Genomic DNA, 137,678 nt, shown 5'->3' with positions numbered 1-137,678 from the left:
CCATGAATGGGCAGCTCATGGCAGAAATCCCCAAACCCCAGGGATATTCCTTGTGCTGAGCAGGATTTCATAGCAGTACTGAAAAAGGCAGATGTGTAGATATGCATTTATATAAAATGCATATTTAATACGTCAATATGCAGGTTTAAGAGGCAATTTCCTGGCTTAGTCTAATTCTCCTATTAGATGTTTCCCTTCGCACTCTACCTCCATGGCAGATGTCCCCAAAGCCCAGTGACATACCTGTGTCAATCCTACACCACTGCCCACATGGAAGGAATGTTGTTTTCCGCCAGCAAACACCCAGGGCTGGATGAATGAGAGGAGAGGCAGGGCAGATGCAGCCTTCTTCTTCCCTGATGTGGGATCCAGGTCTCCAGCAAGAGTCAGACTCAAAGCCTGATCCCTCCTCAGCCTCCCCAGAAGCTTCTGCTCAGTGCAAAGCCTTGATGGTGCCTCCTCATTTGGGGTATGCATCACTTAAAACACCATTGTGGCCACACCTGGCCAAGACCCCTCTCTGTGGAGCTCAAAATGGGTTGGGTGGGCACCTCTGGGCAAGAGATGATGGCTCTGTTGGCTTCAGGTGTCCTTGGAGGCTGGGAATATTTGAAACTGGGAGAGACCTGGAAAAATGCTCCAGCCCATGTGGCTGAAAAGGCTGTGTTGGCTTGGGTTTATGAGTTTAAAAGAATTTGTCAGCCACTTTGCTAAGAGCAGGGTTTTATGGTGGTACTGAGAAAGGCAGATGTGTAGATATGTATTTATATAAAATGCTGACTGTGCCAGCACAGGAGAGCTCAGGTTTAAGAGGCAATTTCCTGGCTTAGTCTAATTCTCCTATTAGATGTTTTCCTTCACACTAAGTGAAATTCTGACTGAATTAAAGACCCGCTTTTCCTCTTATCTGCTGCTGCTCTTATCTAACTCTGAGGAAAGGCTGGGAGCAGAGACAGCCAGGGCTTGCCATTTTACAGCTCTCCTTCCCACTTTTCCCTTGGGCTCACATCAAATGCTCGGAAGATTTGTTAAAAACCAGTCTGTTATGCTCAACACAACCATACAAAGGGAATAGTAATGGAAAAACCACAAAGTAGGTCCATTTCCTGAATATATATATATATATATATGTTTTTTTTTCCCCCTAGGGGAATCTCCCAAAATCTCCTACAAACCCCAGTGAAATTGTCTCCCTGGAGCAGGGACCATCCTTTCCATTAAAAGATTCAGGTATATTCACTTCTCTGAGTCTTCAAGGGTGTCATGAAAAGGGAAAGAGTAAAAAACAGCAATCCTGCTCTTTATTTATTGTCACTGCTCCTTTCTGGGTCCTGAGCCAGGTCAGTACAACCAGCAGGAGCCAAGACACCTCAGCCCCCTCCCCGACTCCAGCAGTGACTCATCGCTTAGACCTGGGCAAGTCCCTTCACTTATTTCCATAAAATCACAAAATAATGTGGGTTGGAAAGTTCTTTTTAAGGTTTTACCTCTTTCTCAGCAAAGTCTCTGCCTTGATTATAGAGTTTGTCAGTTTTAAGGGAGCAGGATTTGTTGGTCCAGCACCAAACTACTTCCAGCTGATCCTCTTCATGCCCTGCTGAAGCAATGCTTGATCCTAATTAGGGTAGCCCTTAACTAAGAACCATCTTTTATCCTTGAATTTTTATCTAGAGTCTTGTCCCAGTGTTATTGAGTTTAATCCAGTTTTTCTCTAAGCCCTCCCTTGTCCCAAGCCTCTGCCACCCTCTTTGCTTGAGTGTCTCAGACTTTGCAATGGAGTTGGCTCTGCCAAGAGCTGCACTTCTCACTCAGTCCAGCTTTATCAGGGCCACATTTCCACCCTGTGACATCTCTGTTCCCTAAATTCCCAACACACTTCCAGGCACAGAGGCGTTTAGAGCCCTTGAAACCAAATTAGCCACTCTCCATTTTGCTCACATGCAGGTTTTTTTATATTAATCCCTAATTCAGGGCTCTGGCAGCCCACCTCCCTGCAGCACCCTGCTGTCTCTGGCAACATCAAACAAAAAACCCCCCCAAAATGGGTCCCTTCTCACTGGATGTGGGCATCCTTCCAGGAAGGGCCCTGCTGTGTGGTAGCTGGGATTTGCAGCAATCTTTAGAAACAAAGGCCCTGGGGAGAGCTTAGAGTCCCTTCCAGGGTCTAAAGGGGCTCCAGGAGAGCTGGAGAGGGACTGGGGACAAGGGATGGAGGGACAGGACACAGGGAATGGCTTCCCAGTGCCAGAAGACAGGGATATTCTGCTTGCCCTTCCAGCCTCTTCCCTCAACTCCTGGCAAATTTTAGGAAATTATCCTGCTTTGATTCCCCCCCCCACAATAAAACCCAAGAGAAATCTGCCTCCCCTGAGACTGTAGTGAAAAGGGATGTACAGCATGATGAAATGATGGCTCCTGGATGGACATGCCTCTTCCCACTTGGAACAGATATAGATCTGGCCCCAAAATTCCACACAAAAAAAGGTCTGAATATCTTGAATACACTGGTCTGATTTAAAAAGAAACAGAAACCTGGAGTCAAAAAGCAGGTGGGTTTTATCACCTCTTTCATGATATAATTTGGCTGGAATGTCCTTCTCTTTTAAGATGAATGAACCTTCTTGCTGACAGCAACTCCCTTACTTTCTGCTTGCAAACCAAAATGGATGGGATTTTAGGGGATTTTCTGCTAAGAAAAAATAAAACACCTTCCTCATTGGAAAGTGTGTTCACCTGTGGTTATGAAAAGCTCTGGAAAACCAGAATACCCTTCTGGAGAGGTTACAACATTTAGAGTAGAATCATGGAATGGCTTGGGCTGGAGAAGAGCTTAGAGATCATCTTGTTCCAATCTTCTGCCACAGGCAGGGACACCTTCCACACTTCCACCTTCCAGGTAGCTCAGAGCTCCACCTAAAATGGCCTTGAACACATCCAGGGATGGGGCATCCACAGCCCAGGACATTTCTGGTGTCTCCTACTCCAGGTTGGGATAGCCAGTCCCTATAAATAGGGCCATGAAAAGGACAGTTTTAGGGGTCCTGGGGTCAGGTGGGCATCCCTGCAGCTACATCAGGGCTTGGACCTCTTCAGAGTTCAGATGGATCAGATTTTGGGCACTTTGGTCAGTGCCATCCAAGTGTGCATGAGCCCCATGGTGGATCATCACAAGCATCACCTCAGTGACAGGTGAGCAGGGATAAACCTCTGTATTCCTGGAATTTGCTTAGTAAAGTTCTTCTTTTAGCAGGAAATTTGTGTCTTAACCTCTACACAAATGTCCTTCCAAGAACAGGGATGAGGGCTCAAAGGCCTCCATCCAGCACAGCATAAGCTGGAGAGCTTTAGAACTTTCCTGAACAACCTTAGATTCTTTTATTAGAGAATAAAATTTTCATTTCTTCTACTTCATACATGGGCCTGAATAAGAAATACAGAAGCCAGCTACATATTTTCTTTAGACAAGGCTTATCCCAGACAACTGGAGCCTGGACTTTGCTTCTTCCCATCCTGTGGATTATGAAGTTTTTTTCTTGCTCCAGCAATAGACTGTGCTTGCTAGAAGCCACCTCTGCATTTCAAGGGCTTTGCCAAGTGGACAGGAAATTAATGAAGTTTAAATGAAGAGCTGCTCCCTCTTCCAGTCGTTTGATCCTTTCTTTTGATTCAGTAAAACCCTGGCAGAAGACTCCTGATCTAATCAGGAGCTTGCACTTGGTGATCCAATTACTGCCAAGTTTCTGGACATTTGTTTCTCCTCTGATGAGAACATTTAAAGGTGTGAACTTTCCAGGGGCTGTCTGGGCTCTGGGATCTCATTTGGGAAAGGCAGGAATAAAATGCTGTGATTTTCTACAGATTTGAGCTGTCTTCAGCCAGTCTGTGAATCCTGATAGCCAGTGCTTATTTCTGCTCCTGCCTACAGGTCTCCACCCCTCTGCCAAGCTCGGCTTGAATGAATCAGTCGATGCAAATCTCATCTGGAGGGACGTGCAGCCAGCACATTCACCCAACCTCATTTTTAAAGGGGAGGTTACAGACAGATAACACAGAGACTCTTTTCCAACAGCCTTCTCCAGCCCAGATGTGCACAAGTTTACAAGAAGCAGTGGCCATAAAATAAAATACAAGAAGCTCCACCTCAACATGAGGAAGAAATTCTTCATTGTGAGGGTGGGAGAGCTGCCCAAAGAGGGTGTGGACTCTCCCTCTCTGGACACGTTCCTGTGTCGCCTGCTCCAGGTGACCCTGCCCTGGCTGGGTGTTGGACTAAAAATCTCCAAAGGTCCCTTCCAACCCTAAAAATTCCATGATTCTGCAGAAGGTGGGCTGAGAACTGATGATTTCACTTCATGAGAGAGTGCAGGACTTCTGCTCTGCCCACTGATTTTCCAGCATTGTTGGCCAAACACCCTCACGTTGTACCCTCAGTCTTTCATGTCCGAAGGTTGCCGCAGTCACCGATCCCACCATGCAGGGGAAAGAGGCTCCCAGGGTCTGCCCTGTGAGATAACATCCCCCCAGTGACTCCCAGAGCCTTTCTTGAGGTGCCACTGCCCAGTGTTTGCTCATGTCCTCACATTGTCCCCAGCCCTGATAACTCCTCTGGTCAAGATTATCAACTCATCAGCGGCATCAGCCCCCCACGTTTGGCAGGGAGGACACCAAACCCTCTCTGCTGATAGACTTATCCCTAATCCCATTCAGGACCGTTTTGATCAATGGATAAATCTCTGTTTGTGTGGCCAAATCCCTCTTGCCTTGTCTGTGGGCTGGGTGTGGGGATAAATGTCCTCAATGTCCCCCTGGGCTCGTGCCATCCCAGATCCTGACGGTGTGGAGAGCACGTCCAGTCAAGGCTTTGCCCCACGGGGCTTTTTTACCTTTATTTGAGCAGATGGACAGCTGAGGTCCCAGAAAGGGTGATGTGGCCTCTGCAGAATCCCAGGACAATTTAAATTGGAATTCCCAAAGTTTGGAATTCCCAAAGTTTAAGGACATCCTTCTCTTCCAGCAGCACTGCACCAGCTCAGCGTGTTTTTGTGCTGGCAGCTGAACACAGAAGCCTTGGTCAGAGACACTTTTCCATCTAAATTCCCAATATCTTTTTAAAGACGTGACTGCTTGCTAAGCTTTATTTACCCAGCAACCCTCTTCCAGTCAGTGGGGAGGAGATAAGGACATATGAGGAGACCTTGATCAGATCAGGACCCACCTGACAGGGCAACAATGGGGTGGAAAAGAAGAAAGAACAAAAAGTAAAAGCTCTTGATGATCCAGGCTCAAAGAGAAGCCAAATCTTAAGGGAAGAGTTCTCCCCTAAATAATTCTCTTTTATTTCTTTCACAAATGTCAGTATAAGGCGTTTGGGCTCCAGCATCAAATCAGCAGCAGAGTGAAAAAAATTAGAGGGGGGGGGGGGGGGGGAAAGAGAAAGCAGGAAAAAAAAAAGAAGAGAAAAATAGGAAAAAAGCTATACATATTTTCCTTCCTTTTTTTTTTCCCAACATGAAAAATATGAAAGTGCCCCAGAATTAAAAAAAAAAAATCCTTTCACCAACAGAAGATGTGTTCACCACATAGACACTATTGGTGGCCAGCTACAGGGGAAGGAAACAAAGAGCATTTCACAAAAGGTCCTGCCCTGGAGGCTCAGCTGGACCATCTTCAGATGCTTCCCAGTGGTGCCCAAATTATTGTCAGTAACTGGTGGAGAGGGACAATCCTTGGAAGTGTCCAAGGAATGACTGGATGTGGCACTCAGTGCTCTGGGCTGGTGACAAGGTGGGGATCAGTCACAGGTTGGCCTCAATGGTCTTGGAGGTCTTTTCCAACTTCAGTGATTCTGTGATTCCATGATCCTCTGATGGCATCTTAACTCCCATCACCTCTGATCAGGTGGTGAAATCCCAAGGACAGACAAAAGGCAGGAAATGAGGCAGGTGCAGATGAGACCCAAAGATGTTCTTCACACAACCAGCCACTGGGAAATGGAAGATTCTGGGGTGTGATCAAAAAACCCCTGTGATTTAATCCAAATGGGATATGAAATGTGGAAATCAAAGAACCACAGAACCATGAAATCACAGAATGTTTTGGGTTGGAAGGGACATTAAAGCTCATCCAGTCCCACCCCAGCCATGGGCAGGGACACCTTCCACTATCCCAGGCTGCTCCTGTCCAACCTGGCCTTGGACACTTCCAGGGAGCAAATCCTCTGTTCTTCCTAAGAGATTCTTGTCTACAACCTCAAGGACAGGAACAATGTGACCCCTCTGTGATGATGGGATTTGCTCAAAGAAGCGGTGAGTACAAAAAACATCTTCAAGGGGTGATGGTAAAACTAGGAATCTGATGCCAAAATAGAAATAAACCACTGTGGACTTCTTATATATCCTGGTATTTGTCTTGGAGATCTGTCGTTCTCATATTTTTAATTTTCCATGCAAGAGGAAAAGCAAGGAAGAAAGAGTAAAACACAAACAGCCCCGTTGTTTTTTGGCTTTTTTTCCCCTTTTGTGTATTTTGGTTTTGCTTGAAATTGTATAAAATGTAACAACTTTTGCCCCTGCTGTGGTTTTCCCATTGCACACTGTGAACAGTCAAGGCTTTTTTAATGCAAAAAGAAGGCTGAATTCTGAAAATGTTCTTTATTCTCTATACAAACCACCCTCCCCCAAAACAAGAAGGAAAATAACTCACATTTCTTCATCTATAATTAGTAAAATAATTAGAAACATTTTAACTTCTTGCTTAGAGTAGATCAAGCCCAGCTTTTCTTTTTATTGAGTTGAAACAGCAATTCATCCAGAAAGGTCTTAGAATTTTCTTAAAACAAGCAAACCAACCAAAGCCAACCAAAAAAGCCCAAAGTGAAAGTAAAATTCAATTAAATTAAAAAGAAAATTAAAAAAAACACCAATCATTACACTTTGGAACTTTGTCCAGCCAGAAACAACCAATATTGAAAGTTCCAGTTTGCTGTTTTTGTACTTCCACCTCTTCCAGATGGAACACAAATAACATTTTCTTTGATTTTGGGAGGATTTTCCACTGGGGGAAAGAAAAAAAAAAAGTGTTCCTTAATGGGTTCTCTTCTTTCATGGATGTTTTCCTGGAGTAAACATTACGTGTGCAGTTTTACCACAAACTGGATGGAAAGGTGCTGAAAATGAACCTTTTTTCATTGTCAGAAAAAGTCAGTTCATCAGGAGCAGATATTTTGGGAAGGAGCCCTCTGTGGGATGCCTACAACCATTTATCCATGCTGGTTTAGGTATCTTTGGATGTTAACAACTGGAATATGCTCCAATGCCTCCAGTGTCTTGCTGGAATTACAGTGAGATTTCACAGCTGTTCTGCCAAAAATCCATAATCCTGTGAAAAGGCACGGGACTAAGTGCTCTGGGAGGGATGGGTCCTGTCCTGGATCTGCTGTCCCCCACAAGGCCTTTTATCCCCCTTCCCCTTGTCTTCCCAGATAATAAGATCCACCCACCCTGCAGTGCTGTTGGGAGGCTAAATGTGGTAATCTTTATAAAGTGCCATGGGATCTTTTGGAAAAGAGAAAAGAAAAAGAAAATAAGGAAAATGTAGGATCCAGCCTGATATTGGTGTCACACAGGCAAGGAGTGACTCCCAGGGACATACAGATGATCTCTAAGTTCCCTTCCAACCCAAGCCATTCTGTGATTCCATGATTTTGTGGCAAAGACAAACTCAGGATCAGGATCAGTTATCACTGCAGAGCCCAGCAGCCACCCTTCACTTGTGCTTCTGGCTGCCAGCAAGGGTGACACTTCAGGGACATTTTTCCAGCCCATGGAAAGTGCTGTCCCTTTGAGATGTCTTTGTCTTTCTGTACTGAACCAAATCTGCTTTGTCCACCTTGTCCCTGGTGGGGAGGACAGGATGGAGCCGAGCCTGAGCTGCTCTGTCATGCAAACCAAAAGCTGATTTCTGGACAAGGGAATTCTCTGGGGAGATCTTAGAACACCTTCCAGAGCCTAAAGGGGCTCCAGGAGAGCTGGAGAGGGGCTGGGGACAAGGGATGGAGGGACAGGACACAGGGAATGGCTTCCCACTGCCAGAGGGCAGGGATAGATGGGATATTGGGAAGGAATTACTGGCTGTGAGTGTGGGGAGGCCCTGGCAAAGGGTACCCAGAGAAGCTGTGGCTGCCCCTGGATCCCTGGAAGTGTCCAAGGTCAGGTTAGATGGGGCCTGGAGCAGCCTGGGATAGTGGAAGATGTCCCTGCCCATGGCCAGGGTGTGGAACTGGATGATCTTTAAGGTCCCTTCCAACCCAAACCTTTCCATGATTCCCTGATTCTGTACAACAGCCAGAACTACACATTCAAGTCCAGAATTCTCCTGTCTCTGACTGGTTTGGTGGGATTTTTGTTCATTTCAACTAAAACCCTCCAAATCTTAAACCATTGTCTGGGATTCCATCTCTCTCCTGCTGCACTGTGAGTCTTGGGAATCACATAATTCCTGACTTGTTCAGTGCATGAAAACTCAGAGGTGCATCAGCTGCCCAACAGACACCTCAGTTTATTAATAATATCAACACTGCAATAACGATCTAAGAACGAGGGCTAATTACACATAAATTTGGCAACATACCTGAGTATTCTTTCCCCATATACTGCACTGGAGTTTTGCCTGATGACATTATCATTTTCTGATAAAATGAACTTTTGTGTCACTGTGCCTTTTACAATTACAGCCTGTGGTGTATTTTCTTGCTTTTCCCCGTGGATGACAAAATGCCACCCTCACCCAGGGTTTCCCATCCTGGACAGCATTCCTGGGTGGGTGTGAAGCTGCAGGATGGGTCCAAAAGCCAAAGGCAGACTGGATTTCAGCAGATTTAAGAGAGCATCAACTCTGCTTCTCTCTGGTAGCACTGGTGCATCAAAAATATTACACCAGGGATGTTTTTCTTTACAAACCCAAAAGAGGAGAAGAAGAAGGAGCAGGATATTCCTGATGGTAGAAGGAAACTGGGATCTTTATTTGTGCAGCCATAAGAATCCCAGTGGCATAGTCTAAATTCCTGCTGCCCTGAGAGACACCAGGGAAGGCTGCAATGTTTGGTTGGCTGGAGAACAGCAGTGCAAGGGGGCTTTGGTGGGATATTTCTGGAAAATTGGGTGGATGTTAATTAGGAAACGAAAAAAATCCCATGTTGCTGCCTCAGCTCCAGAAATTGTTGTGTAGATGACATGGAAATTAAATATAATCTGAAGGAACTCTGGCAGCACTTAACAGAACCATGGAATTGCTTAGGTTGGAAAAGCTCTCTAAAATCACTGAGTCCAACCATTCCCTCAAAACTGCCAAGGCCACCAATGAACCCTGTCCCAGCATTCCACACTCACACACCTTTTAAATCCCTCCAGGGATGGAGATGCCACCACTGTCCTGGGCAGCTGTGCCAAGGCTGGACAGTCCTTTGAGTCCTCCTTTCCTTTGCAGAGTTGAGGCCAGGGGATCTGGGAGAGGCTGAGTTCCAGCCCAGTGTCCAAAGTTCAGGGAATTCAGGGAATCATTTCAGGGAATTCAAACATTTGCAAATCTAGGTGAAGAGAGGAAAATTCCCAGAAAGTCCCACCTGCCCCCAGTGTCCCTTGCTGGAGGACATTGCCAACCGCAGATCACAAATTTACCCTGCACCAGGGAGTTTTTTCCTTTTTGGAAAAGACCAGACATTTTTTCACCTTTTTTTTTCAAGCTTTCCTTTTTAAAATTGTCGATGTTTTGGTTTTTTTTTTGACTGGCATCTTGTCCAAGGTCAAACCATCCTCCAGCACTACCACTCAGTCCCGCCAGCACTGCCTGCACATGAAATCCTGCTTGTCCTTGGCTCATGTGAGTGCAATTCACATGGATCTGGGCTTGGAAATTCGGTGCTTGGATTTTTTGGCATGAAAAACTATTTTGGCTTTGTAACTTTACTTTTATGTGAAATCTACCTCTTTTTTGCTTTTCTCTCCAGAATAAGTGAATTAGTTCAACCACTGTGCAATTCAACCATCGGTGCAGACAGAGAAACAATTTTTTCAGCCCAGAAGGAACTCAGCCACAAAACCTCTGTCCTCACCCTGAGGGCGTAAGATTTGGGTCAGGACTGGGTTTTTTTTGGTTTTTTTTTTTTTTTTTTTTTTTGTTTTTTTTTTTTTTTTTTTGTTTTTTCCATCACCACATCCAACCTCGGCGCTGCATCTCCCGGCACGCGGTGCGCGATGTTCGGAGGGAGCGCAGGGGCATCGCCTGGGGCTCCGGCCCTGCAGCCCTTCCCTTCCCGGCGGCGGCGGCGCTGCCCGGGGCACTGACCCCAGCGCCGGGGAGTCTGGAGCGGAGCCGGCGGCCGCCGCTCGCCGCCGTCAGCCCACACCTCATCAATAGGGGCTGACAGCCCCGGCCCCGCCGCCCCGACGGCACCGCTGCCGGCACGGCACGGCTTGGCACGGCCCGGAGCGCGGGCTGAGAGCAGGGAGAGCCCCGAAGGTGGGCTTGGAGGCAGCGCCATGCAGCCGGGATGTATTTAGGGAGAGAAATCGGGGCGCAGAGCCCCACGGGGGTCAGGCTGCAGGTAACCTCTCAGGATTACCAGGATTATCCAGGGATCCCGGCATTCCCCCATGGGTCTGGGATAGACGCAGCATCATTGTGAGGGGCTACGAACATCCCGGTGGGGCAGAGTGAGGGGGTCAAGGGGGCTGGAAGGGGGTACAGGGGTGTAGGGGACTCCACAGTGACAGGTAAGGGCACTCAGTGAGAGGTACAGGCGAGCAGGAAGGTAAAACACGTTGGTGAGAGAGATATAAACACGTGAATAAATAGATGGATAAATAAATCGATATTCTGGCAAAGTCGATGGGCACAAAAAAGGAAATAAGACGCAGGAATGAGTTACAGAGATGTATGGATATACGGATATATGGCTAGATGATGGATATAGGGATATATAGATAAATGATGGATAAATGGATATATAGATAAATGATGGATATAGGGATATATGGATAGATGATGGATATAGGGATATATGGATAGATAGATGATGGGTGGTGATACTGGCTGGGGTTCCACATTCCCAGGGCTCCATCCCAGACATTTCCAGGCACAGCAGCCTTCCCCGCCTGACGCACGAGGCTTTTCCAGCCTTCCCAAGAATGGGAAGGGGTTTTCCATCACCGCTGCCGTTCCTACCGGACACGCAGGGCTCTGCCGGGGCCGGTCAGTCCCCGGCAGCCGGGATGTCACAGCAGGTGCGTTCCGCACGGGTGGTTTCACTGTCACTGCCTCAAAGGGCGGTGACAATGATGACAGCACAACCACACGTGCGCAGGGCGCTGCGAGTGGGCGACAGGAGCTCGGCTGGTGACGCTCCCCCTTCGTCCCCAGCGGGTTCCCCTCCACCGCGGGCGATGTTCCCCCACTCGCCCCCGTGCTGGTGGCCCCGGGGGATCCCCCATCTACGGCGGACGTGTGTCCGCAGATGCCACGCAGACTTTCGTCACACCGCAGTGGCACAGCCCCTGTCCCCGGGGGAAGGTCCCTCTGAGCTGAGCTTTCACATCTCCCCACCAGTCCAGAGAATCCCAGACAGGGAAGTTCGGAGCCCTGACGTTTTAGGCTCAATTGACTGGATTTTGGCAGTAAAGCTGACAGGAATGCAGCGCACTGATCCGTGGTGAATTTTCAGTGTTCTCTGGGACACATCTGTCCCCCCGCACGCACACACAGTGGCACAGACACGCAGGGCACCACATGTCCTGTGTTTCCCGTTTCCTAGAGATCCTCACTTCCTAAAACCCCCGTTCCAGATGGATTTTGGATTTTGCCTGTCCCCCAATTTCCACGGCACTAACCCTCACTTCTCAGCCTCTCCCCTCCTGCTGCATCAGAGCACAAATCGCTGCTCCACGCCCCTCTGCATCCCACGGATTTGTCCCTGAGGAAGTCACTTGTACTTATTTCCACTGGGGGTAAAAAAAAAGGGGGGGGGGAAACCCCAAGAAAAAGCAATAATATGGTATTTGGGGGTAGAGGGGGTGGTCAGAAAGGATTTAGACTTTCGCCTGAAGCTCCGCTGAGCCGTGATGATGCTTGGCCACCCTCCTGCGAAGGGCACTACCTGGCCTTTGGGATGGGGGAGGAGGCGGGGGGTTGGTGGCATTTTAGGACCACTGCCGTCCCGTAAACAGACGTGACGTTTGTTTGGGAAAGTGTCTCTGAAAGGCGCGACAAGAGCTTTGGTTAAGCCGGGCCGGGGGTGGCAGCCACAGCGGGGTCCCCCGAGAGCTGCTGACGGTCCCTCTCTGCGGGGCTGTCCCTCTGTCCCTGCCAGCTGCACTCTCCACAGCGTCCTGTGGGTTTTCCTTGCGCTGGGGTGTCCTGAGAGGTGTCTGCGGGCAGGGGGGTGCAGAGGGGTCCCAGAGCGGGGACTCCAAGGCTCCCCAGAGGGGAAGGTCCAGGATTTGTCCCCCAGGAGGGCGGGGGGTTCATCCGTCCCCCCGCACAGCTCCAGGAGGGGTTGGCTCTCGGGATTTCCCCCCTGTTGCTGGATCTGGAGAGGGCTGGAGGGGCAGGGCCGGGGGCAGCACCCCCCTGTCCATCCCCAGCCCCCCCCAGACGGGTGGGAAGGGGGCGGGAGGAGGCGATGCCGTCCCGAGACGTCTCCTGGCTCGCAGGGAGCCTCGTCCCCCACTCCCGGGGACCTCCTCGTTCCCCCCTCCCAAACCACCCCGGTCCTGCCGCACAGCCCCAAAAAATCGGGGGTGCAGCCGTGCCGTGCCCCCGGCTTGGGACCCCCCTTTCCCTTCCCAGTTGCTCCGGCTGCTCTAACACAAGCCAGGGACAGCCTAGAGATACCCACAGATAGATACCTGCGGATAGATACCCATGGATACCTATAGATAGATACCTATAGCTGATCCATACCTCCCGCAGATGCCACCCAGCCGTAGGCACCGGATTTTTGGAGCCGATTTGTCCCCTCTCCGCTGTCCCGGGGTGGCCGATCCCCTCCCAGAGTCTGTAACTCTCAGATTCTCCCCAGCCCCCTCCTCCAGACCCTTCCCGGCTGTAGCCAAAGCAAGGAATAAATAAAAGAATTAAGGTAATACTAATAAAATCTCCAAATACTCCCAAATGCCCAATATGCAGCAGCCGCCGGCCCCATTTATCCCTTTTGCTCTGCTAAAACCACATTTCCCCCGCTGGGTTTTTCCCCCTATTTTTAACCACTTTTCTTCATGATTGTTTTAAAAATTCGATTTTTAGCACAGATAAAAATTTAAATCAACTTTCTCCCCTCCGCCCCCTGCCCCTCTCCAGTTTCTAAAGTGGTTTTGAATGAATTATTTTTGGTTTTTTGGAGGGGAAGTTTGTTTTTTTTAATCCATGCATCAGCATCGGGAGCTTTAACTCTAAAACCACCGCGGAACTAAGTTCGATACGGGGAAATAAATAAAACAAAACAAAAAAACCCCCTTGAAAATAGGCATCTCATAGATTTTTTTCCTGGCTGGGGCAGAACTGGAGGTTTGAACGGAGAGAAGCAAGGCCAAAGTTTGCTCCTCTGGGTTATTTTCACACAGATTTCGTTAATCGCAAGGAGGAAAAAAAACTCTACCGCATGCAGATTTTGGGTTTGGTTTAGGCTTTTTGGTGTTTTTTTTGTTTTTTTTTTTTTTTTTTTTTTTTTTTTTTTTTTTTTTTTTTTTTTTTTTTTTTTTTTTTTTTTTTTTTTTGTCGCTGCACTTTGCTGTGTCCCATCTCCTTTTTCCGGGAGAAATTGTGTCCTAAATCCATCCTCTCCGTGCCGGCTGTTGGGTGACGCCAGGCTGGGCTCGGTGCGGTTCCTCACCTCTCCGAATTTCGGGATGAGCCTCCCCGCGATTCCCGGCTCTGCCGACCGATAATTCGCCGCGGAAAGAGGCTGGATCCGGCCACACGCACGCGAAACAATCCACGGGAATTGCTTTTGTACCTTTTTTCCTGCAAGTAGCAAAGGCAAAACAGATCCTTGAAATCTTCTTTGCTCCTGGTATTGCTGCTTTGCTGCTTGGGCGGGTTTAAGCAGTTTAAATTGCATTTTCGCTTTTTGTGACTTTTTTGTAAAAAAAATATTTCTTTTTAGTAAGGAAAGAGCTGCTTTTCTGTAGGAATTCAAGGAATCTTTAGGAAATCGCTGCTGTGGGAGAGAAAACCGTCAGGGATTTTGCAAAGGAAGGAAAGATGAGTGTCCCGAACCTGGCACATCTGGATAGGCATTGCTTCGGAGAACGGATATCAAAAGAGACATCAATATATTTAATTCTCCTTTCTTTCCCTATGTGCTGCTAAGCATATTTTTATGTATACATGTATTCGTACATACTTTTAAATATACGCATTTACATGTTTATGTATTATATGTGAATTATTAAACATTCTAGTTTACATGTTGTATGACTATTTTTATATAGTTCATAATTTACATATATACAAAAACAATACCACAGGGCGTTAAAAATTATAAACAATAAATTATTTAGGTATGACAGTACCTCTATGTTTGCATGTAACACACGTTCCTGTGAATTATAACATACATTAAGCCCCGTTTATACTTAATTTTCTATCGATCTGTATAAAATTACACACCTTTTATTAGTAATATATTTTCCCCCGTGTGCTGAAAGAACAAATACCCACAGAGACATCGTTGCGGATGTTTCTTTCTTATGTATTTCTGTGCCTGCAATTTTATTTCTATACGGGGCTATAAATATTTTCATCCAGATATTTGGGGTTATCTCCATCTGCGTTTTCCCACTTCTAGGGGTTTGGGGAGTCCCTGTGCCCCCTGTGTATTGCAGAATAACGTGAGGGTGGAGGATGAGGGGATCCCACATCCCCGGGAATTCATTCCCAACCCTGAAGAAGCCCCTAAATGCTCTCCTCACCCTCCATCCCCCTTCAATAAATCGCTTTTCCCATTCCCTCTCCCCCCCCACCCCGTGTCTTACAAACGGAGATTTGAAATTTTAATTTAACATTTTTATTTCCAAGCACCAAAATCCTCTGACATCTCCCCCACACACACAGACTTAGGGTAGGAACCCCAGATTTCCACGGGAAGCTCCAGAGTGTGGGAAATATTAATGGTGTGAGAGTTATTCCCGGGAAACGGGGCAGTGGGACCCCCGGATGTCTGGAGAGACTCCAGAGCGAAATGAGCCCCTGGGGAGGGGGGGCTGTGGATGGGGGGCTGAACCCCGCGTGGGACTGGGACCCCAAATTGTAGAGGGTGCAGCACCCCCGATGCACTTCATCATTAACCTTTAAACCCATCAGAGCATGGAGGGACAGGAAAGGGTGCCCAGTTTGGGGCGAGCACCCCCAAAGCCCGCAGGGACAGAGGGACCAGCTGGCCCCTCCTCACTCTACAATTTGGGACCACGGTTTGGGGCAGAAGCACGGGAAAATCCCCGTTGTGCAATATCGCCAGAGAAAGGGGGTCACTCCGGCGGGATTGGGGGGCTGGGGGGTGTCTGTACTCCTCAGAAAACCCCCCTGATTTTTTCTGGGATCCGGACACGGGCATCCCTGGGGTGCGCAGGCACGCGAGGCTGCCCAGCTGGTGGGACCATGCCCATGGGGCTGGTTTGATCTTATTATTTTATTTTATTTTATTCCTTTTTTTATTGTTTGTTTTTCCTCCCCTCTTCTCTACAGCCATGGAACCTGGCGCCCGGCTGATGGTGCAACAGATACCGGCCACCCCCTTCACCCCCCCTTCCCTCCCATCGCCGCCCACTTCCACGTGACGTGGGCAAACCAGTCAGCGAGTGGGACTGGGCAGCCTGGCCATACTGGGGAGCCAGGAGGGGGGCAGCGCTGCCCCTAACCCCCCCCCAAGGAAGCAGGAGCCGGGCATCTCTGAGCCCTCTGCCTTCCCCACAGCCGGGGGGGGTTCCTGCCCCACGGCCTCGCCCTCCTCCACCCCTGTGCCCCCCCAACACTGAAGGTGGGTAGCGCTTCTCTGTCCCCTCGCTCCTCATCCTCGCTGTCACTCCGGGACCCCAGCGACCTCCCCGAAAGCTTCCTCCTATTATCTCCTCGGGCTTGAAAAGTGACTCGATTTTGCTTTTTTCTTTTGGTTAATTTTTTTATTATCACCAGTACTATTTGTAAGGCAAGAGGGGAACTCGCTCCTTGTTCCCCTCCTGTGAATCCTGCCCCTCCTTAGGGAATCTTGTGCAAATGCTCCGTCCTAGGCCGGTTACACGCCAACCATTCCCTGGGGTCAGGGGGACACAGACCTCCCTTAAAGCCCCTTCTTCCCGGCTCGCTTCCATCCTTACCCCTTCCCAGCGCTGTTCCCAGCTCCGGCTTCTCTTCCTTTCCTCGGCCGCCTACCCGTCTCCCGCTGTCCTCCCAGGGTATCAGCCCTTATCTGCTGGTTATCTCTTCTGCTGCTAAATTCAGCCCCGCGGAGGGGTTCAGCCGGGGGAATCTGTTGGTTAAACCTAAAGCAGTCCCAAGAGCCAACTCTCCGGCCATAATTCCCCCCTCCCGCAGCCCATCCAGCTCTTCTCCCGGTGTGAGGTGGTTTTCATGGAATCCTACAATTCCAGAATGGTTTGGTTAGAAAATACTTAAGGGCTCATCCAGTTCCGACCCCCCTGCCCTGGGCAGGGACACTTTCCACCAGACCGGGTTGTTCCAAGCCCCGTCCAAGAGGCTCCCTCCATGATTTGTAGAGAATCTCACATCTCAACTCATCTCACCCTCCTCCCGGACCCTCCTTGGAAAGGGCTTTCACCCTGACCCCTTTCCGCAAGAGGGTTTTGGGGTCCTGCCATTGCAAGCCATGCACAAGGCCCCGATGGCATCCCAAGGCCCGAACCCACCCCAAATTCCCCCAAATTCGAAACCAATCCAACATGAGGGAAAGCACCCCTTTGCCCCACCCTGTCCCAGGATTCTGGGACTTTCCTCCCCATCCAGACCTACAGCATTCCCAGTCCCCAGTGGGTCACCCCACTGTGCTTCCAGCTTCTCCCACTTCCCCACACGGGAAAAACGGCGGAGAGGGATAGAAAACACCTGGGAGCGGGAGTTTTGTGGGCGCTGCCTGGCGTCTGCTCCCCACTTTGGGCAGCACTAATGGGGCTGCAGTGGGTAATGCCCTCCCCTCTCCTTTAAGCCCCTTCGGTCACTTCTGGCTGGGCTTTAGGGGGTGCGGACACGCGTGGGGCAGGCGCGGGGTGGGAGGGTCGAGCCATCATTCCTCCTTTCCCTCTTTCCCCCCTAGTTTTCCCTAATTTAACTCCCCCCCACCCCAGCCCTCCTCAGTCGCCTCCCGCCGCCCACATCAAACGCCGGCCCCGGGGGCCATTAACAACTTAAAGCACCGATCGTACCTGCGGGACAAAGGTTTTTGCTCCGGGCCAGAGGAGAGAGCATCGCTGTCTCTCACCTTCCCGGCTGTGTCCCCCTTCCTTTCACCTCCCCCCCTTCTCTAACCTCCTTATCTCCCCGCCCGGGGGGGTCCCGGCCCGGCCGCCGCCGCATCCCGCATCCCGGCAGCATCTCCCCCTGCTCCCCCGGGGGTGTTGGAAGGGGCGGGCGGGGGGGGGAGGGAGGAGGAGACTGACCGAGGGTTTTAAACAGCCCAGCCTCATGGTGGAGGGCGGGGGGGTGGGGGGGCGGGAGGTGATGGATGGAGCCCGGTGGGAGCAGCTAAATCCAGGCGGGAGCTAAATTTCCCCTCCGGAGGGACCCGGACTTCTTGCTCGGGGTCTGCAAGAGGCGGCGGGACCTGCTGAAGGTGGGGAAGGTGGGCGGTGGGGAAGGGGGGGGGGTCGGAGGAAAATCGCATCGCTGGTGGTGTTTTGGTTTTGGCTGGAAGGCTGCGCCCACGCGAGACCGCTCCGGGGAAAAGTGGAGCCGAGGGTTTTCCAGGCGCTCCCCATCGCTCGGGATCGCGGCTGGGGAGCCGGCCGGGCTTTGGGGAGGCCCCGCACGAGATGTACCAGAGCTTAGCCATGGCAGCCAACCCCGGCCCTCCGGCGTACGAGGGGGCAGGTGGCTTCATGCACAGCGCTGCCGCAGCGTCCCCGGTCTATGTGCCCACCACGAGGGTCACCTCCATGCTCCCCAGCCTGCCCTACCTGCAGAGCAGCGGCTCTTCCCAGCAAGGCAGCCCCGTCTCCAGCCACTCCATCTGGACTCAGCCCGGAGCCGAAAGCGCCGCTTACAACCCTGGATCTTCTCACCCTCCCGTGTCACCTCGGTTCTCCTTCTCCACCAGCACCCCCATCCCGGCCACATCTTCCCGGGAAGCGGCGGCGGCTTACAGCAGCTCCTTGAACCTTTCTGCTAACGGGAGGGAGCAGTACAGCAGGGGCTTCGGCAGCTCCTATTCCAGCCCCTACCCGGCCTACATGAGCCCCGAAATGGCCACGACCTGGACTTCCTCGCCCTTTGACAGCCCCATGCTGCACAACCTGCAGAGCCGAGGGACGCCCGCGGCCGCCCGTCACGCCAACATCGGTGAGCACGGGGCTGGGAGACGGGAGGGGAGGTTTCACCCCGTTATCCCCCAGATTTTGGGGCACGCACCCCTCTGTGCATAGGTTTTGGTTTTTGGAGGGAGGAATTCGGAGTATTGGGGTTGGCGCTGGCTGGAAAACATCGGGGTCCTTATTCTTAATTATTCTGCAAAATCACCGTTCCAAAACATCCTCAAAGGCCACAGTTTCCAAAAAGTAAATGAAATTTAGGGCAGGCCCGGAGCAGCAAGGAGTGATGAGCCGAGCTCTGGAGCGAGGGCCTGCTGGCTTCTAGAATAGCTCAGAGAGGGTTTAGGGGCTCTGATGGGGATAATTTTGGGGTGCAGGACCACGATGTTCCATGGACACGCAGGCGGCCCCTTCCTGAGCTGGCTTTAGGTGTTAAACTGGGAGCATTGAGAAAGCAAAGTTGGGTCCATGAATTCCAAATCTTCCCTTCGGGCTGTTTTACGTTCTGGTCTTTTAAAAAATTCTTTTAGAAAGGTCAGTTGGGCTACAAAAAGGGAGAGCAAAGAGAAATTTAGAGCTGCGGTGGGAGAGATGATGGAGAAGGATTAAAAGAAATGCATCCATATTTATAATGGTGCTTTTTGGGGAATTAGGCACATCTGAACAACACAACCCTGGTATTTCAGAGTCTCCTTACCCCAAAAATCCTCACCCTGATCTCTTGTGCCGAGTCAAGACTCAGAGCCTTTACTTTCATTAAATTCCTCTGGTTCCTACAACGAAGAATTGGTCCAAATGGCTTAAAACACTACTTTTATATTTAGTGAGATGGAAGAGGGATAAAAGGAGAGAGAAATGCAGGCACATCTTTGCATGGTTTCATAAACACTTTTTTCCTTCCCGCCTCCTCTCCATTAAGGTATTTCTGTCGGCTTTGGGGTCGGGGTTAACAAAGAAAATACTTCAAATTTGTCTGCAGATCTATTTTACAATTGTGTTCTCTGATCCGAATTTTGGAGGGTGGTTTTTCCATTGTGTCCAACGGGATTTGCGTTGTCTTTAGCATTATTTTAAGACGTTAAAAGAAGGAAAGTTGGGCGTTGATGAAGGCTTGGCCTTGCCAATATCTTGTGCTTTTCTCTAAGTGCTAGAAAATTTCTCCGGACGAGGAACAGATTAAGGATAAAATTTTAGCCAATCAGGCAATGTTTTTTTGGAAGCCATGAGAAGGCAGATCGCAGAGGAAAAAATCAGGATGAATTTAAAAATCAAATATTAATTGAATATCAGGAAGCACATATGAATATTTGTACTTTACTATGGTGCCATCTCTTCCTCGGGAAAAAAAAATTCACCTTTTTACAGTGATTTCAGAAGGGCTCTTAATAATAAAAATACTCTAAACCCAGAATAATGCAAATGAAGAATTGCAGTTGCAGAAACACCCATCAGCTTTTAAAGTGCTCGGGGATTTGGGGTTTTTGAGCGTGGTGGTTTGTGCTGCATTTTGATGGCAAAAAAAAAAAAAAAAAAAAAAAGGGTTTTAAATAGCACTGGAAAGAAGGGATGAGTTGAGCTAGTGCAGAAAATGGTTTTTAATGAAGGAGGAAGGAGCCGGGACTCCACGGCCAGGTCCTGACTCGGGTGCCGGATTCTCGTCAGCGCGGCCGAATCCGCGGGATTCATTAGCGCGGGGCTAATCACGCCTTTCCCTTGGATATGGAAAAGCGTTCGAATTTTAAAACAAAAATGCTTGTGTTTTGGTTAAGAGAAAAAAAAAAAAAAATTAACTGTCTGAGAGCAGATGAGTTTTAAATGGAGTTTTGGAAAGCAGCTCCTCCGGGAAGTAGCATTAGGTCCAGACCTGTCCCGTTCCCACTTCTCCGTGAGTCGGGACGCGATCGCTGCCGGGTCCCTCCTTGAAGCCGAGCGATGCTTTGGGCATCGAGGGGGTTGAGCAAAGCATGTAGAGGCTGGCTGGGGGGTTCTGAGCTGGGAAAGGGTTTTATTTTAATGATTTTAAGGGTAAAAAAACCTGAAAAACTGAAGGCTCTGAAAGATGTAGTGGGGGGGACACCGTTGTGGATTATTCCCACCACAGACCGACTTTAATTCCACAACCGAGCCTGGTCAGCACCTGAGAAATCCTTGGAACGGTGGAGTTGACTCCTTCTTTGCCTTTTCTTAGGGCTAAAAGTAATTTTATTCTCTGCACAGCGAGGAATCTCAAGGTGGAAATGCAATCCTTTTGAATGTGTGAAATATAAATATTTTCAGCGCTCTCATTTTCTTTTCCAGAGAAATACCCACCACCTTCGAGTAGCACTAAATGCAGAGCGCTCCTGGGGTCATTAAATTTTTAATTACTATGATTATTGGAAAATAAAGATCAAGTATAGGCAGCTATAGCTGAATATACAGAAATGAATTCACAGTCCATACAATTGGGCATGACATTTTCCTTCCTGTTTAATATGAATATATCCCTATAACAACAAAGCAACACACAGGGAAAAGAAGATTAGTGAAAATGTATTCGAAGAAAATAACACTAAAAGAAATACAAATCTTCTTGTTTTTCCCTAAATTGAGGAATTTTTGCTTGGGTTAAACCGTGGTATAAAGCATTGGGAAGGATGGGTAAAACGCACGGGCCCGTTTGGAAAACTTTCCCTGGTGTGAGTTCAAAATGCCAAATTTGGGCTTTTCAGGGTAAGTTTGGTGACTGATTTCATTACCCTGAAGAGCAGGATCAGACCCTGTGGTCGAGGCAGTGAACTTGCCCCAGGCATGGCCTGGGATGGAGTTACTGTGAATTCCCGACTTAATGAGCCATGAAAAGGACCAGCTGCAGAATCCCCTCTCAAAAGACTTCCCCGCCAGCACCAAAAATCTCTTGCAATCGCTCCCAAAATTACCCTAGATGGGCAGTTTGGCTCTTGCCCCTTCCCCAGGCAGAGGGGAGCGGAATGGAGGGCGGCACGGGGGTCCGAGCGCATCCATCCCGCAGCTCCTCGCTGCCTCCTGGATCTTTCCGGGCTGGGGAAGAACGCCCCGATCCCAGATTGCCATCCTCTTTTATTTTGCTCACAGCGGGGATTTGACTTTCGCTGTGGCATCGCGGAGGTATTGTTGTGGTTGGGGATAAATCGGGGCTGTGAGCATTCCTGGTGGGTGCTTTTTGAGTTATTTTCTGGGTTTTTATTTTTGGCTAAATCGAAGTCAGGGCTCCTCAGACAGGCGCTGCTGGAACACAGCAGCAGCATCTGGGAAGATCAAAGCCTGGAGCAGACACTGGGTTGGAAAATGTCCTTTCTGCTGCTGCTGGGGGAGAGATTGGGAACCAGATTTTAAGCTTTCCCACAGGGATGCTAAGAGATCTGCCCTGTCGCATCTCGGGGCTGACATTTCCAGTGATTCATTGGCATTTGTTACAACCCTCTGCCCTACAAGCAGCCCCTGACCTTCCCCACGCACCAAGGGACAAGGTGGCTGGTTCCTGTGGGGTGGCAGGCGATGAGGGCGGCCCAGCATCGTCCTGATCCTGGTGGGATGGGACCTTAGGACGCAGGGATGGGGCCATAGGACAGAGAGATGTGAGTGTAGGATGGTAGAAAAGGCTGCGGGACAGTGGGAAGGGGCTGTTAGACACCGGGAAGGGGCTGTAGGACACTGGGAAGGGGCTGTGAGACAGCGGGAAGGGGCTGTAGGACACCGGGAAGGGGCTGTAGGACATCGGGATGGGGCTATTGAAAGTGTCTGCCTTTTCCTCCATCCCCCGTTTCGCAAGCGGCCGCATTTCTCACCCCAGCCCCGCCGGCGGGGAAGGTTCGCCCAGGGCTTTGTTCCCCCCTCCGGGTCTGAATCCACCTTCTGCTCTCCCTCCTAATTTAATTGTCACCCGACAGTCTGGGATTTGGGATGAAACCCACAGAATGGGGGTTTCTAATCTCTGAGCAAGATCAAGCTCGAACACACAAGTGTTTATTCCCCCTCCAAGCCCCCCAAGCAGTAGAATTTAAATTGCAAATAAATCAGTGATAATAATAAAAATAATACCATCACCGGCACTCTGTCACTGCTGTTAATAATTCAATTATTTACTTAAAAATTGCACTGTATTACCAAGCACAACTTACGTTGCAAGGAAGAGCCATGGGGTAGTATATAATATAAATGTTCACAAATTTTTGTAGAGCAGTAAAACTTTAAGCAGTGGATGGTGGTGCTTAATCTAAGACTTTATTAAACTCGGATTAATTATTTTTCACCCATCCATGTGCATTTTTTTATCCCTGTAACAATAACAGCAATTTTTTTTTAAGAGACAACTTTTATTTTCTCTCTACATATTTTTTTGCCAGAAATTTTAAGGGAAAGAGGTGAAATTCTTGGAAACAGATGAGGGTTTATCAGGCAGAGTATTCCAAAGGAAACCAGGAAACCAGGCCCAATCCTGACACCTCTGTGCTCTTCTGATGATGGGAAATGCTTGGCTTGGCCGGCAGAAAGGGGCTCCCCAAAACTGGTTCTGCCAAATACAGAGGGGTATTTTGAAAGGGCAAACCATTTCTCTCTGAAAATGTAAGGATGTATGGAAAAAACCACCAATAAAGCACCAAATATCAAATAAAATTCCAAACTGGGTGAAAAAGTGGCTTTTTAGGTGCCTGAAGGTTGGCAGCCTGTTGTTTCTGAGGAAGGATGCTAAAATAAAGATGCAATTTTAAAGAAAATTCAAATTAAAAAAATTGATTATGTTGTCCCAAAACTACAGAAATTTTGTTTCTCATTGGCACGGGGCTCTGGGCTGAAACTTTTGCTCCTTGAGCCCTGCGGAGCTTTGCAACCATACGGAAAAAAAAGGAATGCAAATATATCAACTTTGAGAGGTTTTATTCCCAAATCTGCCCACCAGCCCAGTGTTTCCTTCCCTCCCTGCAATTTCCTTATTGAAAACGAGGTGCAGAAATGGGATTTTCGGGGATCTCCCCCTGCTCGGTAACGCTCCTGGGGATTCACGGGGCTGAGGAAGACGAAATCTTGGGTTCTTCAAGGCTTTTGCAACTGAACTATAAAAAAACTTAACAAAGAGTCTGCTTCCCCTTTGGGGCTCAAAATCAGGTGGGAATTTACCTCAAGAGCTCAGTCCACAGGCTTAGGAAAAAAAGTTTCGTAGATGCTGGGAGGGACAGGCAGAAATGCAGATTTTTGCTGCGCCAGCTGCACGTTTCAGGGACATGGGATCCTGAAAAATGCGATTACGCTGCCAAAACCCTTCGGTTGTAATGGCCAGGTTGGGTTGTTACAGGTCTGAGTTGCTTTGGAGTGAGGAATGTGTGTAATTATGCCTGCAGGATTGCAAAAAGGGAGATGGGAATATCTGGAAATGCCAAATATTCACCTTGTCGGCGGGTCGGAATCCGCGCTGCCGTCTGGCAGGAAGGTGTAAATTTGCCTTTGGTGTGCGAGTGTGAAACGCTGCTTAAATAACCAGGGAAATAGGTGAGAATTTGCTCTGACCTCCCAAATTAACCCAAATTATAGGAGCAAATTTCATTATAAGGTCGGATTGAGGTTTTCTTTTTAATTTTAAGAAAAACTGGTCTTTCTCCTTCATGGGACAGAACTCTTGCAGCTGTCTACGATCACATCCCACATTATGGCAAAATATGAAAACTTCTCCTGCCTTCCACATCATCGGTCACGGTGACCGGGCCCGAGCTGTAAATACATCTGTAATGACAAATTAAACCCAATTATCTGCCAGGCCTGAGCATTGAGGTCTTCCCACACATGGGTGCTTGCACTTGCGTGACAGCACTCAAAAATAATCCCAGCACCGTTGGCACGAGTGGCATTAGAGGCTCTTTTGAAAACACCCGTGTTCTCAAACCTACTCCAAAATGTCAGGGTTTTTTCCCCTTTTTTCCCTTTTTTTCCCTTTTTCTTCCTTTTTTCCCTTTTTTCCAGGAGCTCCTTGCTGCAGGGTGCGTTGAGTTCGCAGCATTCCCCGTGCTCTTGCACCTTTCTAAACGCTCGCGGCGCTCGGCGGCGATTTCTTTTTCAATACAATAAGCTCAGGCTGGATTTTCTCATCCCCCAAAAAAAGAACTGGCGGGTGCTGGGTGTGCTCCAAAAGAAGAGCCAGGCAGAGATTTTCCAAGCTGGATGCAGATCTGACCCCATCATCAGCGCTGAAATGTTTCAGCTTTGGGGTTTTGGCGAGACCTGGATTTTAAAGCCAAATTTAGGGCAGCATCAACTGGAAGAGAAAATAATTTTTTTCTTTTCCAAGAAGTGCCCAGTGATTAATTTTTTTCTCAATTATTTGCTGGCACAGAGGGGTTTTTTTGCTTAACGAGGTGGATACCTAGCTGTAGAATGAAGTCTTTGCAGGGGGGAGCAAGTTGGGTATTTCCAATCTCTTTTTGCTTTCTCTATCTTTTTAAGGCCAAACCTGCTCAGGTTTTTAGGATCAGACATCCCCTAAAAAACCAGAAAAATCAGTGACATAGAAAAAAGCAACCTCAAAAATACCCATATTCTTTGCTCAGAACTATCCCTGAATTAAAGCACAGGGCAGTTCACTGGGAGCTGGTGCAGGATCAGGCCCATTCAAATAGATTCCATAGGGAAGAAACTCAGCCCACTGCAAATTACATGGGAATTTACATGTGTTCTCAGAGAGGTGAAACCCCAGAATCCAGTGGGACCTTCCTTTTTTTCCTGAGAAGTGGTGACTTCATTTATATGCTGAAGGAATTCAGGATGTTTTTTTAATTATTTTTAGTCACCCCTAAAGCTTGTGAGACCCTTATCAGAGCCAGCTGGGCTCGAACCACTCACACCAGACTTGGGAGAGACTCAGAAATTAATTTTGTTTGTGAAAGAGGAAAAGAAATAACTCCTGGAAAGCCAAAAATTAATAATTTTTCCAGCAGAGGTGGGGCGAGGGCAGCCGGATGAGGGATCCCTCAGGGCTGATCTCCTGTCTCCACCAGGGACTGGTACTGGATTGCTTCTGAATCTGGGATAACAAAATCACTGCCTGGAAATGCTTCCTCCTAATCCCTGGGAATTAAGTTGGTGTCTGCTTGGGGGAGCATTTCAGGAGAGGTCCCGTGGTGGGACGCTGCTCGCTGCTCCTGCTCTCCTTCCCAGAGCTCAGCCCTTTGCCGCTGGACAATGCTTCCAGCACGGTGGATTTACAGGGAACTGGGATGGGGCTGAGTTCCCATTGCCATCAGATTCTCCTAAAAGGTTTAAACCGAAATTTGGGGGCAGAGCTGAAGCAGGGAGGGAGAACGAGGCCACATCAGTCCCTCCAAGCAAGATTTTGCCAATTCTTCCTGGTTTTTCCATATGGAGCTCCCTGTGTTCATAATATTTAAGCAAATTCCAGGCTGTCCTCTGACCTCGAGGGCCTCCTTTGGCTCTGCAAACACCTCCAGACAGTTCAGGAGACATCTCCCTCTTGCTGGATTCCCAGCTGCCCACCCCTGGCTGTTGCCAGCCCTCGTGCTTTGGTGCACCTCAATTTTCCTTCAAGCTCCAGCTTCCGGAGTCCTGTTATCATATGTCAGGCTCTGCTCTTTCAGAAAGGGAAAGAACAGTTTTCCTGGGCAAGGGAGAGGCTGGAAAACCCTGATTCCTTCATGCTGAAATCCTAGACAAGGCAAAAAAACACCCCAACCTAATATTTATTATTCAAACTCCAATGACTTTCCAAGACAGACTCTTGGATTTGCAAGACAGGGAGCCACTATTATTCAACATCCAGGGCTCACAGTGCTGGAGCTGTAAAAAAAAAAAAAATCAGTGACGCCCTGAGCCTCAGACATCAGGACTCCTCCAAATGACGTGTGGTCCCAGATGTCTGAGATTATTTTGGGAAGGGAGTGCTGGCCCCAGGGGTTGCCTGCCTGGGGGGCTGGCTGCTGGGAAGGACTCTGGGTTGGGACATGCCTGGGTGGTGTGGAGCATGAGAGGGGCAGCTGCTTTGCAGGTGGGATGTCTCTTCCTCACACTCCCCTGGGCTGGGATGATGCTCTGAATGCTGGGTATGACTTTTCCCATGTTTCAGTCCTACATTATTTCCCTGGGACAGATGAGTGATGCTGTAATTTATCCTGCCCCTCTGGACATGAAGATCTGGGCTTGAGGGTCTTTTCATTTCCCAAAATAAGTAGGACCACAAGCAGGAGGGTGAAATCCCCCTTGTACCCCCTTCCCTTTGCCTCAAGCCAGGTAAGGGTCTCACTCTTTTCTGCTCTCCCTGAGCACTTCTCTTCCCAAACTCACATCCCAGTTAGGCTCTGGCACCTCCCTCCACACAAATCAATAACAACGGGTGAGCAGGTTAATTATAATCACAGAATAAACGCCGCGGTCTCAAAGTTCACCCAACTTCAGCAGCATTTCAAAACGAGCGGACGGCGCCAAGAAACTTTCATTGATTCCTCTGGGGCAGGTGTGGGAGTTTGAACCTGTCCCCAGGCTGATCTTGATTCGAGGCTACTCAATTTTCCTCCTTATCTCGACTTTCGCCTATCTTATAATGCCTGTTATTTTAGATAAAAAGTCCAATCAATTGAGTTAGAAAAACTGCAAGTTATATGTGGCCCTGATAAGTTCGGTACCTGCCGTTTTATTGGCCTGGGCTGCGAAGTGACCTTTGCAGATGCTTTATCATCCCCTCCTCCCGCCCCGCTCGGGGGCTGAGTTGACTTAACATCCAGAATAGCTAATAAAAGAGGAAAAGAGAAGGGCCAGGGGTTAGACAAACTCACTGTCCCCTCTAACGTGATGAGCCCTAGTAAACACCTTTTTGTTTGTCCCTGGCTGGAGTCCCGCTGGGAGGCCGGGATCTGGCCTGGCTTGTGCTGGTGCAGCTCCTCTGAGGGGGATTTATCAGTAGAACAGCTCTGAACTGGAGGCAGAGCCTGTGTCTATATCAGTGAAATTAGAGAAAAACTGGGACAGGGGTTTGGAGTTTGGATATGTCAGTATTGGTCGGTGCTGTCGTGCTCAGGGAGGGATTGGATATGTGGAGCAGTCCCACATATTCCATATATTCCTACACATGGTACAGGTGTGTTTTATATTTATAAAGTGAGGTGTTTTAATAGATCATATGTGTTTAACACATATAAAATGAGTTTTTTAAAATATATACAAATATATTTATATATTTGTGAATATATATTTATATATTTGTGCACAAATATATAAATATATATTCACACAACACTCTATATAGCTAAGTTCTATAAGGTCACAGAATAATAATAATTTTAATAGCAAACCCAGAAAGAATTGATTGGAGATGATTCCTAACTTGCTACAATGGCATTCTCAAGGACATCCCAGGCATCCCTGCCTATGGAAGAGGGTCTGGAACTAAATGATGTTTAAGATCCTTTCCAACCCAAACCAAACCATTCTGTGATTCTAGGACATGTTATGTGTGTATATACAAATATATATGTTTATATATACATACACCACATGCCCACAAATATAATGACAATAATACAATTGTATTATTGTATTTCTACAAGAAAGATTTTGCCTGTGTGCTTTAGATAAATGTCTGTCCTTCTGATCTGGGGAAAAAAACCCTCACCCCAAACTTGGAGTTCCTGGAGTTGTAGGACTGTAGAAATGCATGTTTTAAGATCCCTAGCAGGATAACCAACTCAGCAGTGGCTGAGGGTGTGTGGAAGAGGCTTTGGAATGCCCAAGGATGCACATTCCCCCATCTCCTAATGAAAACTCAACAGACCATAATCTTCAGTCACTGGTGAAGAATCATCTTGGGGTTGTCCTGTGCAGAGGCAGGGGTTGGACTCAATGTTTCCTGTGGATCCCTTCTATCTCAGGATATTCTGTGATTCTGTGATAATTATTAGCCCCTGGCATGGTCCAATCACAGATCATCTCAGTCTGAGCCCAGCATATCCTGGTGCAGCTCCTGGGAAGAAGTTTGGGTGTGATTGGGGTCTCAGAACATTTGAACAGGGCCAGACTCTGCTGGCTGGGCTTAGGGTCAGGCTTCACCACCTACCCAGTAGCTGGCCCTGGCTCACCAGTTACCCTGTAGCCATAAGGCCAATTCCCATGGCTCAGCCACAGAGCAGCAGCTTGGCAGGACTCCACAGCACACCTGCTTGTGATCCCCTGTGGGGACACCAAGAATGGCTGCACATGATCCATTACCTGTTCCCAACTCAGAAACAGCTGCCCAGAAGGGACCATGGCACTGCAAATCCCAAGCTTTTCTGATCCTCTTTATTTTTTCCCCACTGTCCCTTCCCTGACGCCATCAAAGAAGAGTCTCAACAGGTACATCCACTTGGAGATGGGCCACATTTCAAGGAGGGCAAGGCTGTGGCTCTTTATCCTTTGTCAAAAGAGAGAAAGACCATTTCCAGGTGCCTCCTGCCAAGCAGACCCCAGGCTGTGGCTGACCCCGTCTTGCCCATTCCCTGGGCTCTCCATGCTAATCTGAGATTTGTTAAAAAATATTTGGACAGTCGATAAGCGGAGGAATCTTCTGTTTATCAGAGGAGCCTCGGATATTTACAAGTGTAAGAACTGCAAGGAGGAGTAAGGAAGGGGAGGTCACCTTGGTGGGTGGGAGTTCACCCAGGCACAACTTGACAGTCAGCAGAAGCTGCTGTTGGACACCAGGTTGTCTCAAAAAGGTGGCCAAGAGGCTCCCACCAAAAGACCCTCAGGGATGCCTGCATTCTTGTCTCCTTCAGAGCAGGCTGTGCACCTTTGGGATGTGGGACATGGTCCTTCAGTGTGTTTGTGGACTGTCTTTCCACTCAGCTCTGGGATAACCATGGGGCTGGATGGTTTGGGCTCTGGTGGTTTTTGTGTGCTGAGGAGCTGTCAGTGCTTTTCCAAGCAACCAGGTTGGCCATGCCCTAGCTCCTGCCCCTTCCCAAAGTACTGTTTAGATCTGATTTAGAGGAATCCAGCTTGTTTCCACCCATCCTTCTTCCATCCATTTCTTATCTCCAGCTGTGGCTTTTGAAAGCTGTCCTCTTGCCCCCCTCCAGTGTCACTTCTTGTCATGGGGAAAGAACAGTGTTACCACGAGATGAAAAGCCTTGCTCAAGGGCATCCTAATGCCGAGCCAAGACTGAACTCCAAGCCAGGCCCAGAATTTGCCCAATCTTCCCATCGTGGCCCTCCTGCACACGATCTCAGCTGGTCCTTTGGCTGCTTCCACCTCCACCGTCCTTCAAAGCACAGAAAACATATCCATGAAGGAAAAGGAGTATTCCTGGCTGCTGGCAATGGTGTGTGCCACAGACCTTGGCTTGCTGCAGGCAGAGCAGGGAGTGCTGCAGGGGAGGGACACAATGTTCCCTTTGCCTTGACGTGAAACATTTGGCCTGGGAAGGGTTGCACGGGAAATGGCTCGCTGTGGTGTTTCATGAAGCCGGGGAAAAAGCAGATTTCTTTGCCTTCTGAAAAGCCAGACTGTAGGGTGAATGTTTTCATCAGCAATAAGTAGGGTCTTTATGTTTTCAGAGGGAAAACTGTTTGGCCCAGGCAGCTAACTGGGTACACAGCCACTTTCTCCACCACAGATGTGTCAGATAAACCCTAAAACTTTCTGGGATGGCACCAAGCCATGTCTGTGAGTCTGCACAATGATGCATTTTGCTTAAAACCATGTTACTGGCTAAGTGTGGGGAATTTACCTGGTTCCCCACTTCCTGCAGATCCTCAATCACATGGGCGATGCCTTCTGTTAACCCATACCAGGGGAGAGCAGAGAGCCACATTCCCACAGCTCCCAGCCCAGAGATGGGCACTGCTCGGACAGGCGCTGTCCTGCTCTCCCTGTGTTTAGATCCCATTAATATCTAAAACCCGGGGTGAATTTTCCCCTAATTCTGTCTGAGAGAAAACAGGAAGAGAAGAGGGAGCAGAGGGGGAAAAGCCAATGAGCAAAACCTGTTTTTACAGCAACACCCTTGGCTCCATTAGCTCCATCCTTACTTTCTGATCCCAGCCTGTGTGCTAAGATGGTGATGACCCTATGGACACAAGAAAGGCTCAATGACAGCTTTCCTTTGGCTACAGAGCTCCCCCATGCATAAATCTGGGGTTTTAAAATTTGCCCAGTCACTCCCTGCCTATTCCCCTTTTGTCTCTCTATTTTTTTTTTTTTTCCTTCTCTGCCCCAATCCTGGACCAACCAGCCCTTTTAGCTGGGATGTGATCTGACCAGAAACCTTTTGGTGGGTTTTTCCCCTTGAAACTTCAGGTTCTGTAATCATGCAATTCATGGAAACACCTCAACCCATCCCAGAGAAAAAGAAGATGTGACAGCAAAGTGCTGGTTTAAAGGACCCCAAAAGGCTTGAAGAATAGGAAGGATTTCCAAACTGCCACTTTTTAATGGGAAAAATTTTGGGATTTGGGACAGAGCGGCTGGGAATGGTAAATCCCGTTTCCCCTGGCATGCTCTTGTGGCTGTCCCTTGAAGCAGAAGGTGAGGGTGTCCTGGGTGGGATTCCAGGGTGTCCATGTCCTTTGCCTCAGCTGCGAGTGCCCCCGAGAGTCCATTTGGGGTTTGTGTATACACAGGATCGTGGCTCTCACCTCTTATCATAACAAATTGTTTTAGGAAACTGCTTCTCTGCTGGGAAAACTGCTCTCAGGCTGTGTTTAGAGCCTCTAAGTGGCCTGGCTGTGTTTGAAGGACAGTTCCTCCTTTGCTGAGTTGCTTCATTGGGTTGAGAAGACACTTCTGCAGGGGGAATTGTTGATATCAAATATCTCTCCAACTGTAAACAAAACTCCAGTGCTATATTAATGGAAGTCTCTTTCCACCCAGAGAGGGTGAAGGCAGGAGGGGGTTGGAGGGAAGTAGAAGACAACCTTGTTCTTTCTCAAGCAGGAGGGTCTGACCCAAACCAGGGTAGGGAGGGCTCTTTGTCCCCTTCCACAGGATGGTTTGGGAAGAGAAATTCAGAAATTGGATGCTGGCGCTGAACTGAAGGATTCAAAACCCTTCCTTTTTCTGTTATCATTCCTTAGGTTCCTGATCCATCAGGTTTATGCATTCAAGATGATCTTCCCTGTGCAAAGAGATTTAATCACAGAATCACAGAATGTTTTGGGTTGGAAGGGACATTAAAGCTCATCCAGTTCCACCCCCTGCCATGGGCAGGGACACCTTCCACTATCCCAGGTTGCTCCAAGCCCCATCCAACCTGGCCTGAACCACTTCCAGGGATGGGTTCCTAAAGAAAGCCCAAAGGTCTGGACTCAGGAATGGATTTAGTGCCAGGCTGGCAGAGTTGGGGGTTGCAGAGATGGTAGGAAGAAGTCACTTCAAGCCATGCTCCAGGCTAAAGCCTTTGGTTGAGTTGCAAGTGGGTATCTGGTTCTCCTGTTTGGGAAGGCAAAATTCCTCAGACTTTTGGTGAGTCAGAGGTGCTGGAGGTGGAGGCTGGCAGGACCAGCTCCAATCTGCTTTTTTGATGACATCAGCATTGTCCATACAGGCTGATCTCAGTGGATGTGAAGGACCCCTCCCAACAACCAAGTGTCACGAAGGGCCACATCCAAGAATTCTTTTTTCCCTACCAGACCCACATGTCCCACACAGGAATCACTCCTGGCTCCCTGGGGACTGGATATCCCATTGTGGAAAGTATTTCTGACATGAGTGTACTCAAGGCCTCACCCAAGATTAGTGGGACTGTTGTGCAACACACAAATGACATTTCCTGCCCTGAGGACCTTGCAGTGCTCATAAACAGTAGATGCGAGGGGAAAAGATCTCATTTTACACAGCAAGTTGATGACCAGGATAGGGATGGGACACAATCCATCCTCTCCACTGGTCATTCAGTGAGATTTCATGATCTGCTTTCATGTGAGAAGCTCCTTCATTGACTAAAGGCAGGGTTTTATGAAGAATTAAGTAGAAGGCCATCAGGATTAGCCAACACCAGGGACCCAGCCCATAAAAAGGACTGAATGATCCCAAGATACAAGATAAGGGCTTGGCATAGGCACGTGGGGAAGCTGAACATTCAAAGAGGAAGATGAGGCCACTCAGCACACATGAGGCTCCCCCAGCTGTGGGCTGACGTCCTTCTCAGCCCGATCAGCAAATCCTTTCCTCAACCCTGTCCCAGTGCTGGCTGTACCTGGCTTAGGGAGAGGGAGTAAATCTTTCCAGCAGAAAGGCCATTCCAGAGGTCACCGGATGGACCCATAAATCTCCATTATCAGGCAGTGGCTCCTGTGCCACAGAACGGAAATTGTTGCCCTGAGTGCGACTGGGGGAGCCTTTCCTTCCCCCCTCATTGTTCAGGGCCCTCCGGGAGCCGCTCGGGCCATTTGCTGCCTGAATAAACGTTTCCTTTCCCGGCTGCAAAGTACAAGGAATAAGTGTCAGGGGATCTCATAATGCCAGGATTTAGAGCTCCAGCCCTGAGCCAGAAGCCAAGGAAACACTTTGCTGCTTTTTCCTGGGGAGTCTCCTTAATCCCCATTATTAATAACAGTGACAAATTAAACAATTAGTGCATTTGAAGCCCAGTGACCTCCATACCCCATTTAGCTCAGCCTGATGGTAGATCCCAGCTCCTGTGGGCTCTGAGCCCTGGGAACATTTTTGTTTCCTGGGTCCTGAACACCCTCCCACATCAAACTGCACAGGCTGCAGGTCTTCAGGTGACCCTTTCTCACTATTTTGTAGATCTTCAGGGTTCTTCAGAGCAGGGGGGATGTGTGGCCAGAAGGACAGCTCAGAAAGCTCCCCTTGGCAACTTCATCCTGGAGTTCTCTAGTGCTGTGAAATTACATATATAAATATAATTGTATATATACAAAATAACAATTATAAAAATATCATTTCCTTTGGAAAGAAATCCAGTCACTTGTTTCCCACTTCCTTAGGGCCGAAACAACTTTGTTCAATAAATGACACACACCAAGCCCATATCATCATCTCTAAACCAATTTCCAGAAGTGTTCAAGACACCTTCTGTGCCATCCCAAAGCATTCTTTGAAGCAGGTGAGGATATCTCTCCTCCAGGTGAAATCTCTGGAGGTCAAGGAGCTCTCCCTGCTCTGTCAGGGCTGCAGGAATATTTTTAATGAGGTTGCACTTGGCAGGTGTCATCTGACTCAGCACTGGGTGGCGCCCAGAGGGGACACACCCATCTGATAGGGCTGTGATTAGGGAGAGCCACCCACTGCTGGAGCCTCGGTGTCCCCTGGGAACAAAGTCTGTCCCTTCCCTGACTCAAACACCAATGATTCCTGTTTATGAACGTTCACAAGGATCACCTTTGCCTAGAGCTGATAGGGAAAAGTCTCACAAATGTTATTGCCACGGAAGCAGAAGGGAAGTTTTGGAAACTTCAACCAATGAAAATTTGGATGGGGCTTGGAGCAAGCTGGGATAATTTAAGGTGTCCCTGCCCATGGCAGGGGGTTGGAATGAGATGGGCTTTAAGGTCTCTTCCTACCCAAACCATTCTGTGATTCTATGGAAGTCCCTTGAGAGAGATGTTCCAGACCCAAATCCCAAGGAAACTGGGGAAAAACTCCAAAACCCAACCCAAAAGCACCAAAGAAATAGGGAAGAACATCAATCAAATGCAGATGGGAAAGGAGAGCAGGTCTCAAGGCAGGTTTGCACTGGTGTTTTGGATGTTGATGAGAAACCAACACTGAAACTAACATGGTACTGGAGCCCCGTTTGGGAAATAACATTCAACTCTTGGCAACAAATTATTTATTGCCAGCAGGTAGGAGACTTACATTTTTCTAAAAGCAGAAATATATCCATACCTGACATTTTTTGAGGGACTTTTCTTATTCAAGAACTAGTCCAATTCTTAACATTTCTGAGGGACTGTTAGGAATTTTCTCCTTTATTTTTGATTGAAAACTTTTATATTTTGGTTTCTTGGTGGAAAAATTTCCAAGAAAGACAGTATTTTGTAATTAGTCACAGGCATAACTCAAATCACTCAAGTTTTAACTGTTACCTTTTGATTACCTCTGCTCTGCTAAATTCTCCCTGGATTATGTCCACAATTCTGTACTGAATTATTTTTGAAGAAGAAGGCATTTTTTATAGGAAAAAAATTACCGCAAAAATACTTCGGCTTTTTCTTTGGAAAATTATAATCAAAAACCTCAACAACTTCTAAGATGAAAAAAAAAAAAAGTGAAATGTTTTCCTTTCTTGAGATTTTTCAAGGAAACGAATTCTTTCCTGACCAGCTGTTCCAATCCCTTCTCTTTTCAAAGGAAGTTTATTTGATCTAGATTTTGGCTGTGACTCAATTGTCATTTTAAGGTTGAAAGTGAGGGTTATGGTATCACTGAATCCCTGTGGACAAAAATCACCTGGAGGGATTCCCATCTTTTTGAAACCACCAGAACTGCCCCAGGGTAGTGAGATTTTCCTGAGCTGCTGGGAAGATACTGGATTCCTGCTTTGCTGGATCCAGAGCTGCTTGGGTACAATAAATTAGTGCTCTCTACCATTTCCCCATGGACACACAGTGTAATCTCCTGCCATTTTTAGCCAGATTTCCTAAGGAGAATTAGGCTCACGTGAATATTTGTCTCTGCTAACTGGCGCCACTTCATTAATTTTTTTGTCCTTTGGCCGCTTCACAGTTATGCAGTTTCCTGCAGATTTTCCAAAAATAGTCTGGGGAAAAGAGAAAATAAGGCCATGTCTGAACATAACCCTTGCTAGACATCAGAGAATCCACATAGGACTGAGGCAAGACTCTGCCAGAAACCAAATTTTGTTGGTTTGCTTCTTGGGGAGCAATTGTCTTCCAGCAGGAAGCTGAGATTTTTGTGTAAGAAGCAGGTGGACAAAAAAATAAAGTGACAGTGAAGTCCTTGGTTTCTGGAAGGGTTTGTATGGAATGGGGAGGGAGTTGTGTCTTTCCAAAGGATGATGCATTTGAGCTGTGTTGTGCTGACCTTTGAACCTCCTGGTTCTGTCACAGCAGAGGGACTGGACTAGCCCAGCCCAGGGCAGTTCAGAGAATGACAGAATGGTTTGGGTTGGAAGGCACCTTAGAGTTCATCTCATTCCACAGCCCTGCCATGGGCAGGGACACCTTCCAACCTCCCAGGTTGCTGCAAGCCCTGTCCAGCCTGGTCTTGGACACTTCCAAGGGATGGAACAGCCACAGCTTCTCCGTGAAACCTGTACCAGGGCCTCACCACCTTCGCAGGGAAGAATTTCTTCCTAACATCTGACCTAATCCTGCCCTCTGTCAGTTTAAATGCATTCCCCCTTCACCTATTACTCCATGCCCAATTGTCCCTCACACCCCAGCTGCAGCCAAGCCCCAGTGCAGGATGTACTAGGAATGCAGAGGGTGAATGCAGCAAGCCCTGGAGTGTGGCATCAAGCACAATACAGATTTCCATCAAAAGCTGAGTCTGACACACATAAATTCCCAACAATCCCTGTTAGCTGTCAGCCTGAGCTGGGTTTGAACAGTGGAATGGTTTGGGTTGGAAGGGACCTTAAAGACCATCCATTTCCAACCCCTTTCCATGGACAGAGAACCTTCAAGTTGTACATGTGGATTCCTGCAATTCAGGGGATGCTTCCTTTGCAGAGAATGGAGTGAAGGCACACAAACCTCCCCTGGAGGTACACAAACCTCCCCTGGAACCTGGAGGTTCCTCCCCTGCAGTCATTCCCCCAGCAGAAGGGATGAGTGAGGAGCATTCCCATGGGGAGCAGGGCACATGGAATGGTTTTCCCTGCCCAGCTGAGATGCAGCTGCCTGACCTCTGGGCAGTTCTGCTCTGCGGGGTTTGTGTTTATCCATGGTCCCAGGAATCTGCCTTGGTTGTAACCAGGGTTGTTCGCCTGCCCCGATCTGCTTGCCCTGGCTATGGCCAATCTTGAAAACTGGATAACATCAGAGCAGAAGGGAAAGGTTTCTATTTCTGCCTCCTGGTATCTGTGTCCCAGCATATCACTGTGGCCACAGAAGTCCTGTAGCCATGGCAAGGAAACGAGTCCCTCTTTCCAATAATCCTGGGGGGGCTTCCTTGGGGAAGGAAGATCTGTTTCTTGCAACACATAAAATCTGAATATTTGCAATTTCTTGAAATATCCCTTCTGGGCTAAACTGAGAAGCAGAGCAGCAATTACAGGTACAGCCACCTGATTAACGGAGTCTTTTCCCTTCTCTCCCATCCTGGCAGCAGAATTCTTTGATGATTATTCCGAGGGGCGAGAATGTGTCAACTGTGGGGCCATGTCCACCCCGCTGTGGAGGAGGGACGGCACGGGGCACTACCTCTGCAACGCCTGCGGGCTCTACCACAAGATGAACGGCATCAACCGGCCCCTGTTCAAACCCCAGAGGAGGCTGGTAAGTCAAGATCACACATGTGGGAGGAGGAGGAGGCAAAGAAATCTCAGCCAGCTGGAGATGCCAGGGGTGTTTCAACTCCCATCTGCCCAGCTGAGGTCCAGACTTTCAAAACAAGCCAGATTTTCTCATGCTTGGGATACTCCAAGCCCTGGTACTGCCCAGAGCAGTTCTTCAGACACTCAGACAGGCAGTGGAAGGGGCTGTAGGACACAGGGTGATTTTGGGAGATTTGGAGGAATGGCAACTCTTTCCAGTTCCAGCACAGCACCAGTCCATCTTCTCTTACCCACAGGGTCCCTGGTCACTGCTGGGTGAGCCCCTCATTTCATGGTGACTTTTCTGGATACTTTTTTTGGATACTCTCTTCCCAGATCTGTTGGGTGAGGTGAAGCCCCCCTTGTAGGGCAGGTCAGGGCATCCCAAAGCCTCTGGGGTCAGGGTGAGGTACGCACTAGGAACCTGGGGGATGGGAACAGGATTGTTCAGCCTGGAAAAGAGAAAGCTTTGGGTTGACCTAATTGCAACTATCCTGAAGGAAGCCTATAGGAAAGATGGAGAGACACTATTTACAAGGACGACAGGACAACTGGGAATGGTTTCAAACTGACAGAGCAGGTTTAAATGGGATGTTAGGAAGAAATTCTTCCCTGTGAGGGTGCTGAGACCCTGGCACAGGGTGCCTAGAGAAGCTTTGGCTGCCCCTGGATCCCTGGAATTGCCCATGGCAAATGTGGATGGGGCTTGGACCAACCTGGGATAGTAGAAGGTGTCCTTGCTCATGGCAGGGGGTGAAACTTGATGATCGTTAAGGTCCCTCCCAACCCAAACCACTGCATGATTCTGTGAGCTCAGTGTTGATCATCTGCTGCTCCCTGCATGTTTTGGTGAGGGGTTTTGGGAAGGTCTCTGTGTTCCCAATGACATGAGTCCATCACGACAGGCTGAGAAGGTTGGGACTGTTCAGCCTGGAGAAGAGAAGGTCTTGTGGAGACCTCACAGCCCTCTCCATTATCTGAAGGGTCCTACAGGGAATCTGTGACTCTTCATCAGGAACTGGAGCGATAGGAAAGGAGCAATGGGTACAACTTTAAAGAGGGGAAATTTAGGTTTGGTATTAGTAAGAATTTTTCTCTGTGAGGGTGGTGAGAGTCTGGAATAGGCTACCCAGGGAAGCTGTGGATGCTCCAGCCCTGAGACTGTTCAAAGCCAGGCTGGATAAGGCCTTGAGCAATCTGGTCTAGTGAAGGTGTCCCTGCCCAGGGGCTAGATGAGCTTTAAGATGTCTTCTAACCGCTTAAAATTCTATGACATGAACATTCTATGATCATAACATTCTATGATCATGAACCCAAGCTAAGAGCAGCCACCGGAAACCCAGATTTCCACACGTCTTGTTTTCCACGAGGCTCCATCCCCACACTGCCCTGCTCTTTGCATCTCTCAGCTGTCTGTGCCCAAACCCAGCCGTCCCCTGCGAGTGACAAAAGTGACACGGGCAGCCTGAGCGCTGCCAGCAGCCACCGAGCGCCCTCTTGTGAAACTCCTTTCCAGAGTCCGACTGATCCAGGCAGGAATCTCACCCCGGCACACAGGATCTCCCCTCTCTCATTTACTGGCCTCTAAGGCCTGAGCTTTGAAGGATGATGGCAAAAGTCAGGCAGATGTGGAGGACATGGCTTTTTCTCCCTCCATCTCCCACTGTTTCCCTGCTCAAAACTTGTATTTTATATGGCTTCAAGCCCATTGCTTTCTCCTGTTGCCTTCTGAGCCTGACTAAACCAGTTTACCCAGAAAAGGAACTTTGGGTCTGCTCCCTGCACTAATTCATTAGTTAGACTTCCTATTAATTATCCCTCTTTATCAAGAGGAAGTAAACACTGCTGGAAGCTTCTCTTTTTTTATCTTCCCCTTGAGCTCTATAAACAACATAGCACAAAGCCAGCAAGGAATATGTAACATTTATGGTATTGAGAACATTGTCTTGGGATAGCCACGATGCCTGGAAGGGCTTGGGAGCTGGAAAAGGCAGGATGGTCTGAGATCCAGACATCTAAGTGTAGGTGCAGGGGGTCTCTAAGCTGCCACTAGAGCTGCTGGAGATCTGGGGCTCTGTTCAGGTGATGTGGGATTCTGGAGAAAAGGAGGCTCAGGGGGGACCTTCTGGCCCTCCACAACTCCCTGACAGGAGGGGGCAGCCAGGTGGGGGTTGGGCTCTGCTGCCAGGAAACAGGGACTGGATGAAAGGACAGAACCTCAAGCTGTGCCAGGAGAGGTTCACATTGGACATCCAGAAGAATTTCTTCACTGAAACAGTGGTCAGGCATTGGCAGGGGCTGCCCAGGGAGGTGCTGAGTCCCCATCCCTGGAGGTGTCCAAGGAACAACTGGATGTGGTCCTCAGTGCTCTGGGCAGGGTGACAGAGGGGCCATCAGTCACAGGCTGGACTCGATGATCTTGGACGTCTTTTCCAATGATTGTATTTCATGTCTGAAATGGCCCTGGAGAGCTGAGACCTCCTAGAGTCAGTGGAAAGGCAAGAGGGGCAGAAAGAGGCAGTTGGACAACTGCAAAGGAGCAAAAAATAAAAAGCCAGAGGAATACGAGAGGCAAGAGGAGAGGGAACCCTGAGATGTGGTGGAGTGAGCTGGCTGGGATGTGGGGGGCAGCTGGTGAGGGCATTGCAGGGCTAATGTGTTTCCTTGCTCTGTTGTCCCCACAGTCAGCATCCCGCCGAGTTGGGCTCTCCTGTGCCAACTGCCACACGACGACCACCACGCTCTGGCGCAGGAACGCCGAGGGGGAGCCTGTCTGCAACGCCTGCGGGCTCTACATGAAGCTCCATGGGGTAAATCCTTGCTGTGGGAGGGTGCTCATGGCACCAGGCTGGGGGCTGGGTTCTTTACATAGCTCTGTGCTCTCCTGGAATTGCTTTTCCCGCTGTCCTTTTGGGTTTAGGCCCCCTCAAGGTTATGTCGTGTTTATACCTGCAAGGGGGTGTAGACATGCTGGGTATGTCTCACTTACTAATTAGGTCCCCTTTGCAAATAAGTCTTAAAACCTAATAAAACAAGGCTCAGATTCTTCCCACATAAATTCAGGCACTTTAGTAAAAAAGGCAAGTCAGAAGCACAAACACATGAGCTGTAGTTCCCTTCTGGCCCTAAAACACTCAATACCATGGTGTGATCTGCCTTCTTGTTCCCATTTGGATGCACATCTTGAATCTCCCTTGACCAGGGAATTTGGGATCCATCTTGTTGTTGTTTTCAATTAAACCAGCTCGACCACAAGTTAGAATTGGAATCATGTTCTCGTAGATGACCTTAAGGACATTCAGAAACAAATGTGCTTTTCTATTTGGATCCACAGGTTCCAAGGCCTTTAGCCATGAGAAAAGAGGGAATTCAGACAAGGAAACGCAAGCCTAAGAACCTTAACAAAACAAAGGCACCAGCAGGTAAGTATTGAATGAAGGAATTTATTTTGTTATGTGTATTTGTGTGTGCACTTGTATTTCTAACCACAGTGCCCTCAAATTAGAGAGATCCAATGACAAAACAGGCCAATTTTTTAAAAAATGGGGGATGTCTAAATACCTGAATATCCTTCCTAACTATTTTAAAATTTATTTTTACCACACTCACTTCTGGGTGAGTGGGCACAACTCTGTACTGAAAGGTCTTTGAAAAGAGCCTGTTTTACCCTCTGGTTTTATCCCAGGCCCATCCAGCAGCGAGAGTCTTACCCCAACCACCAGCTCCACCAGCAGCAGCAGCAGCAGCACCACGACCACTGAGGAAATGCGCCCCATCAAAACAGAACCTGGGCTCTCATCTCACTATGGGCACCCCAGCCCTGTTTCTCAGGTACTGAGGGGAGGTGTTGGCAGTGGGGGAAAAAAAAAAAAAGGGAAATAGGATGGTAGACATGGGGAGAACATCCTCCTAACTTTACTTAGGTACTTAAGCACCTGAAGGGAGGCTGCAGGAAAAGATGGAGAGAGAGACTATTTGCAAAGGTCTAGAGTGATAGGACAAAGGGGAATGGCTTCAAACTGAAAGAGGGAGGTTTAGACTGGATATTGGGAAGCAATTCTTCCATGTGAGGATGGTGAGGCCCTGGCACAGGATGCCCAGAGAAGCTGTGGGTGCCCCATCCCTGCAAGTGTCCAAGGTCAGGCTGGACGGGGCTTGGAGCAACCTCCAAGGGAAGGCAAACGGTGTCCCTGTCCATGGCAGGGGGTGGGAAGGAGATGATCATTAAGGTCTCTTCAAACCTAAATCATTCTGTGTTTCTAGAATTAAAAAGAAAGGGAGAAAGAGACAGGGAGAAAGCCTGCCCAAAGTATCCCACATAAGGTGCAATCTCCACCCCTGCAGCAAATCCGGACATATTTTTACAACAGCACCAGCCCACACTAAAGGGATTTACATGGTTCTCTAAGGTTTGAAGCTTTTTTTTCACAGCATTCTCCTTTTTCTATAGGCATTCTCAGTCTCTGCTATGTCTGGACATGGATCATCCATTCACCCTGCGATCTCAGCTTTGAAGCTTTCCCCCCAGGCTTACCAGTCAGCCATGAGCCAGTCTCCCCAAACCAGCTCCAAACAGGACTCCTGGAACAGCCTGGTGCTGGCTGAGAACCATGGGGACATCATAACTGCATAACCTGGTCCTTTCCCTATGAACTCCAGGCTGATCTGCTTGAGAGATTAAGAAGATGCCACGTAATCATCAAGTCAATGTTGTCTCCACCTCCCCTGCTCTCCTGCCTTCTCTCCCCTTGTGAGATGTTCCAGCAAAGAGGTAAAGAGAACTTATCCGAGGTGTAGGGGAGCTCTTATGAAATGAACAGAGAAGACCCAAATCTCAGAGTAACTCATGGATTCAAAGCCTTTTTCCCCACTGTAAATGAGCCTCTCTATTTGACTGTCACCACTTACTATGAAACAGCCAGAAACACAGAGACAGACACAGTTCTTGAGTTTTATTTAACAATTAAATATATGGCATTTTAAGACTCAGACAGTGGTGGAACAGAGACACTTCTTCTGCCACCACCCATTCTTTTCCTGAACAGAAGAAAATGCCATTGTCTTCTCATTACCCAAATTCAGTGATCTTCCACCAAATGGAGCCAGTTCCAGGACAGTTTGCTGAACAGACTTCACTAGAGATTCTTTAGTGGCTTTAGTGGATTTGATATGATGTAGAAAAAAAGAGACATCCCCCTTCCTCCTCAGCTCACACATGTAGAGCATTGTCTTCATTTTTCTAGATGGTCTGGAAAGCTGATGAATGTCTGTATTTAATAGTAACTCCTTTCCTATTTATCACTACAAAATCATGGGACTGTGTTTTCAAAAGGTTGTTGGCTGAGCCTGGAGTAGGTCTGTCCAAAGTCAAAGGAGGATTTTGGAAGAAGGAACCTTCCGGAAGAAGGTAGATGAGACCCATGCTGGTCATCAGATCCTGGAGAAAATGGCTGGGCTCTTCCCTGATGGATAGCGACAAGCCAGGTTTAGAGATTATTCAAGAGCACAGCAAGTGAAAGATGCTTTTCTGACACTGCTGGGCCACTGCTTTTCAGACAGATAATTTAATTATTTTGCCTATTTTTATGTTGGTTTGGATGCCACTGATGAAATCTGACTGTCACTTATTTTTGGCTGTACTGTGAGTGCCCACTTTCCCCCTAACAGCTGGCTCGTGACCATTTCCCACATCTAATCCTTTAGGATTTCACTTTTTGCAACAAGCAGTGGCTTCAGCCCCTACTGGAGGTGGCAGGGGCTGTTTTCCTTATCAAGCATGTGCACAGACTTGCTTGCCTGCAAGAGAAGCATAACTCCATTAAACAAGACTCGACTGTTTGCTTGCCCATAAGGCTCTCAGCTACCAGGGAATCCTGGCAAATGGAGTTGGAAGAGATGCTAAGAGCAGGACTCATTCCCTTTTCCCAAAGGGATCAGTCCTGGCTAATCCAGCCCTGACTGCTCTGCCTCTGGTTTAACAAACTCCAACTCCAGCACGGCAGACACCACAGCTCCCCTGGGCAGCCCAAGTGCTTCACCAGATGCTTCCCATGATGTTTGCATCAACATTTCCAAGGAAGGACAGCTTTGCCTGTCCACGCAGAGAGTTCCTGGGAGACTTCATCCTGCAAGATTCTTCACTCTGGTTTCTGTCTGCTCCCAAGCTCTGTCACCCTTCTTGCCTTCCCAGCTCCTCTCTTTTCCTCCCCCCATCCAGAACTCAAGTACAGAACTACCAAGTGAAAAATCTCTTAGGGGGATTGTGCAACCCTCCCAAATGTGCCACCCTCTGCCTCCCACTGTTTAACACTCCCACAAGGAGTGTTCTTGCACACAAACTAAGGCATGTGACTTGGTGAAGAGGAGAGCCACGGACAGGTTTGAAGCAAAAGAATGGCACTGTGTTGTCTTTGCTTGAACTCACCTTTTTCCTCCCTATGGTGTAAAAGCCTCTCTAAGGAGAAGGATTCAACTGGACTGGTCATGACTGGAGAGTCTCCCACATTCCCCGTTCTCTCCATAGCTCAGATTTGCAGGGTATTGTAGGGGTGACAGAGCCTCCACACTCCCTAGAGAAAAGCACCATGGCAATGGTGCCATGGGAACAGCTGGGTGGTGTTTGCACCAGTTCCCACTGTTTTATGGAGCCAATGCAGTGTTTAGCCTCATTAGTGCTAATTACAGATGAGGGAAAGACATTCATGAAACATGAATATAAAGAAATTAAATTCTGTGATTTTGTTCAGACCTGCTAGGCTTTAGAGAAGAGGCCAGAAATAGCCCTGAAAAAAAAGAGGTGAAAACACAAAGGTGTTTCTCCACTGGCAGGAAGATCTTTAGCAAAACTCCTCCTTGAAGTAAATCCCTTTTGTAAATGGCAGTCGAGCTCTCCTGGGATCTGGCTGTGAATTCCTGGCCATAACACAGCAGCCTGTGCCACAAAATGCCACGTGGCTCATGCCAACTTTTGAGAAATCCAGAACTACCCTGGAAAGTCCCAAGAGGGAGTGGAGCCTCCTGATGAGGATTAAAAGTCCAGACCAACCACATCCCCATTTCTCCTTCCATCTGGAGGCTCACACTGGTTCTCCCTTTCCTTCCCTATTGCTGTGCTCCTCCTCCTTCCCTCAAAGCTAAATTCCCTAGTGGCATTTTTCTCCTGCCCTTAAAACCCACTCAGAGATGCCAGAAAGAGCTCTGCTTGTAATGCCAGGAGGAAAAATCCCTGCAGAACATATCTGCCTTATGTCCCCTTGGTAGAGATTTATTAACTGGATTTTAGCCTTCCTCAAAGCCTGAAAAGCAATTCTTGAAACAGAGTGAGGAGCATTTACAAGTTCCTGAAAACAGAACAAGAAATCTGATTTCAAAATGCGAAGTTCTGGGGGCTGCGAGGACAGCTTTAGGGGTAGAGGACAACTCTTTCAGGGTAGAAATTAGCTCTTTTGTCCCCCTTTCTGCACCAGAAGCAGAAGTTTGGTTCTGTGGCTCTTTTCAATCACCCAAAACTGTTGTAGAGCTGCTGTTGGCCCAGGAGATTTTGTCTTTTTCAGGCCAGTGCTGATATCAGGATGGTGAGAGACAGATCTCAGATGAGCATCACCATTTCAGGTGGGGTACAAACACACCGTAACTGATGAGTCTCCTTCTTCAAGGCTTCTACAGATCAAATTACAGAATAATTTAACTCAGAAGGGACAAAATCAGGTCTCTCAAGGCCTTGTTCAGGCAACTTTTGAATATTCCCAAGGACGGAAATCCAGCACCTCTCTGGGTTCCTGTTCCAGTGTTTGACTGCTCTCATGCTGGAAATGTTTTTCCAAGAATCACTGGCAAATTAATTACTCACATTTGGGGATTCCCATGTAAGGAGTCATTGTGGGAGGCTGAACATGGTTTCTAAGCCCAGGAATCACTCAGAACCACATTGTGCAGGGGTGGTCAATGCAGGATGACAAACTCCAGAGGTGACAGACCAAGGGATACTCACAGGACAAGAGGATTAAAGTGCTGCCACTGTCAGGACACTCAGCTCCTTCCAGTAAAAGGAGCAATTAGAAGATTACAGGTTCCACCTGAGCTCTGCTTCCCTGCCTGTGATGGGGGAGGCAGTTAGAGCCTGCTTCGGTAATCAATTAGATACAATTATTAGAGACCCATTAAGGCAAAGTAATTATTGGTTTTATTAGTGCTTTTATTGCTGGTGAACCTGATCCATACCAGGTCCTACACAAATGCAGGACTGAGAACTATCCCTTCTCTGAGGAACAGGAGGGAAGGGCCCACTCCTGCAAAACACCTCAGCACATTTAAAACTGCATTTGTGGGATTTGTTCCCCTTGAGATCATCCCTAATTAGGAAAACTTTGATGCTGAAGGGTTTACAGCACAAGGTTTTGGGGTGTCAAACCAGACCTTGGCACTGGCCCAGTGGCCACCAAATGATATGGGCAGATGAGAACCAGGACAGGGAGCCAAGAAAGGTCATTTAACCACTTCTAAACGTCTTTGCTCCTTGTGGAAGTGCAGTATCTTGATTCACTTCAGTTATTCTTTGTAAATTGATCAGACAAGATCCACAGATCACTTGCAATCTTATGGGCTTGGATGGAGAGGGTACAATCAGGAGGAGCTCAGGAACATTGCAAGGGATCTTTAAAACAAATCAACAACTCTCAATGTAACATTGAAGCTGTGACTATGTCGGGGGGGGGGGGTGTTTTGTTTTGCCTTTTTTTTTTCTCCCCATGTATAAAGTTTGAAGCTTCCCAGGTCATCTGGGAAGGTCTCATGGAAATAGACACTTATTTGTAAGGGGGAGAGGGAAACCAACCAACTGAACAAGCTGTAATTATTTAAAGATGTAAAAAAATATCTATTATGAAGTAGTATGGCTACCAATCCACGTAACTTCTACACCTTTAGAACTAATGGAAATAAAACAATGATAATAAAACCAGAAGGTTTCTGCTTGATTCTGTCTACCCTCATCGGCTTCTTGGAGAGGGCAGGGAGTAAATGATGAAATACTGAAAACATTAAATATACCTGGAGAAGAAATGGTGAAGTGGGTCCTGTCCCAGAGAGCTCACAATGAAAAAATTACAGGGAATTTAAAGTCAGAAAAGATGAGATTTGGTTTCTCAGAGCCCTGTTCAGTCAAGTTTTGAACATAACCCAAGATGGAAATCTCACCACCTCTCTGGGTTCCTGTTCAGTGTCTAACCACCCTCACAGTGGAAATGTTTTCCCAAATCATAAAATGTGAGGCTGTTGGAAGGAACCTTAAAGCTCACCTAGTCCCACCCCCTGCCATGGGCAGGGACACCTTCCACTAGTCCAGGCTGTTCAAGGCCTTATTGAACCTGGCCTTTGACACTTCCAGGGATGGGGCAGCCACAACCACCTTTGGCATCCTGTTCCAGTGTCTCAAAGTTAATTTCTGACCACCCTCAAAGTTAATAATTTCTTCCTAATATCTAATCTAAATTTCCCCTCCTTCAACTTGCACCCATTACTCCTTGACCTATATAAAATTCCTATTTAATAAATATTAGGTTATTAATGAGAAAAAAAATCTTTGGTAAATTAATTGCCTAGACCTGGGAATTCCCAAGCAATGAGTCACTGCAGGAAAATCAATGTTGAGCCCCACAGAACCCCCTCCTATATGTAGGATTTGGGATGGCCAACACAGGATGAAAAACTCAGGGGTGACAGACCCAGCTTGGAGCAACTCAAAGCCAGACTGGGCAGGGCTTGGAGCAACCTGGTCTAGTAGAAGGTGTCCCTGCCCGTGGCAGAGAGGTGGAACTGGATGATCTCTAAGGTCCTTTTCAACCCAAACCAGTCTGTGACCATGATTTTAATATAAATGAGGAAAAGCCCCTGAACACAGCAGAGAGGGGAAAAGCCTTTGGGGACACTTAAAAACCACCATAACTCAGCTTTTTGGTCTTCTCCCTGAGTTTTACTCGGTAGGCCTTGGTCAGCCTGAATACTTCCAGCTGAACTCAGAGCCAACAGCCTGGAGCCAAAATCAGGCAGTCAGCAAGGGCTGTGTTCAGCCACCTCCCCCTCTGCAGGGGCACAGCCCTGCTCTGAGCACCCAATCACCCTGCCAGGTACTGCCCAGCTTCCTCCCCAGTCCAACCAGTTTACAGACCGGTACAGCTGGTGAGGTGAGTGAGATCAGCACCTAGAACCCGCCCATCGCTCCCTCAGCAGCCAACTGGGGAGCTCCTCTGCTTTTTGGGGAGGGGAGGGAGGTTCTTCCTCCCCTATAAAGAAGTGGGTGGAAGGAGATAGCGCGCAGTCTCGAGGGTGGGTGGAGGTGCTGGGGACAGAGGAAAGGGTGTGAGGAGTAGAGGAAAGGTAATGAAGTAGGGGGGAAGGCTGCCCAGCCTGCTCCCCAGATGGGTGCACACGGTAGGCCTGGGGAGAGCAGTGGATGAGACCTGGATGCAGGAATGTGGGGCTTGGGGGAAAAGCAGTGGGTGTCTTCACTGCCCTGGGGTGATGTGGGTGAGAATGAGGTGGGAACTCAGTGCCTGCTCTCTGATTTCCCTCTGGGGATGGCTGCAAACTGATGCTTGGCTGAATGTGAGCAGATGGAGGGTCAGAGCTGTGCCTTGAAGTCCCTGCAGGAGCCTTGCCCAGGGGTGTAAGGTCACAGGGAGCCTTCCTGCAATCCCTGGGTGCAGTCAGGTGCTGTGGGGGTGCAGGCAGAGCTGGGGTGAGTGGCATGAGCCTTGTCCTTGCTCTGTTCTGCTGTGGGTGCTGGGCTTTTGTCTGGGCACAAGGACTGGGAATGAGCCCATACAGGGGGAGGGTTTGTCCTGGAGGCCTGGCTCCCTGTCCCAGACCTGCAGAGGTACTAGCTTAGGTACCATGCTCATGGTAAGGTGAGTGTCATGCCCTGCAGATGGCTGGGGGTGGTTTTCCTCCTCCTCCTCCTTGGAGAGGGGAGTGCTGTGGATGAGACTGAAGTGGATCTAGAGTAAAAATGTGAAATAAGGAGGTACAAGGAGATAAGGCAATCAGGTACATGGGCTAAGGATGGCAAATGCTGGTGGTTCTGATGCAGTGGGGAACAGGGCAGTTTTTCCTCTTGACAAGGAGTGGTCCTTTGCTGTCAGGCTACAGCTGGGGCAGTGTGAGCATTAATATCTTAGAGAGCTCCCAGCACTTCCAGTCTCTCACAAGGAGCTGTGGAGAACTGACTTAGCAGCAGTCAGAGCTCTGCAGGTGATGAACTTCCCTGGGATGCGAGCTCTGGGCTCACAGGGCTGTGCTGGCACTCAATCTGTGAAGCCAGTGCCTGGATAGTCAGGGCAGACTCCTTGGATGACCTGTGCCCAGCTGCTTCCAGGGATCCAAACTGCTGCTGGTGCCTTTGGCAGCAGAAGCATCTCTTTAGGTGTCTCTTGATCAATGTAACATGCAGATTTTTTCAATAAAACTGGAGCAGGCCTGTGACTAATCATTACATGCCCTTGAAGACAGAGGACTAAAGCTCAGTCTTTTACCCTTGCTGAATCTAGTTTTGATGACCCCTTAATATCTGTACCTGGATCTAAGACATTCAATTCATGTTCCCTAACATGTTTTCTCTTGAGCCCTTCCAAAAGGGATTTGGTTTGTGCTGCAGCACAGGAATGGCTGGCATGAGGTGGGAATGGCTCTTCTGGTGGGGGGGCATAGGATTGGTGTTTATTTTCTCATCAAGCTGTCTCAGAGCTGTGCCAGGTGCCTCAGAGCCCTGTACTGAGTGCTGTGGAGCTTGAAGCTGAGCCTCTGATCAGTGCTGGTCTCTGGGATTAGTCTGCAGGGAGAACTGGTGCTGTGGGATGAAAGCCAAGATGAGCTTTCCTTGTACACCCACAGCCAGCAGAAGTCCTCAGAAGAACTGCAAGTAACTGGGGCTTCATGCCAGAAATAACTCTTTATGTATTGGTGTGACCTCCTGGAAGGAGCTGTAGGATGGTGCTGCCTCATCTCCCCCTCACCCAGAACCTTCTGCTCCCAGATGCTGTTAGCAGAATGCAGGAATGCTCCCCAACTGGTTCCATGCCATTGCAGTCAGTGGGGCAAGCAGTGGGTAAAGCCAGGGGTGGGGATGTTCTAATTCCAGGGCTGATCTTTCCATGGGAGCAGCACTTCCCGTGGTGTATAAGGAAAAAGATGGGTCACTGGCCTGTGCTGGTTCTGGGTCACTAATCATAAAATTATAGAATGGAATGGGTTGAAGGGAACTTAAAGATCATCTGCTTCCAACCCCAGTGATGTGGGCAGGGAAACCTCCCACTGCCCCAGGAAAAAAAGGACTTTGGGAGACTCCCCAGGCCAAATTCCCACTCTTAGTGTGAAAACTGCCATTGGAGTATGTTATTCAGGGCTGTGTTGGATTAAATTATATATATCCACTAGGATGGAAACTCATCCACCATCCTGGTCCTATTTATCTTCACGGACTTTGCCACAGGAACTTAAGGAGGAAATGTAGGAGGATGTTTTGTGTATTTTTGAGTTGCAGCTTCCATTCAAGTCTAGGGCAGTGTGTGACAAGGACCTGCTAATCCCTCTGCAGCTGCTGGAGATGCCAGAGGGCCCCTCAGTGAGGAAGTTCCAGCTGCTGACCTCCCCTTTTGTGGGACAAGTGGTGGCCAAGGTGGGGGGAAGCAGCCGGAAGCTCAGTGTGAATGACCTGAATGCCCTGAGGCTCCAGGACTCCCAGGTGAGTTGAATTTACAGATCCATGACAAGTCTGAGGGCAGAAATCACCATTGTCCCACACCTGGGTGACAGAAGGTGCAGAACCTGTGAATGTTTCCCTGAGGGTTTCACCTGGCTAAGTTGAGATGTCTGTGCTGTGGGTACTTGTCAGAAGTCACACTGGGTCGGTCCTGCTGGGGCTTCACTGGCCTGACACCTCCAGATGATGATTTGGACCTGACTGGCCAAACCCTGGTGCAGCCTCACCTCCGATTAAAGGTGCAGAGCAAAATTAAAAGCACAAAATGTGCCCAGCACAAAGTGGGAAGAGAAATCAGAAGTGATGATGACAAATTTCAAACCCCTGAGTGTCTGTCCTGGTGGGCCTGATGGGAATCCCTGCGAGGGATTCAGAATTGAATGACATCTAAACATCTTGTGCTTGAGGCAGGTAAAGAAAGGAATCTGCAAGGATGACCCTAGCTCTGATGGGGATGGTTTGAATGCTGAAGAATCCCATGTTCAGGGTGGGCTGATGTGCCCTCTAATAGAGGTTGTAGAAAATAAGTCACTTGTATGGAAACAGCCAGAGGTTTTACCCCTGGAAGTGTTCAAAATCAGGTTGGATGAGGGCTGAGCAACCTGGTCTAGTAGAGGTTGTCCCTGCCCATGGCTACGGGCTTGGAATGAGATGAGCTTTAAGGTCCATTTGAACCCAGGTCTTTCTAGAATGTTATAATCCTTTATGGATCATCAGCACATCCCACCTCTTTTCTCAGGTTCATGGGAAGAACTTGTACCTGGCATTTGTGGCAGCTGAAGGTCCTGCTGGACCAACTGCAGAAGAGACAGCACTGCAAAGAGAAGCTGCTTGTGGGGCACACTGTCCTGCCCAGGGACAGCAAGGACAGGATGGTGTTCCACATCCCTATTCCCAGGATGAGGAGCTGCAGGAAGCCCAGCACTCGAGATCTGAAGCCCCAGAGGCAGCAGAGGGTCGGGGCAATTGGCTGCGCATCCACTTTGGCATGTTCGGCAGCGTCCGCGCAAACGAGTTCTCGAGGGCAAGCAGAGCCAATAAAAGGGGGGACTGGAAGGATCCTGTGCCCAGGTATTCCCTCTTCTCTTTTCTCCCAAACCAAATCTGTGTGGGAATACTCTTAGCCTTGATTTTCTCTGATAATTTTTAAGGCATGAGTGAATGTGGGTTGTGTTCAACCAGAGAATCCACAGTGGAATTGCAGGATGAAGTTGTCTGGGGATTATAGTACCAGCTCTGCTAAGATTTTTACCTTGAAGAGAAAATTTTTAGGATGCCAGGCTGAATCATGCCCTAAAAATGCCAGTTTCTCCCAGTTACGTGTTTTTAAAAAAGCCTTGGATCAATAACAAACGTCTCATACACCTGGAATCACAGGCTGGAGTGATGCTGTAAAAGGCAGCAGGGAATTGAAAACACGGCTATGGTTTGTGTCCCATATCCCACTGGAATTGTAGAGAGCAAGGGGGAACAGCTTCCCCGAGAAGCTGTGGCTGCCCCATCCCCAGAAGTGTCCAAGGCCAGGCTGGACAGGGCTTGGGGTGGGGGAAGGTGTCCCTGCCCATGGCAGAGGGTGGCCCAAGATGATCTTTGGGTTCTCTTTCAACCCAAACCATTCTATGATTATTTTGAAGGATGACTTTATTTCTATACAAATGTTTTTAGATGCAGTTTTTTGTGCTACTTTTAACATCCATTTCTCTGATTTGTGGACTGCCCTGCTGAAGGCTTTGTCAACCAGGGTCACAGGGCAGCAGAAGGACAAACTCTCTGCCAGCTGTGTGGGTTTACCACCAAGCTTCATGGCTGCAGATCTTAAAGATGCCACCTTGTCTTGAGAGAGTGGCCAGCTGCAGAGTATAACTAGTTCAGAGATGTTTCTGATGAGAAATTCCAACTTCCCTGCTTTTCCCAGGCTGGTTCTGCACTTTGAGAGTGGAGGCTTCCTTGTTTTCTACAACTGCCGGATGCTCTGGTGCTCCTCTCCCAGGGCTGATCCTGCTTCTGACATCCTGTCTGTGGAATTCCACCGAGGCCGGGCGCTGCGTGCCCTCTGCACACCCGATCCCATCTGCTACACCCTCCTAGACCAAAGATATTTTTCAGGGCTGGGTGAGTTCCAGGGAATAGAGGCAGAAAGAGAAATGGAGGAAGGTGGGTGGGATGTCTACAGATGCAGAAGTGCATGTCTGGGCAATTTTCTCTTTAGTTTAAGAGCTTCTGATTGATCCAGCTGAGGGCATGTGGTCATCTTCAAGGTCTGCAACAGTAGAGGGAAGAGAACCCCTTCCAGTCAAATTCCCAGCTCTAAGTCTACTCTTTGGATCCCACCTCTGGTACAGGGAATGGTGTTGCTGGCTGTGATCCTTGAGGCAGAAATCACAGGTTGAAGCCAGCAGCCTGTATTAGAAATATCCTTGCTGTCTCCTTGTTTCTGACCCCTTCTAGGGAACATCATCAAGAATGAGATCTTGTACCTGGCCAGGATCCACCCATTAACACCAGGCTCCCTCTTGGCTCTCTCAGATCTGGAGCGCCTGCTGGACTGCGCCGTTCAGTTCAGCTCTGAGTGGCTGCACAACAAACTGCGTGGCCAAGGGCTGCACCCCCAGGTGTACCAGAAGGAGCAGTGTCCCCTGGGACATCCCCTGATGAAGGGCACTTTTGGACCCACGGGTGGCTTCAAGAGACTGACGTGGTGGTGCCCTCAGTGCCAGCCTGCAGTGCTGCCAGGGAATGGGGACCCTTCCCCAGTCACTGAGTGACCTGTCCTGCAGGGTGCTGGGTGGTCTCTGAGCCATGCTCCTCATTGTCCTAGAAGGTCTCTGTGGTTTCTTTCAGGCTGTTGTGTTTAGTCCTTAGGAAGTTAGCAGAGTTAAATGCCCAGTGGAGGTCCCAGGTCCCCTGAGTGGCTGTCCATGGTTTTTTTTGTCACAGTGGCACCACAGTGTAAAGAGTTTGACCAGGTCTGAGGTGCATTGGTCGCCTTATTCAGGTGGCAGTGGATGGGAAGTGTAAAGGGTTAAGCAGGGGATTGCTGTGGTCTGAAGTGACCCTGTCCCTTGACCCCAGATGAGTCAGCAAAACAGAGGATATCCCTCTGCCTAAGCAGCTTGATTAATTAGGAATTAAATAATCCTGCCTCTGTTTGGAGCTGAATACCTGTGTGCTGGGCTGTGACTGGGTGTGGTTAAACATGAGGGGCCGTTCCCATGGAATCTGACAGGAACAGCTCCCTCCTCCTTCCACATCAACATGTACAAAATATACGTCAGCAGTGCTTGGTGGAGCTCATCTCTGCACCCACAGGTTTCAGCTTTGTGGCAAACTGCCAATTCCAGATCTCACTGTAAAAACTTAAAAAAAATTACAGTGTGTGACAGTGTTGCATAAAACTCAGGATCTCCAAGGAAACCTGAAAGCAGAAAGGTTTGGAAATAGAGCTGTGTCTCTACACTAGATGGGAACTGCTGCTGTCCTCTCTCCCTGGATTTGAGTTTATTTTAATAAAAAGTTGTTGACTTGAGCAAAAAAAATAAAAGCTGGAATTAGAATCAGTGATGTTCATCTCAAGTGTGTCATTTCTGGCAGTTTCTTGGTTAAAAACTGGACTGTACATGGAAATTCCAGCTGCCTGGAATTGGTTAACAGCTGCCTGTTGAGGATGGTACCAGTGCCTTTCCTTAGCTGTGTAAGTGGTCTCATTAATGGGAATGGGATTTAAAGATGGATTGCAAATCAGCTGGGAATGCTGGAGATAAACACCTCTGCTGTAGGCAGCTGCTTCCTAGGCAAGACTTGCACAGCCTCTCCCCTGGGAACTGCAACACCTTTGAGTGGTTGCAGGTTATGGGATTGCTGAATAAACGAATTAATGGGGTTATGGGGCCAAAGAAGGTGGTTAATGTCCCTTCTGCAGGCCAAGTGCCTGTCCAAAACAAAGAATCATCGAATATCCTCAGTTGGAAGGGATCCACAATGATGATCACAGCCCAAGTTCTGGAAGAAAACCACTCACAAGAGAGAACCCCAGAAGCTGAATCTTGCACTTTGAAAGATGAGGATGGAGCTGGGTATGTGTTGGGTTCCCAGCACAGAAAAAGTGTGGCATGTGGAAGCAAGTCCAGAGGAGGCCATGGAGGTGCTCTGAGGGCTGGAGCCCCTCTGCTATGGAGACAGGCTCAGAGCTGGGGGTGTCCAGCTTGGAGAAGGCTCCAGGGAGATCTCAGAGCCCCTTCCAGTGCCCAAAGGGGCTCAGGAGGGCTGGAGAGGGACTTCGGAGAAGGGGGAATGCCTTCCCACTGCCAGATCACGGGGTTAGATGGGTTATGGGGAAGGAATTCTTCCCTGTGAGGAGGAGGTGGGGGCTGGGATGGAACTCCCTGAGAAGCTGTGGCTTCTCCGCCCCTGGAAGTGTCCAAGACCAGGCTGGACTGGGCTTGGAGCAACCTGGGATAGTGGACGGTGTCCCTGCCATTGGAAGGGGCTGGAGCTGAAATGTCTTCACGCTCCCTTCCCACGCCAACCCTCCCGTCCCTCCATGGCGGCTCCGCTTCCCTCACGCTCACACGAGAGGGTTCGGGGCCGCCGACTCCTTCCCGCTCCGCCTGTGCCGACGCCCGCCTCCGCCAATCAGCGCCCGCCGCCGGCCGTCACACCAGCCGCGCCGCTTTCCTATTGGCTGGCGCTGCCCTGGTGCGAGCGCGCCTTTACCAATCGAAGGCGCGCCCGCCCCACCGACCGATGTGCCGAGCGTTGTGATTGGCTGCGGGGCGGGGCTGGAGCGGCCCCGCCCGTTCCCGGTTAAGCGGCGGGTTGGGGGGGCGGCGGGAGCGCGCGGCGGCGGCGGTGGTGGTGGGGTCTCAGCGCGGCCCCCATGGAGCTGCTGCGGAAATGGCTGGGCCACCCCGAGGACATCTACAACCTGCTCCGCTTCAAGATGGGCGGCTACCGCGCCGTCATGCCTCGGATGGACACGGTGAGCGGCGAGGGATGCGCGGGCGGCGGGAAGCGCTTCGCTGTCGCCGGTGCGCAGTGCTCCCGGTGGGGAGCGGGGCACGGGAGGAGGAGGTGGGGGGTGCTGTCATGTCCGGGCGCGGATACGGTGTTGCCATGGGTGACCATCCCCTAGCCGGCGTGTATAGGACTTTGCCCGGCTGTGTGCGTCTCGGTGCTTCCCGGTTGCACCGGCTCCGCGATTCTATTGCATTGCTCGTACCGTGTGTGCATCCTACCGGTTCCGGGCATTCCACCGGTTTCAGGCATCCTGTACATTGGTGCATCCCACCGGCTCCAAGCATCTCTGCTGTGCCCGGTGCCACTACCCTGCGAGCTTCCCACCGGCTCCGGGCATCCCTTGCATTGCTCCGTGGCGGTACCAATGCTGGCCATCGCAGAGCCCCGGTGCTACCGGAGCATCCCGCGGCTCCAGCCATCCCTCGCATTGCTCGGTGCCGGTATCCTGCGAGCATCCCACTGACTCCGAGCATCTCAGGCTTCCCATGCATTTCTCGGTGCCCGTACCCGCATGCATCCCCCCAGCTCCGAGCATCCCTTGCATTGCTCGGTGCCGGTACTCTGCGCGCATCCCCGGGGCTCCGGACACCGCACGGCCCCGGCGCTGTCCGTACATGGCAGCGGCCGCGGAGCCGGGACGGGGCGGGTTAAGGGGCGGGTTTCGGGCCGGGGGCGGAGCGGCCGCAGCCCCCCGCCGCCGCTGCCGCGCCCCCATGGCGGCCGGCTCCCGGGCCGTGTCCGTGCTGCGGCGGACGCTGACCCTCTCCCCGCCGCGGAAGCCCCCGCGGGCAGCGGGCCGGCGGCGGGGACAGCAGCAGCAGCAGCGCTGCGGAGCCCCCGCGGCGCCCCCGGCCCCGCCGCCCGCCGCCCCCCGCCTCCAACCCGCGGCCCCCGGCCCGCTCTGCCCGCAGGACTCGCTGGGATGTGGCCTCCGCACCTGCTACCGGTACCTCAACCAGACCAGCCGCAGCTTCGCCGCCGTCATCCAGGCTCTGGATGGAGAGCTGCGGTGAGTGGGGGGACACCGGGGGCCGGGGAGGGCGTGCGGTGACCCCCGGCACTAGGGTTTTTTGGGGGGGGGTGGGTGGGGTGACACCCCAAAGCTGGGGATCCTCGGGAGGGTGTGGGTGCAGCTCATTCCCTGACACCGGGAACCCCCTGGAGATGGCGGGGGTCATTCTCCTCCCTGGGAGGTGGTGGCTACAATGCCACCCCAACACTGCGGATCCCACGGAACTTAGTGGGAGTTTCAGGAGCTGGTGGGTGTGATGCCCCCCAATACCAGAGCTGGGCCCATGCAATACCCCCAAAGTCCATTTTTCTCTAGTGGAGGTGCTGGGACACGCTCCCTCTCCCATCAGGAGCTGACTGGACTCGCTCAGCTCAGCTCAGCCCCACCCCATGCAGCAGGACGTGGGGCTTTTCACGTCCCAGCTGGCTGTACCACATCCCCCCTCCACACCACATCCCCCCCCCAGACTGGGTCTCTGGGCTGAGCCTCCTGGCCAGCAGGCTGTTAAACACAGGGCCTGGCAGTGTGCCCTGTGTGACACCCTGGGAATGTGTCCTGGCACTGCCAAGGCTGCCGCTGGACAAAGGCTGGAGGGAGGAGGTGAGGAAAAACCTGGGGCTGACCAAGGGTCTGGGCCTTGCCTGGGAGGTGCTTTTGGAAGCAGCTGCCTCAGAAGCTGTGCAGTTGTCACAGGGGGTTTGTTGCACACTCACTTTTTGCTCTGCAAATTTTGCTGCCCTGTGCAGAAGAGCTTCAGACAGGAATAGTGACAGAGGATGTAAAGCTCAGCTGGCCAGGGGGCCTCATGCCATGTAATTATTCTCCATATAATTCCCTATATTCATTTGACAGTTACTGATTTCAGTTTTTAAATCCCCAGTTAATTTCAAGATGGGTTGATGATCAAATTTAGGGGTTCTGGGAGTTGTTCCAGACACGTGTGATGGCTCTGATCTGAGCAGTTGCAGGCACCACCCCAAGCACTGGGTGGTCTGTGGGGTTTCTGAGCCCTGGTTTGGCATTTTGGATGGTGCCCCATAGCTGTGTCCAGTGTTTATGAAATGATGTTTGCAGGCTGGTTGACAGGCAGAGAAGTTCAGTGGTTTGGCTGAAATTGCATGGAAAAGTACAAGTAGGGCCAAGAATTAAGCTTTTTATTTTCCATGCTTTTTCTGTGCAGGAATTAAGAAAAAAAATTAAGAAAACACTATGAAACCTGTTAGCAATGTGTCTGCCCTGTGCTTGCCTCCAACTTCGTGCAGTTTTCTTTGTCTGTCTTTTTTGTCCTTTAATCCTTGCCCTGCAGTCTGTGGGATCAGGATCACCCTTCAGGGCCCAGAAACTTCTGCCTGGCATCCTAAAAGTGCTCTTGCCTGATCTTTGCAACCCACGGTTGGGCAGGGATAGTGGTTGGATTACAGCTGGCTCAGTAGTGCATCAGGAGAGATTCATTTTCAAAGCCTAGGAGTCCCACCAGAGAATTTAGGGACAAACAAGGGAAATACAGAATAGGGAGGATAGAGAAATAGGTAGAGCCACAGCCTTACAGAAGGAAATAATTTTGCTGGATCAAAAAAGTGCTTGCATTGATGTTGACCTCATCAGGGAGTTCAGCTGAGCCCCTGTGGTTACAGACAGGCATCTCAGAAGGGCTGCTGGAAAATGGGGAACTTCTGGAGGAGTGCTTGGGGCAGTGCTTCCCTGGCCAGACAGGGTATTGGTAGTTGAGCTGAAATGTCTGGTTCCTCCTTTCTGTTTTTTTTTTTTTTTGCCCCATAAACCACCTGTTTTGCTGGCCCGAGCCCTGTCCAGCTCGTTGCTCCATGGTTAGGGCATTTTCTGGGAAGGTGGGAGGCTCAAAACTGCAGTTTCATCCACGGCTGAGCCAACAGCATCATAACTGCTGCTGGTGGAAAAGAGTTATGATCCAAGCTCATAGCTCCTCTCCTGGTGATGGAGAGGAGGAGAGGGGTGCTCCTGCCTCTCTGCTGCCAGTTCCATGGTCCTGCCTGTCTTTGGAACTCTTCAGGATCTATTCCTGAGGGTCCAGCACAGGCTCTATGTTCTGGCAAGGAGAAAGGAGACTCTTCACCTGGGCAGGAGGGAGCTGTAGCCAGGACAGGGCTGAGCTTGAGCTCTGGAAGATCCAGAATTGTTCTTTGCAAGTATCTGCTTCCATTTGTGCCACGGGTCTAAATTCAGTATGGGATGGAAGTTAGGGAGGCAGGTAAGGTCTGGATGCAGAACTGAGGTTAAATAAGTGTTTTAACTCTGCTGGGTTCTGGAATTACTGTTGGCTCTTCCCTGGGCATGATGCCCATGTGAGAGGTGTGTCTGGGATGGCATTTCCAGGTTCTGATCTGCTTTTCTTGGGGGCTTCTGGAAGCAGGTTGGAGCCTTGGGCACTTGTATCCTGTTGGATGAACATTTACAGCCTGGTTGGAATGGAAAAACTCAGTCACACAGAGGAACAGGAGCACGAGAGGGCTGCTCATGTGGTGTGACAGAGGTGTTAAATACCCTTCTAATCAAGGAAGAAAAAGCCAAATTTAACAGTATTGGCTCTAAGAGCAAGTCAGTTTTCCCTGGGTGATTAATCACTGCTTGCATATTGTCATTCCAGGAGTACAGCACCATTAGCATTCAAGCTACTTTCCATTTGTTAAACAATTAATAAATGCTTCATCTCCTTGGCATATATCCCTGTGCTCATGGAGATCTGGGGATTATTTAATATAAATCCTGGAGTTGCAAACAGCATTTCTTGCCATCAGGACTTGGTTTTGTTTGTTTTTCTTTTTTTTCCTTCAGCTGCAGAAATGTGGAGGCAGGGATGGGGAAGAAAGCAGGGATAGGGAAGGCAGGGGTGGTGGGAGCAGGAGGGGAGGTGGCTCTCCAGCAGCTTCCTGCTGGGATGCTGGAGCACATGGGCTGCCTCCAGTGTCTTGCTCCTGGAGATATAAACTACAGGGTGATTTTGGCTCTTTCTGCCAGTCCTAATGTTCCTGTTGCACAGTGTGACCCCTTTATTCCTCCCCAACAGGGAGCAGGGAATATTTTCCCCCAACAGGGTAAAAGGTGTGCAGAGAAGGGGGAGTGATGGAGAAAACATACCTGTTTTTCCCCCCCTTCCCTATTTGACGTTTGCATTTCCAAATAAGCTGACCTCAGGCTCTGTTCTCTGGGTCCAGGTGAGTGCTGGCTTTGCTTGCAGGGTTGGATCTTCCCTGCTCAGGGAGCTCACAGGCCTGACCCTTCCCTGATACACATCTTGGAAACCCCAAAATCATGCTGTAGTTCCCTGATACACATCTTAGAAACCCCAAAATCATGCTGTAGTTCTCCTCATGAGGGGAAATCCTGGATTTCCTAACCTGGCTGGTATCTTCCAAGGGCACCTGGCAGTGCCACTGTGTGACACGCTGAGCTCAAAGTGCCTCTGCTGAAGGCAGCTGCTTGTCCTGCCTCCTAGGCACTGCCAACTAAAGGATTACTGGTTTTTCTCCATTTCCAGCCATGCAGTCTGTATATTCTACCTGGTTCTCCGTGCCCTGGACACTGTAGAGGATGACATGAGCATCCCCTTGGATGTCAAGGTCCCGATGCTGCACGAGTTCCACTCCCATCTCTACCAGCCAGACTGGAAGTACACAGAGAGCAAGGAGAAGGATAGGCAGGTGCTGGAAGACTTCCCAACGGTAAGGCAGCCTCCTCCTTGCTCCTGGTGGCATCTCTGGGTGCATGGTTGTCTCCATGTGGTGCCTGCAGAGCTTGTTCAGTGCCACAGATCTTCCCAAGGGCTCCATCACCTGCCTGGGGCTGGGTGCCAAGCTGGGGTGAGAAACTCAAACATTGGGCAACGCTGTGGGGCAGAGGGGATCTGGCTGTGGAAAAGTGCCAGCCCTGGAAAGTGGCTTTTTGCCTTCTCTCCTGGAAGAGCACATGACCATTGTCTTGTGGAGAGATTTGGGGTTGTTACCCAGCACAGTGAATTGGCTGTGTATTGTATTTGTGGGGTGTTCTGATGAAGGAAGGAATGGTGAATTTGACTCTATGTTTTTAGAAGGTTAATATTATATCATATCATATCATATCATATCATATCATATCATATCATATCATATCATATCATAATTATACTAAACTATACTAAAGAATACAGAAAGGATATTTATAGAATGCTAAAAAGGTAATAATGAAAACTCATGACTCTTTTCAGAGTCTCAACACAATTTAGCACTGATTGGCCAATGAGTGAAAACAACTCACACCAGAAACCAGTAAAACAATTACTTGTAAATAAAAAATCTTTAAACATCTTTAATCTAAAAATCTTTAATCTTTAATCTTATTTCATATAAGCAAAACAAAAGAAAAGTTAATAAGATATTTTTTTTTTTCTCTGAGGCTTTTCAGCTTCTCAAGAGAAAAATCTTAGACAAAGAGATTTTTTTAAAAAATGTAAATGGGACACCTGTCTGCACAGTGGGAGGTGTTCCTGCCCTCAGGTAGGGCAGAGGGTGGAATGAGATGAGCTTTAAGGTCCCTTCCCACCCAAACCATTCCATAACTCTGTGATATAAGACAAAAAGCACCCTCACTGTTATCAGTAACAATATTGTGTTGATTTTTTTATTGTTGAGTTGATTTTTTAGGGCTTTTTTCATCGCTCTCTTTAAGAACAAATGTAATAGTTCTGGTGAAGAGCCTCTCATTTTCAGAGGATGCTCTATTTTGTTCAGGTTTTTACCATTTTTAGTTTATTCTACCCTTTTCAGGCTTTCCCTAGCAGTGGGAATGGGGTAGTTGTTTGGGGAACTGGGATGTGTTGTGAGTTCTGATGCTCAGGTTTGGGGTGACTGTGGCTGTGGCCTGTCAGGGTGTGGAGTGCTCTAGGGGATGTCTGTGTTGGGATTCTTGGCAACAAGAATGTGGGTAGGGATACAGTAGGTAAGTCAGTGGCTTGGCTTTAGAGGAGCTTTTTAAAAGGTGTTTGTGGCACTTTGCTGTTCTCTCTTGGTGTTTATGTTATTTATTTGAGGCAATCCATGCTCAGGTATGAATTTAATATTTTTAATATTTTAAATGAATATTTTAATATTTTAATAAACATTCTAATAAATTTATTTTAATTAATATTTTGATAAATATTATTTTAATATTTTAAATAAATCCATGATCAGGTATTATTTAATAATCATAAAATTGTAGAACCATGGAATTGTTAGGTTGTGTGGAACCATAAAAGCTCATCCCATACCATCCCCTGCCATGGCAGGGACACCTTCCACTAGACAAGGTTGCTCCAAGCCTTATCCACCCTGACCCTGAATTTTTTGAGGGGCATTGACAGCTTCTCTGGGCATGCTCTGCCCGTGCCTCACCACCCTTATAGTAAAAAACTTCTACTAATATTTCCTAGAGGTGCATTTGCAGGCTCTGCCCCTCTTTGAAGGGGACTGAAGCCACAGAGACAGAGGCAGAGTGGATACATTTGTTTTATAGACAGACCCTTGTGGCACACAACCCCTGGGCTGGCTGCAGTCACCCACTGATGGAGAATAAAGCTTAGCACAGTAAAACATGATGCTCCATAGTTTTGGGAAAAGGAGGATGCACTTTTTAAGTTTTTTTTTTTCAGTGAGAGTGATGGAGACACTGCAGGTGTCCTTGCCCATAGGAGGGGGGTTGGAACTAGATCTTCAAGGTCATTTCCAGCCCAACCCACTCTGTGATTCTATGGTCACATTGCTGGACATGCTGTAGGTGGATTTCACACTTTGCTCAATGATTGTTGCCTTTCCAGTTGTGCCAGATGTTTGAAGCTAGAGCTGGAGAGAGCTGGGGAGAGCAGAGCACCAGAAACCTCCCTTGGGTCTTTTCCCATGGCTGGTGTGATGGAATGCTCTCAAATTACAGAGGAAAACAGCTCTGTGTACCAAGTGCAGTCAGTTTTGTCCTGCAGCTCCCAGATGATACCAGTCCAAGGCCACAGAGCCTTCCCAAAGATTCTGCTCTGTCTGATCTCCTGCCAGAGACCATCCTGTTTAGACTGGGAACAGGCTAAGCCTGAGCTCCAAGGACCTTGAAACAGCTCAGGTTGAAGGAGTTGTCCCAGATCTCCAGCCAGGGCAGGATTAGAGCCTGGTAAACAGTATTTTTCTGATTTGTTAATAAATGTTGAGCTGTGCTGCTTTTTTTTTTTCCTTCCTGAACACTCTCTTTCTGTTTTCACCATGCTACAGATCTCCATGGAGTTCAGAAACCTGTCCAAGGTCTACCAGGATGTGATTTCAGATATTTGTCACAAGATGGGTGTTGGGATGGCAGAGTTCTTGGAGAAAAAGGTGGATTCTCAGCATGAGTGGGACAAGGTGAGTCAGCCCAGACAGAGGAATGGACTGAGCATGAGTAGGGTCATGGAGTTAAGGTTGGAAAGCCCTCTGAGTTCATCAAGCCAAATCATTCCACCAGCACTGCCAAGGCCACCACAGAACCGTGTCCCCAAGTGCCACATCCACAGGTTTTTTGAACACTTCCAGGTAGGGCCCACCTTGTCTCTATGAAAGGAGTAGACAGAGCATCCCTGTTGGGAAAAACTGTTTTCATGGGAAAGCTGAGACATCCTAGGGAGATCTTGCATCAAATGAACTGTCAGTTGCTTTTTGTAAAACTCACTGTGGCAAACAGGCAGCTCTTTATAACTACTCCTTTTATCTTGTTTTTTTTTTCCCCCCCTTTCCCAACTTGGCACCTCCTTGGCAGTACTGTCACTACGTTGCTGGGCTGGTGGGGATTGGCCTTTCCCGTCTCTTCTCTGCATCAGAGCTGGAAGATTCCATCGTGGGGCAGGACACAGACCTGGCAAACTCCATGGGCCTCTTCCTGCAGAAAACCAACATCATCCGTGACTATCTGGAGGACCAGCTGGAGGGAAGGGAATTCTGGCCCAGGGAGGTGAGGAAAAACCTCATAAAATGCTACTGTTGGCTGTACATCTTGGTAATGACAGTTCTGATGACAGCTGGCTGATATCTGTCTGCAGCTCTCTGGGTACAGATGTGGGCACAAGGTGATGTCACCATGCACTGCCAGGAGCTATTTAGGCAGCTTTCTCCTCTCTGCTAGGTTTTCTCTAGGAATGAGGGAGGAGGAGACTGCCTGAGATCCCAGGAGGGTACCCAAAAGCTCCCAAAAAGCAGGATCAGCTCTGCCTGTGCCTGACATGATGTCCAAAAATTTTTCTCCCCCTTTTCCTGTGGCTCAGCTGTCTCACAGGGCATTTCTTGATGTGTGACTCACCTTGTCCTTGCCCTCCCTAGGAAAGATGTGGAGATGAGTTTCACCCTCCTACTTTACCATCTCTTTGTGTGCACCAAGGCCACTGTCACGTCCCCACAGTGACGCCTGCCCTTCCTGCCTTTCTTTACCCCAGCGATGCTCCAAGGCTGTTGTGTGGGGGTTTTGGGTGGTTCTTGTTGCTCTCCCAGACCTGCTGTCTCTCTGATGACATCACTGCACCCTCCAGCTCAGGAACACTTCTCTTGGTGTTTAGGTTTGGAGCAGATATGCCAAGAAGCTCTCAGACCTTGCCAAGCCAGAGAACATCGACGCGGCCGTGCAGTGCCTCAATGAGCTCATCACCAACGCCCTCCACCACGTCCCCGACGTCCTCACCTACCTGTCCCGCCTCAAAAACCAAAGTGTCTTCAACTTCTGTGCTATCCCCCAGGTGAGCTGAGCTTCCAAGTGCTTCCTCACCCTCTGCAGCCCAGCTGGTGAGGAGCTGGAGGTGGAGGAGGTTCCGTGTCGTGGGTTTTTTGCCTATTTCTTGGCTCCTGCCATTTCTGCTGTTGTTGAGGTTGTGGCTCCACTCCATGGATGTCACTGTGGAGAGGGTGACCCTTTGGGAAGTTCCTTGCAGTGCAAGTTGCTGTCTCTCCTCAGGTGATGGCCATTGCCACACTGGCTGCCTGCTACAACAACCAGCAGGTGTTCAGGGGGGTGGTGAAGATCCGCAAGGGCCAGGCTGTCACCCTCATGATGGATGCCACGAACATCCAAGCTGTCAAAGCCATCATGTACCAGTATGTGGAAGAGGTAGGTTCAGCAGTTTGTTTTGGGTCATTTCTGGCTGTTCCTGTCCCTGTTCTTGGGGTGGGATTGGGAGTACATTGGGGATCTGTTAATTTTATCCTTGGCTCAGTGGTGGTGGGGAGTGGTGACCCTGATGTGGTTTTGGTCTGGACCAAATTGTGCTTGATGTGTTCCCTTGAATGTTCCCTGGGTCTGGGTCTGTGTTGAGAAGTAGGGACTGGGGCCATGGGCATCCTGGCCTGGACCAGCAGTAGTGTATCCAGCAGGACCAGGGTAGTGCCCATCCCCTTGACCCAATTCTGGGGCCAGTTCTGGCCACTCACAACATGAAGGACATTGAGGGGCTGGAGCGTGTCCAGAGAAGGGAATGGAGATGGGGAAGGGGCTGGAGCACCAGGAGTAGCTGAGAGAGCTGGGGAGTGGCTCACCCTGGAGAAAAGGAGGCTCAGGGGGACCTTATGACTTCCTCCTGACTTCAGGGTCCTGTGGAGATTAAAAGTTCACATGGAGAGTCAACCGGTAGAGGGTTTTATGGGAAAAAAACACCCCCATCCCCAAAACCCAATTCCAGAGAAGGCTATTAAATAAAAATACTTCACTTCTGCAGCAGGGAGACCCCAAACCATTAGAGCTGCCCTTGTGAACTGGCTGATCCCATGGCAAGGGACAGTGACACTGCTGGGCTTTAACCCAGGAGAGGGTCTCTGCTTGAGCCCACCTTGCTCAGACTCCTGCAGAGGAGTATCTCAGAAAGCCATGAGAAGAAACCCCCAAATGCCACAGAATCAGGTGATGAGGAGGCTGTTTCCAGGCAGGAATGTTCCCACTGGTGTCAGGTGGGCTATACAGCGAGTGAGGATTGCAGAGTGAAAAACCCTGATCCCAGTAACACCACTGGTCCCAGTAACACCACTGGGGCTTGAGGGATCGTGTCCAAAGCCATGTGGTCCATGTCCCATCATGGGGTGCCCTCAAGAGGCAGCTTGGCTTAGTGCACTTCCCAAGGGAAGTGGGAAAGGGGGGATGGGCCCCTGGCCCCATCCAGCTGTCCCTTGCCTCATGGCTCTCCACCACCGACGTCACTCTTGGCCCTTAAAACTTCAACCTCCTCCCATTTTCCTCCCTGAACTTCCTGTGGGAGCCATAACTCCTCCTCCCTCCTCCTTCAGATCTACCAGAAGATCCCGAGCACGGACCCCTCGTCCAACAAGACGCAGCAGGTGATCTCCTCCATCCGCGCCGCCAGCCTGCCCGCCGGCCCCATGGCCTCCCGCCACCACTACTCCCCCATCTACCTGTCCTGTGCCATGCTCCTGGCAGCCCTGAGCTGGCAGTACCTCAGCACCCTCTCCAAGGCCACCGAGGAGTACGTGCAGGCAGGAGACAACTGAAGGGCACTGGCCGGGTGGGGGGACAATGGTGGCAGATGGGTGGCAGGAGACTCCTGGTCCCCTGCTCTGGGGTGGCCCAGCACTGGGATGGTGACAAGGATGGGACACTGGGGAGCTGCAGCCCCCGGGGTGACCGTGTGGCACTGCTGGCCTCCATCCTCACTGCCCTTGCTGTCTGCTTGGATGGCTGCAAATGCTGACTGGAGTCTTAGTGCTTGGGGTTGAGTATTTTTTTTCTCCCTTCTTTCCTGTTTACCTGAAAGTTTTTGGTGATTTTTTTTTGTTTGGTTGTTTTTTTTTTTTCCATTAGGATGGTTTGAAATAGAAACTCCAGTTGTTTATTTTCTTCCTTGAGATTTGAGGCATCTTTCCAGCTCAGAGCTGAGTAAAACCCTGAAGGTTTTGCCTCCCTTTCTTAGGCAGCCTCTTCTCCCTCCCCTCTGGTGCCTGCTCCATGCTGGAAAGATGCTGCTTCAGCTGGGAGAGGAATGTGCTTCCTTATCCAAGGAAAAGGCTCTGGCCACTTTCTGGCCCTCAGTGATTGACATCCTGCAGCCTGGAAGCAGGCAGAGGCCACAGTCACATTTCTGTTGTGCTGAAGGATGCTGAAATGAGCCCTTTTAATGTTAAATATATGGGAGGTGAGGTACTCTGTCCACCTGAATGTGCCCCCAGCTGAAAGGCAGCTGTGCAGCTCCCTGCCCTGGGACAGATGGCCCCTGCAGTGACACAGATCTTGTTTCAGCAGTGGGGAAGTGGTTAAAATAAGAAGGGAGCTGCCAGCACAGCCCTGAGCTCATAACCCCAGGCCTGACCCCACAGCAGGCTCTGGGCTCTGCACTGACCCAGCCCCAGGGCAGGGGTGGTCGTGGCAGAGCAAGGCAGGGGAGTGAGAGTTTGCACCCTGCTGTCCCTCATGGGATGCTTTTTTAGGGGGGCTTTGCTCACCCTGGAAGGGAGGAGTGACCCCTGCCAGGAGCTGGGAAGGCTGGAGCCACCGAGGGGATGACCAGGGCAGGTTTCCCTGACCCTCTTGGCTCTGGCTTTGGATCAGACTGATGTGTGAGCTGCAAGAGGCTCCCACTGCTGTCTTCAAACACATCAGGCTGGACTGACAAGAGGAAACAGCACTCTGAAGGCAAGTCCTGTTCTCCTGGGGTGGATTGTTGTTTGCAAGGTCCCTACCCACCCCCTTCAAATGCTGCTTTGCTGTCCTGAAAGGAAGGAGAGCCCATATCCTGGTCTAGGACAGAGCTACCAGGTGCAGGGTGGTGGCCTTTGCAAGGCCAACCCTGTGGCCAGGCTGTTACTCAGAAGGAGAGCCCCTTCTCCACAATTCCTGGTGTAGATTTAAGCTGTTGTTCTAAAGAAACTCGTGGTAGCTCTCTTTGTGCAGCTTCCAGTCTTGTTGAAATTAAAAGTTTTCTTTGGAAAAAAAAAAAAAAAGTGCTGGGTCATCTTTTTTTTTTTTTCAGCTGTCATTTCTTTTACAGCAGTAATTTCCCCACAAGTTACAAGCCCTCAGCTCATAAAATTCCAGTGCTCCCTTGGTGCAAACTCTGAGTATCAAAGTACAGACCTGGAGGAAGAATTTTAACCAGAGGGACAGTGAGGGTGCATAAATTCACCTTGAAAGGAGTGGTGGCACAGCCCTGGGCTGCAGTCACATGCTCCAGGGCCCTGTGCATCCTCAGGGATGCTGGGGACAGGTCCTGGCTGCTCTCTGCTCTGGGTGGAAGCACCTTCCCCACCACCAGCAGGGCCACAGGACAGGGCTGGCAGTGACCACACCTGCACAAGGGAGGGGATTCTGCTCCCCTGCCCCCTCAGGTGAGACCCCACCTGCAGAGCTGCCTCCAGATCTGGGGCCAACAGCAGGAGGTTGTGGAGCTGCTGGAGAGAGACCAGAGGCCACAGAGATGCTCCAAGGGCTGGAGCCCCTCTGCTCTGGAGCCAGGCTGGGAGAGCTGGGGGTGTTCCCCTGGAGAAGGGAAGGATCCAGGGAGAGCTCAGAGCCCCTTCCAGGGCCTAAAGGGGCTCCAGGAGAGCTGGAGAGGGACTGGGGACAAGGGATGGAGGGGCAGGACACAGGGAATGGCTTCCCACTGCCAGAGGGCAGGGATGGATGGGATATTGGGAGGAAATCCTTCCCTGCAAGGGTGGGGAGGCCCTGGCACAGGTTGTCCAGAGCAGCTGTGGCTGCCCCCGGATCCCTGGAAGTGTCCAAGGCCGGGCTGGACAGGGCTTGGAGCAACCTGGGATAATGGGAGGGGTCCCTGCCCATGGCAGGGGGTGGAACTGGATCTTCTTTAAGGTCCCTTCCAACCCAAGCCATTCTCTGAAGACAGAGGGGTCTCACTTGGCTTCCACTCCAGACAACCATCTGAGGGGGCAGAAGCCAAGCAGAAGCAACCAAGAACCAGGAGCCAAGACACTGGAGAAATCATTTATTGGCACAGGTGTTCCAGCCAAATACAGCACAGCTCTGCCTCACTGGTGCCTGAGCAAGCAGAGGTAAGGGGCTATTTTACAGTGCATGGAGAGCCTGCTTCACACATCTCAGACCCATAGCCTCAGGTCACTAATATATTTTGTGCTTTAAAATTAAAAAAAAAAGCTCTTTGCTATATTAGTGTTGGCAAATCACATGATTCCTCCTGTACACAACCTATTACACCTCCCCCCAATAACAAAAATAAGGGTTTTTACTTTTCTTAATGTCTGTGGCTCAAGAAAAAAACGCTTTTATTGTGTCCAAGTTAGTGAGACACCTCCAAGCATCTGCTTGAGCTCCCTGCAGCAGACTTGGGAACCATCCCTCAGCTCAGCATCCAGCACCTGCAGCCCCAAAGCACCCCAGTTTGGGCACTGCACCCTTGCCCAGGCATGACCTGCACACACCAAGCTGCTCAGCCATGGAGGAGAAGGGCTTTGCTCTTTCCAGCTCCCTCCCAGATGCTTGCAGGATATTTGATCAAAGGCTCATGGATCTTCAGGCCCTTCCCCAGCATCAATAACCCCTACAGCAGATAAAAAAGTCAGTGAACAGCTGAGGAAGAAGTGGTTTGAAAAGCCAGAAGGGTGGAGCACAGCAGGCGATGCACGAAGGACTTGGTGCAGGCAGCTCTGGCCAGAGCCACCCCCACAGCAAGTTCATCAGTATTTTGTTCATTATTAGGTCTAAAATTAGCCAATTCAAGGCACACACTCACAGGAAATTCTTCCCTGCTTGTTTTGGGTGCTAACAGTCAGATCAACCCATCTGGGGGTGCACAAATCCCCCCTGGCCATGGCTTTCAGCAGCATCCACCTCTGCAGCCCCACCAAGTCCCTAATCCCAGCACAAAGCTACTGTTTCCTGCCCTCCCAGTAGCAAACTGGGCTGGAAGGGGTCCAGGCTAACCAAATTCCAAGAGGCCAGCGAGCTCTCCAGCAGTTCTCTGAGCAGGAAATGCCCCAGTGTCCTGCTGTGACCCACCAGAAGCAGGAGGGTGGCAGAAAGCAGTTGCACCTCCAGCTCCACCATACAATTTAAAAAACAAAAACAAACCCAAAAATTTTAAAAAGAAAAAAAATCCGGAAACAAAAAATTGAAAAAAAAAAAAAAAAGGATAAAAAGCTTTAATAAAGTAACCTGAACTAGAGTCTCTTTTAGAAGGGAGGGTCTCTGCACCCAACCCACTATCAGTTAAAAGCATCAGGGACTCAGGATTATTTGTGGTTTGATCAGAGTTACATCCTCTTCCAGTACTGCTCCGTCCTGGGGATGCCAGCCACAACCTCGGACTCGATGCCACAGTGGTCCTCTCCTCGCAGGATTTTGAAGAAGCCTGGGAGAACACCAAAAAAAGTCACCCTCTGCATCCATCCCAGGGGAATGGGCGGGGAAACGGGGCGGGGACTGCCGGTGGCTCTCACCGTTCTCCCCCCAGTCGGTGTTCCAGGAGTTGGCCACCAGCCAGTAGGGAGTGTCGTTCTCCACGCCCCAGCCCAGGATGCGGATGGCGTGGCCTCCCACCTGCTCCCCAGACACGTGCTGGTAGACCCCTGCAAGGGAAAAACACCCCAAAATGTCAACAGGCACTGCCTGTCCACACCACAGAGTGCTCACAGCCTGGGGGCCCCCAGTATCACAAACCCGAGTGGCTGAGATTAATAATATATATGAAATTTTATCATTATTAAATATTATTAATTTTGGTTTTTGGTTAAATGTGAAACTGAAACTCAGTGCAGAGTCTGGAGGAAGGAGTTTTGCATGGGGAGATAGCAAGAGGACGGAAGGGAAATGTTTTAAACTAAAGGATGGGAGATTTAGGTTGGGTGTTAGGAGTCAATTCTTCCCTGAGGGTGGGGAGGCCCTGGCACAGGGTGCCCAGAGAAGCTGTGGCTGCCCCTGGATCCCTGGAAGTGTCCAAGGCCAGGCTGGACAGGGCTTGGATCAACCTGGGATAGTGGAAGGTGTCCCTGGCCATAGCAGGGATTGTAATGAGATGATTTTTTAATCATTATCTTCCCACCCAAACCATTCCATGATTCTGTGACCAATGCTCAGCACCAGCTGAGCACACAGGACACCCAGACACACTCCCCAAGGGGCTCAAAGCCAGTTCACATCAAGAGTTTTGAGGTTCTAAATCTGAGCTGTTGTTGCCAGCTGTAATTTGGGGTGCTTCCCCTTAGGGCTCCTTCCCTGAACCAATCCCAGGAACTGATTTCCCTTTGCTATGGACACAGGAGGTGGCACCTGCCCATGTCCTTGCCACAGCAGATACTCAAGTGTGAGATTGAGATCTCCAAGACTGGAAAAGACAGACCAGGGCCACAAAAGAAGGACCCTCTGGTTAAAGCTCTCCCCCCACAGCCCCAGTGGTGCTGCTCACCAGATTTGTACATCAGGAAATCCTCGTAGACAATGAAGGCTCCTTCCACTGGGCCGTTCTTGTAGATCTCAGCCATGATTTCCTTCTCACTGCGAGGGACTCCGTAGGATGTGATGCCTGAAAGGAAAAGAATTCCCACCATCAGGATGGCACCGTCAGGTCACACAGGATGGCTCAGTGTGACCCTGCAGGAGGCCTCTTGCACTTAAATTCAGGTAAAATCCAAACCTGGCAGCTCCAGAGGGACTGACACAGCCAAGCAGGAAAAGTGGGCTCCAGCCACTCCTCTTCCAGAGGGAATTATTTAATCTGAGTCCTATTCTCTACCCAAAGACCTATTCCAGACAGCTTATTGGGAAGGGACATTTTTCCCTTGTACATTCTCCTTTTTAAAACCCAAAAGACTCAAGGAGAAGACAAATCTCCAAGAAACAGCTGGATTATCCTAAATGTGCAGGGCTGCCAAGGAGACTTGGAGGTGGCTTTGACACCACACTCCTCTAGCCAGCCACGTGCACCACAAGGACTCAAACCAGTTCCACCGGTTCCCCCTTCCCAGCTGAGTCTCAGCAAACACAAACTGTGCACCTGCCACGCTCAGCTTTGCTCCAGGACCGCCAGGGACAGGGCACAGGAGAAAAAACCCACCAGGAACGGGTTCAATCCTGCCCACCCCTCCCAGCTGCCACGAGGAGCAGCTTTGGAGGCCAGCTCCCTTACCATAGTGCTTGTCCTCCTTGTATGAGGGGGAGTAGCCAGGCTCACAGTGCCGGCTGCACCTCGGGGTGCCCCCTCCCTCCCCGGTGCAGGGGGGCCGGCTGCCGTTGACGTGGTGCTCGCAGGGTGGGATGGAGTAGGGCCGGCAGCCTGTCCAGGACAGAGGTGACATCAACTGGTTGTCCCCAAAGATCCCAAAAGTCACGCTGGAGAAAGCACCAGAAGCCCCAGGAAAGAGCCTTTCTGCCCCAGGAGCCCCACAAATTAGTGGGGTGCAGGAGGTCTTCCTTCCATGAGCAATGTGTTTCCCAACAAACCTGCTTCCCACCACCTCCCTCTCCAAACAGTGATGGAAAAGGTGGAAACATGAACCAGCTGATGGTCATGGCAGGGGGAGGCAGAGGGTTCCAGTCTGGAAGTTATTTTTTGAAGGGGGAACACATCTCTGACCTCATCCAAAGCGTAGTGAGCTGGTTCAAACCCAGCAACAGCACAAAATTCACAGCCTGATTCATTCCTGCTATGGAAACAGGAGCCTTGGGAGGTCTGTTGAGGGCTCCTGGCTCCCTTCCCAGATGGGCCTCCTGCCTCTGGGTGCTGCTCAGGGACCCTTGTCCCAAAGGAAGGAGCCATGAGGGCACGGGCAGCCAGCTGGGACTGCAGAGGTGCTCGAGCTGAAGGAGGGAGCAGCCACAAGGATGCAGACCAGGAGAGAAGGGTCCCAAAAATCATGAACTTCAAGCAAGCAGAGATGTTCCTCCCAGTTCCCCAAGGGTATCTGCCAGGACTTACCCACGTGGGAATCGTAGAGACCCCCAGACACGAGGCCCCTCTCTGTCCAGTACCTCCACGCACCAGAGGGGTAACCACCATTGCACCTGGGGGGAGAGGCACCAGCTCCAGCCCCAGCCATCCCATTTTGGGAGAGGCAGGGGAATGGAGCCAGCCTGGGATGGTTCAAAGGAAGGTTTGGGTATATTAAACCGTTTTTTAGTCTGTTCTTTTCTTCCCCAGGATCTGCCTTAAGACACCAAGGTCTCAGGCAAGGAGGTAAGAGCACCCATGGCTCCAAATCCCAAAGTGCCTCCTTACCAGGTCCCTGACCAGCTTCTGCTGCCAGGAGCAACAGGACTTAGAGACTCAACTCTCTACCCTGTGCTCAACAACTGGGAAAGCCAGAGGTAAAAGGCTTGTGCCTGAAAAACCAAGGATCTGGGACTAAGAAAAGATCCTTCCTTTGGCTTTGGCAGCTGCCAGCTCTGTGTGGGAGAGCATCATTAAGTGGTTGCAGCCATCACCACCCACTATGCTGGGGGCACGATGTGTCCCAGTCCCTGGAGTCACCTTTATGTTCCACCAAACTCCCTCATCCATGGCACAAACCTCTGGAGGAGCTCTGTGCTCCTAAGGGAGGTAACGAAGGCAGGGCTGAAGCAATCAGCACCTCCAGGGTCTGCCCCTGCTCCTCCCAACCACCTTCTAGGAGCACAAGGACCAGGAGCAGCTCACCCCATGCCACACTCAAAGCCACAGCACGACAGCAGGTCCTCAGCTGAGACCTCCACGCTGACCTTGGCGTTGGTGTGGACACAGATCCGGTCTGAAATCGCTTCCACGGCACCAAAAGCCTGGGGAAAACCCCAAAACACCCATTAGAGCTCACCCAGGGGAGAGAAACCAGGCAACCTCCTGGAAATGAGAGCAGCAAGTATGGCCTGGCTGGGAGAGGCCACCCAGGAGCTCAGACACTGCAGGATCCCACAGTGTCCCCTTACAAAGGGCAACTAAGATGCTCCAAGGGCTGGAGCCCCTCTGCTCTGGAGCCAGGCTGGGAGAGCTGGGGGTGTTGCCCTGGAGAAAAGAAGGATCCAGGGAGAGCTCAGAGACCCTTCCAGGGCCTAAAGGGGCTCCAGGAGAGCTGGAGAGAGACCTGGGACAAGAGATGGAGGGACAGGACACAGGGAATGGCTTCCCACTGCCAGAGGGCAGGAGTAGATGGGATATTGGGAAAGAATTCTTCCCTGCAAGGGTGGTGAGGCCCTGGCACAGGTTGCCCAGAGAAGCTGTGGCTGCCCCTGGATCCCTAGAGGTGTCCAAGGCCAGGTTGGATGGGGCTTGGAACAACCTGGGATAGTGGGAGGTGTCCCTGCCCATGGCAGGGGGTTCAGCAGCAAATCGAAGGCGTGGGTTTTGCCCAGTAAATTTTATGAACACAACACTAAACTTCCCCTGTCCTTACCCAGCAGGAGCCACAGGAGCCCTGGTCTCTTATCTCACTGATGGTGGGACAGTTGGGCCACTGCGTCCGCGAGTCGAAGTTATCGGGCAGCTCCACGTCTGCAGCAAAATCCACCCTGTGAGGAGAGGGAAATCCTGTCTCAGGGACACCAGCAAACCATGACGGGGTGCACTGCACTCTCCAACCTCCTCTGAAGGTGGCCTGGAGGACATTTGTGTTGTTTGCTCACTGAAGGAGCACAAACACTTATGTTTGTCCTCAGACCAGGTCAGCAGCTTCTCTGGTGTGTTCATTTTCAAGGACAACAAACTGCACAACTGGCAGGACACAGGATGGATTTTCCCCTCATGTGTCCTCCGTGCTTAATTCCATGAACAGTGTCCACCCTGTCAGGAGAGCCCCTCACCCACTCCAGATGCTCATGAAGGATCCAGACAACTTCTACTGGAGCTTCACCTTCTCCTCCCTGCACTCACCTCTCAGGGAGCTTGGGCCCACCCAGGAAGGTGCCACAGAGCTTCTTCACATAGCTCATGTCAGCATTGTGGAAGTTGTGCCCTGCCTGGGGAGAGACACACAGAATTGGGACACGACTCTCCAGAGCCACCAAGAGCATCTCTGGGATCACAGCTTGGTGCTCCAGAGCTCTCTGAACCCCAACCAGAGTCTGACACTTGCTGCAAAGCCTAAGGGCCAAGAGCCAAGCACCTACAGACACAGAACACAGCCCAGGATCAGCCCATCAGGACCAGTAAGGTTCAGCTCAAGGCTTTGGACTCAGCAAACTGGCCAAGGAGGGTCAGGTCACCAATAACTGGACACTCACTGCTTGTTCCCAGCCTCCTGCAGAGCTTCCTCCTCTTACTTACATTGGTCCTCCTCTACTTCAGTAGAGGTTTGACAAAAGCTGTCAAAGCAGTGTTCATGGTTCAAACAAGAGGGGAAGATGCTGGAACCTTGGATGCTGAGAATTTTAGACTTTCTGTGCTGATAGATCTGACTCCCAGGAGAACACTGCATTTGACCTGAGGCCATGGAGAAAGCTTCCAAAATTGAATGATTGAACTGAGATTATGGGTGTACAGTTTGATTAGAAGTGTGTAATATCACGTGGTGGAAAACACAGTTTAATGTTTTAGAATATAATAATATATGTGAAGCGAGATAGAGGTTTTAAGGCAGAGGCAAATCCTTCTTCTTCACCTTCTTCATGGGTTTGAGTAGTACTTTGTAATTAGACAGAAAAGTCCACATTTCCAGCCTCCTGCAGAGTTTCCTCTTCCTCTTACATTATTCCTCCTCCTCCTCTACTTCAGTGTATCTAACAGTGGTTTGACAAAACTGTCAAACCAGTGTTCATGGTTCAAACAAGAAGGGGAGGAGATGTTGGAACCCTGCATGCTGAGAATTTCAGACTTTCTGTGCTGATAGATCTGACTCCCAGGAGAATACTGCATTTGACCTGAGGCCGTGGAGAAAGCTTACAAAATGGAATGACTGAACTGAGATTATGGGTGTACAGTTTAATTAGAAGTGTGTAATATCACATGGTGGAAAACTTAGAGTTTAATGTTTTAGAATATAACATAGAATAGAATTTAGAATATAACATAGAATAGAATAATATAGAAAATAAAATAGAATATATGTGAAGCAAGATAGAGGTTTTAAGGCAGAGGCTAATCCTCCTTCTTCCCCTTTTTCATGTGTTTGAGTAGTACTTTGTAATTAGAAAAGTTCGCATTGTGGGACACGAGTGATTAGTTACTGAATTAAAAGTGAAAATAATTTAAGTGTCATTTCTTAATTAGATAGTTTTTCCTTAAAGGACCTTATAGAGATAGATACAGGCCCATTTTGTAGCTTGTTAGTGAAATGCTGTAGAACTCAAAGCTTGTGAGACTGTGATATAGATAAGAAATAACAAACATCTGTGTCTGAACACAAAATACCATCTCGAGCACTTTCTATCTCAGCCTTGGTAAGAAAAAAAAAAAAAGCAAAGAACCAGCAGCTCCTATTCCACAAATTCATCCTGCTCTGCTCCGAGGAGGAGCTCCACAGTTCCTGTCACTGCAGGAACCCCTGACAGCATCACCTCACTGGAAAAGCCAGCTGGGACCAAGGCTGGATCTATGTCACCACCATGGTGACACTCCCAAAGCCCAGCCACTGAATCCCACAGAGAGACTGTCAGCAATGCCTCCCCCCCAAAAAATGCCAGATCAGCCCAGTACTCACCTTCCAGGTGGTGTTGAGCTTGTTTATGTGGTTGACCAGGTCATCAGAGAGAGGAGGGAAGTAAGGAATGCTGCGAGCGTTGGCAAAGGCCACCAGGACACACAGGAGGGACACGGGGGGCCACATCTTGGCTGCTGAACAGGACACTCCACCTGCAGCCAGATTGGAGCATGGTAGAAACATTCCCAGGGTGGGCTCAGCTGCAGCAACACGTGGGAGGATAAAATGTGTGGCTGCACCAGATCCCTCCAGATCCCCAGCTGCCCCAAAGGTCAGGAGAGAGACACAGGAACAGAGCAACAACCCCCCCCTGCAGCTCAGGAGAAATCAGACAAGGCAACCTTGTTTGTTGACCACTGCAGGATTAGCAGCAGCAGGAAAATACCTTTTGAAGCAGATCCAAGGGATTTAGAGGGTATTAAAACCTGTGTTTACTTCCACAACAACGAAGAATAAGGACCAGGAGAAGGAACAAGTGAAGGAACAGACCATCTCCACACCAAACTTCAGGCATGGGATTTGATAAGCCCTGCTCTCCCCTTTAAAGATATTACTCCAAATTACATTTTTAAGAGCCTCATTTTGGCCAGCCCCCTGCCCTGGGGGTGTCACAGCCCCGGGTGTGACCCCCTGCCCATGCACAGGGGGGTCAGCATGCACCAGAGCTGCCTGTGGCTGCCATCCTCTGCTCCCCTCCCACTGGGGCTTTTCCCCAGGGAGGTGCAGGGAATGAGGAAAGTCCCAACTGGGGGATCAGAGACACAGAGGAAGAGCAGCAAAGAAAGGACCACAGCCTCCCATGCAGGAGCACAAGCACCATCCAGCCCACACAGACACACCAGGGCTCTGTGGTTTTCCCTGCTCCCCTTTAACCTAATTCACATCGAATTGCCCAATTTCAAAGTAACCCCCAGTGCCAGCAGCCACTTGTTCCACATCCCCACTTCTGACTCAGACACAAAACGAGCTCCTTTATCTCTGCAAACACACCAGGGCACCCTCCTCCTCCTCCTCCAAACCCTCCCAGCTCCCTCCCTCCCACCAGCCCCACATCCACCCCAAGCCTGGTGAGCACTGCAAGACCTCAGATCCTCCACAGCAGAGATATTCAGGCTTTAATTCCTGCTCAACTCAGCCAGCTGAAGGTGTAATCACCTTTGCAAGCCCGGGTTTAAACCGGACACACAGCTCCTGCCACAGCAGCAGAGCTGGATGAGCAGGGGATGGGGATGGAGACACACACACACCTCCCTGCTGGCTGCTTCCACCCACTCCCAGCCAAGTTTAGCCTTTCCAGAGAAGAAAACCCAGCAGGAGTGTCCTACTTTCTAACAGCAGTGAGCCCAGGCGGCTGCAGCTCGCTGTATAAAGGGGCTTTTTTTCTCCTTTCCCACCCCTCCTTCCACCATTTATTTATTTTGTTCCCCCTGCTTTGTGCTTTCAGCAGGACACCCAAAAAAAAAAAAAGCTGAGTTTCAGCAGCACTTGGGTCTTCCCACTCCTAAATATCACCTCTTTGAAGGGCTTTTATGCATATTTTCAGGGGTTTCATGAATATTTTCTTAAGAGGTTTCTGCAGGCAAGGGACTCGCTGGCTGGGCTCCCCTCCTTACAGACAGGTTACACCCAGGAAAATAAATATACACTTATGATACAACTGTGCTTTTTGCCCACAATAGGCCACAGAAAGCCTGCAGGTAACCAGCCTGGGCTGAAGCACCTTTTAAATGAAAAATCTCATAAAAATAATAATAAAAAAAATGCACACACACAAAAATATCAAACCCCACAACCTTCTGTACTTCCTGCAGTCAACTCGGTATTTTCCCATAGCATAGGCAGGAGGTGTTTTTGAGGCCAGAAGTCACATGATCACATTTTTGTCTTCCAGCAGGATGTTTGTAAATCTGCTGACAGGCTGAAAACCACCCTGCCAGGCATCGATGTGCTGCTCACACCCAGCTTTTGAGGGACAGGCACGGGACATCTCCCAGCCTCGGGTTACCAGACCACACTCTCCAGGCAACCTGAAACCAAACTGAAAATAGATCCCAGCAGTTTCCCCTGAAAGAGGCAGAGTTTCAGCTCTGCTGCTTTGCATCTGCACCATGGACATGGCCCAGGGCCAGCAAACCCAGCAAAGCAAAGAGCTCTGAGCCAGATGGCTCTTGAGGCAAAAAGAAAAAAAAAAAAAAACCCTTGCCAAGCCTCTTGTGGGCATGGAGCCTCCCTATGGGTCATGAGAGAGCTGGGGGTGTCCAGCCTGGGGAGGAGAAGGCTCCAGAGAGACCTCAGAGCCCCTTCCAGTGCCTAAAGGGGCTCCAGGAGAGCTGGAGAGGGACTTGGGACAAGGGATGGAGGGACAGGACACAGGGAATGGCTTCAAACTGCCAGAGGGCAGGGATGGATGGGATATTGGGTAGGAATTGTTCCCTGTGAGGGAAAAGGTTGCCCCAAGAAATGAGGGATGCCCCATCCCAAAAAACATTCAGTGTCAGGTTGGACAGGGCTCTGAGCAACCTGACATCCAGTTCAAATACATAGTTAAATGTTATGAAGATGTCCCTGCCCATGGCAGAGAGGTTGGAATTAAATGCCCTTTAAACACCCCTTCCACCCCAAACCTTTCTAGTATTCTATGAGGTCTCCTATGGCTGTGAAGTTTAGGGTGGTGGGAGCTGACACCCAAGATCAGGTATCCCAAGATCTGTCTGGAAAAGGAAGGGGAAATCCTCACCCTCATGGGATTTCTTCCTCCCTAACCCCCCTTGTCCCTGGCTTTATCCTGTGTACAGCAGGGCTATAAATAGGGCACAGGCACGGGACTGGCAGAACAGGATTCCCACCAGCCATGGGTCACGTGCAGCCCAACCACCACAACAACCCCAGAGACCCTACAGCGACAAAAAGCTGCTGCTTTCCTCCCTCACCCCCTGCCCCAGCTGATCTGAGCAGCAAAACTTCCCCTGGCAGCGTTATCACACTGGTGCTTCCCTCAGCACCGCTATCTCCTCCTCACACCTAAAACCTCAGGGCCGTTTAAACCCCACAGCAGCAGCCCCAAAAACCAAAATTGCATCACAGCTGCTGCACCCCAACATCTGCCCACCAATTCATGCACAGCAAACAGGGCAGAGGAGTTTCCCCAGGAACCCCAGCAGATCCTTTTCCTTTGCACCCCCCAACATCTCCAGAGGTGCCTCAGCTTCAGGATAACCCTGGCTAAGGCTGATCCTCACACAGCTCCCATCCCACCAGTCTGCAAACAGAAACAAGGCTGTTGGGCTTGTCACCTTCACCCTGCAGAATTCCCCAGCTGGAAGGAGGATGTTTGGGGCTGGCAAAGAGCCCCTCAGGTCACCCCACCTTCCCCTGGATGGAGAGCAGGGAACACTTTGAGCTCCAAAGCATCTGCTCATGCCATTTCTTGAAGGATGAGCAAGAAATAAACAAGAAATAAACACCCACCAGCACACCTGCCCCTGGGTGGGAGGGGACACTCACGATTCAGCCAGCTGATTGCTTAGAAAGAGGAAATTTGGGGCAGCTGAGTGCCGCCCCTGTCCCAGCGAGTGAGGAGGAGGAGGCAGCGAGGCCGAAGGCTCTGCAGGAGCTGCTCAGAGCAGCTGCAGCCTGCAAGGGAGGAGAGCAGCCGAAGGGCTGTGTCTGTGCTGGTGCTGCAGCATCCACCCACAGCCCTCTGTGCTGCCGCAGAGGAGGAGGAGACACCACCCAAGAGCCATCTCCATCCCTCCTGACCAGATCGGGCAGCCAGGGCAGCTCCCCGCCTGTTTTCTCCTGGACAGAGCTCCATGATAATCAGATCCTGACATCCCAGCCTTTTGGAAGCCAGGACATCCCTCTGGCTGTCTTGGATGGCTCGAGCCCCTGCCCAGGGGGCTCAGAGACCTTGGCACAGAGCCCAAGACACCTGTGTGTTGATTTTGATCCATGGAGCAAATTACCACCTTCATACAAAGAATTACAAGTAAAGAGAGCTTAAGTAGAATAATAGTTAGTCACGGGGTGAAAAACAGACTTTTGGGGTTTTAGAATGGGGGCTTGGGGTCCCAAGATGGAGGAATTTGGGTGTACCCTGTCCTTCTTCTTTCTTCTTCCTAGCCTCCAAGTTGTGGGTGGTGTTGGCACTTTTGGACTGGTTTAAGGTAGAAACTCACCGTCTAACACAGGTAATAGGTATTGGGAAGGTTTTGTAAATAATGTACATGTAGTTTTTAGTATAAAAAGCTAACACCACCTCTGAGGCAGTGTGCCACAACCCGACCTGCCACACAGACCTCGGCAGGCCAGAGAAAGAATGTTATAGATAAGAAATAATAAACAACCTTGAGAACAACAACAGAAGAATGAAAGAAAACAGAACTCCTTCTTCGACAGCCTGGCCAGGAAAAAGAGACTTGTACGTATCTCAGAGTCACCCTGACCAGCAGAGATCCTGATATCCCAGCCCTCAGCAGGATCCCACATCACCCTCCCAGCAGCCAAGGCAGACACACAGCAGCGAATCCCTTCACCTTCACACCACAAAGGTCTCCTTCCCCAAAACAAAGCCCACAGCTAAGTCCTACTTAACTTTATTCAAGAAAAAAGCACCAACCCAACCCCCAAACCGGCCGTTCCGAGCTCAGCTCACATGACTCAGCCCAGGCAGGTCAGACCACAGATAAGTCACAGCCCTGAAGCATCTCCCAGCTCCTGCAGTGTCTGGGCCAAACCCCTGCGGGCACAGACGGAGGCACCCACACCTTCTCCAAGGAGGCATCCACACCTTCTCCAAGGAGGCATCCACACCTTCTCCAAGGCTCTGAGGAAGGCAAAAGCTGTCCCACCCTCCCTTCTACAACCTCCAGGGCCAGGGGTGCTCAGCACAGCCCAAATCATGTGTCCTGCTCAGCACCAGCCCTTAGCCTGGGCTCAGCTTTGTCCTTTGTTCTCTTTGCCAGGGCTTGTGACTCCAAGCCACAACAAAGCCAGCCCAGAAAGGCTCAGCTCTAGCTCCAGATCCAGCTCAGCCTGCTGCGTCACCAGGTGAGCACGGCAGCACCAAACCCCGCTCTGCTGACTGCATCACAGCTCTCGCTGCATTACCAAAGCTGGAATTATTTTTTCATCAAGGAAAAAAACCAACATAAGGTGCTCCTCCCCACGCCTATTCCCTTCTAGCAAAGCCAGATCGCTAACACAGGTCAGATAACAGAATCCTAGAGAGGTTTGGTTGGAAGAGATCCTAAAGGTCATCTAATTTCAACCCTACTAGATCTGGCTGTTCTGTATCTGACAAAATAATTCCCTCACCTCTGCAGCTTCCATGCACAGAAACCACAAGATTCCTCCCAAATGAAGCTGCACTGATTTTTCTTTTTTTTTTTACTTCCCCATTATTCTTACAGACCAATCCATAAACCAGAGTCTTGCACAAGCCCCCAGACACCCTGTGCTACGGAAGGACAGGACATTTCGAGGGAAATGCCAGAAGGAAGCGATCTTTGCTACATCACCATGCCCGCAGAGCATCCCTGGAAGTGGGATACGGGGATGAGAGATTCATTCCAGGCCGGAGGGACACATGGCAGCTTCTCCAGCGCCATTCCCAAGCCATGGTCCGGGTCCAAACCCAGGCTGGGCTGTGCATCACGGGATGCTGCCAGAGTGCCAAACCGCTCTCGGCGTCAGCTGACGAGCAGGGCTGCGCTGTTTTTCCTGTCTCTACCATAAAAACAAGGCTTCCTCTCTCCTCCCGTGACCTTTCTTGAAGGTTTGATGCCTTTTGAGCGCTCGTTTTCCCTGCCACAATCTCCGCCGCAGCGCATCCCCCTCCCTCACCCCGCATTGCGCATCCCGCACCAGCCGCGGACAAAAATCCCCCAAAACGCCGCTGGAAAAAGCGGGGGACGCTGTCGCTGCTGTCCCTGCGGGCTTTCCGTGGCCCGTGCAAGGGGGATGCCCCATTTCCCGTGCCCCCTGCCCCTAAGCATCCCCTCCCTTACCGCTCCTCGCAGCTGCGCTCCTTGTGCGAGTCCCCGGCAGCCCCGGGACTCACCGGCGCTCACGGCCCCCGCTCGGTGGCCACGGCCGGGGCAGCTCCCGGAGGCTGAGTCATCCCCGCCGGCCCGCCCCCGGCGTGACAGCATCCTGCCGGCTGCCCGCCCCCAGAGCCCGCCTCCCTCCCTGCTTCCATCCGTCCCTCCTTCCTTCCATCCATCCCTCCGTGCATCCCTGCGCCCGGCTCCATCGCTGCTCCTCTCCTTCCTCCTGCCTGCTTCCCTTCTGCCTCCATCCCTGCCCCTGCAGGCTTCCATCATCCTGCCCGCACCCCTGCTCTGCTTCCATCTCTCCTCCTCCACCCTGCTTGCATCCTTCCTCAATTCCACCTCCAGCCCACCTGTACCCCTTCTCCAGCCTGCCTCTGGCCTTCCTCGATCCCACAGGTGTTCCACCCTCTGCCATCCCATCCTGCATCTTTCCTCCTGTCTTTCTCGCTTCCTGCTGTGCTCCATCCCATTTTGTTTTCATCTTTTAATCTGCCAGCATTCTTCCTCAGTCCCACCTTTATCCCTGCTTAATCCCATCCATATCCTTCCTGCTTCCTTCCTCCCTCCTCTCTCCATCCCATCCAGTTTTCCTCCAGTAACTTGTCTGGATTTTCCTGAATCCCACCTTTGCTATCCCATCTCCATTCTGCCTCTATACCTTTTCCTTGCTGTTTCTCTCCTCCAGCTGGCCTCCCTCCCACCTGGTTTCCCTCCTCCAGCCTGCCTATATCCTTCCTAAACCCTCCTGCATCCCACACCCATCTCTTTTCAGTTCCACCTGCATCACACAGGTTGCCCACAGAAGCTGTGGCTGCCCCTGGATCCCTGGAAGTGTCCAAGGCCAGGTTGGATGGGGCTTGGAGCAACCTGGGACAGTGGAAGGTGTCCCTGCCCATGGCAGGGGGTGGGATGAGATGATCTTTAAGGTCCCTTCACACCCAAACCATTCTGGGGTTTTGTGATCCTCCTGCTTCCCTCCTCCGGCCTGCTTTTATCCAATCTAATTTTCCTACTCCATCCTTCTTGCACCCCACCACTATCCTGTCTCCATGGCACCTCTGTCCTGTCAGCATCTCTTGAAGTTTTCACCTGGAAATACAGAAATATGTCACTGTGTTGCTGTGCTGACTGACTCTTTTTCCCTCATTTTGGCCAATTTTCAGGAGTATGAACAAAAGAAAAATCATCTCAGGGACCAATTTCAAGCCCTGTTCTAAAGCACAATGACACTAAAACTTTTCTTTAATGATAGAAAACATCTCTTTTTTATTATTTTCTCACCCTTCTCTCCGAGTATAAAACCTATACTCCCCACCATTCTCAGAAATGAAAAGAACATGTGGCCTGGAACCACAAATAATCAGTGATCAAAAACCAGTAAGCATATCCTTTTTTTTCCCCCTGTTCCCATTTATATCGATCAATTTTTGGTCGCACTCACAATTTTAAAGTGAATTTGATTTGATTTGATTTTGGTTTGAGAAGATTTCCTAGTGAAGTGATGAGAAAAATCAGAATAACTTTTAATACACTTGACTGCACAATCCAGTATTTAGGCAGTGAAACTGGAGATGTTTTTGATGTGTTTAAATGTTTTTATTCTTCAATGCTCTATGTGCAGTGGCCCTTGGACCACTGCATGCCTTTGCATGTAATATTTAACCACCCCTTCACTATGTTTTTATTTGTGCTTTAGCAACTAAAATAATTTTTTAAAAAATCACTTGCAATTGGCCTAACTTCCCTCTGACTCCACAGGATTTCTTTGCTCTCCTTGTGAAGGTTGATTTCAGTTTTCCACATTGTCTGCGAGGTTTTATTGGTGTAAAACAGGAGAAATAACCCGGATTTTGTCCTGCCCTTTGTACAATCCAGCTCCAAAAGCCTCAGTGCCTCCAGCCACGTGGAGCTGCAGCCAGGACATCACTTAACACTGATTTATTCCAGTAACTTGGTCAATTCCCTCTGAATTCCCCACACCTCCTTGTTTCCAGCTAGGTTTTCACCCAGAGGTCACAGAAGAGCATTTTTAAACCTGTGCAGTCCCATGAAACACCTTTTATTTTGCTTTGTTCTGAGTCACCAGGGGTCCCATCCTTCAGGCTCTGCTGGTGTCCTCTGTGGGTTGTTCAGGAGGGAGCAGACACCTGTTTCTCCTGCAAATATTTGGTGTCTTTTTCAAGAAACGAAAGTATGAACTAAAACTCTGCACAGGCTGCTGACTTTCTGCCCTCTTTGGGGAAGTGTCAGAGTTGCTGCCCCTATTGCAGTTGGTTTGGACTGAGAACATGCCAGTTTTTGAGATAAGTTGATCATTTTTGAGATAAGGTGCTCCAAGGGCTGGAGCCCCTCTGCTCTGGAGCCAGGCTGGAAGAGCTGGGGGGGTTCCCCTGGAGAAGAGAAAGATCCAGGGAGAGCTCAGAGTACCTTCCAGGGCTAGAGGGGCTCCAGGAGAGCTGGAGAGGGACTGGGGACAAGGGATGGAGGGACAGGACAAGGGGCAATGGGTATGATGGGATATTGGGAAGGAATTGTTCCCTGTGAGGGTGGTGAGGTCCTGGCACAGGGTGCCCAGAGAAGTTGTTGCTTCCCTGGCAGTGTTCCAGGCCAGGTTGGATGGGGCTTGGAGAAACCTGGGATAGTGGAAGGTGTCCCTGCCCATGGCAGGGGGTGGAATGGGATGAACTTTTAAGGTCATTCCAACCCAAACCATTCTGTGGTTCAATGACAAATTGTTTTTATATATGGTGCTGAATGCAACCAGGAAACTTTCCCCATTTGACACTTCCCAGAGAGTTCAAAAATCCCTTGTGTGCCCAAACCAGACATGAAACAAACCCCCTTTTTTCTCATTGTATTTTTTTAGCATATCAGAAAAAAATGAATGGTGTTTGCTGAGGCTTTGGCCTTTGGAGCAAAATCCAACACTACAGGAACAAGATAAGGAAATGGGTCAGGAGGCCTTGGGCAAACCTCTCTTATCACTGGTTAAATCAGTGTTGATTGAATCATGGTCTGCCTGCTTCAGCACTGAGCAGCAAATAGCTCTTAAGGAGGCTACTGCAGGGCCAACACCTATAGGTTGTAGAAGAAAAAAAACCAAGTTTCTGTGTAAATTCATCATTTCCTAGCATAATTTTTTTATGGTCCTAATTAATGCAGGGGTGGCTTTTTTCATCTTCAGGGTTTAAAACCATCATTGCTTACAAAAAGTGTACGAAATGCATGTTTATTTAATAACCAATTAGATCTGCTTTGCTTGGGGTAGTAGGGAATTGTGCTCCTCCCTGAACTCAAAGCCTGTCCAGCTGAGCTGCCAGATCTCCTTTAGGGAATATCCACCCTGATTTTTCCTGATTCATCCCTTTCAGATGCTTTAAAACACTATAATTTCACTGCTGAAGCAGCATTACAATGTTTTACTCTGAAGTTCTTTTATTCCTGGCTTTATGTCCTTCTTTGAGCATCATCCCTGGAAGTGTCCAAGGCCAGGTTGGACAGGGCTTGGAGCAACCTGGAATAATGGGAGGTATCCCTGCCCATGGCAGTGGTTGGAATGAAATGAGCTTTAAAGTTCCTTCCAACCCAAGTATTTCTATGATTCTAAGATTTCTGTGACATGATTTTGCAGCTGGCAGCAGCAGAGCATCTGTGAGGCCTTGATGGGAATAATTATGGTTATTACATTGCTGCATCAGCTGCCAAGGTAAAATACTCACCCAGGGCAACTAAAACAGGATTTTGTAAAGCCTGAGAAATCCTTGCTGGAAGGGTTGGGCCCTGATGAAATCCTCACCTCTCTAAGGGAGTGGGACATCCTGAGCTCCAGTCCTTCCCCCCCAAGCATTCAGTATCTGCCAGAGTCACTTCTGGAGCACGTGGCTCTAAAAACCTCCCTGGAACATGCCTTGGGTGGGGTGTTGGCTCATTTGAGGGATTTAGGCTTGTCTGGTGGAAGTTTGTTGACCAGATTTTTTTTCTGTCCAGACAGAAAATGAGCTTTGCTGGCTCCTTGAGCAAGAGAAGCTGTCCTGGCTGGTGGGGGCTGTGTGCTCCTGGTGTGGATGGGAGATAATTTGAGGCATCGGGGAGTCTTGGCATCCTACACCCTCTGAACACCCATCTGCAGCACCTCTAGCCTTGTGCTGCTGATGCTGCCTAAGAGGCTGAAGGTTTCTTCTAGATCTGGAGGATCCTGCAAAATCCTCCCCCGCTGCTTTCGGGAAATCCTTGCGAACAGGGAGCTCTGATTCCCCGAAAATTCGGCGCAAACAGGGAACTCCGGTTACACAAGCCCGCGGGCGCGGTGACTCAGCCGGGCTGGCTCACGAGGAGCCCTGTGACCGCCGGGAGGTGACTCGGGAACAGATGACATCAGCAAAAAGCTTCTTCCCACCCTGGCTGGGACACATCGAGCCCGGAGCTGGGCGAGCAGCGAGACTCCCAGGGCTGAGTTTGCTGACCCTGGATGGATGTGGGGAGGCAAGGACAGGGATATTATTAATTCCTGCAAAGTTTATGTCCCTCTGCAGGGTGACTAAATTGATCCTCAGCACCAGCATAAGGCACAGTCCTTGTCTAGATTAAACATTAATAGTTTGATGTATTTTTGTTGAGAATCTCTCCTTGCTTCCCGTGCTCCATCCATCCTATCTTCCTGTAGTGTCTCCCCTCCTAATTCTTCAAGCAAACAGCATCAGCTGTGCCCAAGGACATGCCCAGCTGCTCCCATCCTAAGGTGGAAAAGTTTTTCTTCATGTCTAGCACATCAGAGAGGCAGAGAATAAACTTGTCCCATGTCTTGCTTGAGACAAAGCTTTGTAGACCTGTGTGAATGTCGCTGCTCAGCATGGCCAGACCTCTCTCCCCACTCTCCCAGCAATTTTTGGCTGCAGCACTCCTGGGGTCAAAGGTGGAACTTTATCAGATCTGAATTTTCCACCACAAATCTGACAGATTTTTGAATCTATGGGAACTTTGTATTCTCTCTCTGCCCTGGCAAGGGATTGTGATTTTCAGCTTTTGGGGCTGGGCAGCTCCCCAGAGCTGTGTCCCATGTCCCCATCAATGTGGGGCTGGCTGGGGCAGCTGTTCCAGCCCCAGATAGTCCAGGAGGTTCCTTTTGGAAATGCCTTAACTCCAAGGCACTTCTGCCATGTGCTTTCCATACAAGGTGTCATAGAATAATTTAGTTTGGAAAAGCTCTCTGAGATCACTGAGTCCAACCACCCCCTGGCACTGCCAAGGCCACCACTGACCCATGTGCCCAAGTGCCACATCCACATGGCTTTTAGATCCCTCCAGGTGTGGGGACTCCAGCACTGCCCCAGACAGCTGTGCCAAGGTTGGAGAACAATTCTGATTGAAATTATTCCTAATATCCAATCTAAACCTCTCCAGGTACAACTTGATGTCATTTTCTGTTGTCCTGTCCCTGTTCCCTGAGAGCAGAGCCTGACCCCCCCGGCTGTGCCCTCCTGTCAGGGAGTTGTGCAGAGCCACAAGGTCCCCCCGAGCCTCCTTTTCTCCAGGCTGAGCCCCTTTCCAGCTCCCTCAGTCCCTCCTGGTGCTCCAGCCCCTTCCCTAGCTCTGTTCCCTTCCCTGGACACTCTCCAGCCCCTCAAAGTCCTTCTTGTGAGGGTCTCAGAGCTGTCCCCAGCACTGAGGTGCCCCAGCAGTGCCAGCACTGGGGATGGGCACTGCCCTGGTCCTGGTGCCACCCCAGAACTTTTGTTCTTTTGCCCACTTGGACACACCTGGCTCATGTCCAGCTGGGTCAGGTGTGTTCAGACACTTTGGAGCAGCCACTGTGATCTCTGTTCCCTTTGTGGTACACGCCTGTCTTCGCTCTTGCTCCTGCCATGCCCCAACGTCCAGGGAATTCAGGAGTTCTGGGAAGTGCTCAGGACTCAGCTGCTCTGCCTGGTCACCTGATCCTGACCTCATCCTTCCAGTTCTTGCTGAGGTTGTGCTTTTGAGTCACTCAGCTGCAATCTGTGTCCATCCATCCTGGCTTGTGATGGAAAGTGAGACCTGACTTCCCCTCTGTGCCCCTCTGGGTCACCACTGCCCAGATGACAGATGTAAGATGGGAACATCTAAGGATGAGGACCTTATGCTTCAAAAAGAAACCCCCAGCTGGCTCCAGAGGAGAAAATCCACTGAAAAGAAGAAGTGAGAGCAGTGGGGACAGTGACATGTGAGAATTTGCATCCAAAGTACTTTTCTGTGGGTGTTGTAGAGAGGAAAAGCAAAACCACTGTTCTGTGACCTTGGCTCTTCTGCATGACCAGTGTGTCAGTCCCTTCCAACCAGAGCAACTTTGCCATGCTGGCTTTACTGGGAGAGCTCTGGGCACAGCTTTTTGAGGAAGTGTTTCACAATTTGGTCTTTCTCTGCAAGCTCAGAGATTGGCCATGGCCCAGATCAGAGCCTGAGCAAGGGGATCACCTGAGCTCTTGGCTCCTCCTACACTCACCTGTCTTCCTTCCAGCACAGAGTTGGGAAGGTGTTTTCCCAACGTGTCTGGCCAAGGAATGGGGATCTCCTGTCTGTTCCAGGAGATCCCCAGGTTCTCATTTGTGTCTGTGACTTCACCTCTTGATGTCTACTGCTCACAGCATGAAACACCCATTGGATGGGGGGTTCCTTAGGCCCAAGCATTTGTTCTGTGTTGGTTTTGGATTGGAAAGGTGGTACAAGGATGGAAATTGTGTCTGCTACAGGCAGAATTTGGCTTTGGGGAGAGACCAGTTTCTCTGCAGAGTGATTTTTGGTTTCCTCTTTGCAGAAGGGAAACTGAGGCAGGAAGGCTCCATCCCATGGTGAGTCCAGCTGGAGAAAGCCACAGTGCTGGCCCTTGGAGAGCCATGCTGCAGTGATTTCATTGTGCTGCTGACACCCTCTGACTGCCTGCAGAGCCAGAGGAGCTGCTGGCTCCCAGCAGGAAGGGAAAGCTCCCAGGATTCTTCAGAAAAGGGTGTTTTTGGTGCTCCAGTGAAAGGTTATCTCAGCAGGCACCGTGCCAGGTTCCAGTGGCGGGGCAGGGTCTGTCACATGCCACCAGCCACTAGGGACCCGTTTTCTCCTGGTAACCCTGTTTTTCTCTGTTCTCTGCTTTGTTTATACATGAGCCTCAGGGGGGAAATGGAAATGGGAGGAGAACTGGTGGGACTGGAAATTGGGGTCATTCCTAAGGAGCTGGGGCAGGAAGGGCAAAGTGCCAGCAGGGTTTTCTGATGTCAGCAGCAAGGGAACCATGAGATGGGTACCTGGACCTGTTTGGGATGTGGAAGAAACTGGAAGTACTTTGGATTGAATTTTAGTTTTAGTTTTAATGTTAATTTTAATTCTAATTTTTTTTAGGGAAAAAAATGTGCAGGACAAGGGAGCCAACAGGGAGTTTCCTGGGGCAGAAGTGACATTCCTGTAAGAAGAGACATGCTGTGCCATTCATCCCAGCAGGATGAACCTTAGAAATTCTGGGTTTGCTGGAGGAGGCCAGACCAGAGGGAAAAAAAAAAATGTCTTGTTCAGGCTGCCCTGGTTTTTGATGCCATCTCGTGGTCCGGGAAGGTTTTACAGAGGGATGTGTGGAGCACATTTCCTTGGCTGAGCAGAAAACTGTGGACTTGGGCAGCTCCTGCTGTCTCTTCCCTGTCAGAATCATGAAATCTGCCCCTGGCCCTGTCATTTTGAACAGATCTCATTCCTGGAGGATGATTTCCATCACCTTATCCAATGTCTGCTTAGGAATTGCCATCCTGAATACCTCCAAGGAGCTTGGCTGTCTCATCCTATCTCATTTTAAGCTCTGAGAGCTGGAGCCCCTCTGCTCTGGAGCCAGGCTGGGAGAGCTGGGGGTGCTCACCTGGAGAAGAGAAGGATCCAGGGAGAGCTCAGAGCCCCTTCCAGAGCCTAAAGGGGCTCCAGGAGAGCTGGAGAGGGACTGGGAAGAAGCGATGGAGGGACAGGACACAGGGAATGGCTTCCCAGTGCCAGAGGGCAGGGATGGATGGGATATTGGGAAGGAATTGTTCCCTGTGAGGATGGGGAGGCCCTGGCACTCAGAGAAGGATTCCAGCACAGAAAGACAAAACACATTCAGAGCCCAAAATTCCAGGGGTGTGTGCTCCAGGAGTGAAGAGGAAGCTGAGCACCATAAAACCTCCACGTCCAAGAGGTTTGGCCCTGTGTTGCTGCAAGCCTGGTTGCCCAAGAGCAGCCCACGTGCTGTGGTGTACAGCAGGAATCTCTGCACAGCTTGCTCAACATCTGCAGCTGCAGGGATTTGAGGGAGTGCCTCCAGGCTGGCAGGGGCAGGGCTTCCAACTACAACAGATCTTCCCAGGGATGCAGAGAAGTGAGGAGCAAACGCTGTCCTGTCTGACTGTGGAGGTTTGGGAGAGGTTTTGTGTGCTGTTCTCCTCTGGTCTCGCTGCTACAGAAGAGTGTGGGGGTGACAAAGCTTTTTTAGATACTCAAATGAGCCACTTTCACTGGTGTCTGTAAGAATTCCCAGTTTAGGGTGACAATCCCCGTGGTTCAGAGAGATAGGGTGACAAAAAAATTTGATTTTTACATCTCCTGGATAGAAATAAAGCAGCATCTCTCCCTGGAAATCTCTGTTTGGAGATGAGGATTGTGAAGGTTCGAGAGGGGAGCAGGTCCCAAGGACAAGCACAAAGGTGCTAATGACTTATAAATTATCTGTAAAGCATGAAGAATTCACCAACTGTAGAGCAGCCTCCCAGATTTGCACTGGAATTACCCCGAGGGGGGATGTGAGACCATCTCAAAACAGCCACATGGGGCTGGAGCCAGCTCCAGGTTTTCTCCCACGGCTGATCTCCAAGGTGGCTCCACCCCTGCTGCCTCCCCAAGTGCTTTCCAACCAGCCAAATCCTTCTGATAAATATAGCAGGAGGAAGGCAGCAGGTTTGGCTGGGGACAGGCAGAGGGAACTGGCTCTGGGACAGCTTTGTGGTCATTGCAACAGAGTCACGTGTATGAGCTTAAACCAAGACCTAAGCCTAAAGTTATGCTGTCCTGGGACTTTGGAGAGGTCTTGGGGTTTGGAGGGGAAGTTGGCAGCTGGGTGTTTTTCTCAGCTGATGGGATAACAAGTCAGCTGGATTGGAATGGGCTTTTTATAGTTTTGAGGTGACTTTTCTCTCCAGGGAACAGGGTGGCAGATGTCCCAACACACAGACGTGGTCATGGCACAGTCATGGAACCATGAATCATTTGAATTAATTTAAGGGAATGGAATGGAATGGAATGGAATGGAATGGAATGGAATGGAATGGAATGGAATAGAATAGAATAGAATAGAATAGAATAGAATAGAATAGAATAGAATAGAATAGAATAGAATGTCACTGTCTCCAGCTATGCCTGTGCTGAAGGAGTAGCTGTGATCTTCATTTCCCTCCTACCCCACCATTATTCCTCAACATTTCTCTTCCAGGGTCTTTTATTTATCTGCCAAGGGATCACTTGGCTTCAGGAAGTTCCTGGCATGGGGAAAGAGGTGGTGACTTCTTCCTGCAGCCTCCACTGTGCCAGTCACCTGCCCCTGGGATGGACCTCAGGGTCTGAGGGCTGACTAAACACCATGGGGTCTTCCAAGAGGGGCCTTGCTGCATTTTGCAAGCATGTGCAGCCTCTCCAAGGACTTGTACCTGGCAAACTGTATTTGCTGCTGCTTGCAAGGGCCACGAGCTCCTGGGACTGCCCCACTAAGGGTGGGCATCACCCATGGAAGTCCCCACAGAGCAGGCAGCTGTCCCATGGGATGGCTGTGACACCAAGTGCCTGTATGTCCCTTCTGAGGGGTAAAGGATAGCCCTGAGTGTGTCAGCACCAGGCACTGCGAGGTCCTAACCCTGAACTGGCACCCACCCAAGGCAACAAACACCGCAAAAAGAGGGGATCCTCTCCTGGGAATTGCTGTGACAGGGCTTGGCTCTCCCAGCATTGTCTCCCCGTGGCCTTGAGCATCTCTCTGGCCGCCGTGGTGCTGAACTGCACGTTCCAAGGTGAGCGAGGCCGGACAAAAATTGCCCCCCAAAACGACACTGGCGCCTGCTGGGGAAGCCCAGACTGCTGTTTGTGCCAGAAGACACATAAACATCTCAGCTGAACAGCCCTGACCTCCTCCTCCTTCCCCCTTTCTCTGCTTATCTGTGCACCCCTGGGGTAACCCAGAGCAGAGATATTCTGGGAGCCCAGCGCTGCCATTTCCTCCTGGCGCCGTTTCCTTCGGCGCGGGGTCAGCACCGCCACCCTCTCCTGACAGGACCCCACGGGATGCCCACGGTCCCCTGGGATGCTGGGGGCTATCTCTGGGAGGACATCAGCCAGAGCAGGAGGAAACCCTTCGACAGGAGCTGATGGTCCAGGAGCCGGGCAGGCTGGAGGGTGCTGAGCGAGGAAGAAAAACAGGAAAGTGGCTGCAGATAAGGAAAAGGACCTGGAAGAGGAATATTGAGGAATAATGGAGGGTAAGAGGGAAATGAGGATCACAGCAGACGTCGTGCCGTGAGAGGAAGCTGCTGAAAGGAAAGCAGCCCAGAAATATCCTTCTCATTGTACTGGGAAAAGGGTCTCAGCCTCACAGCACAGGGGTGCTCAGCAGGTTTGTGTGCCGGGGTTGTCACACACCCACAGGGTCATACCTGGCTGGGGAATTCCCAGAACAGCCCTGTGCAAAAATGGTAATTAGCCTGTAATGAAGACTGCTAATTAATCTGTTAGTGGCCTGTTTCCCATTGTTCTCAAGCTATGTCAGGGAAGGTGTAGGTTGGATATTGGGAAGAAATTTTTCACAGAAAGAATAATAAAGTACTGGAATGCTCTTCCCAGGGAGGTGGTAGAATAATCACCATCTCTGGATGTGTTTAAAAAAAGACTGGACATGGCACTTGGTGCTATAGTCTAGTTGAGGTGTTAGGGCAGAGGTTGGACTTGACGATCTTAGAGGTCTCTTCCAACCTCATTATTCTGTGATTCTGTGATTCTGTGATTCTGTGATTCTGTTGTGAGACTGAGCCTCCTGCATGCTGTCCCTACAGAGAGACAGTCCTGGGGACAGGGACAGTCCTGGAGGCTGGACTGGGCTCTGAGCAGCCTGGTCTAGTGGAAGGTGTCCATGCCCATGGCAGGAGTTTGGAACCAGATCATCTTTGAAGTCCCTCCCAACCCAAGCCATTCCATAACTCTATGATTCTATGATTCCATGTTTCTATGACTTGGTTTGAACCCTGCTGGGGTGAAACAAACCAGAGAGAGGGGCTTGTGTCCATATCCCAGGTGTGTCCTGCCTCAGGCTCCCTGTGCGGGTGTCCTGCTGTTTCATCTCAATGTGGCAGAATGCAACAACTTCGTTTCCTGGCTGGTCTCTGCAGTCACCACCACTTTCTGCTGATCCCTCAGGCACTGATCACTTCCACATTCTCACCTTGGAACAGGTCACACTTGTGGCACACAGAAATCTCATCATTACCCCAAGACATTTCCTTTCTTGTACCTTTACATGGATAAAACCCCAATCCAGATCCATCCTGATCACAGCCATAACCTGTGGAGGAACCCTCCCCAAAACACAGATGGGTGCAATAGAGGCACACCCAACCTGGTGTTCCTTCAGAATGATTTCTCTGGGACCTCTTCCCTACAGGAGCCTGCTGGGAATGTCCTGATGGCCAAACTGCTGAGGGCTTGTTTAGCTCTGTGCTCACTGGTCAGTGTTAAAAGCAACGAGTGGCTAATTTAAAAGTGCAGACAAATTTAATTCCCTCCTGGATGGGAAGGATTATCCCTGTCTTGCCAAGGTAACTTGGCAGCAGTGAGAGTCTGGTAGATGATAACCCCAGAAGGGAAGAGGTCAATCCTCCAGACACAGCAGAGGTTGAGGAGACCTCCACGGTGCCTGTGTCCCCTGGGATGAGATGGGATGCAGAACACCAACTCTGCTGCCAGACAAGAGGTGTGAGCAGAGGACCCTGAGCAGAATCATCCCAGTGACCTGATCCAGGAGCCAACACTGGCAGTGCTGGAGATGGAAACTGACATTCCAGCCTCAGAGTCACAAGCACACGGGGAACTTGACCAGGATGTTGTTGGTGACACATCCTGGATATGAGAAAGTGTTGCCTGGGACAACCCTGATACAAAACTGCCACTAATTAGGGAAAAAAATAAGGGCTCAGTGAGTTGTTTGTGCATGGGCTGCAGAGAAGAGCAGCCCCTGTTTCCCTTTCCAACATAAAGAGAATGAAGTGAGAGATATATGTTGAATCCATGTGCTCTCTGGGGTGATCAGCACTGGAGAGACACGGACCTGTTGGAGAGTGTCCAGAGGAAACCATGGAGATGCTCCAAGTGCTGGAGCCCCTCTGCTCTGGAGCCAGGCTGGGAGAGCTGGGGGTGCTCACCTGGAGAAGAGAAGGATCCAGGGAGAGCTCAGAGCCCCTGTCAGAGCCTAAAGGGGCTCCAGGAGAGCTGGAGAGGGACTGGGGATAAGGGATGGAGTGCAGGGACAAGGGAGAATGGCTTTCCACTGCCAGAGGGATGGGATATTGGGAAGGAATTCTTCCCTGTGAAGATGGGCAGGCCCTGGCACAGGTTGCCCAGAGAAGCTGTGGCTGCCACTGGATCCCTGGAAGTGCCCAAGGCCAGGCTGGACAGGGCTTGGAGCAACCTTGGATAGTAGGAGTTGTCCCTGCCCATGGCATGGGGGTGGCACTGGATATTCTTTAAGGTCCCTTCCAACCCAAACCATTCAGCCCTGAAAAAACTGATTTGAACAGAACCTGATCTTGAACACTCCCAGAGATGGGGCAGCCACAGCAACCTGTTCCAGGGCCTCACCACCTGCATTGCAAAAATTTTTTCTCATATCTAATCTTAATTGACTCCCCTTTAGTTTAAAACCATCACCCCTTGTCCTGTCACAGCAGCCTCTGTTAAAAAACTTGTCCCCATCTTTTATTCCACCACCTTCATCCATAAACCAAATTTCTTGGTCTAAGGCTGACAAAAGAGTCACTGCTACAGATCATCCATGAGAAACCCACTCATCTCTGCCCTATGCCCAATTAACAGAAGGTCCCTGCACATATTTTGGGATCCACTTTTAGCTCAGGATTGTCCAGCTGGTGACTGACAATGGCCGGTGGGATGACTTCCCATCTCTGAAGGCATTTTTGCAGGATTTCACCACGTGACTCTGGTGAGTGACAGGGCTGTTGTGGGGGCTGATAACTGGATTAGCTCGAGCCAGAATTGCTTCTGCCTACAGTCAGCAGGACCTCGAATCATGCCCCACCATGTCAGCTCACAAAATCCAAAATCCCCCTTTGCAGCCCGTGCTGAGCCCACCGCAGTCTGTCACCCCCCAGGGGACCCTGCTAACGAGCTGTGCTTGAAGAGCAGCCTCTCCCAGCAGATAGCAGCTCCCAGAGCAGCATCTCCCAGCAGATAGCAGCTCCTGAGGGAACAGGCAGCCTGGGAGCCACGATGCTGATGGTGAAACCTCCCATTAATCACAGGAGCACAGCCACCACCTCCCCATCCCAGCTACCAGAACCGGTCACAGCCCTGAGCAGACAAAACATCCACATTTTCCCCCTCCCATGTGTTTTCCCTCCATGTGCTCTGTGTCAGGAGTTGTCTGGTGCTCAGATAGGGCTGCCCCTGGGCCGTGGATCATACGTTGAAGGATTGTGTTGTCATCCAGCCCCATCCTTGGAAACATCAGCCTGGCGAGCCTGTAATGCAAATCCTTAACTGTTTGTGGGGCAGAGAGTCCATTGTGCAGATCCTATCAGGAAAATCCATTACTGTCCTCCTTGGGGAGATAAAGCTGTTCCCATGCCAGCAAGGGGGACCTCAGCTTCCCCTTTGCTTCCAGAGCTGGTTCCTTTGGGCCATCACCTCTCCATGGTCTCAAGACAGCACTGCCAGACTCCTCACCTTGAAGTAAAACCAGGGCAGCATCTTCTTGGGCTTTCCTTGAAAGCAGCAGCCTGCAGGGTGGGATTATTTAATTTCTGTGTTTTTCACCCCAACACAAATGAAAAGTGTTTCATTTGAAGTGGCTGCTATGGGCCAAGCAGACACCAGATCTTTGGGAGAAAAGGGGCTAATGGCAAATTTGGGATATGCATGAACTTGGAATAAACATAGTGATTTCCAGAGCAAATGTACAGAACCTTTGAAATTAGGAAGAAATTCTTTATTATAGGGGTGATGAGGTTGCCCAGGGGAGTTGGGGACTCCCTGTCCCTGTGAATGTTCAAGGCCAGGCTGGATGGGGCTTGGAGCAACCTGGGATAGTGGAAGGTGTCCGTGCCCACGGAAGGGACTGGAATGAGATGAGCTTTCAGGTCCCTTTCAACCCAAACCAATCTATGACTCTGTGAAATCACACCTGTATTTTTAGCTTGTCCTGCAGACCTCACTGGGACATGTTGCCCTTGCAAGTGCTGCCAGCTCCACATGTCTATCACCAAGTTTTGTAGCTCCCTAATATCTTCCCATCACCCAGCTGCAGTTTGGTTTTGTCCCCACAGCTCCTGCAGCACAAACTTTGCTGTTTCTTTGTGCCTCAGGACCATGGCATCAGGTCCTCCAGGCTGGGGATGAACTTCCAGTCCTAAAGAATCATCCCCTACTTCTGCTCCCTCCACCTCCTCCAGATGAAGACAGGTAAGGGCAGGCTTCAGGTTCTGCCCTAAAAACTTGGGTTGTAGGCCCAGAGCTTGAGAAAAGTGGCAACAGCAGAAACCCAGCGAGATGCAGCACACAGTTCACAGCCACAGATGCAGTTCTGGGGTCCCAGTAGCTCTGTTGTGGTCTGATACAGCTGAGATATTTTCCACATTAATGTCTTTCCTGCTGGCTGGAGCTCCCCCCTGCCCTGGGAAGGATCTGCCTGACACCAAGGAGGGGTCAGACCCCTTGGGGTCCTGCTAGCCCAGCCAACATCCTTGCAGAGGCTCTCCTCATTTGTACATATACCCATATGAATTAAGAGATGCTTTTGCAGGGAGGGTGTTTTCAGATCTTACCCAAGGAATTTAGGGCTGGCTCTACTGGGTCAGGAGGCCTTGGGTCTGACACAACTGCTCTGACAACACAAATCCCTTTTTCCTCTCCTTCTTCCATAGATGTGGGGTCATGGGCTGGGTGGGCGTTCATGCCCATGCACCTCCTCTCCCTCCCTCCTCCTCCTCCCCCTCCCCATCACCCTCCCCAACCCCTTCCACTCTTCTCAGCCGTGATAAGCTCACTGATGGAAAAAATGTTGTCACACATATCTCACTTCCAGTGTGTGGGAGTTGCTGATAACGGTGCAAAGATCTGGACAATAAAGACTCCTGACAGCTTTCGTGTCCATCCCAGGCACAGGGGGATAGTCCTGGATGAAGACCTGAATGATTGTGGGATTTGGGGAAGGGTCCTGCAAGCTGTGATCCTGGGGAGGAGGCTGGAGATGGGAAAGGGCTCATCCACCCTCCCCATTTGGGGTGCAAAGCCATTGCCCTGCACATTCCCCAAATTCCATCCTGCCCTGGGGCATCTCCAAACTGAGAGCCACGAGATTTTGGCTTCAGGTGGCTTTGCTGTTGTGCTGGGGAGCAGCCCAGCAGCTGCTCAGCACGGTGTTTGTTTTGGAGCCTCCCCATCAGCCAGTGCTCCCTCTGTGGGGAGAGGGGGCTGTGCTGCTCCAGCGCTGCCCTTCTTCCACATGGAGCTGCTGAAAGAGCACAGAGCAGCTTGCCAGGAGGTGAAGTCATTTATTTATGCCTAGGAAAAAAGTGTACTTTATTACAGAGCCCCTGAGATGAGCCACTGAGCCACTGCCAGGTTTTTGTGCTGATGTGGAGAGCCCAGGTCAGCACAGGGCAGTGCCAGTGGCTGCGTTTCTTCGCAGAAGAAGAAGGGATGTATGAACAGGGCACCAATTTATTCATGGGAAAAAAAGTGCCAGGGTTTGGCTGGCAGGGGGTCATTTGACACAGAATCACACAATCATTTAGTCTGGAAAGGACTTCCAAGACCATTGAGTCCAACCTGTGACCGATCCCTACTTTAACACCAGCCCAGAGCACTGAGGGCCACATCCAGTCATTTCTTAGACGCCTCCAGGCATGGGGACTCCAAACCTCCCTGGGCAATCCCTTCCAAAGCCTGACCACCTTTTCCATTGAGAAATTCCTCCTGGTGTCCAACCTGAACCTCCCCTGGCACAGCTTGAAGCCATTCCCTCTGATTTTACTGCACTCCTAGTTTTTCGATATCTATTTTCTACTCTAGTTACAACAACTGAGAATGAGTTTTGCAGAAAACCTTATTTATTCCAAGCAAAAGAAAATCAATTTTATAATCTTTCCAGCTGGAAGGAGACCTACCAGTTGTTTAGATTTCTGTCCCAATCCTCAGGGGCTGTAGATGCTGTCCCCAAAATCTCCCTTTCCCTCCAGAGCATTGGTGATCCATCAGAACAGGGGAAAAATATTCTTTCTAACATAAAAAGTAATACAAAATTAAATTTACTTGAAGACCATTGCTGTGGGGAACTGTCTCTCTATTTGGGCTCCCATGTCCCACAAGGCTTTTCCCTTCTGAGGGCTGTGTTGTAGGAGACAGGAAACCCAGTTTTCCCTGGATTTAGCCTAAAATGTTCCACACTTTTCTGATCAAACCACCTTTCTGGGGGAGAGAAGAAAAGAGGGCGTGGTGTTAGCATTTTACAAAGAATGAAGGTTTTGCATTCCGCCTTGTAGAAAGGTGCCAAAACAAGAGAAGGACACAAAAGTCCATCCCAAAACCATTTCCATGGTAAATTTGTACCCAGCTCTGCTTGAGAACACTCCAGACCCTGAGCTTTGGGTATGGGACAAATTAATTTATCTCTCTGCATCTGCCCTGTACTTTGATGGCAAGGGGCATCTTCTAACCTTTTTCAGATGAATTTTCCAGGTTGTCTGCCTGGGACATGAGAGGTTAAACTCCCCCAGTGTCGGAATTCAGGACATCCCTCCGGCTGTCCTGGATTTCCAGGACCCCTGCCAGGGGGCTCAGAGACCCTGGCACATAGCCCAAGACACTTGTGACTTTGATTATGACCCATGGAAAAAGTTACCAACCTTATATGAAGATCTGCAAGCCACAAAAGTCTAAGTAGAATAATAATTAGCTCGTCACGGGGTGAAAACCAGATTTTGTGGGGTTTCTAGAATGGAGGTTCAGGGATCAAGATGGAGGAATCTGGGCATGTCCAGCCTTTCTCCTTCTTCTTCTTGGCCTCCATCTTCTGCTGTGATGTTGGCACTTTTGGATTGGTTTAGAGTAGAAGCACAGTGTCTAACATAGATGATAGGTATTGGAAAGTAATTGTAAATATTGTACATGTAGCTTTTAGTATAAAAAGATAACACCACCCAGAGGCACACAGAGTGCCTCTGACTGTCTTGCTCAGTGGTCCTCGGCTGGACAGGAGAAAGAGTTTTATAGATAAGATACAATAAACAACATTGAGACTGAGAGCTGAAGAGTCCTGACTCCTTCTTTGACCACCGGGCTGGGAAAAGAGACTTTCTGATGCATCTCGGGGTCACTCTGACCCGCAGAAGCCCTGAGACCCCAGGAGTAGATCTGGGTGACAGCATCGCCTTTGACATGGCCGGGCTTTGGCACAGAGACACTTTCTCCTTCTCCTGCGGCTGATAGCCGGCTCCATCCTGCTGGGAGCCACTTCCCTGCTGCCAGCGAGCTCAGACACACACGCAGACACATCCCTGTGCACAGCAGGGCGTGCACGCCTCTCACAGGGCTCAGTTCAGGGGCTCCCCACCTCCTTTCCCTCGCAGCTCCAGCATCCCAGCCCCGGGATGTCACCCTGCCCCTGATAAGGCGCAGGGGCGGCTGCCGGAGGAAGGCTCCCAGTTGCTCCCGGCGCCAGGCTGGGTAGAGGCAGACGTGTCTAACCCTCTGAAGGGCCAAAAACAGATGACATCACCTCCTCGTCATGTCCATCCTCCCCCCAGAATCCCTATCACGGAGAGGCTGCGCTTGGAGGAGTGAGGAGGAAGAGGGAAGGCAAAGGGGAGGAGGCCACGGAAAAGGAGGGAAGGCAAAGGCTGGAGCTGGAAGTTGGTTACTTTGGCAAAAAGACAAAGTTCTGCAAAACTTCACCGGCCAGACTTCAAAAAGGTGGAAAAACTGGAGGCTCAGTTCTGGCAGGTCCTGTTATCAAGGGGAGCCTTATCTCTCGATGGGGTTGATGGCTCATGCGAGCCGCAGTGGCTGCTAACCTCTGGCTGAGCTTCCCGAGGCCCCTGAGGAGCCAGACTGTCACTCAACAATGGAGAGGACAAGCATCCAGGAGAGGGGATGCATGGAGGCATGGCCACTGTGTTTGCAGCCTGCAGAGCCACGTGAGCAAGGATGGGGTATCCCAGCATGGAGCCCAGCAGGCCCTCACTGCCTCAATTCATGGTGGGGAAGAGTAAGGGGATCTTTCCCTGCTCACAGTCCAGCCAGAGATGGGTCAGATCTCCACTGGGGTCACTGGTTTTACTGGTTTCATCCAGAGTAAGACTGGTGCCTCTGGGATGGATAGCAGAGTGGGTTTAGGTTGAAACCAGGTGTGTAGCTGGGGGTTTTAGGGTGGGAATTTTGCACACCTCATTTCTTCCACGTCCTAAGTACCACACTGGGTGTTTTCCAGTTATTCTCTTGAGGACATTTTCATACTCTTTCAAGCCAACTCTCTATTTACAGCTCCTTCATCTCTATTCCTGCTCTTCCTTCACCACCTCCTTTCCACCTCACCACCTCCAAGGTGAGGAATTGCTTTGGGGGTCCTGCTCCAGAGCACACCACAGTGGGCAATTCCCCTTCCTTCAGTGAACAACAGTCCACAGCCAACAGCTCTCACTCCCTAATGAAGAACTGCTGGAAGTGAACTTGGCCTTGGCTCATTCCTACTCATAATTCTACTCAATAAATCAGCCTATGCAGGGCAAGAGGCAGTGATACCCCTCGGGTGATATTGGGATAGAGTTTGGAATCACTTGCACTATGGTACTAAGATTTCACCTGGGAATGGCTCCATGAAGGAGCAGGGCAGATGCAGAGCCCACCACACTCCCTGTGAGACCAAATGAATTGTTTGAATTGTTTTCCCCACAGGGATTTCTCAGCCTTACCCACCTTTACCTCCTCACAGAGGTGGATCACAGAATCATGGAATGGTTTGGGTTGGAAGGAAGCTTTAAGGATCATCTAGTCCAGTACTCCTGCAATGAGCAGAGACATCTTCCAGGAGATCAGGTTGGATAATCTGAGTCACCCACCCAGGTTCACCTTGTTGCTATAGAACAGGAAGAGTGGAAGAGGTTTTACAGTGACTTCTGTGAGCCAGAGAGAAGTTTGATAAGAAGATCCATGTTCACCCCTGAAAGAATTTTCTGTCAAGGTTGTTGACATGGAAACCAAGAAAGAAAGAAGGATAAAGAAGAGAAACCTGCAACTGCCTATTCCAATGAGCACTTTCTTTGTCTTTCATGACCAATGAGTAAAGTGAAAATTTATGAGTTTTGTGAGAATGTATAAAAAGCATGCATGTATAATAAAATCAATTTGAAGCCTTCTAAAAATGGAGTGTGCTGCTTTGTTTTGTCTCTGTCTCAACTACAACAAGGAAGAGGAACTTCTGGAGGGAAAATCATACCTCTGTCTTGAAGAGGATGAATCCATACCATCTCCTTGAGGAGGATGAATCCTGCCATGGTCTCTTTTGAACAGAGATAGAAATTGAGGTTGTTAAAGGCAGTGACTGAGACAGAGGTGGAGGAATGGGTCCAAAGAGAGGTTTCAGAACTGCTTGGACCAGCCCAGCAGATCCCTCTCTTGCTGCCACTCTGGAAGGACACCCTTTGCTCCTACCCCACATCTGCCACCTTTGTGCAGACGATTTGGATCCCCCAGTGCACCCCCAGCACCATCAACCCCCGAGTGCCAGGCAGGGTGGTCCATCTGAGGGGGAAGCACGGACCCAGCAGGACACAGAAAACCCAGACGTTTATTGGTGGCAGACAAACCAAGCTGCAACGGGGAGGCACAGAGGTGTCTGAGGGCAGGTTCTGAGTACAGTTCTGGCTGCAGAATCACTGGGCTGGCTCTCCTGGGGCTGTCACAGCACCCTGGTGTGGCTGCTGTCACCGGCAGCAGCGCAGGCGGCCGTTGCTGCAGCTCCCTTCCCAGCGCTCCATGTGGAAGCAGAGCCTCCGGCAGTGGCCACGGTTGTTTCTGCACTGCTGGGTGTCTGAAAGGCCTCTGGCTGCTGGGGAAAAAGGACAGGAGACCTGGTGAGGAGAGCTGGAAACTACTCAGAACCCTAAAACCTACTGGGAACTCCACTGGTGTTGGTGGCTGAGCAATGGGATGCTCTCAGAGGGCAGCGCGGAAATTCAGCTGGTTCCATGGTGAGGATCAGATGTGCTTGGGAGGAGCTTCTCCATCCAGCAAGCATTGGGAGTCTCCTAAAGACTGGCCTGGGTGAGACAGCCAGGTTTGGGTTGGCTGTGTTAAGCTGGATGAATTAGGTGAGGCTGGACAGCATCGAAAGACGGAGAAGTGCCTCTTGGAACAGTTGTTTTACCTGTTGTTTAGTTTGGAGATTTTCTTAGCTTCTTGGTGTTTAGGAGTTTTTGTTTGCTTGGGTTTTTCAAATCTTTGCTGTTTTGATTAAAAAGGCATGTGCTGCTTCTCTTTAGACACAGCAGAAACACCAAGTTTGGGGGTTCTGGAGGGTCCACCACCAGTGGAGTGGGCAAACCCTTCTCCTTCCCTTTGTTGTCCCCAGGACTTCAGTTAAAGAAATGACAAGATAAACAGGCTAAGCAAGTAAATCTCCTCTTCTTGGTAATCAGGTTTGCTTTCTGCAAACATGATATCACCAAAGTCCTGCTAACATCATAGTGACCTTACACCTGAATGAAACCCAAATCTCTGACATGTGTATACAAGCAGACAGCAAAAATGCCAAGCCAAGGAATAAATTTCTATCAAACCAGAATCCCAGAAGAAAACAAACAAAAAAAGGTCAACCATCTGCCTTTCCCTCTTCTTTCCCCCCTGAAAGATAGCTTTGATTTTATAGAATCAAAGATACACAGAATGATTTGTGTTGGAATGGACATTAAAGACCATCTACTTCCAACTTCCTGCCATGGGCAGGGACATCTTCCACTATCCCAGGTTGATCCAAGCCCCGTCCAACCTGGCCTTGGACACTTCCAGGGATGGGGCAGCCACAGCTTCTCTGTGAAACCTGTGCCAGGGCCTCCCCACCCTCACAGCCAAGAATTCCCTCCCAATATCTAATTTACACCTACCCTACTTCAGCTTAAGACCATTCCCCCTTGTCCTGTCCTTCCATCCCTCATCCCAAGTCCTTCTCCAGCTCTCCTGAAGCCCCTTTAGGCACTGGAAGGGGCTCTAAGTTCTCCCTGGATCCTTCTCTTCTCCAGCTCTCCCAGCCTGGCTCCAGAGTAGAGCAGATCCAGCCCTGGGAGCATCTCCGTGGCCTCCTCTGGACTTGTTCCACCAGCTTCTGATGCTGGGGATCCCAAAGCTGGAGGCAGCTTTGCAGGTGGGATCTTACCAGAGCAGATCCTTCTGGTAACATGTGCATCTTCCTGCATTTGCCACATCTGTATTCCACTCATGGAGAATTTAATGGGATTCTCCTTGTTTGGTGGAGGATGAGGCTTTTACCCTGGTCAGGAGCAAAGCTCAGGCTCCTGGCTTAGGCTCAGCATTTCTGGGTGAGTTTTGAGGGCTTAGAGAGGAGGGGATGCACAACTTATGAACTCAGGACAGCTGCATGCAGGAACTTCATGGACACCATCCCAGGAGAAATTTTTTCCTTGGAAGCACGAGTTAGGTCAGCCTAGACTTGGGGGCCCTGTCTTGTCCTCTTCTACCCCAGAAGGGTAGGAACCTGCCTTTTGTCTCTCCACAGTCCTGCAGGAAGCCCTGTGAGAATTCTGTCCTTACCCGGAGCGCCCTGGAGGAGGAGAATGACAAGGACTGCAAAGAGCAGCTGGAGAACCCTCATGGCTTGGTGTGGGTGGAGGTTCCACCCCGAGGAGGAGTGAAGGGCCCTAAAGAGAGGAATAAGAGGGAAATTCTGGATTTATAGAGGCCAGGGGGGTTGTGTAATTTTCCTGGAGTGGAGGGAACTTTGTCAATCTCAGGTGCATTTCAACATGATGGCAAACAGTTGCACGGAGTGTGCCTGCTCTCAGTCACATTGTGTTACAGACAGAAAGTATAAAGGGGAAATAAAGGAAAAAAAATAGATGGAAAAGACTAAAAAGTGGGGGAGAAATCAGGGTTTTGTTGGCAATTACACTGAGCACTGGGGAGTCTGCTACTGCTTGCTGCTGGAGACAGGATGTTGGGACTGACCCAGTCTGGCTCTGTGTTTGTAGGCTCGAGCATGTGATGTTAAAATCCAGTCCAAGTGTTTGCAGTATCAGAGTGTTGGGTTTTGGTTTGGTTTTGTTTTTTTTTTTTTTTTTTTTTTATATTTCCAGCTCTCACTCTCTGTATTTAGCACTGACACAGTCAAGCATGAAAAAATCCAGAGTCCCCTCCTCGGCACTCCCCAACACACAAAGCTGGCTTGAAAATAATGGGATCCTTAAAAAAATCATGGATCTGCTTCAATTTCCCAACTTCCAGGCTGCAGAGAGGATGCTTGCCAAGGTTTTGTTTACAACTGCCATGAAAAAATGGCAATTTAATATTTTATTCATTTATGTACTCATTCAATGGGAAAGCTGGGATATCTCCCTGCAGTACTCAGGGGCATCAGGAAAGTAGGTGGATTACAGCTCTCCCAGGGATCCTGGCAGGCTCTCAGGTTTGTACCAGTTCTCCAGGTCAGTTCCAGGAAATCAGTAGAGGTGAGACCTGCATTTCAACTTGGGAAAACAACACAAAGCAAACAATGATCAGGAATGTCCCCCAGCCAACAACAAATGGAGGATGAGGAAATAGAAACTTTATAAAGGTTTTTCTTACAGTGGTGATGCAGCAGAGGCCATCACCAAGTCTTCCCTTTTCCTTTCAGAAGTCGCCTCAATGGATTTTTCTTTGCAGGCTGGGTGCCAGGGGGTGCTGGAAAATGCAAACCCCATGTCCTTCAGGCTGCTTGAACAGAACAAGGATCACCTTCATCAAACAGTGCAGATAAAGGGGCCTTCACCAGCTGGACTTTGGAGTAGGGAGCACCGAGCTCTTAACCAGGGTGAGCTGCAAACTGGCCACGCACAGCCTGGGAAGGGAGATGGACCTGGAAACCCACCTGGGAGAGAGCTGGATGCAAGGATGTGTGTGAACCTCTGCAAAAGTGTTGGTGCCCTGCCTGGGTGGAAGACAATAGCCACCCTGTACCTCTGAGGATTGGCATCTCCAGTTTGAGAGATGGTACAGCGGGATTTCCTGGAATTATGGAATCATGGAATGGTTTGGATTGGAAAGGACATTAGAAATCATCCAGTTCCACCCCCTGCCATGGGCAGGGACACCTTCCACTATCCCAGGTTGATCCAAGCCCTGTCCAACCTGGCCTTGAACATTTCCAGGGATGGGGCAGCCACAGCTGCTCTGGACAACTTGTGCCAGGGCCTCCCCACCCTCAGAGGGAAGAACTTCCAAAGCAAAGAATTTGGGCAGAGCTTATCCAGCAGAAAGGAGACAGCAGTCCTTGAGCTGCAGTCCTTGAGCTACAGTCCAGGCAGGAAGGAACGTGTGGATGCTCCTGTGAGTGTCCTGCTCTGAGTGTGTGACCTGAAGTGTCTGAACATGTGAGTGCAGGTGGCTTGGTGTTCTCCAGAGAGGATGTGGAGCACAGAGCCAGGGTACCACCTGGCCATGGTGTTCTCAGTGACAGATGGCAAAACTCCAGGTGTTTGTCTCCAGCTCAGCTGCTCTCCCATTCTGGGAGCAGCACCACTGCAGAGGGTGATTTGTGCCTGGAGCTGTTTGGATGCTGCAGGCTCCATGGGGACCAGGCTGCATCCTCCACACCACTACAAATCCCAGCTCTGCAGCTGTGGTACTTGGGTTGAGCTGCAGAACGTGCCTTGGGAAAGAGATCCAGGACTATACAGCACCAACAAAAAACAGATTTCCTCCCGAAATCAGGGGCAGGAAATCTCTGTCCCTTGAGCAACTGCTTGTACAACAGCTGGTCTGGCTCCCCTTGGCATGGTCCTGCTGCTGTGTTGGCCTCAGCCTCTGGTGAGCCCACTGGGGCTGGCCCAGCAGCCTCCCACCCTCCCCTGCTTCCCAACCTGCCAGCAGATGTCTTTTTTCAGAGCTCACCATGCACAAAGGCTGATCTGTGCTCAGACACGTGGCACAGGAATCGACTCCTGGGTGCTTGAGAGGTTTTGGGGCTGGGAGGACTCGAATCAATCTATATCTGCTCTCTGGCCCCAAATGGGAGGGATGTTTCCACTGACTTCATTGCCTTCAGGCCAGGACCTGAGCAGGCTGATTTTTAAATGCATCCTGGGATAAGTTTTTGCCAGCAGAAGCAATTCCTGGGGTGAATAAACCCTTCTGCCAGCTTGAGATGCCACCTCCTACTCCCAATCCTACTGACAGCATTTTGCCAAACAATCGAGCACTGATAGAGCCCTGCAATTCAACCTGTGAAGAAATGATCATGGACTCTGGGCTCAGCCCTAGTACAGAAACCCTCCATGGCTCTCATTCCAGACCACTCTTCATGGCCTTCTCAGAACTCTCTTCAACAGATCCATGTCTGTCTTAAGAAGAGGCCCCCAGAGCTGGACACAGCAAGAAATGATGGATTTGCCCCACAGAAAATGGTCAGAGCACACCTTGTGCAATTAACTTCTCCTTTCCAGTGCAGGGCCACATCCAGGTGTGAATTATGGATCATTCCTGGCACGTGCCCACCTCCAAACTGCACCAAGGAACAGCGTGGAAAACAGTTCATTTTCTGGCAGCACATTTGAGCAGACACTAACTTCTGAGCCTCCCATGATTTGATTTACTCGTGTAGGTACAGCCTCAGAATCCTGGCCTGTTTTATCTCCCCAGCACACCCTGGAGCTGGGCTGTGCTGAGGTGATTCCTTTCACCCCACAGGATTGGGAAGAGCTCCAGTGAGCAGGTGGAATGTTGGAATGTGATCCCTTTTTTCTTATGTAGGGGTGAAGGAAGATCCAGGGGGTTGCACTGGTTTGTGTGGGATTGCCAGGGATGTAAGGGGCAGCCTGGATCCAAGGGCTGCCCACGGCTGTGGCACCTCAGCTTCCCCAGGCAGGAGCCCATCCAGCACCATCCTGCTCCTGACTGCACATCACAGTGACATTTTTTAGGGCAGAAGAGGAGGATTTGGCACTCTCTGCCAAACAAACACTGGCTTGTTGCCTGGGAACAGCAAACAAATCCTGCTGAGGGAATCCATGCCATGCTTTCATGGACTGAAATCCACAGTTATGCAGGAGGGTTGTGCTGCCTGACAGACCTGGCATGAGGGTGGAGCTCTATCCTGGCTGTCTGCATGGCTGCAGAGATCCCAAATAAACATCCCAAGATGTCTGGATGATTTTTGCATACCCTTTAGGTATAGGTCTGCTGAGGTAGCTCTCAAGAACCCCTATTTGTAGCTTTCTGAGCTCTATCAGGTACAGACAGTTGGAGTTCAAGGCTCAATAAAGAATTTCCCACCAAAATCCTCTTCTTCATTTGGCTTTCACCTGCCCATGGGCAGGTGTTGGAACTGGATGATCTTTAATGTCTCTTCCAACCCAAACCATCCTGGGATTCTGTGATGATTTTGTGATTCTTCCTCCTCCCCAGGGTTACAGGGTATTCCATCTAGGGTTTAATTAATCTGAGCAGCATTCCCTGCCATACACTTACACCAAAGCAGCTCATGCTGCTGTTCAAGCAACTCCCTGTCACCCTGATTTTTTAAGATTTTCTAAGCCTTCTGATGTTTACATTCTTGTAATGAACTTTCTCACACACTTTCTGTAAATAACTTATTGTTTTGCATTCTTTTATGGAGGAGGAGAAATCTGATGGACTGCTGGTTTGTCCAGTGTCATTGGAGAGGTGGCACTTTCACCCTCCAATCCACTGTCACTTTTGGAAATCTATGAATGTTGGAGTCAGAAAATAAACTTCCCCTTTTTACCTTAAAAACAGCAGTGTGTCCTGGTCATGTTGTTTCATGTCATATAGTGATACATGAGCTGAGCTGACTGCTTTGCCCAGGTGAGTTCAGGGGTAAAGAAGCCACATCAAGAAACAGTTTTATATGGTCTGGAAGTGCCATTCTCCACCATCCACCCTGTCCTTGGTGCTTTCTCTCTCCTCCCTCTCTGTGGGACTGGAAGGGAATTCAGTTCATCTTATTCATTAGGCAGAAATAATGATGGATTTTTGTTTAATTTTTGGTTGTTGTTGGGTTGTGGTTTGGGGTTTTTTCAAGGTTATTTCAATCCAGATCAGCAAACAAGGGAACACACAGCAGTGGGAGAGTGAGACATGCCTGTGAGCATGCCCATTAGTGCCAGAGGGACAATATTCCCTATAAAGTGAGCATTTCCACCTTTCCTGGTGGACTGGCCTGAAGCCTATCAGGGGCAGGATGCCCAGTGACTATGAGGGAGATGTGCAAGGTGAGCTGCAAGAGCCCACTCCTCACTTTCCTGGGAAACCAGGCTGTAACCAGGATGGCTGAGCAGTCCCAGATGAGGGGCAGGAACAATGAGCCCTGTGGATGAATGTGAGAAATAAACAGTTTGATTTGGAGAGCTGCCTTTATTCAAAGCCCTCCCCGTGCTGTCCTCGTACATCCGCGTGCGTCAGAGGCACGGGCTGGACATGGGCAGGAATTTGGCTCTGGATTCAGCCCTGTCCCTCTTTTCAGAATCAGCTCCCAAGCCAACAGCCTGCTCTGGGTTATCTGGCTCTCCTGAGGGTTCATGAAGCTGCAGGGGATCTCCAGGGGAGCACTGGCATCACTGGAGTCCCAGTGATGACTCGAGGAGAGTAACTGGGCTGCTCATCAGTGAATGGAGACTCTTGGATGAATGAGTTCTCATCCCTCCGGCAGTGGGGCCTGACCCTGGTGAGGTCAGTGGGAATTTTCCTGTTTGATTCATCAGAGCAAGAATTTCATCTCCCAGGGAGGACTTTTCCCTGGCTCTGTCTGACCAGTGCCTCAGCTGGTTGGCATAGCTCTCTGATTACATCATTGTTTCCTTGCTTTCACAGAAACGATTCACCCAGAGAGAAATATTTTACCTGGAAAGGGAGACCAGGAGCTGACAAAGGCAGGGAAGTGTCAAAATTTTGTGTTGAAAAGACACAGAAGGGCTGAGAGGGGATTTGGACAGAAAATTAATTTAGGCTGAGGGAGCTCATAGGAAGAAAGCTGTGAGGAACAAAAAGAGTGATTTCCTTGGGGCTGGGTGACCAAAAGGGAAAGGAGTTGCACCAGAAATGCAGTCCAGGGGTGGAGAGGGCAGCCTGTCAGGGCAATGGGACACAGCTTTCAGATCCCCTCCTCCCCTCCCCACCATGTTTAAGACAAATAAACCTGGGATTTAGGGAAAAAAAATGTTCCCTGTGAGGGTGGTGAAGCCCTGGCACAGGCTGCCCAGAGAAGCTGTGGCTGCCACTGGATCCCTGGAAGTGTCCAAGGCCAGGCTGGAGAGGGCTTGGAGCACCCTGGGATAGTGGAAGGTGTCCCTGCCCATGGCAATGAGATGATCTTTAATGTCCCTTCCAACCCAATCCATTCTGGGATTCCATGACTGCCTTGAGAACCCGGCACAGCCTTGAAAGGAGAAGTGGATGGGGGTGGATCTTGCCTGAGAAGCACAGACTACACTCACCTTTATGTCAAACCAGGTGCCTTATGCCCCAAAAGTGATGCCAAAACGACTTTCCCCATTGCAGCTGTTTTCTCTGGGAAGGGAAATAAAGGCACAGAGTCCCCCTGGTGTTCTGGGGTGGTGTGGAATGCTGTAGTCACTCCTGCTCAGTGCCATCCCACCACTGGAAGCATTGCTGACTCACAGGTGGGCACATGCTGCTTTGTTAAACCTCAGGTTTATTGGTTTCAGGTAAGCAGAAAGGCAGTTTTTCACCTGGGCATGTCAGATAACAATCAGCATCCCAAAAGGGCCACAGATATGAGTGGTCCCTGTTTCTTCTTGTCACAGTGTTTCCTAAAAACTTACAGCAAAACCAAAGTGTTCAGGAGTCCAGGAGTGAATCCACAGCCACACAAACCACAAAATCTCCTTCCCCACAGCTGCTCCTGCTGTGCCAGTGGAGCCTGCAGCTCTCCACGTGCTGCAGTGGCTCCTCTGGAAACCTTCAGCTCTCTGTGGTGGCAGGTGACAGATTTTTGCAGCAGAGAATGACGGGTTCAAAGCAGTAGTGAGCCAGGTATTCACCAGAAACACAGCTTCCCACTCGGCACAAGCCCCCTCCCTGGGTACAGCTGTCTGGTCCATGAGCATCTCCTGGACAAGGGAGCAGCAAATTCATGGATAAAATTAGTGGGGTTCCTTCTGGCACCACGTTCCCAGCCAGCCAAGCCAGCTCTGGGAGCACACAGAGAGCCTGGGCCCCTCGAGCACACCCAGGATCCCCATCCCAGGGACAGGTTCAGATATCCATGTTAGAAATCCCAAGCTGCTGAGCCAACCTCCCTTAAGGAATGTTTTATCATGGAGTTGTTTTTTTCAGGATGTTGGCAAAGACTGTGCATGGGAGGTCAGAGGGGCTGTCCTCTCCCTGCCAAGGAGGCAACTGCAGCCTGAGAAAAGGCAGGAACATTTTCCCAGAGCACAGGGCTTCTCCTTTAGGGCTTCCCCTAACTCAGTGATGTGCCTCATTTTCACAGCCTCCTCCTTGCTCAGTTTTTGTATTCCCCCAAGGGATTAAACAGTGAATTTTCCCAAAGTACCTCACCCAGAAAACCTCTTTCCTCAGTACCTATCACACAGTGAAGAAAGATTATCCCTATTCCCAGATATCCTGTTCACCACCCCAGGCCTTCCTGGTCTTACCGTGCTGGGTCAGGGAGATGAATATGAAAACAAGCATGAGGATCCCCATTCCTTTGGCTCTGCTGGAAAATCCCAGGGCTGGGAGTGACATTTCACAGAAGCCTCAGTGTGCTGCTGGCAAGCTGGATGGCATCCTGGAAGAGGGGAGGAGGGCAGGAGTTAGTTATATTCCAGTCCCAGGAGTAACATTTGCTGCTGAGAAACCCTTTCATGTCGTTCTGACCCAGCACTGCTGCTCCAAACAATGATGACTTTTTTCACGTTCACTGGTTACTGGCTTTCCTGATTCCTCTCCTTGGCAGCTGGCATTTTTGGGCTGGTAGAATAGAGAGGGAAAAAAAAAGAAGCTCAGGGACATCCTCTGCCCTTCACCTGCAGCCAGCAAAAATCCCTTGGAAGTGACAGGGAGGAGGGAAGCAACCTGCAAGGGAAGAGTCCTGAGGATCTGCAAGGAGGAGAAGGATGCAGGCTGGGAGTGATTAATTTTTAATCTGAGCTCGTGTGAATATTTTCTCCAGCTGAAACCTGAGTGTTATTTTTTTCCCCAGCTTTGGCTTCCAAGGAATTTGGGAGGCTTCATTCCTGAGTGTGATGAGCACACAGTGCTGGTGGAAGAGCTGTTAGTTCAGCAGTGCACCCCATGGTGGTAAATCTGTGGTGAGTGTGCAGCTCTGGCTGTAAAATGTGATGTTCCAGCTGCCCTGCCTGGCCCTGTGCTTTGCTGTCCCTTCAGATGTGGCAATAAAACTGCTCTGTGAACACATCTTAAAGTGGCAGGCTAAAGAGTAAAACTAAAAGCCCCTTTCTCCCAAAAAAAAAAAAAAAAAATCCAAACAGAACAACGTAACTAAAATCATAGAGTCATTTTGGTTGGAAAAAGCCTTCAAGGTTATCAAGTCCAATCATTCCCCAGCTCTCCCAAGCCACCACTAAATCATGTCCCCAAATGCCACAGCTATCTGCCTTTTAAATCCCTCAGAGATGGGGACTCCATCACTGCCCTGGGCACCCTGTTTTAATGCCTGACCACCCTTTCCATGAAGAAATCCCTCCTGATGTCCAACCTGACCCTCCCCTGGCACAGCTTGAGGACGTTTCCTCTCCTCCTGTGCCTGTTCCCTGGCAGCAAAGCCTGACCCCCCTGGCTGTCCCCTCCTGTCAGGGAGTTGTGCAGAGCCACAAGGTCCCCCCTGAGCCACCTTTTCTCCAGGCTGAGCCCCTTTCCAGCTCCCTCAGCTGCTCCCTGAAGTGTCCAAGGAATGACTGGATGTGGCACTCAGTGCTCTGGGCTGGGTGAGGAGATGGAGATCAGTCACAGGTTGGACTCGATGACCTTGGAGATCTTTTTCAACCTTAATGGTTCTGTGATTGTGTCCTCAGTCCTCTAAAGCATCCAAGTGTAAAATCAAACATGGTAAATAAGATTAGGCTGGTAAGAAGGATTAGGGGATGGGGTTTCCAAGGATACAACAATGAATTTTTGTGTAATTCTGCATGTGGGTGTAATAGAGAGACCTTCTGCCTCTTTCCATAAATAAATGACTGTTACACCTGTTTATTTATCATTTATTGCCCTCTTTATATAAAGACACATGTCACCTCTAGTTAATTACACACTTCGCATGTTGAGAACAGCAGGCAGGTCTACAACACTTGGAATAAAACTTGTTTGTTTTCTTGGCTGTTCATTCCCATGGTTTTCTGCAGTCCCACGAGGTCCTTGTCACACTTCTGTGCAGCACTTCCACCCCCTGCGAGGGCAGAGCCCTTCTTGCTCTTGCAGACATCTGATTTCTGGGGGCACACAATGGCCCCCCTCATCCTGGCAGAGGTGGAAGTTGGATGTCGTGTCTGCAATTCAGAGGGGTTGAGTCAAACCAGGAAACCTGACAGTGCCATCCAAACCATCTCATACACCAAAGTTGTTGGGAAGTTGTGTTTACTGCGTCTCCAAAAGCAAAGACACAAAGATGAACTTCAGGGCTTATCACAGCACTTCTGTAAAAGAAGGAATTTGTGACCCACCAGCTTGGAAAAGAATTAATGAGGGAGGGATATTGTAAAGCTATGAAAAAGATGGATGCAGAATGGCTACATTTCAAGTAGGTTGCACTGAATAAAATTGTGAGAGATGAAGTTTTAAAATAAATGGAATTCCTAACCTGGGGGAGAAAAATCCAGTAAGGACTTTTAAACACAAGGATGCCAAATGTAAAAATCCTGAGCTGCAGTTTCACAAAAGCCAGAATGATATATAAGGGAATGTAATGATGTGGTTGTGGTCATTTTATACACACAGAGTAACTGCAAGGAAATATCAACTTCTGGCCATGGACAGATCCAGGATGCTGGATCAGAGGAACTTTAGGATTAGCACAGTTGTTTTTAAAGGTTATATTCATGAATGATTTATGCTGAGGATTATTGAGGAACACCAAGACCAAGCAATTCTGGGAAGATTCAGATAAAATAACAGGGTCAGTTGGCACCTATTAAGCACAGCAGGGAGGGTGCAGACAGCAGTCCCCCAACAGATAATTATAGGAAGATTTACCAAGGAACGAGGACTCTCTGTGGGCCAAAGCTTTTATTTTATTTCCCCAGTTGGACGTGGAGCTTTGGGTTATTTTGGCCAGCCCCAAAGGCTCCACACTGATGTCAGTGGAGGAACACAGAGGTCCATCTTTGTGCATGGAAAGAGAAGGCTTAGACCCTGTGCCTGGAAGTGTCCAAGACCAGGCTGGATGGGGCTTGGAGCAACCTGGGACAGTGGAAGGTGTCTCTGCCCATGGCAGGGGGTGGAACTGGATGATCTTTAAGCTCCCTTGCCACCCAACCCATTCTGTGATTCTGTGATTTGGAGGCAATGTTTGTTTGGCTGAGTTCAGCCATTTTCCCCCAAATTTTGCCCTCCTGGGCAGGGTCCCCACACCTACCAACGCAGCAGGTCCTCCGGCGCCGATAGCAAGTCCCAAAGGCAGCGAAGGGCTCCGGGCAGGATTTCAGGTGGAAGCAGTAGCCGTGGTATTCCAGACAACGTGAGGTGTCCCTGGGCAAGCCAAGACCTGCAGGGGGAATGGGATTCCCCAAGCCAAGACCTACAGGTGGAATGGGATTTCCAGTTGTGCTGCAGGATCAGTCCATTCGCATGGTCTTTCTCCTGCTGAAACCCCACAGACCCTGGTTATGTCTGTGAAACCTCAAACCAAGAAGTTTTGAGGGACTCATGGGACCTCAGAGCATTCAAAGAAAGGTTTTTTGTACAACTTGAGTGAAACATAGAGGTTGATGGCAATTTTCTGAACATATCCTGGCAATATAACGGGAAGGGACAGCCCAGTCTTGGATGCTTCTGAGTTCTGGGACTGCACTGCTGCAGAGACATGCAAGGGACAGCATGATCACCACATGCCCTGAAGAAAAAATTTTAAACCCCCTCCCAAAGCAGGATCTGGCTCAATTAACAGGAACAAGCAGTTTGCCCAGTCCCTTCTTTCTCTGGAAGCCTTTCTCCAAGGTGAGGAGTTTTATTAAGCAGGAAGAACAGGTAGGATAAAAACACAATGAGAAGATGAGTCAGTGCAGCAGAAGGGCTGAGGAAGGGGAACCAGGATATTCAGACAGCTGAAGTCAGTGGTGCAGTTCAACCTGAACAACACCAGGGAACACCTCTGCTCTCTTCTACCTACACAGAGGGGGCAATTTTTAACCCAGGGGTTAGAAGAGGAGGTGATTTCCATGGTGCCACCATCCAACAGTGCCACAAAAGACATTTCAAAGAGTCATAAGACCCAACACCTGGCAGAAGCTTGTGTGGGGAGGTCCTGGCGTGACACCTGCTCACCATAGGTTAACTTTTCACTTTTGCTTTTAGAAAAAGGGAACTGCTCTAAGAAAAGGAGCTGATGAGAATGTTCTGCACCACCACACGAGCAAGCTGTGCCTCCTGCACAGGCAAACCCCAGCGTGGGGCTTGCCCCTTACCTGGAACAGCCTGGAGGAGGAAAAGCAGGAGAGCCAAGAGACAGGAGAAGAGCTTCATGGTGGAAGGTCTCAGCTGCAGCGTGGAGACAGGGCACAATGCCAGAACTTTTGAGCAGTGGAGGAGGGAGCACTCTGCATTTATAGGGCAGTGGGAACAGCTGGGTCTGTCTGGGGAACCTTGGCAGGGGTGGCAGAGAAAGGCAGCAGGTACAGCCTGACCTCTGCATGTGGCTAAACCTGAACAATGGCTCAGGGGCACGAAAAACAAGGGGACAAATAGCAGTGCCTGCCTGCCTGACCACTGGGAAGGCTGCTGGGAGGGCCCCTTATCAATAGGGATCCACCCAGAGAGCATCATTAACTTGAAATGTCAGTGTGGCTGGTAATGGATTGTCTGGAGGAAATTTGCCATTGTTTGGTGGCAGAGAAGGCAGCTGGAATATCATAGAATCATCATGGAATCATAGAATAGTTTGGGTAGGAAAGGACATCAAAGATCATCCAGTCCAACTCCCTGCTATGGGCAGGGACAGTTTTCACTATCCCAGGTTGCTCCAAGCCCTGTCCAACCTGGCCTTGGACACTTCCAAGGATCCAGGGGCAGCCACAGCTTCTCTGGAAAACAGAGAATATCTGATCCTGCTGCTTGTCCTGTGATGCAACATCTGTTCCCAATATAAATAAATAAATGATAATGATAATTCCATTCACAAGCATATAAGATAATTGTATTTTTTTTCTGTGAAAGGTGCTGTGAAAAAAAAAGGAAAATCTTGTCTAGTGGAAGGTCTTCCTGTCCTTGTTGGGGGGTTGGAATTAGATGATTTTTCAGATCCCATTCATCCCAAACCCTTCTGCCACTCCATGTCTCTATGATACATGAAGTGCTGATTATCAGTTTTCAGGTGTCACCAGCAGCACCTTCAACTTTGCAGATGCACAAAGAGCACGTGACAAGTGAGATTCAGGAGTTTTCCTCAGCATTTGCCTGTACAGAGTTTGGATGATATCAACAGACACATGGAAGTGGCAGCTGACAGCTCAGGTTCTCCCTCCATCCTTTACTTCAGCCTCTTTCTGTACAAGGTATTTATTGATGTTGTTCTGACCCAGCAGCCTCGATATCAACAATAAAACCTTCCCCTCAGCCATGTGCATTGTTCTCTGTCTGCCTCCCTGCTTTCTTTGTTTGCTTTCCATTGCAGATTTGCAGGTGCCATCCAGTCCTGAAGGAGAGGTGTTTGTGTCCATTTCCAGGTACCCCAGGGACAGGGATGAAACAAAGGCTGCAACACGAACCTTTCAGCTGGCTCAGGTTCCCTCTGAATCCAAGGATATCCTAGCTGAGATATTCATCTCAGCTCTCAGACAGGATCTGTTGTTGTACTTTGTCAGATTGGAGCAGACACTGAGCTTTCTCAGCAATTATTTTTTAAATCAGAAAAAAATTGTCTTGTTCTGCAGTGATGGACTAGAAATGTTTGCCTTTTAAAATTTTATTTCCATGGGAGGTGAAGTACAAATTTAAAACCATAAGTGTGTTAACAATCTGGACGAAGAGGAGTGACTGCCCAGTAATCTCACTTTCAAAATCCCTCTCCATTATTTCCAGAACGGTCTCTCTATCAGATCACAAGTGTTCAAACAATCACAGTGCCCTTCAAATTAGGATGAGAAATTATCCCAGAAAAAAAACCCCAGCTCTTTGAAATTCAAGGACCATCTCAGTCTGCCTTGATGTCTCTGCCACTTTGCTCTTTTTTGTTCTCCTCCTTCCCCAGGTTACTTTCCCAGGTTATTCCAGGTCAGAGACATGTTTTACATGGATCACAAAAGCAATGCTCACACACAGTGGAAGTTCTACCCCTTGCCTAGGGATCTCTTGTGAGAAGCTGCTGAGGGAGCTGGGGAGGCTCAGCCTGTAGAAAAGGAGGCTCAGGGGGGACCTTCTGGCTCTGCACAACTCCCTGACAGGAGGGCACAGCCGGGGGTGGGTCAGGATCTTCTCACAAGAAAAAAGGGACAGAGCAATAGGAATCACCTCAAATTGCACCAGGGGAGGTTTAGATTGGAAATTAGGAACAATTCCTTCACAGAAAGCTCTGTCCAGCCCTGGCACAGCTGCCCAGGGCAGTGGTGAAGTCCCCATCCCTGGAGGGTTTTGCTGATCTGGCCTGGGACTCACATCCCTTTGAGTAAGGGAGTTTTTGTGAGAGGGGAAGACTTTGCTTTCATTTTGAAGTTTTCAGTCATGGCACAGCTCTGAAAATAATACCTGGGACGCTAAATTTATGGGAAACATCTGCTTTCCCAGAGCACTTAATCTTAAGCACTTAAGATTTGTGTTATAACAATGTAAATTTTACTGCAGTTGGGCTGAAGGGGTCCTGGAACTGGCTGAAGACCTGACTTTATTTCCAACATTGTGAGGAGCCAGTGACAGAGTGGGATGGATCAGCAGAGGCGCCACTGGGGGTGGTCAGCAGGGAAAAATATGGGGGGAAAAATCTAATAGCAACCATTGGGGTTGAATAGGCAAAAACTTTGTGCTGTGGAGGAAAAAACTCTTCATTTCCAGGAAGGAAACAAGCTGAATTTCCAGTCTGGTCTTGGGATGGAGGATTCTTCACTGAACAAAAACAATCTCCAGCCTGATTTACAGCTCATGGAGCCCATGAGCTGGTTCCTGGCTCCCTCTTGTGGGAAAAGGTGCTGGAGGAGGAAGGAACTTCGCGGCACAGAATTTGCTCTGGTGAAAAGGTGAAAGAGGAAATGCCTCTTTGCTCCATCCTCAGCACTGGTAATCCACAGGGAAAATGCATGGTGATTATTAATATGTTTGGACAGCAGGGATGGGATTTGGTTTCAGGCATCAAATTTTAGAGAGGAATCGAATTTTTGGAGGGAGTCACATTCAGGGTAAGTGTTTAACTATGAAGTTCATTTTTCCTAACCTCATATCATTTTATAACATTTCTATAACTTTAAAAAATCTCTGTAACTGTAGCAATACTGAGAGCTCTGCTCTTACCAGGATTAGACTGAGCCAGGGAGGAGTTTCCTGGTGCTTTGCCCATTGCACTGCTGGCCACAGCCCCCGCCTGTGTTGCCCCTCTCCAGACACCCTGGCTCCCAGCAGGCTGTCTCCAGCATGTCTCCATGGGGTGGGAATGAAGCTGGGAATGGAGCTAGAGAGGGCTCAGGAAGGCTTCTCCTCCTTACTGATACTGCTTTCCATGGCACCTTGCCCCCAGCACCCATGAGGAAAGGACTGGGCAGCTGGAGCTGGTGGTGGACCTTGCCTGCAGTGGTGGGACTGGGGACAAGGGAGCATCCTGCCCTCCTTGCAGGAGCTCCAGGTGCCACTGCCAGCCAGCACAGGGCTGTGGCTGGGGCAGGACATCAGCAGCTGTGACTGGCCTGAGCCCATGGGTACTTCACTCTACCAAAACAATTTCTGAGTCCACAGCCAAAACCATTTCTGAGTCCACAGCCAAAACCCACCTTGGGCTGTCCTGTGCTCTCCCACGAGCCACCATCTTCCCTTGGAGCATCCCTGAGCCTGGTTCCTGCCCTCACTGACCCTGCAGTTCCCCTCATCCCACCCCATACCTTCATCCTGCACCCTGGACTGGTCTCTGCAGCCACCCTCCCCTCAGGCTGCCCCTCCATAGCCACAGCCCTGCTCCCGGGGTGCAGGGACACCCCAGGGTGGTCCCCATGGAAAGGACATTCCCAGCGGCCAATCCCAGGCCCCAGGACCTCTCCATCCTGACCTCGTGGCGCAAGGGCAGCGCGTCTGACTCCAGATCAGAAGGTTGTGTGTTCAAATCACACCGGGGTCAGTCTGGGGCACCACTGGCACCCCTCTGCTTTTCTGGGGGGCTGCTCTGTGGGAGGGTGTCTTAGGCTGGGGCTGTGTATTCTATTTCCATCTGTTGGAGGTGGGGCAGTTATCTTCTGTTCATTGGGCAGTTTTTCTTAATCTCTTCCACAACCAATCCTCCCTCCAGGAGATCTCTGCTGTTCATGGCCCTTGAGGGTCACTATATGGTTGATAAAATTCCGTCATCCAACTGGGAGATGTTCCACCCAGAGGGAGGAGCCAAGCATTCCTACCTGGATATAATCTGACATTTGGAACACCACAGGCAGCCTTTTGCAGGGGCTCCCAGAAGAGCAGCTTTCTTCTCCACTGGATTCCCAGTGGAAAACCAGACCCATCTACGCCACCACTGGACCTTCAGAGGAAAACTCCACCCTCCTACAGGATCGCTGCTCCAACAGAACCACAGCTGGTACTGCAGAAGGGCTGCAGCCACCATGGAATGGGACTGCTGCCAACACCCTGATCTACAGGGTGTCAGGGCATATTCTGACTCTGACAGTGGTTTGTTTTCTTTTTGGACTATGGCATTTGTGTTTTTAGCTTTCCTAGTAAAAAACTGTTACTGCTATTCCCATATCTTTGCCTGAGAGCCCCTTCATTTCAAAATTATAACAATTCAGAGGGAGGGGGTTTGCATTTTCCATTTCAAGGAAGGCTCCTGCCTTTCTTAGCAGCCTCCTGTCTGTTCAAACCAAGACAGAGGAGCAGGGTTCAGGATGTAGGGGCACGGACTAGACTATGTGGGGAATATGATGCCCAGAGCTCTCCTTTGAGCAGGAAGCTGTGCTGGATGGAAATTATGGGTCAGGATGCAAACAGGGAGGTTGTGTTGTGGCGGGTATTGGCCATAATTTAGCACAAGAAGGAGTTAATGCTTTCCTCAGGAAAAATGCAGGAAACTTTTAAACTCCAGGCTCAGTCACTTCTGGAGGACCTGGACATGCTTGCCTGGCAGGGTAACATGGGGTAGTATGGTCAGTCCAGAGGGTATCTGGAGGGGAAACAAGAGAAATTATGCTGTGTAGGATTATGGAAAAAGGGACAAGTTTCTGATTAAATGACATGGAAAGATTTTTTTCAAGAATATTAAGAAAGACTATCTGGAAAACTCTAGTCTGGCCAAACACAGCTCGGGGTCTGCCTGAATACGATGGAAACAATCCCTCAGAAAGCCCTGCCCAAGAGGAGGAAAGATGTGAAAATGACTGGAAAGCCAAGGGTTTACCAAAGGCAAACCACCCTAGACCAAAATAATAGATTTCTTTGAAGAGATTATTTCTTTGGTAGTTAAGTAGACTCTGAGGAACACCATTTATCTTGACTTTGGTTTCACCCATGACAACATCTCCCAGACATATTCCTGCAACAGGACATGCACAGAGAGCAGCTGAGCTCAATCCAAAGGCAAAGCAAAGGGCCAGGACCAGGCACTGAGCGGGTTGGGGTCAGGGGCTGGGGCTCCAGGGGACCCTTCACTGCTGCATGCTGAACTGGGTGTGCTTTGGGGTCTCTGTGGTGGGAGCAGAAGCTGTTCCACAGAAGGAAGGACACGGCCAGCCTGACAGGGACCTGGGGGTGACCAGGGGACAGGGCCAGTGGTGCAATGGACAACACGCCTGACTACGGATCAGGAGATTGCAGGTTCGACTCCTGCCTGGCTCAACACTTTTAGCCCATGGAAACTCCTCCTGCTCCCTTTCTCAGCACCTTCCTTCTCCTGCCCATCATCCATCCTCCCTCAAGCTCCTCATGTCCTGTCCCACACTCCAAAAGGGGCAGGGATGGAGCCCACACCAGAGCCAGGGACACCACAGCAAATCCCACAGTGGAATGCAGGTGCCTCCTGGGAATGCAGGTGCCTCCTGAACTGCTGTCCCATAGCCAGGACAGAGCCAGCACTCCCAGGATGTCCTGGCACCTCGTGTGCCCTGGTCCCCAGCCCCCTCCAAGGCTCACCCTGGTCCTGCTGCCCTTTGTCAGTGCCTCGCCAAGTTCTGCATGTGACAGTAATGGTCTCAGAATCCCAAAGAAGCTTTGGAGTTTCCATCCTTGGAGTTATTTAAAGTTTGACTACAACCTGATGTCAAAGACTGTTGTGCTCTGAATGGGATTAGACCCCCTGCTTCCCAGGGATCTCCTAAAATCTATTTTTTCTATACTTGATTAATTCTGTCCCAAAGCCCACCCAAGTCTCCATGAGGGCTGGGCCAGTGGCACAATGGTCAATGCACCTGACTACGGATCAGGAGATTGCAGGTTCGACTCCTGCCTGGCTCACAGTTTTCCTGCCCACAGCCTGGCTGTCACATTGATGGTGACAGGGGACATCTTCCCCCGTGGTGCCCTGCCCCCCCGTGGTGCCCTGCCTCTCTCTGGTGTTGTCCCCTCCTGCACAGCGAAACTTCCCTTGCATCAGGGCAGGCTCTGACTGGATGCACTGGTGAAAAAAATTCTCTGTGAGATGTTAAATCACCAAGAGAGGAGCCCAGAGAGGCTGTGGCCTCTACAATCTTGGAGACATTCAGATTCTGAGCATGCAGTCCTGATCTGCACGTCATAAATTAAGCAGAAGTCTGGACTGGAGACTGCCACATATCATTTCCAACACAAATCACTGTTATTAGATATAAAATTCCCAATTCCATGTTATTTTGTTGCTTCATCCCATATTTGCACACTCGTAGTGCTGTCATCACTGTTTTGTACCTTCACTGTGTCTGTGGCTTGGGCCAGGAAGGTCGAAGATGTCCATGTGTAGGGTAGCCCAGACCAATTGGCCATTGAGCAAGATCTTGTTACAGCTCAATGGCCACCCCTCTGTCACCAGGCTGGAGCAAGTGGAGGTGACCTTGGGTTAAGCTTTCCCCTCCACTGGGCACCACACCTCCAGAAAGTTCTAGATGGCCTGGGAAGTTTAACTACACATCTCATAGGAAAGCAAGATGCACCCTCCAACCCTCCAGAGCAGCTGAGCTGAGCTGGGAGCTCAGTATAGGCATCTCCTCTCCTGGGTGGTGGAACCTGTGGGACCACAGGAGAGGAGGGCAAGGCTGACATGGAATGGGCAGGTGGGAGCAAGGTGAGATCCTGCCATATCCCTTTAATCACCAATAAATCCAGGTGGTCCTGGAGTGAAGACAGCAGGTGGGATCAGAGGCTGTGGCCAGTTGCTCAATGAACACATCTAAGTATGGATCAGGAGTCTGCAGGTTTAAGTCCTGCCTGGATCATCATGAAACTGGTGATGGAGGTGACAAGGGTCAGCTGTCTTCCTGAGGTCCTTAACCTTCCAGGCTTTTTTCCATTTCTTCAACATCGTCATCACAGGAACATAATTTTGTGACATTAAAGCTGTGAGCAGGGCACTGCTTCCAGAGCAGAACTTGGCAAGGCACTGACAAAGGGCAGCATGACCAGGGTGAGCCTTGGAGTGGGCTGAGGACCAGGGCACATGAGGTGCCAGGACATCCTGGGAGTGCTGGCTCTGTCCTGGCTGTGGGACAGCAATTCAGGAGGCACCTACATTCCGCTGTGGGATTTGCTGTGGTGTCCCTGGCTCTGGTGTGGGCTCCATCCCTGCCCCTTTTGGAGTGTGGGACAGGACATGAGGAGCTTGAGGGAGGATGGATGATGGGCAGGAGAAGGAAGGTGCTGAGAAAGGGAGCAGGAGGAGTTTCCATGGGCTAAAAGTGTTGAGCCAGGCAGGAGTCGAACCTGCAATCTCCTGACCCGTAATCAGGCGCGTTGTCCATTGCACCACTGGCCCTGTCCCCTGGTCACCCCCAGGTCCCTGCCAGGCTGGCTGTGTCCTTCCTTCCTTCTGTGGAAAAGCTTCTGCTCCCACCACAGAGACCCCAAAGCATACCCAGTTCAGCATGCAGCAGTGAAGGGTCCCCTGGAGCCCCAGCCCCTGACCCCAACCCGCTCAGTGCCTGGTCCTGGCCCTTTGCTTTGCCTTTGGATTGAGCTCAGCTGCTCTCTGTGCATGTCCTGCTGCAGGGACATGTCTGGGAGATGTTGTCATGGGTGAAACCAAAGTCAAGATAAAAGGTGTTCCTCAGCATCTATTTGGCCATCGAGGAAGGAGTTATCATGCCAGAGTGTTCTGCCCTTGGGAAATCCATGGTCTCTGTCTCCAACCATCATCATGTTCTTCTTTCATTTCAGGAACATTCTCACCTGGTCTCTGAGGTGGGATGGACCAGACTCTTCTTTTTGACTCTTTTCTTGAGAAAAACTCCTCATGGTGTTCATCAGGAACCCCTCTCTATTTTCATCATCTTACACTGAACCATTGTCCTTAAACATTCCAGGACTGACAGTACCACCTCCCCAGGTCTTACAGGGAAACATCACATGGAGGCAAGTCCAGATCCCCCAGGAGTGACTGAGCCTGCAGTTGTGAAGCTTTTTCCTCTTTTCAGAGAAAGCCTTCACTTCCTTCAGCTTCCTCATGAGCTAAAGTGCAGCAGACACCCACCACACCTCCCTGCTTGTCCTGCACTTGGGTTATGACCTGTGACCTGTGAATTATGGATTTGATATCCATGTATCTTCTGGGTGAATGGGGCTTCTGTCCCCAGGGAGGTGCTGGGCTGTGGAGTTTTTGCTTTCTTTTTTTTTTTTTTTTTTTTTTTTTTGTTGAGGTTGAGTTTAAATGCATCAGATGGAATTTCATGTTTGGACCCAGATGTTTATTAGTTGTTATCTATATTATAGTTTTACACACTGTGAGTTCTAGAGTATTTTATTTTAACAAACTAAGAATGGAGTCGTATCTCTCTCTCTCTATAAGGTTTTTTAAGGATAAACTGTTTAATTAAGAAGTGACACAAATTATTTTTATTTTTGACTTAATGACTACTTATGGATTGCAATGCAGACTTTTTTCATCTAATTAAACAATACTACTCAAACCTACAAAGAAAAAGGTGAAGAAGAAGGACTAGCTTCTGCTCTAAAACTTCAATCTTGTTTTATATATATTACTATATTCTAAAACCTTAAACTCTTAAGTTTTCTACTATGTGATATTACACACTTCTATTCAAACTACACTCTCATCATCCCAGTTCTATCATTCCATTTTGGAAGCTTTCTCCACAACCTCAGGTCAAATGGAGTGTTCTCCTGGGGGTCAGTGCCTGACAGCACAGAACGTCTGAAATTCTTAGTAACCAGGGTTCCAACACTGGGCCACCATTTTCCTGTCCTTCTGGAGACACCACATGCAGGAGTCTGTTTCTCCTGGGAGAGGCTGCTCTGGGCAGTGGCCATTTTTGTCCTTTTTCCTCTGAACTATCTCGTTTAGATATTCTAAATATCTAGAATATTTTGTTTAGCAAGGCAAGGCAGGCAACGATGGTGCCACTCCTCTGCCAGGTGAAACAAAATTCCCATTCCCTCAAAGAATGCCCTAAATTCCAGGATGATATTTGAGTAAAGAGCATTCAACTCCTGACTTCGTGGTGCAATGCAGTGCATCTGACTCCAAATCAGAAGGCTGTGTGTTCAAATCACACCGGGGTCAGGACACCCCCTCTGTGGGATGTGAGATGGGCATCTCCTGAACATTTCCTTTTGCCCTCCCACTCCATAACTCTGTTCCCCAAATCCCTGCTGAAGGGCAGTGGATGACCCATGGCAGAGTGGTCTTTCCTTGCTGCTTGAGTGTTCAAAGTATCTTCAAAGTTATGGTTCTTCAAAGCAGGCCTTCAGCTTTCCCTTATCCTAAGTATGCAAAGCTGACAGGAATAGTGGGCACTCTAGATGTGGCTTCATTTCTGGTCCCAAAATCCCTTTGGAAAGGCAAGGAATTGTTAGGGGGGATAAGATCCCTTTATACGTTCATCCTCAGATCGAATAATCCGAATTTCTCCCCATCTCTCTCCACAAACCCCATATCCAACTCCCCCACCACCTTGATGGCTGTTACTGAACTTGCTTCACTGTGTCAGTGAAGTTTTTTTGTTGATTCTGTTGGAACACCTGGGTGTGGGGAGCCTAAGCTGAGCCATCAGGACTAGTCATCAGGATCTTTAACTCTCTGCTTAGTCTTCTCTTGATTCCCCATGGTGAGATGGACAGAGGGGATGGAGGGCTGGGAAAAAGGCTTGAATCTGTAGGAAGGACCTTATATGAGTTATAATTCATAAAAAGTAGTTTAATTCCCTTAAGGGCTCTTTCAAGGTGAATTTAAAAATATATAAGCAGGAGACATACTGAGACAAGACAATGGATCAATAAGAAATACCAGAACCTAAGATCCCTTATTCCATAACTCCTGGAGGGCCACCAAAGGGTTGAGTGAGCAGGATTTCCTCAAGATGTCGCTGCCTCACTGCTTTCAATGTCACAGAATCATCGAGGTTGGAAAAGACCTCTAAGATCATTAAGTCAAATGTCCTTGGCTTTGGCTCTGTCTCCATAATGTGATTTTCTGTCCCTTTGACTTCTCAGAATGGAAAGAAACTCAGGTATTTCCTTTTGTAAATCTTCCACAGATGAAAAAGCCCCAGATAGTACCCCAATAGTACTCCAAATTTTTCAAGATGCTGTAGCTGGGACAACTGGCACTCTCTTGAGAGGATATCTGGTAGGAAGCATTATTCTTGTAGACCTCCCATCACAACTATTTTCACTGCAGGCAACAGGAACGGTTTTACATTTCATAAAAAAATGCTGAGTTTACAAATATTCTCACTTTTCAAAGGGCCAAACTCTTAAGACTTCTGAAAGCCTTTTTATTTTTTTAATCAGAAGCATTTTGAGTCACAATCTAGGGAAGGTGTCCCTACCCATGATGGGAGGTTGGAACAAGAGGATCTTCAAGGTCCCCTTTCAACCCAAACCATTTGATGATTCTATGAAGAGCCTGGTGATCAGGTTTAATTAAAGAGACACTTCAAAAGAGTAGAACTTGATGTCTCCCATTCAAGGAAAGTTGTCATGAACTACTTAATAACCAAGATTATTTCATTGTCTTGAGACTCTTCAAATGTTTCCAGTTGAAATACTTACTCTGTCTAGCATAAACAAGGAAATCTTTGAGGCTGTATCAAATGGGGAAATGTGAGGGAGAAAAGCTTAAAATATTCCATATTGCTGTAAATTCCTGTAACGAATTCTCTTTCCTATATAACTTTATTTTCCAGTGAAAATCCGGTTCTCAGAGAATGGTGATAAGCCCTATCAAGGTCTGCTACACAAAGTACTTTACTCTGAATATTGACTTAGAAGTAGCTTGACCAGAGGAGGATGTGAAACCTGAAGCTGGCACTCCTTCACACAGGGACAGATTGGGTTCAATTCTGGACTTTTTGTGTCTGGTGGAAATGTTTTTCTGTAGAAACTTGAACTATGTTTTGTCAGGCAGCAAGGTTGGTTTGTTTTGGTTGTGCTTTTTTTCTGTCTGTATAAGCAACAGTGTCACTCTTGTGTCACCAGGCTTCCTTCTAGAGTGACCCCATGACTGTTTTGGAAGGTGAAGTTTTGTTTTCATTTCTCTCCACCCTGTTGGTTCAAGCCTCAGTGTCCAAGTTGAGGACAAGGTCACATCTCCCTGAGAGTGACCAAGGGAAGGTTGTTTTTGGTCTGCTGGACCTTCCTAAGAATAAAGACCACAGAAACACAGAATGGACAAGGTTGGAAGGCATCACTGGAGGTCATTTGGCCCAACCTCCCTGCTCAAGCAGGCTCATCCTAGAAGACATTGCACAGGATTGTGTCCAGACAGCTCTGGAATATCTCCAGTGAGGGAAGGAGATTCCACACCCTCTCTGGACAACTTGTAGGTCCTCCTGTTTGTGGAGGGAGGCTCATTCCATGCCAAAAAAAAAGATCTTTAGCCTTTATTCCCTCAGCACTTGAACCAATCAATGAAGTGACTGCTGGAGAAGTGATGGAGGAACCTATTAACATTTAGACACCAGGAAGAATTTCTTCATGGAAAGGGTGCTCAGGAGTTGGGAGGGGCTGCCCAGGGAGGTGGTGGAGTTTCCATCCCTGGAAGTGTCCATGGAATTTTTGGACGTGGACCTCAGTGCTCTGACAAGGTGGGGATCGGTCACAGGTTGGACTTAGTGGTCTGGGAGCTCTTTTCCAACCTCAATAATTCAGTAATTCTGTGATTCTAACAGACTTTGTGTCTCCCATTTCTTCTGACCAAGCCTGTCCCTGGCGGTCTCATCCCTTCCCTGTTTACATCTACATCTCCCTCCTGCCTTAGTGTGCAGCAGGATGGGGGTGTCAGGGCTGTGATTGCTCTGTCTTCCATGTGGGGATGAATTTTTATAAATATCTTCAGCAATGGCATGGGAAAAAACTCCAAAGTGTTGGGTTTTGGCAATTTTATTTCAGGTATTTAAAAGCCACACTGACTTCAGAGAACTTCATAAATGGAGCAAGGGAAAATATATAACAGAAGTACTTGTGGGTAATGGATTTAGGGGAAAATAACCCAGGTTGTGACACTGGGAAATTTCTTCCCTAATGTACATTTTGTTGACAGCATGTGGTTGATATTTATCTTTCTCTGCAGGAGGCAGAAGGGCCTTCAGCTGATATCTTTAAATCAGGCCATAAACCAGTATGGGATGGATTATCTGCTAAGAATCTTCAAGAGAGAAATATTTCCTTGGATTTATTTCAGGGGAAAATAACAATAAAAAAGGCTCAAAGCAATTTCTTATCTCTATCTCTGTTGCAATACCCAAGGCTAGAAATTGTCAAATTTCTTTGTCATCAGATTCCAGACCTTAATTCATAATTAATTTCTTGTAAACTCTTTTTTTCTGTTTTTTCAGCTGTTTTGCCAGGTGCTGACCCAGGATGTACTCATGAGTGATTTTCAGGTTGTTGTCTTAGGATCTAGGCTAATATTAGAACAAATTCCAAGAAAACCTGGACAAAGCACAGGGACCACCCTTGTGAGCAGACACCAATACTGGCAGTGAGATGTAATCAAGAGTAGATTTTTAAAATAAATAAATGTCTAAATGAATATAAGCCAGAGCTCATCAGTTTGTAAGTATCCGTCATCCTAATTTCCATTCCCTGCTCTTTCACAGTCTATTAGCTTTTTAAAGCCCCAGAAGTGTGTTAGACACTTTTTATGCCCTGTATTTTGTGAAAAAGTCATGATGGGAATTTTTCCCAAGGAAGAAAATGGCAAGATGAGGCTGGAGCAGATGGCCCTGCTCAGCATATCATTCCCCATCTCCCAAAGTTGATAGAGAAATAATATAGCTCTTAGACTTTTGAGCATGGAAAATCAACCAAATTTCTTTTCTTTGCCTGAACTTTTCCCTGGGATTTTGTCCCTGATGTAAGAACAGGAGCTGTCTGCAAATGGGATTTGATCCAACAGCTTGGCTTCCTTCCTTCCTTCCTTCCTTCCTTCCTTCCTTCCTTCCTTCCTTCCTTCCTTCCTTCCTTCCTTCCTTCCTTCCTTCCTTCCTTCCTTCCTTCCTTCCTTCCTTCCTTCCTTCCTTCCTTCCTTCCTTCCTTCCTTCCTTCCTTCCTTCCTTCCTTCCTTCCTTCCTTCCTTCCTTCCTTCCTTTTTCCTCTGAGATTTTATATCATATCCCTGTAACCAAAACTGTTCTTGCAACTGAATCACTGCACAAGACCTATGTCCTTTACATGGTGGAAATGGCTCATTAAACACAGAACTGCTGTAATCTGAAATGCCAATTAGATTTGAGGGTAAAAGCCAGAGATTTCACTTACTTGTGGTGTGATTGCAACAGCTTTGGTCCAAATAATGAACCAGCAGAACTGCTGAGCGTCCTGGGGCAGGAGGAGTGAGTGGAGGGGAAGGAGGGAAGGAAAGGCTCTGTCTACCCTCTCCTGTGAGAACATCCATCACAAAATGTCTTGGAGCAGCACCATGTCCATGTTGGCATTAAAACAGTGTAGGGACAGAGGTACAGGGCCTGGCTCTGTAATATCAGCTAAACTGGCTTAGTTTGGGCCCAGAACTGTCACAAATCCATGGTATGGGCTAGGAGCCACTCCCTGTGGATAGTTTTAATCCAGCCACCTGTTCCTGAAGCTGGAGGAATTTAACAGTATGGATGTGGCCAGCCACCCTTGCTGCCTCAGAATCACAAAATGCTTTGGGCTGGAAAGGACCTCTGCACCCACACCCACAAACTCAGCCTCACTGCCCCTCTGGAGGGTTGGAGATAGGGGTGAAAGCGGGGTTAAACTCTTTTTTACACCCCCAGCAAAGGCGTGGGAGTGAAAATGTGCAGATGACTTGAGAAATGTAGCCCAAAATGCTGCTAGGAAGTCTTGGCCTTTCCAAGTTTCCTAGAAGTGTGTGGCTCATTACCCAGGAGGAATCCCATCCTTGAAGGAGGGGGTGAGGTGCTGCTGCTCAAGACGTGGTTTCCCAGGAAAGTCATGTGCAGGGGAGCAGGAGCTATTGGCCCTGCATGGCTCTGTGGAGACCTCTGTGCACAGGGGGCTTGGGGTCATTGAAAATCATCTTGAACATTTTGTAAACTTCAGCAGATGGGAGTCAGGATGGTTTATGCCATGTCAACATGTCTGTGAGGAAGGGAGATAAAAATTAACCACTCTGTGTCTTCCCTGTTTTTTGAGGGATTCTTCCATGCTGGAATTGTAAAGCTGCTGCAATGTCAGCCCTGCTCCCAGCTGAGGCTGGAGCAAACCTCATCCCACAGCATGGAGACCAGTGTAGTGGGGGAAAATATCTGTGAATGGAGAGATTAAATAAAAGAGATGGAATGAAAGAGATGAAGTGAAAAGAGAGGTAGAAAGTATATTTACATGGTGCTCCCAGAGGTTCATCTGATAGACCACAGAATGGAATGTTTAGGGTTGGATGGGACCTTAAAGATCATCCAGTTCCATCCTGTGCCATGGGCAGGGACACCTTCCACTATCCCAGGTTGCTCCAAGCCTTGTCCAGCCTGGCCTTGGACACTTCCAGGGATGGGAGAGCCACAGCTTCTGTGGGCAACCTGTGTCAGAGCCTCACCACCCTCATGCTTATCTCAAGGAGATATTTAAAGTGCATCAGATATCAAGGAAATGCTCAGAGTCCTGTTTTTATGACCCCTAAGAAATAACACAGTCATCTAAAAAGTGCTTTCAATCCACAAAAGGTATAGTTACAGGAAAAACTAAATGTAGGAAAAAGAGTTTCAAGAAAAAACATTAACTGAAATTTAAACTAGAACCTGGGAAGTAAACATTTGGGGGATGTAGGAACAAGTGAAGAGCCAGGCACTGCCACTTCTGGTCCCCAGCAGATGTGGCCTATTGGGTGGGAGAAAGCAAACTCCACTCCCAGCTCTGGCCCCTGCATTACACAATGCCCTGTTTGGCTCATTGGAAATTGGTGACGTGCTTGATGATATCATGGCTTGCACAACTGGGTTTTGTCCCTGATATTGACCTTTGAAGTTGTGGGCTGCTTTACACAGGTCTAGAAATGAGGTAACTGAGTAAATCAAAGTATCCAATTATTTCAGGTGACTCTACCAGCTGGTAGCTGGTTTTCTCTGTTCTTTAGAAGTGTCCAAGGCCAGGCTGGATGGGGCTTGGAGCAACCTGGGACAGTGGAAGGTGTTCCTGCTTATGGCAGGGGGTGGAACTGGATGTTCTTTAAGGTCTTTCCAACCCAAACCATCCTGTGATATGATATTTCAAGCCATAACTGAATGGACACAATTTTTTGTTAGATTAGTGGTACTCTTTCTTTTAGTGTTATCCCTCACTGTGTGCCATCTGTACAAGTGGAGATCAGCAGTGGCTGACTGACAGAGTGGGATCTAGGCATCCATAATCTCTGTGATTTCTCTTGGGGACATTGGCATCCAAGCAGAGACAGGAATGAAACTCTATGGAATTCCATACTTTGATCAGGACACTGACCTGTGTAGAAGACAGATATTTAGATCTCAAACAAATTATTGTTATTAGTTATCACTTACAGCAGAAGAAAGATTGCTAGCAGCAGGACAGAGGAATTCAAGACAACTGAACCACGAGGAAGGGGAGAAGGACAATTTATTAAGCATTTTATAAAAGGCTCATTTGCAGCTGGTGCCAAACCAGACAAACCAGAATAATTTACAGAAATACAGAATCATTAGGTTGGAAGAGACATTCAAGATCATGAAGTCCAACCCATGCCCTAGCACCTCAACTAAACCATGGCACCAAGGGCCACATCCAGACTTTTTTTAAACACATCCAGGATGGTGACTCCACCACCTCCCTGGGCAGACCATTCCAGAACTTGATCATTATTTCTGTAAAAAACTTTTTCCTAATATCCAACCTATATTTCCCTTGGCACAGCTTGGGACGGTGTCCTCTCATTCTGTCAGCTGAAATATGTAATAATTATAAAATGATTAGTTGAAAAGGCAGTCTGGAAAGCTTCTGGACTCATAGCAGTGCCTTTCTCTGGGTTTTGAGATGACATCATTTGACCATACCCATATTGTGCAATTTTTGGCTTCCAGTCCAAGGTGACCACTCCAGGCTGCCTGCTGGAATAGTTCCTAGCCAGGACTAATCATGGAAACAGCCCAGGAAATTTTGGCACAGGGTTAGAAGAGGACAAAACTGCCAGGGCTGTTCTAATAATTGAATATTGCAAATGAGTTTTCAGTGGTCACATCCTGAATCACTGCTCACACTCTTCTGCCTGAATTAGATGCAGCTCAATAAATTGCAATGAGATCTTGGATACTACAATGCAGCAGGCACAAGGGAGTTGTCTACTACAGATGAGAACAGGGAGATGGTCAATGCCATGCTGATCTGACTGATTATAGATATAAATGTATATGAATCCAATTCTTATGGCTGCAGCGTTAGCAGCTTCCTACCTAACACGTGTTGTGGTGTTGTGAGGGGTCCCCAGGACAAGGTGAGAGATGAGAATTTGACTCCATGTTCTCAGAAGGCTGATTTCTTGTTTTATGATATTATAGTAAAAGAAATTATACACTAAAACTATAGTAAAGAAAGAGAAAGGAGACATCAGAAGGCTAGAAAAGAATGAATAATAAAAACCCGTGACAGACTCAGAGAGTCTGACACAGCTGGCTGTGATTGGCCATTAATTAAAAACAATTCACATACTGGGTAAACAGTTCTCCAAAGCACATTCCAGAGCAGCAAAACAGGGAGAACCTGAAGCTTCCCAGCTTCCCAGGAGAAGAAATCCTGGCAAAGGGATTTTTCATAAAATATCATGGTGACAAACAAGAACCAGTGGAGTTCCATGATTCTGTTTTTGATGGTGGTGGTGGTGCCAAAGGCAACAGAACCTACCCAATACACCACAGGAATGGACATTTGAATGATGCACAGAGGGAAGCATTTAGACCCTGCTCACTGTCTAATGAAGACAGTTCTGGTGTTTTAGCTCGTCGTCAGCTGTACAATAACTCTTAAAAATTAAAGTTTATTTTGTAGGATACCATCCACACAGAAGTCTCAGTATTTTTTGAGAAAAGTTGCAGCATTAGGGCTGTGTGACAGATCAGGGAACTCCTCATCAGGACCAGAGAAGCATCAGTCTTTTCTCCACAGCCTACAGGAGATCCAGCCTTCCTCCTTCCTCTCAAACACTCATTATTATTCCTTCTCACCGTCCCCTCCACAGAGGAATTCCCCTTCAGCTTAGAGGCACAGAGGACAGTACTTTCTCCCAGCTGGTGTTCAGTGCTGTCATTTAAATGTCTGTTTAATGTTGACTCAGTGTCTGGATTGCAACAGGAGGGCACAAGCAGCTGAGATCAAAGCAGCCAAGGGCAGGTAATGATTGACCAGGCTCCCAGACCTCAGCACAGCACCATCCCTGAACCTGAAATGTACAGGAGCCTCCCCTTGTGCCCTTTCAGTGACACCAGCCAATGTCTCACACACCAGGATTCATTAACTCATCTGCTGTATTTCTCCTCATCTGAAAATTTTAGGGTATTTCTTTAATAGGAGACTTTTAAAACACTCAAGTGCAGTGAGGAGTGAGGGAGAAACAGAGGTAAAACCTGCCCTATGTGCCCATTTAGCCCATGGGAAATGGCACAAACCACTCTAATGACAAGTGACTTGTAGGAAGATTGTGTATGAAAGCCAAGTGTATCCATTAGAGGATGTCCACTAATAAATTTTCATGGATGAAGCAACCTTGGCCCTCATTTTCCCATTCTCATTTTGCTCTTGTCGTAGTTGAGACAGAGACAATACAAAGCAACACACTCCATTTTCAGAAGGCTCAAACAGATTTTATTTTAGCATGCATGCTTTTTATGCATTCTTACAAAGCTCATAAGTTTACACTTCAGTCATTTGTCAGGAGAGACAAAGAAAGTGCTCATTGGAATAGGCAGTTGCAAGTTTCTCTTCTTTATCCTTCTTTCTTTCTTGGTTTCTATGTCAATGACCTTGGTAGAAAATTCTTTCAGGGGTGAACATGGATCCTCTTATCAAACTTCTCTCTGGCTCACAGAAGTCACTGTAAACCTCTTCCACCTGCCCTTAGGGATGATGTGAAAGGGTAGAAACATGGAATCACAGAATGGTTTGGGCCGGAAGGGAACTTAAAGACCATCCAGTTTCCACCCTCTGCCATGGGCAGGGACACCTTCCACTCCCCCAGGTTCCTCTAAGCCTCATCCAGCCTGGTTTTGAACAGTTCCAAGGATGTTCCACCTTCCATTAGACCAGGCTAATGGAGCAACCTGGCTGAGTGGAAGGTGCCCCTGCCCGTGGCAGAGGTGGAACTGGATGATCTTTAAAGTCCCTTCCAACCCAAATCTTTTCACTATTCTATAATAATGATTTGTGCTATCATTAGGAAAGCCAGGAAAATGCTGGATTATGTTTTAACATGCATTTGGTTTTAATGGAACATAAGCACGATTTCTTAAATAACCATGTGCCTATGAAATTTTAAAGGCATATTTATGTTTACAATGGTAAAATGAAGTTTTGCCACCATCCAAATACATGTACCCTATTTTAAACAACCTTTCTCAAAAGCATTGTAGTTCTTAGACTTCTTTTCATTTGCCATTAGCTGATGAGTCACACAAGAGAAAACACTGAGGCAAAACCCTCCTATATAACATCATGTATGGTGCTTGCTGTGAATTATTATGGGGGTAGTTTGTTACCCAAGGAGGGAACAAGAGAAGAAAAACTCCTGTTTTCCAGAAGACTGAAAAAATCAGATTGAAATGCTGTTTGCTAAGGTTTTCCCCACTCAACATTTTGGATTTTCCTTGCAATATCACCTTTGGAAAGGGGATGCTTGGGCAAAAATCAGGAAAATTGAATTACAAAGTCACCCCAGTTCCTCTTTGCTTAGAGAACTTGATTTCTCTGGGATAGGTACTTGCAGTTCCTTGAATTCCCAGCTCATGTGTGGAAGTTAATGTTCAACAGAGATCCCCAGGATTTCATCCTGGACCTGGGTACTGTGGGATAGAGTTCCATGCACACACTTCCATGTTCCAGCCCCAGGTCACTGCTGTGCTGCATGAATTGTTCTGCTCCTTGCCTGTCTTATACAAGTTTTGCCTGGTTTGAAGCAACCAGTTTACTCCTGTCTTTGTTTTTGTTAGGAGTCAAAGTCATGGAATTTTCCTCTTGCTCTGAGTAACATTTTCAGGTTGCCTGTGCTAGCAGGGCTCAAAATGTTGGTCACTTCCATAGAATCATGGAATCTTTGAAGAGTTTGGGTTGGAAAGGACCTTAAAGCTCTGGGAAACCTGTGCCAGTGTTTTGCCACCCTTATTGCAAAAATCTTCTTCCCTGTTTCCTAGGGGGCTCTTCTCTTTCTGCAGGGAAGGAGGCTGTTCAGCAAAATCTGAGTGCCATGGCAATCCATATAAATGAAATTATATAATTTAGCTTCAATAATAGATTGACTCTGTTCCAGAGGAGGGAAAATAAAGCCATGGAAGTGAGTGGAGCTTTTTCAAATAACAAAAAGTAATCATAACCTTCCCCAGTGCCACACTCTGATTTATTTGGGAAGAAGACCCCTCCTCCCTCACTGGGCTGACTTATGGATAAGTGCTTCCACTTGCACACATTCCCAGCTGTTCTGTCTGTGTGAAAGACAAGTGAGAGGAATTCACATCTCAAAGGGTCTTGAGAAAAACAAAAGGGTTTTATTTTTTGGTTAATTCATGCTGCTGTTGCAGGTCAGGTGTTTGCCTCTCTGTATCCCACTAAAGAGAAAAGAGAGGGGGGGCAAATTAAATTTCTTCTTCATTAGAAATGGGGAAAGCTGAAGATTTGGTGGCAAAGGAAAAGATAATTTTCAAGGCAAGGGTACAGAAAAGAAAAGAGGGACAAAAAAGGGGCACTTGGCATTTCTTGGTTAATTAGATTTTATGAGTGGAAGAGGGAAATCAGTGTTTATCTTGCTGTTCTTTGCTGCATAAACTCACCTTGTTTCCTCCCTCTCAGCTGCTCGATCTGGCCCATTACTGTGCAAATTAAACATAAACCTCAGTAATGTTTTCATCCTTCGAACAATTCTTGGAACAAAAACGCCATTAACTCCGAGTTAAATATAATGAACGAGGTAATAAGGAAGCAAACCACTGAACCAGAATGTCAGAGGTAGGAACTGCAGAAACACCTAGGTTGTGACAGTGTTTAAGCTGTTTATTAGCCCAGGATTTTGTGAAGGAGAACCTACCTGCATTGATCTCCTTTTAAGAAAATTTACAGCCACAGTGATCATGCTCTGAAGTGAAGCCCCAGAAGATGTTGTCCTTCAAAGCATTGTGTCAGACATGATTCTTGTGGAATCAGCACATTCTCCCAACTTTTTAAGGGCAATAAGAGGTGAAATATTTGGCATTGCATCACAAACTTGTGCATGTAAATGAAGTAGTTTATTCCCTTTAAAAGAAAAGAGATGTATAAGTGATCCTTAGAGCTCTTAACTCCTGAGGTTTTTAATATGGACAAACAAACTGACTGCAAAGAGGTCAGAATTTGCCCCTTAAGGCTGAAGGCAGAGCAGTGGGAATGATGTGGGATGAAATGCCAGGCTGAATGGGGCTTGGAGCAACCTGTTCTAGTGAAAGTGTCCCTGCCCATGGCAGGGGTGTTGGAGTGAGATGATTTTTAGGGTGCCTTCCAGCCCAAACTATTCTGTGATTCTGTGATACAAGTGAGGACTGAAGGAGGGGGAGAGCTTTGTGTCAGCCCCCTGCAGTGGGTGAGGCTGTCCTGAGACCTGTTTAAAAAGTGACAGAGAACAGTTGCATCACCTCAAGTCTTTCCCAATGCTTTCCTTTGCCTTTGACATCATCCATCTGGCTACAGGGATGGGGAGATGGAGACAAAATGTTACATGAACTGTCAGTGAGTGATGAATCCAGGGTCAAAGCTGGGTCCCCACTCCAATGGTCACTGACTTCCAAGTCCCCCCAACCCATCCTGGTGCCAGTGTTGGGAAGAGGTTTCCAAAAGCCATGAAAATTGGTGCAGCTCAGTCAGGCTTGGCTGATGGTCAGATTATATAACTGACCCATGAAGTGGAAATTCACCCCTGGGGGATTGCAACACATCCACTGCCACCTGTGATAAGAGGTCCAGTCCCTCTCCAGAAAGTTCAAGGCAGTTACTCATTGACTTGTCACACTTGCACAACTCCAAGGGCCCTATAAATACTGGGTGTCTGTCCCAGCCCTGGCTCAAGCCAGCTCCAGCCACCATTGGCCTTTCAGGTGCTTTGCAGGACCTCACAACCCACAAGCAACTGACAGCCATGAAGATCCTCTACCTGCTCTTCGCTGTCTTCCTCCTCCTCTTCCAGGCTACTTCAGGTAAGAAGCAAAACTCCTATAAAGAGCAAAAGGGTTTGTAAACAGAAGAGTGTTCACAGGAGGGGAAAAAGCCACCATCAGCCGAAAGACAAAATCTGATGCCCTGGGGATGGTGCAGTGGTGGGACCAGGAGCATCTGCACTCAGGATGCCCCTCTTGATAAAAAAAGACAACACACGATTTGTTGAGCATTTACCTCTCATCATTTCAGGCAGAAGGCTGAGATTTTAACTCCTGCCACTCCCCACAGGTTCTGCAGACCCTCTTTTTGCTGACACCGTCGAGTGCCGGAGCCAGGGAAAATTCTGCCGTGCCGGGGCGTGCCCACCCGCCTTCACTGTCACGGGGACCTGCCACGGGGGGCTGCTGAACTGCTGCTCCAAGTAGGTGACAAAACATCTCAGGGCCCTCAGAAGGTCCCCTGTTTTATCCTCTATTTCTCTGAATAATCAGCAAAACTTCAGGGGGGCTTGCAGGGCAACCCTGGGTGGGAAAGTCCAGAGGGAGGAGGAAGACGTGTATAATGATGTGTGTTTAGGGAGAAAATTCGTTTGAATGGAAGTGATGTATTGGAGAAAGAATTCAGAATTTAGAAAGAATTCAGAATGGTCAAAAATTCCAGAAATTCAGTATTTTTTTACTTTAGTTTGAATCTTTATGAGAAAAGAAAGAAGTTTTTTCAAGAAATAATTCGGAAAATGCTTCACAGTATTTATACCCATCAGGGGAAGCTTTTTATCATCCATCTGTTTTAATTTTAAAATTTACCTACAAAAAGTACATTTAAAGAGGGAAAAGTGTTCACAGAACTTTGCTCTCCCCATCTCTCCTTCCTTCCACCACTGCACAGCTCTTAGAAAGGTGAAGAGGAGTGAATTTGTCAGTGTCTGAATTTTCCAGAACTCCTTATTCTGTGATTCTGTTATTTATAGAATTGCTAGGGTTTAAAGATTCCCAGAAACTGAAGAAATCTGATGAGATGGTTCTAGGAAAAAGGTTTTATACATTTATTCAGCAAAAGGGGATCCTCAGTGGTTTCAGGAAGACCAAGTAATTCTAATAATAGGGCAGGTTTGTGGCCAGGAGAATAAGATGCTAAGGACTAAGATGCTAAGGATGCATTTGGGAATTCAGGAAAGCAAATGGAGCAGAAGGAACCTGATATTAGATGATTTTACAAAGCAGTGATGTGATCCCTCAGTTTCTGTGACCACTCATGCTTCCACTGATAGCAAATGGAGCAGATGGGAGAGCTCCAACATGAAATTTCTGTCAGAACATCTGCTAGACCTGACACAAACAAAACTGAGCTTGGGAAAGGAACAAGACCTCTCGAGTCTGGTTTCAGGTGTAATTTTCCTACAGAAATACTCTTTCTTGGAAGAATGTACCTGATACTGATGCATGTTAGAGTTCAG

General features: G+C 49.2%; 8 protein-coding genes and 3 non-coding genes across 15 annotated transcripts; 7 read left to right on the top strand and 4 right to left on the bottom strand.

Annotated features, from left to right (window-relative positions):
* Positions 1-17,887: 17,887 nt before the first annotated feature.
* GATA4 (GATA binding protein 4) lies at positions 17,888-45,924 on the top strand. Of its 2 annotated transcripts, none has more exons than XM_059843103.1 (6): positions 17,888-18,558; positions 36,781-36,947; positions 39,670-39,795; positions 40,320-40,407; positions 40,671-40,816; positions 41,436-45,924. In XM_059843103.1, the coding sequence occupies exons 1-6, from the start codon at positions 18,033-18,035 to the stop codon at positions 41,616-41,618; spliced, it is 1,236 nt and encodes a 411-aa protein (XP_059699086.1). In that variant the 5' UTR covers positions 17,888-18,032; the 3' UTR covers positions 41,619-45,924. The 2 variants fall into 2 exon arrangements, with proteins under 2 accessions (XP_059699086.1, XP_059699085.1); XM_059843102.1 differs by having other exon boundaries at positions 36,778-36,947.
* Positions 45,925-47,197: 1,273 nt separating this feature from the next.
* Positions 47,198-53,300, top strand: NEIL2 (nei like DNA glycosylase 2). 3 transcript variants are annotated; one of them, XM_059843098.1, is made up of 5 exons: positions 47,198-47,275; positions 49,575-49,721; positions 50,479-50,810; positions 51,655-51,851; positions 52,188-53,300. In XM_059843098.1, the coding sequence occupies exons 2-5, from the start codon at positions 49,584-49,586 to the stop codon at positions 52,502-52,504; spliced, it is 984 nt and encodes a 327-aa protein (XP_059699081.1). In that variant the 5' UTR covers positions 47,198-47,275; positions 49,575-49,583; the 3' UTR covers positions 52,505-53,300. The 3 variants fall into 3 exon arrangements, with proteins under 3 accessions (XP_059699081.1, XP_059699084.1, XP_059699082.1); XM_059843101.1 differs by lacking the exon at positions 47,198-47,275 and adding an exon at positions 47,311-47,359; XM_059843099.1 differs by lacking the exon at positions 47,198-47,275 and adding an exon at positions 47,377-47,889.
* Positions 53,301-54,556: 1,256 nt separating this feature from the next.
* Positions 54,557-66,701, top strand: FDFT1 (farnesyl-diphosphate farnesyltransferase 1). The gene is made up of 8 exons (XM_059843095.1): positions 54,557-54,717; positions 55,667-55,764; positions 59,282-59,465; positions 62,013-62,141; positions 62,533-62,724; positions 63,323-63,499; positions 63,715-63,867; positions 65,034-66,701. The coding sequence occupies exons 1-8, from the start codon at positions 54,616-54,618 to the stop codon at positions 65,253-65,255; spliced, it is 1,257 nt and encodes a 418-aa protein (XP_059699078.1). The 5' UTR covers positions 54,557-54,615; the 3' UTR covers positions 65,256-66,701.
* Positions 66,702-67,687: 986 nt separating this feature from the next.
* Positions 67,688-81,484, bottom strand: CTSB (cathepsin B). 2 transcript variants are annotated; one of them, XM_059843097.1, is made up of 10 exons: positions 81,344-81,484; positions 75,336-75,487; positions 73,571-73,656; positions 73,095-73,209; positions 72,365-72,483; positions 71,648-71,733; positions 70,859-71,005; positions 70,139-70,255; positions 69,174-69,302; positions 67,688-69,085 (listed from the first exon to the last, which is right to left on the bottom strand). In XM_059843097.1, exons 2-10 carry the CDS (start codon positions 75,459-75,461, stop codon positions 68,988-68,990), a joined length of 1,023 nt encoding a protein of 340 aa, XP_059699080.1. In that variant the 5' UTR covers positions 75,462-75,487; positions 81,344-81,484; the 3' UTR covers positions 67,688-68,987. The 2 variants fall into 2 exon arrangements, with proteins under 2 accessions (XP_059699080.1, XP_059699079.1); XM_059843096.1 differs by having other exon boundaries at positions 81,397-81,477.
* A 19,980-nt stretch (positions 81,485-101,464) lies between these two features.
* On the bottom strand, positions 101,465-103,569 carry LOC132325882 (gallinacin-13-like). Its single transcript, XM_059843436.1, has 2 exons — positions 103,463-103,569; positions 101,465-101,741 (listed from the first exon to the last, which is right to left on the bottom strand). The coding sequence occupies exons 1-2, from the start codon at positions 103,521-103,523 to the stop codon at positions 101,620-101,622; spliced, it is 183 nt and encodes a 60-aa protein (XP_059699419.1). The 5' UTR covers positions 103,524-103,569; the 3' UTR covers positions 101,465-101,619.
* Positions 103,570-109,560: 5,991 nt separating this feature from the next.
* Positions 109,561-110,991, bottom strand: LOC132325881 (gallinacin-12-like). The gene is made up of 2 exons (XM_059843435.1): positions 110,545-110,991; positions 109,561-109,995 (listed from the first exon to the last, which is right to left on the bottom strand). Exons 1-2 carry the CDS (start codon positions 110,633-110,635, stop codon positions 109,847-109,849), a joined length of 240 nt encoding a protein of 79 aa, XP_059699418.1. The 5' UTR covers positions 110,636-110,991; the 3' UTR covers positions 109,561-109,846.
* Positions 110,992-112,267: 1,276 nt separating this feature from the next.
* Positions 112,268-114,586, bottom strand: LOC132325880 (gallinacin-11-like). Its single transcript, XM_059843434.1, has 3 exons — positions 114,529-114,586; positions 113,481-113,609; positions 112,268-112,395 (listed from the first exon to the last, which is right to left on the bottom strand). Exons 1-3 carry the CDS (start codon positions 114,584-114,586, stop codon positions 112,268-112,270), a joined length of 315 nt encoding a protein of 104 aa, XP_059699417.1.
* Positions 114,587-118,301: 3,715 nt separating this feature from the next.
* TRNAW-CCA (transfer RNA tryptophan (anticodon CCA)) lies at positions 118,302-118,373 on the top strand. Its single transcript has one exon. It is a non-coding gene; the product is annotated as a tRNA-Trp (tRNA).
* Positions 118,374-120,006: 1,633 nt separating this feature from the next.
* On the top strand, positions 120,007-120,079 carry TRNAR-ACG (transfer RNA arginine (anticodon ACG)). Its single transcript has one exon. It is a non-coding gene; the product is annotated as a tRNA-Arg (tRNA).
* Positions 120,080-120,621: 542 nt separating this feature from the next.
* On the top strand, positions 120,622-120,694 carry TRNAR-ACG (transfer RNA arginine (anticodon ACG)). The gene has a single exon. It is a non-coding gene; the product is annotated as a tRNA-Arg (tRNA).
* Positions 120,695-136,104: 15,410 nt separating this feature from the next.
* LOC132325879 (gallinacin-10-like) lies at positions 136,105-136,647 on the top strand. Its single transcript, XM_059843433.1, has 2 exons — positions 136,105-136,260; positions 136,511-136,647. The coding sequence occupies exons 1-2, from the start codon at positions 136,203-136,205 to the stop codon at positions 136,645-136,647; spliced, it is 195 nt and encodes a 64-aa protein (XP_059699416.1). The 5' UTR covers positions 136,105-136,202.
* Positions 136,648-137,678: the final 1,031 nt, after the last annotated feature.

This window comes from Haemorhous mexicanus, chromosome 3 (genome assembly GCF_027477595.1).
Source record: "Haemorhous mexicanus isolate bHaeMex1 chromosome 3, bHaeMex1.pri, whole genome shotgun sequence".
NCBI lineage: Eukaryota > Metazoa > Chordata > Aves > Passeriformes > Fringillidae > Haemorhous > Haemorhous mexicanus.
Note: the sequence above shows the minus strand (reverse complement) of the source record. Positions and strands in the feature narration are given on the sequence as shown.

What these genes read in the sequence shown, in the direction of transcription:
- GATA4 (XM_059843102.1), top strand. Translation starts at nt 18,033, where the DNA reads ATGTACCAGAGCTTAGCCATGGCAGCCAACCCCGGCCCTCCGGCGTAC. An exon ending in CAAAACAAAGGCACCAGCAG is followed by an intron (nt 40,408 to 40,670) that starts GTAAGTATTGAA and finishes GTTTTATCCCAG; the next exon opens with GCCCATCCAGCAGCGAGAGT. An exon ending in ACCCCAGCCCTGTTTCTCAG is followed by an intron (nt 40,817 to 41,435) that starts GTACTGAGGGGA and finishes CTTTTTCTATAG; the next exon opens with GCATTCTCAGTCTCTGCTAT.
- NEIL2 (XM_059843098.1), top strand. Translation starts at nt 49,584, where the DNA reads ATGCCAGAGGGCCCCTCAGTGAGGAAGTTCCAGCTGCTGACCTCCCCT. An exon ending in TGGAAGGATCCTGTGCCCAG is followed by an intron (nt 50,811 to 51,654) that starts GTATTCCCTCTT and finishes TGCTTTTCCCAG; the next exon opens with GCTGGTTCTGCACTTTGAGA. An exon ending in AAGATATTTTTCAGGGCTGG is followed by an intron (nt 51,852 to 52,187) that starts GTGAGTTCCAGG and finishes GACCCCTTCTAG; the next exon opens with GGAACATCATCAAGAATGAG.
- FDFT1 (XM_059843095.1), top strand. Translation starts at nt 54,616, where the DNA reads ATGGAGCTGCTGCGGAAATGGCTGGGCCACCCCGAGGACATCTACAAC. An exon ending in CTCAGCATGAGTGGGACAAG is followed by an intron (nt 62,142 to 62,532) that starts GTGAGTCAGCCC and finishes CCTCCTTGGCAG; the next exon opens with TACTGTCACTACGTTGCTGG. An exon ending in TGTACCAGTATGTGGAAGAG is followed by an intron (nt 63,868 to 65,033) that starts GTAGGTTCAGCA and finishes CTCCTCCTTCAG; the next exon opens with ATCTACCAGAAGATCCCGAG.
- CTSB (XM_059843097.1), bottom strand. Translation starts at nt 75,461, where the DNA reads ATGTGGCCCCCCGTGTCCCTCCTGTGTGTCCTGGTGGCCTTTGCCAAC. An exon ending in TCTCTACGATTCCCACGTGG is followed by an intron (nt 71,006 to 71,647) that starts GTAAGTCCTGGC and finishes TGTCCTGGACAG; the next exon opens with GCTGCCGGCCCTACTCCATC. An exon ending in TTTCCTGATGTACAAATCTG is followed by an intron (nt 69,303 to 70,138) that starts GTGAGCAGCACC and finishes TTTCCCTTGCAG; the next exon opens with GGGTCTACCAGCACGTGTCT.
- LOC132325882 (XM_059843436.1), bottom strand. Translation starts at nt 103,523, where the DNA reads ATGAGGGTTCTCCAGCTGCTCTTTGCAGTCCTTGTCATTCTCCTCCTC. An exon ending in CCTCCTCCAGGGCGCTCCGG is followed by an intron (nt 101,742 to 103,462) that starts GTAAGGACAGAA and finishes TTTCCCCAGCAG; the next exon opens with CCAGAGGCCTTTCAGACACC.
- LOC132325881 (XM_059843435.1), bottom strand. Translation starts at nt 110,635, where the DNA reads ATGTCACTCCCAGCCCTGGGATTTTCCAGCAGAGCCAAAGGAATGGGG. An exon ending in CATCTCCCTGACCCAGCACG is followed by an intron (nt 109,996 to 110,544) that starts GTAAGACCAGGA and finishes TCCCTTGTCCAG; the next exon opens with GAGATGCTCATGGACCAGAC.
- LOC132325880 (XM_059843434.1), bottom strand. Translation starts at nt 114,586, where the DNA reads ATGAAGCTCTTCTCCTGTCTCTTGGCTCTCCTGCTTTTCCTCCTCCAG. An exon ending in CCTCCTCCAGGCTGTTCCAG is followed by an intron (nt 113,610 to 114,528) that starts GTAAGGGGCAAG and finishes TTCCCCCTGCAG; the next exon opens with GTCTTGGCTTGCCCAGGGAC. An exon ending in CCGGAGGACCTGCTGCGTTG is followed by an intron (nt 112,396 to 113,480) that starts GTAGGTGTGGGG and finishes TCTGAATTGCAG; the next exon opens with ACACGACATCCAACTTCCAC.
- LOC132325879 (XM_059843433.1), top strand. Translation starts at nt 136,203, where the DNA reads ATGAAGATCCTCTACCTGCTCTTCGCTGTCTTCCTCCTCCTCTTCCAG. An exon ending in CCTCTTCCAGGCTACTTCAG is followed by an intron (nt 136,261 to 136,510) that starts GTAAGAAGCAAA and finishes CACTCCCCACAG; the next exon opens with GTTCTGCAGACCCTCTTTTT.